The sequence below is a fragment of the Anser anser genome (assembly GCF_964211835.1).
Source record: "Anser anser genome assembly, chromosome: 2".
Classification (NCBI taxonomy): domain Eukaryota; kingdom Metazoa; phylum Chordata; class Aves; order Anseriformes; family Anatidae; genus Anser; species Anser anser.
The window spans coordinates 124,283,497-124,406,877 of record NC_139721.1 but is presented as its reverse complement, the minus strand read 5'-3'; the positions used below and the strand labels follow the sequence as shown (position 1 = coordinate 124,406,877).

Genomic DNA, 123,381 nt, shown 5'->3' with positions numbered 1-123,381 from the left:
GGGAGTGGGAAAGAGGAAAGTCTTCACTGCTAACTCCTCTGTACCATTTAATGACGACTTGCATCCCTCTCTAATATCTTTACACCAAGAACCTTCTACTCCAATACAAGTGTCTCTTTTCATAAGAAGCCCAGCTGGGCTAAGGAGGGAGGGCAGGTCAGAGCCTGGGCTCTACTTGCATTAACCTCCTTGCAGGCAGGATGCAGGCTGTACCACAAGTACTACGTGCTTTTTCACAGCTCTCCCCACACATCCACAAGGTCAGATAATATTTTTCTCTGCTAACCGGGAACGAGTCAGAAGGTAGCCAGCTCATCATGCTGTTATTTATTTTATCTCTACAAATTTTAGCCAAACAAACAAGAAGGAAAGGCAGCCTTTGCTTTTGTATTGTTCTGCAGTGAGGTTCTCGGAAAAGCGTAGTTTAATCTGAGTTGCAAGGTATTGGTCACCAAGACTAATTTTGATGTGGCCTTAGGGTTTCCAACACTGTAAGGTACTGATTTAATCACTATTTGCCCTTCACAGACATTTGGAGGAGAAATTTTACAGTAAAACACACAAGAATGGTTTAGCTAACAACATGTAGGGAACCAGTGATGAGCATCGCAAAAATAACCAAACAACAAAAATGTTGCCTGTGAAACAGCTGAAAATACTGCTTATGGACCCCATTTTTTTTCCACATAGTGGGCACAAGCAGGTGGCTGTTACAATGTCATTTTTTCCAGTTAGGTTTTTTCTTTTAAATTCCATGACTTGAAAATTCTGGGTATGCAAAAAACTTCTACTACCACTGCTTATGTATAGGAAACACAAGAGAGAAAGAAGTTTTCACAAAGGAACAGTACAAAAATTATTTTCTGTAGAATAAATAACAAGCTTGTTGGCACTTAAAGATTCTGCAGGATGGCTTTTAAATGAAGATAAAAATCATTGGTGAAATTTTAATTTTATCAATTACTGAGGACACTTGCAACTTCTTGCAGGAAATAGGAAGACGACGCTGTCTTTGTGTTTTGTCATGAAGAGAATGGGTAAATATGCACACAGTTAATTACTTTCAAAAGGCAGACTGTCAGTTAATTTAGAAAACTAAGAGGCTCCTCACAAATACACATTCATACATTTGTTTAACTTTCTGCAAGTATTCCTGAGTGCGTAGTTTTTCATCGTCTTTAAATAAAAGTCTAACAATTTTTATTTTTTGGGAGTTGTGGGGTAAACAAGGACTTCCTTGTGCTGCACCACTATCACATTTTTCATTTAAAATCAAATAACTATTAGACTCAATTGTGAGTATTTCCTCACTATTTTTATTACCCACATTTTGTTTGATGCCTACCTCAAATAAGTGGAAATGAACGTTGGTTGGTAATTAAACGTTGCAACTGTATTACTGGCCACTGCAATGATGAGAAATGCTGGCCAAAGTGATTAATTGTGAAAATTATTCAGAGGCTTTTCCCATAACTTTCACAAGCTAGTAACGTCATCACAATAGCAACAAAACCAAGTAGCCCTATTTTGATTCCTATTGCTATAGTATACACATATGATATATAGGGATAGATTGACATTTCCATCATTATGTAACATAAGTGGCTCAAGCAGATTCATGTTCTCCTATGGCAGGCCATGTACCTTGCACTAAATTATCTTCATTTACTACCAACTGACAACAGAGGGATGTGGGCATGTGGCATAGCCTGGAAGGAAAATTCACTCCTTACATTACCAAAACACAGTGAAAAAGACATGCGAGGGACCTCAGTTCCTCAATCCATGGAGCAGACATTTAGGAATGTGAATTTACCACAGACAAAAATGTGTGTGGGCCAAAGAAAACAGGAAAGAAGCAGAGATGAGAATAGAGATGCAACGTGGTCAAGGAAAGACCAGACTGTGACTGAGCTGCTACCAAGGGTGCAACACTTCTCCTCCTCATAACATTAACAAGAGCTTCTCTGATGCATGTCGTTGCAAGCAGCTTTGTTTCCTTGCAGATTAAGATTATGCACTGTATCTTTTCAAGCATTTATAATTCAGAGACCATAGCTGAAATTAGATCCTAAACATATATGTATAAAATTTGTTTTTGATGATTTTACACCATGCATATAATAAAAGTGTAGTATGCTATGTTAAGGTTGCTTTACCAAATGTCGAATGTTTTCTATTCCTGTCTTCATTGCTCTTTTATACTGGCATGTCTGAAAGTGCATCTTGATCCACAGTCTACTGAGGTCAGTGAGGGTCTTCCCTTGGCATCAGAGGGCTTTGGGTCACTTGTGTCATTTCCTCAAGACAAAGGCGCTATCCTTTGAACTTGTCAGTGTGGGGTTTACAGTGGTAGTGCCCAATGAACTAGGTATGTTTGCTGGGTCAGGGGAAGTCTGCTGTGAGTTCAAAACATCTTAACTACTTAGAAGACACCTTGCTCAGATCACAGTTCTATGAATACCAAGAACAATAAGTGAAATTCAAACTTTGAAACTACAAAATTAATTTCCATTCTAGAGAATTAAGAGAATCCAAAAAGATTGGACTCTCAAGTACTGAGGTGACCAACATTTCTAAAATTCACCAGCATGCAAGCTTTTGCTGAGTAAACTATAAACTTCCACGCTATTGCAGAATGACTGTCAGTTCCTGCCTTATAAAATCTAAATGTAGTGTTTTTTTTTCAAAGAGTTAATCAAAGTACACCACCAAGAATATGTCATTTCAAGAATTATCATCAACGAACTCATTTGAACCCAGCACAGCTGCTCCCTGAAGCTTCAAACAGATGCACCACTTATTACAGGCACTCTCCCTTCCTTGTTGTCCATCACACCTTTCTAGAAAATAGAGAGAAAAACTGTTATAGCTGCAGAGAAGTCTGCAGAAAGGTTGACACCAGAGATGTGTTTTTCTTCTCTCAGCAGGCTTTCTTTTTGCTTTCACACAGTGGCCAATAAACATTTTGGCAGACTTATGCTTCTGAATGGTTTACATTGTTTGTGACAGTTATGGACAGTTTCCCCAAAATTTCAGATCACCTGTGGTTAAGAGCCATAGATATAACAATGGAAGTGTTTTTGTTTGTCATATCTTTTCTTTTATTATTATTATTATTATTATTATTATTAGCTTTGATTATTAAATGAAAATTTCACCATGGATGAGCTGTACTAACTTTCAATGGGAAAGTAACTTTCTGTAAGTAGTTTTTTGTATGTCTCCACTTTAAAATAAACATTTTATGAAAAGCACTGCAAACCCCACCGGTTCTTGCAATGTTGCTTATCTCTAAAAAAGAATTTGTAATTGATTCCTAGAACAGAGTAATAATTTGTTAATACTTGCATTATTCACTGGGAGTACATTGAGTAATACCAGGAGAATTAGTGTAACAACATATCTCATAATACTATCAGAGTTTATAAAGTAAAATGGGCATGTAATGGGACAAGAATGTAACACATTAGTCAATGACTGTGAATCAAAATTATTCTGTTATTAAGTAGGTCTGAATGTGTTTAAGTACACCAAGAGAGAGTCAAGACAGTAAAATACTTTTAGGCTAAAGAAAGCAGAAATCACACCACCTTACCCTAAAACTTGACCCAGGCAATCTTTAAGTTACAGTACTGTGTAAGTCCATAAAGTCAGCTATCACAGGCTCTCACTTTCTTGAATGTTTTAATTAAGGGGATTCTGTCAAGGTATTTCTTACTATTAAGAAAACGCACACAAAACAACTAGGGATGGGTGAACTCATTTTACCTCATTACAAGCATATTCATAGACCATTTCTGACCATGAAATGTTCTTGGCTTCTTTTTCTTTTTAGAAGATGATCACATGGAATAATATGTGATGATAAAATACGGTAGGTAGATGAGAAGAAAACAGTAGGGGATAACAAATATGAATGTAGTGTGACGATTGGATTAGATAATACAGATAGAGAATCTGAAAGGATTACTAGTATAGCCTTCTACACGTGGTACAAAGAAATATCCGTCACATTAAGTAGTTGTGTGATTTTCCTACCTGCTAAATTACAGTACATTGCAAATTCTGACTTGAAAAAAAAATCAAAAAGGTTTAAATTACATCAAACTCTGCAGAGCCAAGCCAGCTCTGTAAAATCTGTGGGCAATAGGAAGAAAGTAAGATATTCACAGACATTGAGTTTGCTCAAGCCTAATGATAATCCCTTGTGAAACACAAACTGAAATTTGTTTGCCTACCAAAACAAGATCTTTTTCTTATCCCCCTTCCTGTTCAGACACATGCAAGTGTTGGCTTGTTATTGTACTTTATGAACATTGTCCTTTATTTTTGTGAAATAAGTGTTAACTTTATTTCACAAAATGTAAAATTATATATAAAGCTGAGAGACTTGGAAAAAGTAATAGAAATTAAAAGGAGATAAACATAGCATTATGAACCTGTGTTCTCTTAAACAGTTCTTTTACTCTGAAGGACTACATAATTACACTAAGCCATATGTGTGTCTTTTTTTTCCTTAATATATATTCCTGAAGCTGGACAAGCGCTAATAGCACTACTCAGGAGAATGACATCTATCATCCAGAAAGTTCTCATTATAGCTTACTTTATCTGTTCAATGATGAAAAAAAAAATCAGCTATAAATCAGAATCTCCAATTAATGTTTTAGCTGAACTTAAAATAATATTCTAAGGTTGGATCATAAAAGAGTGTGAGATCAGGCAAAAGCCAGCCATACTAGGTTTCACTTCCACTTTACCTGGAGACCTACATGATGAATCAGGTTGTTCACATGGCACAGGGCAGGTATAATTTGAAAAATACATCCCATAACACATAAGTCATATGATATAAACCAAACACTCCATAGGTTATGGTTTTTAGTATTCTGGAACCAAGATTTCCTATGCCAATTGCTAGACCTTTTATGCTCTTCATTGGTCTTTTAATAATAAGCTATTTGATCTGTCTATCTAATTGCTCTCATGTTAATAATTACACCGGGCTGGGAAAGCTCTAATTCTTTACTGTGCATACAGGAGGATGTATAGTTATGACATCCCTGTAAAATCTTCATGAGAAAGACGTGACCCAGGGCAGTGAGGAAGCTCTCTCGGAAAAGCTTACAAGCTGGGCGCTGTGCCATGCTGACGTGGCTGCCCTGTGCCAGCTTGCTGCGCCCGCCTGGGTGGTCGCCATCCCTCAGAGCCAGAAATCCTCCCCAGAGCCTCTTGCCTGAGGGTGCCAGGGGAATTTCTGGCTCCAGTACTTTTATGGGCTCTGTCTTAACTATGTCAGAGTGTGCCATGGACTTTGGTTATGTGCTGTCCCGGGCAGGGAAGCTGCTTTTGGCAGGTGGAGGGCTGAGGCTCTGTGGGGCTTTCAGGACTCCCTGGGAGTTACCAGGCAGGGACTTGAAACCCACATCTCTGTATTGCACGCAAGAATTATAGAAAAATTTTTCAATTTTGTGGCTCTGACAGTGCCACAAGGATGTAGACAAGCAAGTGCTTTATTAAGGGAAATCTTGATGAAGACTGCTGTGTATCCTTTGCTTTCTTACCTTCTTTCTGCTTCTCCCAACAGCTCCATTATCAGTGCAATGGATACAACTGTTTTGTGGGCGATCGCTCTGTTTTCAAGCATTTTGTCAAGCTGGAATGTTTCACTCTCTGCTTTACGGAGCAGCTCCACAAACATTTGCACAAGCATGATGGAGGGGCAGTTACAGACACAGTCTTTACCTCACCTGCAGCATGGAAGAGGTGGGAACATGTCAGACTCACTTTGTTGCTAGGGTAAAATGTTGGAATAATAGACCCTCATGTTTTAGTTTAGCCACACTGATTGTTGCATAGAGCAAGCTGGAAGTGGAGGGGAAAGGAAGGAGTCTGTTTCCTCACGGTTTCCCTTCCTACTTGCAGTATCTTCCCCCCGCTCACTCCCATGGCCAGTGGCATAGCTGAACAGTGGGAGGCGGTGCCTTTCAGTTCCCACTAGACATAATTAAAATCTTGTCTACTGCCTGGAAGAACGTGCCCAATTTGGCTGACTATGGAAGGAAGGTGCAAGGAAGGGACAAGTGCAAAGGTGGGCACAAACATCAAAATAGTGAGCAATCAGCTGCTTCAGTCATTCTCCTGCTTGAAGAAGTGAGGTTTGGGGGACTCGTGTGTCAGCGTGCAGGGAGTCATCTTTTACACCCTAGTGCTGGAAAAGCCAGCCTGGCAGAATACAGGACTGCAACGCTCTCGCAAAGCACGGGGCATGATTTTCCCATTTCTCCATGCTTTTCAATGCGCCATGCAAAGGACCCATCCACGAGCACTCAGGTGCACTGGGGAGCTGCTTGGTTTCTGTTTCCTTTCCGTACGCTGCCTGGTGGTTTGTGCACTGCAGGGGAGTGCACAGTGAGAGGGGAGTTCCCAGCACTTCTCTTCCTCTCAGCCCTTCCACTGCTTCTCATCAGTAAATAAATAAATAAATAAAAGCTAAACACTTTCAGCAGATTGAACTCCTTTTGATTGAATTTAGCCATTGTTGAGGCAATATTTCCCCTTGCAGTCAGTGCTTGCCAGTGTGATTGCTACTAACACTCCAAGAGCAGCGCTCTTGGCTGGAGAATGTCTGAGATGGGGTTAAACCAGGGGATGGTGAGCACCGCACAGGTGAGGATATGTGTGGGTGCAGAACAGCCAAAACTGGGATGGATTATCACGTCTCCTCGGAAGGAGAGAGAGGGGAGAGGGTGCGTGTGGGGTGGAGGCGTGTGCAGGAGTGTGCGGAGGCGTGCAGCGATGGATGGGCCCCACCACTTTCTGTTCTGGTCACAGACCCTGAGATGGCTCTGCATGGGGTGACCCAGGACCCGCCAAACCCCAGAGGCTGTGCCAGGTGAGAAAACAAATCCAACAAATCCACATTTCTTGTTCTGTCGCATTTTAAAGGCGCTTGCTCATTCCCTGGTCTGCCGGAGGACAGGCACACCCCTCCGTGTGCTCGGGAAAGGAAAAGGCAGCCTGGGCTGCCCTGGGAAGATAGAGGCCAAAGAGCAGCCTGAAAACACCTGGTCTCTGGGGGGCACACAAAATGCTGCCGGCTTCCTCTTGGCTGCGTGTCAGGCCATGAGGTGGGCAGCTCATTTTCCACGCAAATGTACTCACAGCCTGGTCAGAAATGTAAATGGCTCTGTGTAGGAAATGGGTGGGGTGACTAAGTAGGTAAAGGTGAGAGAGAAATTGCAAAGACTTTCTGGGCTTTAAAAGTTGGAACAGAAGTTTTTTTTTTTTTTTTCTTTCTTCCTTGCTCCTTTGAGGTAGGCTATTTCTATGAAGAAAATTCTGCTCACATTACAAAAAGGGGATGTCAGGGGGTTTGACTGTCATTGAGGTTGAAATGAACTTTGTCACCCTGTTTAAATATTTAAGTCTCCTGACACAGGCAAATACATCACGAAGTGCTAAAAAATATATTTAAAAATACAGCTGCCTTTGAGATTAAGCATTCCTATTCCCACTGTATCAGTTCACTTTGTTCAAGCAACCCTGAAGTATAGAGTACGGCAAGAAATTGTGGACCACAGGAACAGCTCCTTTATCAGAATCTGTCTATTTGCACATTTGAAGTGACAACACTTTTGGTTAGGCTAATAGTTTCAGCCACTCTGTTGATTTAACTGATTTCCAAGAGGTTAAACATCATATTGATATGCATGTGTTAGTTTTGTTTCTGCATCTAGTCATACTAATGTCCTATTCCCTTAAATAGCTGTGTTTTTATTATAGTTTCACATCACTTTGCATAGTAGTGTTTTTAGGGGATTTTTTTGGCCTTTCTCTTAACAGTCTTACCTTCCCTGCACAAATACAGGGTTTCCACTACCACATTGCTACTTTGGTTGTGTTAAAAGAGCTAATTTAACTTAGAAGTGAGAATATGATCTTCTAAATCCACTCTAACACATCCCTGCTTTGCAAACAACATTAAGAAAATTATCATATGCACTTTAAAATAAATAATATATATATATATATTTAAACTGAGCTGGTAAAATCATTGTTTGAAGCCATTGTAATGAGGCTTACTGCAGAAAATAATTTTATGTCAGTGCATTTTGACCAAGACAATCTCAAAGGGCAATAGCCTCCAGGTCAACTGAGTGTGAAAGGCTGAAGGTGGAGGCACTGTGCGGGTAGGAGCCATGTAAAGGCTGTCATAATTTAAAGTCTTATCTCAAGGAAGAACTGCAGGCTCCATATTGACAGCAAAGGCAGACTTTCCACTTAGATTCACCCCATCCCATAGAGGTGGAGGGACTCGTGATCATCACACTGTTTTCCTCTCTTGTGGGCCTCACAAAATGCTCTCTGTGAGGCTGGGAATGGGAGCTGGAGTGGGAAAAGTGATCAAGAGCTGAGGGAGACCTTACCTAACACACACTGCTGGAAATGATACTGTAAAGGTAATCCCAGTGTAAGCAGCAAACTGTCGTCTTGCTGATGGTTTCTGAACCTCAGGCTCTGACTCCATGCAGAATTGGTTGTGGTGGACTAAACCAGTAATACAAATAGCTTCCAATATCTGAATGCTTGAAGGATGTCTGAGTCCCACAGCTGATGACAAGCAAGTCATTTATACATCCTCAGATTGCTTTGTTCAATTCTTGAGAGCAGAAAATATAGTGGGCAGTATGTTCACAAATATTTCCAGTAAATCCTCCAATATCCAAAGGAGGAGACTGCCCACGTTGTTTATGGCCTTATAGCAATAGGGGCCTGATTCTGAAAAGTGCACAGTACATGCATTTCCTGCTAAGATTAATGAGGGCTGAAGGGTCTCAGGGGTATTGAAAAAATAATCACTCCACTTGCCCTACTAAAGTGCTTTTTTTGGGTCTGTGTCTATATCAAACCATACATTACATATTGGCAGTTATGTCCTTCAGCTGTATGACATCATTTGACACTTAATGTAAATTTGCTCAAGCTAAACCTAAACCAAAGCAGGTCCTGAGTCTGAAATCTGAGATCCTAGTTACAAAGGAACAAACCCTTACTGACTGACTCAGATTTTTTTTTCTCTTATGTTCAAGCTAGTGAAAAAAGAATATGAAACTAGGAATTAAGACACAAGTTAAAACCTGTATAAGAGAAACAGTAAACAAACTGTGCAAATCTAAGTCCAGATCCCACCCGCTTTCAGCCACAGAAGTAGTCAATACATAAATAGGCTCTTTTAATGAGCACAGAGGGATGGGAACTCCTTCAATGTGACACTGGCATGTCTGACCTCTGATTGGCCTATATGCCCGTGTGTGGGCAGTGTTGGATACTGTCTGCATGACAAAGTATATGCATGACAAACACTTTGGGTCAGCAGTTTAAGCAATCTAACAATATGTTTTGGGTATGTATTTTTTAAAGCTTTATCCTTTGTGAATAAAGCAACTCATGTTTTTAGTCTGCCATTTATACTTGCAAAGATATTTGGACATCTACCCATCTGTCCATTTCTAGCTGGCTTTGGTTTCAAATGTGAAGTGTTGCTGTAGAGATATGTGGTGGGATGTATGTGATAGGATATGTGGTGAGATATATGTTGTACTGGAGGTGATGAGTCTGTGGTCCTCCTGTGCATACCGGATATGAATTCCTTTCCAGCTATGTGGACCAGCTGCCAGCCAAGTTCTGTCTCCTGCACCAACAAGTTTCTGCATTGAAAGAGAGATTTTTTTTCACATCTGGAGCATAGCTGATGCAAAGTGTCATGATTGCAGAGGATGAAGCAATCCTACACATAAATCAGACAAGTCATATATGTGGATTTGAAAATATGGGCTAAAATCTTGAAAATATGGGCTAAAATCATGACCCATGGCTGCAAGGAACCACAAATATAGATTTCCCAACTTCTGTCTGTGAGACAAATTTATTGGTTTAAACATCATCATATTTTAAATTTAATTTTTATTTTAAAAAGGAAAAGGGAAAAGATTTGAAAGTATAACCTAAAGAATTTATTTGGATTAAATCACAACTCTCGAGTATGTGAACCAATGATTACACAGTACTGAGAAAAGCATTTCCTCCTTTTAGATAACAGTGGTTTCATCCATGAAAATAAATTATTAGGCTTAGACCTTGGTAAGGTCCAGTATCATAGAATCACAGAATCATAGAATCATGAAGGTTGGAAAAGACCTACAAGATCAGCTGGTCCTACCATCACCCTACTACCAATATCACCTACTAAACCATGTCCCTAAGCACCACGTCCAACCTTTCCTTGAACACCCCCAGGGACGGTGACTCCATCACCTCCCTGGGCAACATGTTCCAATGCCTGACTGCTCTTTCTGAGAAGAAATGTCTCCTAATTTCTAACCTAAATCTCCCCTGGTGCAACTTGAGGCCATTCCCTCTAGTCCTATCACTAGTTACCTGAGAGAAGAGGCCGATCCCCATCTGCCCACACCTTCCTGTCAGGTAGTTGTAGAGAGCAATAAGGTCTCCCCTGAGCCTCCTCTTCTTCAGACTAAACAACCCCAGTTCCGTCAGCCGCCCCTATAGGACTTGTGTTCCAGGCCCTGCACCAGCTTCGTAGCCCTTCTCTGGATGTGCTCATGATACAGAACTGAATAACAGATCAACTATTTCCCTTCCAATATGATCCTAAGATGGGGAAAATTTGGTCAGTTTTAAAGTGATTGCATAGATGTGGGGAGATTTTTTGAGGAAGAAAAGGGTGAACAGATGTGCATATCTACATCTGTTTCATATACAGCGTGTCTGAGCAAATACATAGAGTCCAAAACACTTTTCCTATAGTAAAAACAAGCAAACAAACAAAAAACAAACAAACAACACACGCACACAACAAACAGCAGCAATGTAACCTGTCTGGACTTGGGAAAACTCACTAAATGGCACAGGACTGGCTTTGTCTTACAAACCTGAGGTGAGGGGTTATCAGTGGGAAAGTCTGGTGGTGGGTTTAACGTGTTTCACTTCATCCTGCACTGCTTCACAACCTTGACACCTTGGTGGCTTCATCTGGTCCCACCCTTGTGACAATTTTGCCTTCCACGAACAGGAGACCTGTTGGAAAAACCTGAGTTCCTTTTATAAATAAAAATGAATGTGGGCTTTATACAGCTTTGTAGTATGTACTGATAGCCAGAATACCTCATATCATTTTATACAAGAGAGGTGCATGAAAGCGAGGGAAATACTCCTGTTGAATTGGCTGCATGGTGTTTTTTTCTTTTGACTAACCTCAAGTTTTACTGGCAAAATCGTGACAGAAAAAGCTACTGGGCTTTCAAAAAATGAAGCTTCTTCTATTTGGGTGATGAGAAACAGAACACTTTCCGAAGTAGTTGGCATGATCCAGACACTGCTACTGCAAGCACAGGAGATGCATAGAGTTAGCACCCGCTGCTGTCAGTGCATGCAGTTAGAAGTAGGTGGGCCCAGAGACCTAGCACGAAGGAGCTAATAGCCTAGGTCAGCATGCCCCAGCCTTGGCAGCTTCAGGGACAGGATCCTACTTCGGGGCCTCCTTGAAGATCAGGATCTCTGCTGGATTTCAGGGTGCTGGCTGAGCAGATAGCATGTGTCCTGCTTCCCAGCTTCTTCCTGCCTGTCCCATACACAGCATGTAGGAGCCAGGTTACTCTCACTTTTTCTTTACTAAAACATGGAAGCAGCTCTACCACTGCCACTTTCTTCCTCTTTCTTCCTACCCATTCTGGCTGCGAGCTGCTAGAAGCACTGCTGACTGTCTTTCTCCCTCCCTCCCTTAAATATGACAGCAGGCCTTAGAGGCTGTGCGTGGGCAGGGATTGCACAATGTCCTTTCCTCCTCCTTCACCCCCATTTCCATGTGATAATGCAGCCATCTGCGGATCTGAGTCAGTCATGTATGTCTACCCCAAAACTGCTCCCATCCTCTGTGGAAAAGTCGGGCTGCTGAATGAGAGTTAGATGCCTCTTGTAGACTTTTTGTTGGATCAGCCTGGTCTAGCCACATCCACGTGAGACTTATTAAGCACGTAAGAGACAGGAATTTCTTCAGAACCCACAGTGAGGTATTTAGATACGTGCTTAACTCTCAGGATGAGAGTATTTTCCTAGATTTCGTAAGATCATCCAATTTCTTAAAGCTATGTGCATGCTTCCGGGCAGAATCTAGTCTTTACATATTGCCTTCACACAGCCTCAGTTAGTGTGACAGTCCAAATGTGAGAGTTGTATCATCTGTAACACTAAACGGGAAGATGATTTTGGTGAAAATATGGTTTCTCTCTTTTCTCTCTAATGTTAGCTATACCTGTTGAATTTAGATTTGGGTTGTGCTATTCTATCCACCTCATTTGGACATTTTTTTTTTTTTTAAAAAAAAAGCTTTTTGATCAAAATTAGAAATATTAATTAAGTTAGACATTTGCTTTCCACATTGGTAACATCCGGTCTTTTTGACTTTGTTGGAAGCTTTACGTAAATAAAAGGACATCAAAGGCTGTATTTGTTCTTTTATTTATCTGTTTTCAAGATGCTATGCTTTATAGCTTTGTCTGATATTCAAAGACCTAAGCAACTTTACTGGGATCAATAAGAAGCACTGATCCATTCCTCAGCCTTCCTCAGACTTCTCCCTTGTGGCGGCTCCAGAGCTTTAACACTCCAGGTGGAGTGTGTCTGGCTCCAGGTAGAGTCTGTCAATATTTTTAATCAGATATTATGTATGTATTTTTCATATACATGAAAAGGGCAGGTTCAGCAGTACCAAAGAACTGTAAGGGTTTTATTTCATTTTATCAAGCTAGTTGCCTAAACCAACCAATTAAAAAGTAACCTTCCTTAAATTCCTGAAAATAAATTGGAAAATATAGTTTTATTGTTTTATTGCAATTCTCTAAAAGAAATGCTATTATTGGTCTGGTTTTGAAATACTATGTATGTTCAGTTTTCCTTGAAATGTATTTTAGAAAAGTAAAGAAACTTAAAATCACAATGAAATTTATGTTTCAGGTTAAGCTAAATATTTTTTGCAGCTTAAAGTTGTTTAAAAAAATTAGATTGACTGATTATTTTTATTTTTTCCATTTTGTCTGAATATCCTGTGACTGGAAGCATCAGCATTCACACAGCTTTAGTCACTGATTCTTTAATTTAGCTCTCTTCCTTGGGGGGGGGGGGGGGGAGTCATTTTGCTGTCACAAGTAGGATCCTACAGTCAACACGAGTCCTTGTTCTTCAGGAATTTAAGCATCCAGCTACATCTTTTTAAAGGACACACAGCAAATGAAACATACAGAAGACAGAATGCAGCTGACATGTAAACCAAACTTCCTTCAGTTTAGACAACTCAAGAGACACAGGGTAAATCATAGGATCATTAAGGTTGGAAAAGACCTCCAAGATCAGCTGGTCCAACCACCCCCCTCTACTACCAATGTCACCCACTAAACCATGTCCCTAAGCACCACATCCAGCCTTTTCTTAAACACTCCCAGGGACTGTGACTCTACCACTTCCCTGGGCAAATCAAAATAGAGAAATACATACTGCTATTCCCTTTCTTGATTGCTTCCACACTTCTAAGTATTCTTTAGGATTCAGACAGACTCTTCTTGTGGATACTTCTTTCTATTATGATCCTCCTACAATTTCCAGCACCATCTAGCTTTTGACTCTCCTGATCAACTTTTAGGTCATGGTGGCTTCAGGCAGTTCATTGCTTTGTAATGTAGACTGAGAAAAAGTAAGCTGTCACTAAGATGTCTGTACTGACCTTACTAGTAAGGAACAGATACTCAGAATCATTTTTTATCAAATTATCTTGAAAAACAGAGACTCAAGCTATACCAGCAAGCTATCTGTAGATCATGGAGACATGCTGAAAAATAAATCTAGACTTTGCTAATGGTATGCCGCGTTAATCTTGGCTAAAAGCTAAATCCAGCCTTATAGTCACTCCCCCTCCTCTTTAGGTCAGAGAGAGAAAATAGGAAAAACAAAGGAACAAGAAAGCTTGTGCATTGAAGTAAAGACAGGGGATCACTTACCGATTACCCTTGCAGGCAAAACAGACTCAACCTAGGAAAATTAATTTAATTTATTACCAACTGCAATAGATTTGGGTTGTGAGAAAGAAGAATACAAATATTAAATCAACATCTTCCCTTTCTCCTTTCCCCAGCTCAACTTCACCATTCATTACAGACTTCTCCCCCACAATCCATGTGTTGCAGTAGCGGTGGGGAATGGGAGGTTACAAGAGGTGCACAACAGTTTCTCTCTGCTGCTCCTTCCTCCTCCTCACATTTTTCCTCTGCTCCAGGATGGGTCCTCTCCAAGGGGTACAATCCTTCAGGAGAAAAAATTGTTCCAGTGTAGGTACTTCATGGGCCAGAGTTCCTTCAGGAATATCCATCTGATCTGGTGTGGCAGTCCATGAGCTGCTAGGGAATATCTGCTCCAGTATCTGAAACACCTCCTCCTTCTCTGACCTTGCTGTTTATTCTGTTGTTTCATGCTTTAACAATCCTTTTTTTTTTTTTTTTTTTTTTCCCCTTTCCTTCTCTGTCTGTCTAGTGTTTTCTACCCTTCCCTAGCTATGTTTTCAGAGGCACACCGGCTCCCCTGATACTCTCAGCTGTGCTTTTGTGGTGGGTCCATTGGAACTGCCTGTGCCCAGCACAGGGCAGCCACCTTCCCGCAGTCTCTAATGCAACCCCTCCCCCTTCCCCCCCCCCCCCCGTTACCAAAAACTTGCCAAATACACCCAACACAATGGCACATAAGTGGGTTCCCCAAATCATCACTTCCTGTTCCTTTGTTTCTTCTGGGGAACTGTGGGTAAGCTGTAATGAAGACTGGTAGAGCTTGTGATGACTACAGCAACATGAAGAGAGAGAAGCGGTGAGAGAAGCGTTCATCCTACATGCTTGAAACTTAAAACGAATAAAAGGAAGCTCCCCAGGTTTAGGAAAGTTATGCCAAAAATAGCTCATATGGAAGAGTGTTTGTTCATTTATGGCAATAACAACCATGTTGCATATTCATTATGCGCAAGGACACTCACCTGTAGTATATGAAAAAGGAAGAGACCAAAATGTATTAGGGGTGGATAGATAAAATGCTTAGAGGTAGATGGACTATAGAGATGGTAATCTGATATGTATGCATGCACTGTACACTTGTATACTAGAGTAGCAACATAAACGACCCCATTAAATCCTGTTATTTTCATAATCCAAAAAGCACTTAATCTCATTGCAAATGTTGGAAATAATTATTCCTCTATACACTTGCTTTTGCCACACATTAGATGTCAACAAGGGGTGTGTCTTTGACTAATCAGTTAAAACAGCTGGCAGATAAAGTAGTGAAAAAGAATCAAGAATGTGCTATTCTTAGGAAGGAGACTGTTGGTGGTTTTTCTTTAGTCTGAGATGTTACTGATTCAGTAGAGAAACATATTATGGACAGAGACAATCCTTTGTAGGACAGGCTCTACTCACTGTTAACAACTACCAGGGTGAGGGTCAAAAGTAGAAAGCTTTGTGGTTGTCAAACTACCACAGCCTGGTGCCTTACTTGCCCCTAGCTGATTGCACTTTTCAGCTGTGAATAGATGGAAAGACTCTTTTTCAATTCATTCCCTTCTCTTCCCTCCCCAGTGTGTGTCCTACTGAGATGAGTGAAGAAGTCTATATAAAAGTCAGACGTATGAATTTTGTGGGTTGACAATTCCCTCCAGGAAGAGGAAACTCTCATTCCCCATTGTAGGGGAATCTTCTTTTGCGCACTTTTGTGAGCCGTAGCAGATAGAGTGAGTCTGTCCTGGTCACCAAGGGCCTTTTGATGGTCAGATATTGTAAAATTTATTCAGCTCAATTCTGTCACGGTCTTCCTCACCCCTACTGGGAAGCGCTTCACTCTCTTTAGAAGTAATTCACGTACATGTCAGGACTTACACTAGACTTCCTTTTCCACCCCAGCAGCATTGCACTGGGTGGAGGCAGGTGCTGTGGTGAAGGGTGAGCTTCCCCCAGTGAGGAGCCTTACTACTGGAGACCAACATTTGAAGGAGATGGTCATGGCAGTCACATCCTAAGTGAGGACAGGGAGGCAGACGCAAAATGAATAGATGTTGCACTGTGGATTTTTTCATCCTAACTTGCTGCACTTGTGCATGTGGTGTAGATGCAATTACAGGTGTAGATGCAACCATTTGTCACTAAACAGAATGACTGTTTTTGTCAGAAGAACAAGAAAAAAAGATTGTTTTGCTGTCACAGCTGTGGTCTGGAACATAATGCAAATATTAAAGCATCAAGCAAGAAAGGAAACATTTTAAAGGTTAAGGAATACTTCAGAATGGATAAGCTTGGAGTTATTTTTAACACAGGTGTTTCTGTACTGGTGCCATACCGTATGAGGAAACTTCACAGCTCTCCATGACTCTCACTCTAGGTGTTACACCTTTGCAGAGTGATGGCTTAGTAACTTTGACTGTAATGCAATAGGATTAGGAACACCTGCAAAACCTACTCCTGCTAAAGATACTTCCCCTTTCACAGACTATGCTTTTCACATAGATGTTCATTTCTGTATTTGTGTTCACAACATTTCTTACAAAAGGGATAAACTACATTTGAGACTTTGTGGGGCTACCTGCCACTCCTCAGACATCTCCATTGAAAAGAATATGAAATCAGGAAAATATGCTCATTGAAAATAATGTGTTCCAAAGTATATGTGTTAAGACCGAATAGCTGCAAAATTTCCTACAGTCAATCAGTCAGTTCCATCATGCCTAACCAAAACATTGAAGGAAACACACAAACCTTTTCTAATATCTAGAAATACTACAGTAATGGCCACGTTAGAAACTGTTGACAGACACTCTTAATTGTCAAACTCAATAATGACAGTAGAATATGGGAAACAATGAGAAAAGTGGATGAGAATTTCAGTAAATGTTAGCACTGTTCTTATATCTTTGAGTATGAAAGCTGTTCTTATTGAAAGAGTCTTTAAAGTATCCTACCATATTTAGATAATGTTTCTAGAATGAATGCCAGGCAAAATGATAGATTGTCTTTAATAGCTCTTATTCCTCTGCTTTCTGCCTGTTGTAATGTGTCATCTGAAAAGTGAAAGATCATGAGTGTGACCCTTCCTGAAATTTACAATTTGTTGTACACTTTCTTCCTATGGATGGGTTCTATGACAGTACCAGAGCTGCTGGACACATAATAAAGTGTGCACCTTCAGCAAAGGCCAATTGTGCAGAAATCTAAGGAAATGCTTTTCTGAGTTATGTATGCTCTGTATATAGAAGTATCCATTGCCAGAATGCAACAGATGCAGCTGGTGTCACAGAATACTGACATGACACTGCAAACTGCTGAAAGACTCTGCTCAGACCTTAACAGTTTAAAAAGCTTGAAAAACTTATTTGTTTACTTTATAGCCACAGATGACTGGTGTTCAGCAAGAATAAGCAAATAGAGGACCAGTTTTGGATCTTGAGTCAATGAGATAATAAGAAACTTGACATTAGCTTATTCAGAATGACTCCTCTTTCAGTGGCTTAACCAAGACTATTAGAGGGACTGAGCGTCAGAAGCAGTATTAAAATGGAAAACAGCAAAAGTGTTTGATTGGTTAATTTACTGAACAACACTGACTCATGTCAATAAGGTTAGTATCCTATGTGTGGCCTCAGAAAACCAAGTCTGTATCTCCAGCTCTGACTTTTGTCTATTGGATGTCCTTGAACACACAGCATTGCCCAGTGTTTGAGGTTTCCCATTAAAAATGGCAGTAATATTTCTTTACCTTTGTAAAAGCCCGTGAAAGCAGTTAATGCAAAGCCTTTCATGGGAGCCAGGTATTATTCTTACTACTGATCTATTATGGTGGCAATTCCTGTAGGCTATGAGAGAAGAAATTTCCTCTGCAGGCCTACAGCCAGGAGGGAACTTGTAGCTGCTGGAGCTACAGCTAATCAGTAGCTTCAAAATGGTCTGAGGGCAGATCAGCAATAGCTATAGATTTCACAAGACTTAAAAGCTGCTTCTGAATGACAGTAGTAGGAAAGACCACGAATATACCAAGGGGAAAAAAATGGTGGCAAACTTTCTGCATAATTGGTTTGCATCAGTCAAAATATCTGTGAAATACAAAGGTCAAGCAACTTATTTTAAAAAAACCCTATGTGAATCTAAGATTAGTCTTGACATTTTCAAAACCTCAGAAAATTAGGGGAAGGGCTACAGCCCTGAGGATTGTGGTCCCTTAGGCTGACTGGAGGAGAGATTACATTAAACATTTTGAGACCTGAATGATCCATTCTGTATTAGAGAAGATTTACAAGATCCTCAGAGTATGCTTGAAACATCTGACTGAGAGAGAGTCTGTGGACTTTCTGCTTTCTTGGTAGGGATTCTCAAGGGCACTATTAATGAATCAACTATTGTGATTGATGGAAAAATAAAGAAATTGAAGAAGAAATGAAGACAAACTATAATGTGGACTTTTTCCTGCAGTCCCATGATATCTTCAACATTAAGTGATTTTGGCAGATAATTTCTACTATGAAGCATGTGGATAGCCAGAAGGCTATTAAGAGAGAATGATGCTATAATATAAGCATGGAGGATTCTTATAAAGTGTATCTTTCTCTCATTCAAAGTACATGATGAAAAATGATGTGTCCAAAGTGCTAACAAATTATAACAAAGTATAAATTCTCCCTATATATATAATACTAAACCATCTTTATTATCATAAGCCACCATTTTCCCCTCACCCCGCTGATAAGTATTTCCTATTTATAAAAATAACTTCAACTATATCTTTTAGCTAATCATGGCTAGCTCCATATGCAGGCTGACAGTATGCCTGGGGTGATAATATGTCTGGACAGTTAGACCAGTGTGTGGTAGATGTAAAATACTTAAATTGGAAAGCAGAATTCTGGTGGAGTGAGACCCTGTGGTTGCTTTGCATGGATGAAGATGATTTCATCATGTGCAAGATGGAGGGGGATAAGACTCCTTTCTTCCAGGTGAAAATCAGAGCTGAGTGACGTAATGAATATATGAATGCAGCTAGATGAAATCTTTCTTTCCCACCCATGTATATTGCTTACAGATTCTTATTAATTGCATTCCCTATTCCATGTTTTTTTTTTGGTGAATAGATTAATTAATTAATTATTTTTTGTTAACAATTGTGTGTGATTCATTAAATCTTTCTGAACAATGACTGTGAGCCTTTGCATTACTGTGTGGCTCTTACTGGTCACCTCAGAGGCATGGTATTGTCTCTGCCAGAACAATTGTGCATGTGTAATGCAAACTTAAAGTTTGTATTTCTGTCTTAAAAGAGACTTCGGTGCACGAAACATAGTTGTTAGTTTTTTTTCCATGCTACCATACACTTAATAGAAAGCTCTCCTCTCTGTTAACTGTGTTAAATTTCTACACATTTACTATGATCATTATGAGAATATATCATACTCAAGATCATGTTCATTTTCTACTTCTTCATTTTGCCCAGGGAAAGAATACAAGAGCAGTTTGTGGAGCTAGATGACGCAGACTGGCATTCGAAATGCCATTTTTTTCATTTTGCTTGTGCTTATTTTAAGCCTTGTTCTTCCCGGGCCAAATCGGCCAGACCAGTCTGTAACCAGCTCTTTTCAAGGTGTATCTGTACTTGCATCTGCGCCAGTACTCTGGGCAGGAGGGTTATGTACTACTAGCTGCAGTGATGTCAATACTGCTGCCAATATTTTTATTTGCATAATAGCCAATGTGTTGGCCTTGTATATACAAAACAAAAAACAAAACACAATTCTTCCCCATGGCAGAGATTATGTCAGGCACTCTATAAGAATATTTTGAGTGCCATTTACTGAGTTTATTGGTATACATTTTTTTTATCACTATTATAGAACACGTACCAAAGACATAAACATATCACTATTAATGAACAAACAACTAATGTGTTTTTGGAACTCCTAAACTCTGGGTAGTAAACAAAGGCACATGTAAGATCCTGTAATTGCAGATAAATGGAAAGTCTGGCTGAAGTTGAGGGAATATTTCCGTTCTCCCTTTGTTTAACTCAACCGTGTCTACTTTATTTTGTGTATCTAGCTTTTCGAGGCAACTTCACACGTAAAGAAAAGCAGTAGAATTCTCGGGGAGAAAAGGATAAATTATTCCATTTGCTTTCACAGAAGGAAGGTGTTAAGTGTACACAGAGTTGGGATAGGTTCCTATCGTGACAGAATAAAACTGGCATTTCAGCTAGTGCCTTACCATGGCAATCTGCTTCAAAGGAACAACTGTCATTTTTGATAAGGATAGTGAGAATTACTGTCATCTGGAGAGATCACTATGCCTCTGGGTTGTATAGTATATTATAACAGAAGGTTTTATTCTTTAAAAGAGGAATGATTATTCCACTACAGCATTTTGTTGCTGTTTTAGCACAGACATAGTTTGTGCACTGCATGACTGTAATGTAGCACTTTAGCTAGCTGTTTATGCTTTTTCCCTTTCTTTCTTTCTGTCTCTCTTTCTTTCTGTCTTTCTTTCTTTCTTTTCTTTCTTTCTTTTTCTTTCCTTTTCTTTCTTTCTTTCTTTCTTTCTTTCTCTTTCTTTCTTTTTCTTTCTTTCTTTCTTTCTTTCTTTCTTTCTTTCTTTCTTTCTTTCTTTCTTTCTTTCTTTCTTTCTTTCTTTCTCTTTCTTTTTCTCTCTCTCTCTCTTTCTCTCTCTCTCTCTCTTTCTTTCTCTCTCTCTCTCTTTCTCTTTCTCTCTTTCTCTCTTTCCTCCTTTCTCTCTTCCCCCTTTCTCTCTTTCTCTCTTTCTCTCTCTCCCTCTTTCTCTCTCTCTTTCTCTCGTTCTTTCTCTTCTTTCTCTCTCTTTCTCTCTCTTCTTTCTCTCTCTCTTTCTCTTTCTCTTTCTTTCCCTTCCTTCCTTCCTTCCTTCCTCCCTCCCTCCCTCCCTCCCTCCTTCCCTTCCTCCCTTTTTCCTAGCAGACAGTCAGACAGAAAATGTAACCATTTATTAGAATCCTTCGTATGGCAAGTGGATTTAGGGTGAGTGCATGCATGTGTGAATGTGTGTGTGTGCGCACGCGCATGCCTTCCTGCAGCCAAGATCCAAGGCAGATCCTTGCAGAAGCTGCACGACCAAGTGAGTTATTATGGAGAGTTTCTCTGTGGCTGAGCCAGTATGAGCTGGGTGCTAAACTTGTTTCCGCTTGAAGTTGCTCTTTGCATACTTGTTAAGGCAGAACGTTCTACCTTTTCACCTCTGCAATACTGGGTGTGAAACATGAGCCTCTAGGTGTTTCCTGGCTGGCAAGAATTCAATGGTAATAAAATTACTAGTAGAATAAATGTTTCAGAGGCAGTTATCCTCTCTCACCTGTTTGTAATTTTTTATTAATTATTACAAATGTGTTTAAGTACACTACCTGATTTTAATCTGCTGTATTCCCAGGATTTACATATAAAGGTCTTTTTCCCACAGAATAATGAATAATCGCTTATGTCAGGGTGTGGTGTTAAAATACTGAAGGTTGCTGATACACCTACTAGCAATCGTTCGTTTTGTAAAAGGCTGAATTCTATAAGTAGTTTGCTTTTTATGGCCCTGATCCAAAATTCTGTTGAAATCAGACTACTATTGAGTTAAAAAAGCTACAGATCTGGTCTCAAATGTTCTTTTATGGGAAGTGTTTGTAGTGCCATTGTTAACAATATATGCAGCACTGGGCGTGTGAACTGTATAAGTAGAAATTTTACTTTTCCCAAAGCTCTTGCTCACTTCTGTGCATTCTTTACTCAAGCAAACAGCAGGTGGCTTACATGAATGGTGGGGTTAATGAGACTGCTTAAGTGAGCAACTCTTTATCAGAACAAGACTGAAAATAAAATCACAAACTGGTCCTCAATATTAGAGAATTTAGGACTTGTCAGTTAGCAGTGAGAACTATAAAGGATTAATATCATTATATACAGAAAGAAAAGCAAACTGGGATAGCGGTGGCAAGGGGGAGGAGGGGTTGTTGTTTCAAGAGCAGCAGAGCTAATGAGATCTAATGCTTTTGTTTCTTAATCCCTGAACTGAATTAATCTCTCTCCCTTCCCGTGTGACATCATCCCTTAGGTGCAGGGGAGCCCCAGGGCAAGGTGCATGCTGCCTGGCTGGCCAAACAGAGGGGAAGGGAGCTGAACTGCACCTTCCCTTAGTAGAAAGTAGCCTTGCCTCTGCTCTCCTTCCACTTTTGATTTTCCCGAGTTATAGAGAAACATAGTTATCTTCAGTATTTCAGGTTGGATTGAAAGAAGACTAGAAGTTCTAAAGGTATTTGGGAGGAAGGAAGGAAGATAATACAATCATGTAAGACTCCTTTTCCTAACAAAAAAATAAAAAATAAAAAAGATGCATCCTGAACTCCATTTGAACAGGGGTGAGCCATTATCTTGCAGTTCTCCATTCACATTACAAATCAACGTGCCCTTGTGAGGCACTTTACTTTCAGAATAATTTATCCAAAAATAGAAAGCCCTAATAAAATGATAAACTAAGAATAATCTGTATTAAGAAGTAGATCATATGGATTATTTTTCTGTTTCCTCATTATGCCAGTTAGCATGTTACCTTTGGCTACTGTCAGACTAGGAGGATGAAAATGGAATATTTTATATGGTTTTATGTCTTGTTCTGTGTTTTACTTTCTCCCTTCCAATTCTGCATTACAGATTCGACAAAACATAAACAGAAATACCAACATACTGAAAAAGGTATGTTTTACACTGGCTATATAGTTCTTGTGAAGGAAAGAGTTTGCAGCTAATCAGTCTTGACAAACTTTGAAAAGACTGATCCAGTGCTTGATCCAAATCATTCATAAGGCTAGAAGAGAAATGTCTGTTCTAATGCAGCCCTTGCAGTACTATTCACTAGTGGAGAGCTTCTCTATCTGTCATGTTAATGACACTTTGAAGTTTGAATGTTGATGGATCTCGAACTGCAGCTCCACAGCTGGGCACCAGTGTTATCTGGGCAAGTGTCAGGTAGGATTTCACATCATAATAGCTACTCAAAAAACACTTATCACTCTTGTCTAGGATACAAGATTTATAAATATTAGCAGTTAGTGTTTGAAAGTTAAGGAACTCACAAAGACCCAGCAACAAAACAATCCAACAGAATATTCTTCCCACTTTCAAACTCAAAAAATTATTTCTCTGAAGAAAAAGTGACATCAAATGCTTTTTTTTTTTTTTTTTTTTTTTTTTAGATAAAAGATACTACAAATAAGAAAGATCCTCCAGGAGAGACTTTAAAGTGTCTTTCAAAATTAGCAAGCACAAAAAACCCGTAGGTCAAGAATCAAGTCCTCTCCTATAATCCCTATTCACTCAGCATTTCAAACTCAAGGTCCTGGAACTGACTTTCAAAAAGTTATTTCTTCATGAAATGTGTGTTAAACCGTTGACACTATTCATCCCCCTCTAAACACCCTGCATCAGCTGAAATTCAAAGGAATCAAACAATGAACTGACCCCTTGAGGAAAAAAAAGTAACAGCAGCACCAAGGTTGCTCTGAATGCTGAAAAATGGGCAGTGATATGTGAAGCAAAGAGGATTGTGTAGTCAGTGATGCTTGCAATTTTAAAGTTTGAAATAAATTGTATTATAAAAATAATACAGAGCATACCGCATATATAAATACAATTTATATGCATATAAAATGCACATACAAAGGCAATACAAGCCTCAAGTGATCCGAGTCTGGTTAAGTCCTGCCACAATTCTCTGAAAATCTCACAGGCTTTCTACTTTCAATTAACAGTGATGACAGTTCTGATCCTCCCCACAATAACAAACTTAAGTGTTTGGTGGCTATTAACAAAACAAAACAAAACAAAACAAAAAAAGTAAGATTGTAGTCACCACAGTTGTCATACATGCAGTGTTTGAAAGTTTCAGGTAAAGATGAATTAAGATGGCAAAGAAGATAAGATAAACTCTGAAAACAAAGAAAAATCATCATGGATGCAATTTTCTTTTCAGTTAAAAACTGTAGTATAGTTATTGAGAAATCAAATTCATAAGCATGTAAAGAAACCCAATGACCTCGAAGGGCAGAAATCAGGCTTTACTTCAAGACTGTTAAGATGTCGAAGATGGATAATTCTGAACCCCTGGCTGGGCATTTAACCTTAGGAAGAAGTCCAATCAGTCAAAACCAGAGAAATGCATGGTATGTACGACTCTTCAAACAGGCACAAAGATTACAATTTAGCTTATTGACTTTTGAGTTACAGTGCTTTGGGAAGGCTCAGGAATCTCACTCTACTACCATTGCTGCTATGATTTATGTTCTATTTAGATGACATTTATGGCACCTTTGGGCCCATGAGCCTGTGAACTTACGGACCTCAAAGACAGGATTCTGTTTTGAGTAAGACCTTTTTATGCCCTGCCACCATAAGAGAACTGACTTCTCCATTGGAGTTACCTGCTAGTGTAAAGCTGATGGATATCTTCTGCATTGGCTACCGTTCACTTCCCAACAGAAAGACTGGACTGAGGATAACACAGCTGTGTTAGGATGATAGGATATGGTCAACTTATTGGGATGCTATGGCAGAGCAGAACTCTGCTGTACTTCCACTCTGCTGGCAGAGCCCTTGGTAAACATCTGTGCAAGGAGCCAGATAAAAACAGCTGGTTGGCTGCTCTCATTCTTGCCTGGTTTAGGGTAGGAGGATCCAAAGACTGGAAGTTTGAATGTTCTTACAGTCTTACTCATAACAAGCAGGCCTTGAGCTACAGAAGAGAATGTAACTTGGAGTATTAAAATAAGTTGCTGGCTGCAAGATCTGTCTTCCTCTAATGATACACAGGATGTCCTGTATAGGAATATCTACAACCCCCTGGAGACACCAGGCATTAACTTTTCATTTTTTCTCTCTCTCAAAAGTTGTTCATACCCTGTGGGAATTTGATGAGGTTCATAGGCATGACCCTGATTTGTTAATAAAATGGTCCCTTTTAGGTTTTCACAAAAATCTAGTGCTTAGTTATATTTCTGAAGAAGGTCTTAAAGGAGATTTTATTATTATTATTATTATTATTATTATTTTTCAATGATACAAATAACATTTTGGAGCATATATTCTCTACTGAGTAAGGTATCTGGATTCCCTATTATTTATTGAGAAATAAATGGCTCCAAAGTATCAGAGTAGTATATGTGTCAAAATAGATAAAGCTAAGCAGAGACCAATAACTTTTATGGACATCAGTTATTTACAGATGAAGACAGTGCTCTAATGTAATCCCATGAAGTGTAGGTTAGGTGATTTAACTCAAATTGGGAAAAACAATAAGGAACATACATATATATATAAACCAGAACTGGATTTTGGGTAGCGTTTTAAATACAGACTAAAGCTGTCATATTCAACGAAGTTGCTCAAGACTCACTTGGGTGTAAGCGGAATCGGAGTCTGGCTGTAAGAGTGACTTAACAGTGACTCAACATGCTGAATTGTTGCTCCAAATAGTAGCTATCAAAGGCATCTTGCCTTTGCGTAAATGACTAATATAATTAGCTTATAACATCACCATAGGCATTGGCAAAAGTAATCATCATTACTATCCATTGTGTTCACAACATCTGAACCATTCATTTGGAAGTCTGTGAAACAGAAACTTCTATCCATCTCAGGAGAACTTTGTTTTCACCCTCACACATTTTCTGCAGGGGCCTGTTTTCCATGCCTCCCCATACTCCTGCTCATTCTTAAACTGCTTATGAAATGTAATTAGCATTGTTCCTGCTTGCTTCGTCTTTATTTTTTATTTTTTAAAGATTGAGGCGGAGATGGGAAAAAATGTGTTTTTACAATAAAAAAAAATACAAAATTCCTTTGTACACAAAACCTTGTCCTGCTTGGTTAGCTCAATTAAACACATGCAGAAATAGGCTCACAAAGTAGGTCCTATTTTGCTGTTAGTTTCATTCATACAATTCTGAAGTTATTATGGGTAAAACGAAGGGCAGAATTTAGTCCATTGTATGCTTAAAAAGAAAAGAAAGTACTGGGAGAATTTAATGTCTCACTTTTCTAACAAAGCGGATGTTCTTCCATAGCCATGAAGATTGGAACATGACTTGAATGGGTTACCAGCACTATGATACTAAGTTAACTAATATGACACTGAATGCATAACTTTTTTTTTTTTTTAATGAACATAATGATTAAGAGCATAATGGCAGCACTATTATTTTGCTTTGTAATTTTTTTTTATATTATTAGATGTTTATGAAATTGCAGTTAAAATCTGGCTTTATTTGCTAATATACTCAAAAGGAACTCTTGCTATGAACTTTATATTTTTTTCAACAGGCTCAGCCGTGGTGTTGAGGATCCTCTTAGATAAAGAGACTTCTGTTCCTAGACCACTAAAAAGTTTAAGTCACATCTGATTTAAGACTAGACTGCTCAGCACTTTGCACAATTAAGCATAGTCATACTTTCATGTTTCTGGTTTGAGTAATATGTAGTGCAATAACTCTAGTAATAACTGAAAAAGTGGTTCTTCAAATATCCAGCTAGGAATTCAGGTCTATCAAGTCTACCAGTGTTGTCAGTAGAACTAATGTCTTGCTGTGGTTATCTTCTGCCTACTGTCTTGGGTGGTGATCTTTCACTTTGCTAGAGTTCAGTTCAGGTTGTGGGCTGTGCAGAAAACTAACTACTGCCTTTGCATGGATTACACACAGTAGATCCGATGAACTGATTCATTGAATAGTTTGTAGATCAGGCTTTGTGTGTGCAGTAAACTGAGTTTTTTTCGGATATGTTGGGGTAGCTATTAATCCACAACGTTGTCTGATATATCCCATGTCAGACTTCCTGCATATATGAAGGTAAACTGCATTAGTGAAGTTAGTCCTAGCTGTCTTGTCTCAGACCAGCTTTCACAGGTGTATGGACTCCTATCTGCCCTGGACTGTCTTTCCAATGTCAGGTCTGGCTCCCTTCCCTCCTATTTCATCATTGTTTTGGGCCTTCCAGGAAAGGAAGATGTGATGGATTTTTTATGACACAAGAAACTCCTGTCAGATTAGTCCCTTTCCCTGGTATTGATTAATCATTCACAGTAAACTCTTCAGAGTAAACTCTGCATGTGGCTTCCTGTCTTTCAGTAGTGTCCATCAGTTAAAAAGTGAGCTTTATTTGTTTGAGGTCAGGAGATGTCCTTCTTTCTATTATTTATAGTACATGTGTTTTGATTAGACAAACAGCCACTGAGGTGATGCTTCTTTTATTAATAATGCAAACACTGTACAAACTCATTGGTTTGTTTATAACCAGGTACATTTTTTTAAAGGCCATATATAAAAGACTGAAAAAAAGTTTTGAAAAGTTTCTGAAAGTTCAGGGAAATAACTAAGTGGTAGATATGCAGTGGCAAGTTCATTTCTATGAAGCTCTATCAAGAAATCTCCACTCCTCTCTTCTTCTCTCAAACCCTCCATGCTCAAAAGCCTGCAGAGTGGGTATGTTGTGTTCCTATATTGCAGATACCTAAAATAAAGACCTTATTTCCAGACTTGCAAAAAATATTCACATCCACAATCTGAATCATTCTGAAAAGATCATAGCAGTCTTTAAAGACTCTACAAAAAGCTGAGAATTCTAAAAAATAGGTTTTTCTGTATATACCCAATAGAAGCCTTAGGGTGCAGAACTTCTTATACTCTTGTTTTGGCATTGTGTCCCCAATTCCTTTAACTCATGGTTGAGAATTTAAAATATTATTTAATTTTTCATCATACAGCTGAACTCATGGCTATGAGTCTGATGGTGGTAAGCCAGTGAAATCAAGACTGAAGGATCCCACCAGCTGAGAACTGTTGCAACTCTGCTCATGAGCAGCACATCCCTCTGTTCTGGGGCGCCCAGATGTCCATGCAGGCTGATGACAAGCAGGTGAATTTAAAGCAACTTGAGTTAATGGTACTGAGTTATTGGTTTAGCTCTCAGTTTAAAAGTCAGGAAGTGACAGTTGAGATGGATATGCACTGAAGAGGCACACTTTTTAATCTTGTTTTTCTTGAGCTGAATTTTTGAATGCAGAATCTGATCCTACATATAAGCTCAACAGTGGAACTGTAATGCAATAGCATTTAAAAACAGCGACCACCAAGAAGCAAATTAACGTAGAGGAAAACTGTTTGGAAGTGTTTGATGACACTTTCCAGCAGGCAGGCTATGCACAGTTTTTATATACAGTAGCCTAGCATTTCCAAAGGGCAGAAAGAGATGAAGGATAAAGGATAATCTTTTGTAGCTTTGAGGCACGCGAGCTTTATGGATCCTCATTTGCAGTTGGAGAGCTGAAGCAATGCTATCTTTCAGTCAGGTGTTGCTTTACTCAGAGTTTTCTTTAAAGTGTCATGGCAGAAAATTGACAATGTTAAGAACATACCTATTTATGTGCTTCTTTTTAAAGAAATGAATTAAAACCCATTCCATATCACTTTTTTTTTTTTTTGCAATACCATACACTGTTTATGGCTCTGACAAACAATGCAGTGATTTGAAACCTGCCCAAAACATGTTTAAGAGCTCTACTGCTATAAATTAATGCATTTGTAACACATTTTACTTGGATTTATCTCTGCTCATATGGAATGATGTATTTTTCCCCAAGAACAGTACAAATAAAAGCTGAAGATTACAGTTTGTGTTAGAGTGGGTAAGAACAGATAAGGGTATTTCTTTTTGTGGAAGATGAAACAAATAGAAGAAGAGCAGAAGAACAACAAAGATGCTCTTTCACAGCAGGGGATATATTTGATGACCTACAGTAAATATTATAAATGCCTGAAAGTGCTTTCATATACAAGTATTGCTTTGTAGTAGGCACTTTGTAGTATGTATTTGCTATTCTCTTCCAACACAAATAAATACCAGGCTAGGGGAGAGTTATATAACTGCAAGATTAGGAAGATGATGAAAATGTAGCATATCATTAGTCACTGTCAAAGGAAGCACAGACATCGGTTGTCTTGCAAAGGGCCACAAATTCCTCATTGATTTATTTGTTCCACTTATGTTTAGGACTAACATAAGCACTGTAATTGGTAGGTTGATTTGTGTGGCAAATGTTAATTACTGAGTATAAGTTATGGTGGAAAAGAAAACCATGTGGCAATGCTGTATAACCCAGGTTGTTTAAAAATAAAAAAACAAATGGGAGCTTAAAAGTAAAGCGGGGTCTGAACTGCATAATGAGCTGCTACATCTGGGGTTATGCAGGAAGCAAAGACTGGAAGATCCTACCAATAATTCAGGAATCCTTCACTGAAGCCTATTGGCTATTCCTAAACACCATCCTGAAGACATTTCACTTTTGCCCCCGACATATTTTTTTTTTCTCCCACTGAAAAAGGGGGCAGTAAAAGCCAGAAGTATCATTTTGGAGCTCTTGGAGAACTTCCAAGCATCTTTCTCCATGATGTAGAATAGGCTTCCAGAAGCTTTTCTTTGTATCATGGAATATTTTGAATCAAAGAAAAAGGCTCTCTTAGTGCCTCAGCTCTGTGACAAAGCAACCTTACTTCTGAATTCACTGGAGAGATACTGTTCACTGGTGAAACTTCCAGCAATCTAGAAAGAGAGGGGCAGGACAAAGTGTGCAGACAGCAAGCTGGATATTGATTTATCACGCTCAATAAGCTCTTCAGTTCAACCAATGGATCTTGAATCTGCATGGGGATCTGAAGGGTTGAATGGATCAGAGCCTTCATAAAAAAATTAGAAAGTGCTCAAAGACTTGGGGTACTCCATTTTTAAGATTCCCAGCTGTGATAGCCACAAACTCATTATCAGAGCTCCAGCCTGGTAGTTCTAGATCCATTTTGAAGTCCCAGCAAATGAGCATGACAGGGAATTCAGTCAGTTCTGTTGGCAGGCATATTTTTAAATGAACTCACCTATGATCTTCTGAAAGAAACTGTGGTGCTTCTCAGAGTGTGGTGCTGTTCTCATCATACCCAGACATGCTGCAGTGATAAGGGACCTTGTGTTCACTATCTCAGTACCTTCTCCGCTTGACTTCTGGGAAGAAGTCAGGGATGAGCATGCTTTCTGACTCTAAGGAGGTTACAGGGTTGGAAATAGGTTGCAAGCAGTGAGAAAGAGGACAGGGTGAAAGTGAGAGGAGGTGAGAATAAGTGCCCAGCACTTGGAGCCGTTGGAGTTGTGGTTCCTTTCCTCAGAAGCAAGCACAACCCATTCTGCCCCTCTGCCTTCTGAAAGAGTGGCAGTGAGTTACAAATTGCTCTATATTTCTCCCCCCAAAACAGGAGATGAATCAGCCTCCTGTATAGCCTTTACTGATTATAGCTCTAAAAGGTATGAATACAGCTGTGAAGGGGACTCTCTTCAGGCAGAGCAAACAGGTAGACCAAGGACTCAGCAGGAATTTCAGATGTCTCCATGGAATGTGTCACTCCAGCAAGTGAGACCCTCCAGTGAGGGAGCACTATGAGACAATGTAGGTGTGATTACATGTCAGCTATGTACATAACAAAGATGTCACAAATTAATCTGCTGCTTAATTTTGTCTTCTGAAGTTAGCATCACAGTGGAGAATGTAATATGATATTAGAACTGTAAGAAAGATATTTAAAAATGTAGTAAATCTTAATTATAGGTTTAGCTGTCTCTCTCTCTCTCTTTTTTTTAATGGTTGGCTTTATTCATAGTATGAGAATAATTGTGGCTTTTGCTGGTAGTCTGAAAAAAGCTTGCCGTTTGTTTTCTAAGTTTTAATGGGATCTAAGTGGTCAGCAGCCAAAAAACTTCATATTAATGGTATTTAGCTTTTGTTTTAAAAGATGTATTTCTTTTTGAACTAGATTTGATCAACATACACAATGCTTTTTGCCAAAGATTTTAAAATGTGTTTTGCTTAAAATTGTCAAGACTTCTGATAAAATAATTTGCAAAAATGTATCTGGCCTGTTTTCAAGTAGGGGAAGGCTTTTCTCCATTTTCTCACTTCTCTGTTGTTTCTGTTGTTGTTTTTTCCCCTGTTCTTTTGATGCATCCTGACTCAAGCACTCCATTTAAAGCCTATGAACATCTCAGAGAGCTGGAAGCATGCTGGGCCTGCTGAAGCACAGCACAGTGCACAACCCTGCGACTGCTCCCTTCTCTACCCGCCCACTGTGCAGCACAAGCTCATGGCCTTATCCTGAAAAGTGTTGAGTCCCTGCCAGATCCAGCCTGGGAGATGGGTCTGTTTAGTACCTCTGAATACTAACTAGGTTGTTTTTACCCAACAGTAATATGTGACAAATTAAACAATATAAATTTTATCTTGATCTTAATTAAGGCAACAGCAATATTCCCATTAACTTCAGTGGGACCAGGATTATATCAAATATTATTTAAACATTTATAATAGCATTAGATAATGGCTTCAGAATAATTAAGAGTCTATTGAAGAAATTTAGCTTGATGGTGGAAAGGCAAATTATGTCAAATGAACGGGAACTGTCGTTTATGGAAGCCTATTGAGATAGTCTTGTTTATTGAGGGAAGAAAGTGAAGCTCATAGGAATCTTTCAGGGGCAGAGTCTGAGGGTCTTTTTGGGACTGAGAAAGAGGAGTGGGAATATTAAACAGATGTGTGAGGTGGGAACAGTGTTTTTCACCATCACACAGACTCAGCAGTCAGGAGTATCCAAAAATTAATTTTTGATTGGTAAAATGAGATCCTAGATTCAGTGTAGGCTGTTTCAATTAGGTCTGTGCAGATACACAGAATTAATGGGTCAAATAAGTAATTAATGGTGTTAATATATCAATCACTTTTCTAATAAAAGTGTCTGAAATGAGTCAGGGGAAAAATCTAATAATTAATTTGAAAACTGCTGTGATGCTTCAATTGATTTGGGGCTGGAAGAAAAGAGAATAATTAGTAAGAATCAAAAACAATATCACTTTTCGTCCTCCAAATGGGGAGGAAAATTAAACAGAGATGTGATTGAAATATCATTTTTTATCCTTGTAAGGTGAATGGAAATGTCATCTATACTAGAAACTTATTCTTTATTATAAAAATCTGCACTTTTTATTTTTATGCACAGTCGCAGAATAAAAGAATCACAGAATGTTAGGGATTGAAAGGGACCTTGAAAGATCATCTAGTCCAATCTTCCTGCCTGAGCAGGAAGAAGTCTTTCAGTCCTTCCTTTTACGGAAAGTCATGTCAAATCTGTAAAGAAGCAAGTGGCGAGCAAATGTTCTAGGTTTGCTCATTAATCCAGAACTTTAACATCTTAAGAAATACCTTTCTTGGTGTACTGCTATTATAAAATAATGATGAAACAATAAATGTTACTTATTTATTTATTACAAAGCATGTATATTTCAACACAAAATGAAGGCATTAATCAATTTGATCTTTGCTAGACTGCTTACTGGACAACAAATGAAAGAGGAGAGGTATTGCATGAAAGATTCTATTACTCATAAAGATAGCTTGTGTAGAAGTTATTTAATTTCTAGTGGAAATTTTTGAGATTTTTGACTGTGTTAATTTTTTTCAGTAAAATGAACTTAATGAATACATTGGCGGAGATGCAAGAAGTGTGAATTTGTAGGGGTAAAAAATACAAAATTTCCTTTTGGAAATCTTTTGACTGACTATGCAGTGATACTGGGTTTGGCTTAATTAACTTCTGCCATATTAAACAAAAGTGCAATGCTATCGTTATGAAAGATAGTTCACCGCCATCATTTAACTTCTTGTTCCTGCCCTTTCCTTCTCACTGTCCATATGCAAAACAAATTAGCAAATGCATATGAAACAGTCAAAACCCTTTCCAATAAAAATCAAGATTCATCCGCATCTTCCTTGCAAAAAGTTGTCATTGCTGTATGAGCATAATACAGGCAAATTATGGCACCCAAAACAAACAACATAATTTGGATTGCTTTGACTGATACCCTAAGTCTTTGAATGAAAAGAAGTTGTTAAAAGTACTTAAAATAAAAGGAAAAGCAAAACAAATGTAAGATAAATGAAATGGAAACGTTGGGGTGCAGTTGGGCCTCAGGATGTGGGACCTACACCTCCTGCCAGGCGTAAACATCCCAGGAGAGGAAAGAGTACTGTCATGAGGTGTTTGGACTAGAGGGAATGGCCTCAAGTTGCACCAGGGGAGGTTTAGGTTGGAAATGAGGAGACATTTCTTCTCAGAAAGAGTAGTCAGGCGTTGGAACAGGTTGCCCAGGGAGGTGTGGGAGACAGAGGGATTTGGCTAACCTCTTTTTAGTGGTTTGTGGGAACAGGACAAGGGGCAGTGGCTACAAAATGGATCACAGGATGTTCTGCATCAACATGCGAAAGAATTTCTTCATGGTAAGGGTGATGGAGCACTGGAACAGGCTGCCCAGGGAGGTTGTGGAGTCTCCTTCTCTGGAGATATTCAAGGCGCGTCTGGATGCCTACCTGGGCAACCTGCTCTAGGGAACCTGCTTTGGCAGGGGGGTTGGACCCGATGATCTCTTGAGGTCCCTTCCAACCCTTACAATTCTATGTTCTGTGATTCTGTAGTGGAGTCACCATCCCTGGGGGTGTTCAAGGAAAGGTTGAATGGCCCAAATGGCCTGGGGGAACCATCCCCAGAAAAGGGGCCCTCATCCTTCCCAACCCTCATCCTTCTTCCAAATGAGGGCACCTTTCAGGCCACTCCCAACACAGCCGCCTTTGGCCACGCATGGGCCACTCCATCACAGAGGATTGCTGAGGTCACAGTGGCCACCACTGCCCCTCCTTTGCTCTGGTCCCTATAAAACAGGACCCCTGCAGCTGGCCCACCACTTGCTGAGCTTCTAGGCACTCTGACAGGCAGCATCTTTGGCAGGAAGAAGTCCAGAAGCAGGAAGGTGAGCGGCAGGCCTCCTCGGTGTGAGAGGACAGCGATGCAGTCCAAGGAAGCACTGAGAAGGAAGGGACCTAATGAGAAGGAGAAGTGTCATGGGCAGAGGGGTAGTGCCTGCAGCACAACAGACACCAGTGCTCAGGGGACCTCTGGTGTGCAGCCCATGGACACGTATAAGCGTTACCATTGGCACCACAATGATGCAGGGAACAGGCCGCCCCCTCAGCCATACAGTGACAGGGAGCCTGGGCCTTCCCATTGGTGCAATGGTGGCATGGGGCAAAGGCAGGCATATCAGGCAGACAGCCGCATGGAGCAGAGGCGTGCTCATAGTCTGGAACACAGTGTGGGATGCAGCCATGGCTGTAAACCAGATGGCAACGTTGAACCCATGCATGGAAATCAACTGGACAGTGGCATGGGACCTAGGGGTGGAACTGGACGACCCCCTGGTTCGGCACCCTGGCCTGAAAACATTCTGGATGGAAGGCATCCCGTTTAGACAGTCCCAGGCAAGGACTGGCTTACCCTTCTGCCTAACACCGTGGAGCCCATGGAGCTGGATCCACCAGAATATGTGGAGGAACCAATGGAAGTGGATCTGCCTTTGCCAGATCAGACCTGGGACTACCCTGGCATGTCTTTGCTCTGTGCCATCAGAGCGCAACAACAGCATCGCAGGAGTGCCTGGCAAGCTCCCTACTCGTTTCTCAGGCTCCATACCAAGCATTAGCTTGGAGCCACCAAACACCATGGACATCCTGCAGGCTTACCTGCAAGGTGTCCCGGCAATGAAGAACTCTGTTGTCAATTCTCAGGGGTTGTGTAAGTGTTTTTTTCCCATCCCCCAGCCCTTGTGCGAGAGGTCGCATCCCTTCTGCACAGAGCCTCAAGGAAGAGCACAAGAAAGGACCCAGCTTCCTTCGGGCTGCTGCACTGGGGTGACAGGAGGAGTCCCTGAGGGCCACCATGCACCTTTAACATTTGTGAAAATAGACTGAGGGGTGAAAATAGTAGTGTGTAAGAGATTATAGGTGGCTAATTTCTTATATTAGGAGTGAGTTTCTATATCTGAGTAATTGGTAATGACAGGCATGGAGAGGGCCGAGGTACTCAACAACTTCTTTGCCTCTGTCTGCACTGGTAGATGGGCTTCCCAAGCCTTTCATTTCCCTAAACCTGTAGATGGAGGCTGGGGGATCAAAGTCCCACCCACTGTAAGGGAAGAGCAGGTTCGACACCACCTGATGAATCTAAACAGGTACAAGGCTATGGGACCTGATGACATGAATCCCAGGGTCCTGAGGGAACTGGCTGATGTAGTTGCCAAGCCTCTCTCCATCATACTTGAAAAGTCCTGGCATTCGGGTGATTTCCCTGGTGAGTGGAAAAATGGAAACGTCATGCCCCTACTCTTCAACAATTAAAACAATGAGGAGACATTTTGTCTCAGAAAGAGTGGTCAGGCATTGGAATGGGTTGCCCAGGGAAGCGGTCAAGTCACCGTCCCTGGGGGTGTTCAAGGAAAGGTTGGACATGGTGCTTAGGGACATGGTTTAGTGGGTGACATCGGTAGCAGGATGATGGTTGGACCAGATGATCTTGAAGGTCTTTTCTAACCTAAGTTTTTCTATGATTCTAAATAAATCTTTTTGAAAGTTAGATTCTTAAGCAGAATGTGAACAACACCATTATCTTGCATTACTTCAAAACTCCAGCATGAAAGCTGTCTCTTGGGAAGCGGAGATGTAGATACTGATGTAGAAACACTACACAACTAGGAAATTTTAGAAAAGTAGGAACATTAAGCATCAGATGACTGTGGATACAAATTGTGGTTGCTCAACAAAATCCAGAGGGATCCCAGCAACTCTGAAAGAGTGTTGCAGCTGAGAAATAGTCTTTCCCTTACATTACAGGTAGCTGTTCTCTCTTCATTTTATGAAGATTTAAATTTTTTATTTAAGCTAAACTTACTCTCCATACTTTTCTCTCCTCTTCCTGGAAATTTCTGTTTAAATGTAACATGAACCAATACTGATGTTTCAGTTCTTTGCTGCACTAAATTTTACCTGATCTTTGTTCCAGACACTGCTGTTGGGCATGGTGTGACAAGCGTACGAGTTGCAAGGGTATTTTGTATGTAGAAAAGTGACTTTATTTTAACAAGTTGTTGTTAGGTTGGCATTTTATTAGCAGAGTATCAACTTGCTTGAGTCTCAAAGCTTTTAATCTATAAAGCACACCTACAACTAGGTCCCTGAACAGTGGGCCAATAAATTGGAAAATAATATTTGTACTGCCTTAGAACAAATACACTAAGCAAGCAAGAAAAGAAAAAAAAAAACAGAACAAAACAAAACAAAACAAAAAAACAGCATTTCAAATAACACATATGAGTATGATGTTTAATTATTTTTTTGTACTATATATTTATCATATAGGTTTCTTATTCTTTTTGTTCTGTATGTGTGAATAACTTCAAATATATATAAATATCTTCTAAGATTTGCCAATGTTCTTGTAGAACCTTGCCTGCAGCAATACTGGCTTGTGTTGCCTTGCAGTCCTGTACATAGCAAATAGCGAACTGTTTTCACTCCGTGTTGGGATGACAGCAGTCAATGCCAGTACACAAACAGACATGCTTTAGCATGATAATACACTTCACAAGTTGAATTTCCAGTTGTTAAGCAAATATGGCTGTGGTCATTTCAACTCCATTTAACATGCATGTGAAAATATCAATATCAAGAGAAAAAAATGATTTTCAGGACTCAGACAGGATGCCGCAAACAAAGTGTAGGAAAAAAAGGCTAAAAAAGGGCAAAAATAAATTTAGAGCTTTCGTTTTTGCAGTTCAGTGTGTTGGTTCTCCTTAATGGTTCACTAAATTGTGTCAAGTATATATACTTGACTCCTGCTGCAATACTCCAGGTATACAATAAGCTTCTTTGTCCAGCTTTGTAATTCACACTGAGACATAGCATTTCACAGTTATTTGGGTATAAGCAGCCAAGCTAGCTCATTTAACATGCCTGCATCTGACATAGCCCATATCAGAGTCCGTGAGTGCTCTGTTACCACTCTTGGGCAGTATAGGGTTTAATGGGCACATTCACTGGCAGTCCTCCCTCTGCAGCATATACCTTTTTGTGTCCTAGTTGCTCTAGGATGTTTGAAAGTCCAAGAAGCATCCCCATATTTGATATAGTGCAGAGACCACTGTACAGTCCTCTAAACAGATGATGAAATGGACAGTAGACAAAAAGTTACAACCTGTAATGTGTAAAACTGAAAGAAGACAGAAATGCCATGTGGGACTGAAGAGTGGTCCATCTAGCCCAAGACTATTTCCAGCAGTAGCAGTAGATGTGCAGAGAAGTACATGCACCTGGCCTCTCTCTGCAGTCTGTTGTATTCCCTAGTCACTGTGATTGGGTCAGGGATTTGAGGGGGTACATCCCTGCCTGATCCATCGTTGTATCTGCTGATGGACCTGCCATCCATGAACTTGTATACCACTGATAAAATATGCCTTCTGTAACAAGTTCCAGAAATTCAACAGCCACTGTGTAAGAAAGTACTACTTTATTTCTTTTCATTGGTTTAAAGCTCATTTCCTGCTATTTTCACTATGTACTTTCTGGCTCTAATACTGCAAGCCTTGGTGAAGGACAATTCTGTATTAACCCTGATCTACCACCTTCATGATTTGGTGGATCTCAATATACTTTTTAGCCATATTATCTCAAATTGGATTCTCAATCCTTTCTCCTTTGTTAGTAAAGCTACTGGCATACCTCCTACACACTTCGTTTTAGTTGCTCTTTTCTGTCTTTTTGTCGTTCTACTTTGTCTGCTGCTCTACTCTGTCTTAAGATGAACAGACCAGAACTGTAGACATACTCAAAATACTGGTGCAGCATGGTTTCCCTAGTGGCAAAATGATTCTCTGTTCTGGTGTGAATATATTTCCTAATGACATACAACATTATTTTTTTTTTGTCAGTGATGCAAACTGAAGTCAGAATTCTAGACAGCTTTTATTGGTTACTCCAATAATGTTTCCACAAGTAGTAACTACCTGTTCTGAGTAACAACAACATTGGGTAAACAAAGTTTATGTCATTTTTCCCTTGATATGTTATTTTACAGTGATCCACACTGAAGTTCATCTGCCAATGTGTGTTTAGTATACTCACTTGGTATGGATTTTGGAGTTTCTTATTGCCAATGTGGCATTTGAGAGTCTGAGAAAAACTTTGGTATTATCTTTATGCTGCATTCTCCTGATCACTTGTAGAGATGTTGACTAATACTGGTTCAAGCACTGATCTCTAGGGCTTCCTGAGATTTACACTGATGTGTCTATTACATGTTCAGTAATGCATTTTATGACAAAATATTATTTATTTATTTATTGTTATTTACAATGTTTTATTAAATGTTAAGTGTATTTAAGGTGCAATTCCATTCAGATCTCAAATGCCTGTGCTTCCATTCCAGTGATATTTAGTTTCATAATATTTATAAATATTTTGGCTTAATGGTTAATCTCATGGAAACATACCCCTGTTTTCTGTAAAAGATTATCCACTCGTTCCTCAGGTCCCAGTGCTAACAAATGCAGTAAGGAAAGATTTAAAATTTGCAAACAAAATTTGACTTTTGTAAAAACTGAAAATACCAAGCATCTGTCTCCCTCTGTCTCAGCTTGTGCACTGTGTGACATTGCCCTATCATGGCAACAGAAGTAATAACAGAGAGAGACTCATTTCATAGTGTCCCTTTTGCCTGGAGTGAGGAGAGCACCTTTCCAGTATGATACTTGTTGACTGTCATTATTCTGCAATTATATCAAATGTGCTTTTGGACCCATTCTTTCTTGGAAAGTGGCAGTCTGTGAATGACATTTCCAGAACATACCTGAGTCCAGTGATTTATTGAGGCAATATATCATCCAAGTAAGGTCCTTTAACAATGTTTTTGCACACTAGATGATACCATCCAAAGAGAAGGAAATCTGAGGTGCCGTTTAGTTGTGTAATAAAAGGTATGTAAAGAAGCAAGATGCTCTTGAAACACTAGGCATGTTTGCCTCCAGGTATACTGACATCCTTGCACCTTCTTTCGCAGGCATGTTAGTGTTCTGAATAGGCCTCCATACCTGGTCGCTAAGGTCTTGGTCTCCTTGACAACTAAACTTTTCAGAGATTACATGAAAAATGTTTTCTTTAGCCCTCGAGCTGTTTTAATGCTTTAAAATGTCAGAGAAAAGATCCTTTAGTCCCAAGAGTAAGGAAAAGGTAGTAATGGAGAGGGAACAGAATATTTAAAAACATGTTTACAGAATTATTCAGCACCACAGGACAGCCTAGTAGGAATGTCCTAAAAAAAAAGGGGGGGGGGGGGGGCTGAATTTAAAGTTGTTAATAAAAATTTCTTGCTATAGATTGGGTTTTTGGTGGTAAAATGAAACATTTCACCTCTAATTTATCCTCTCTATATTCAGCTAGGGTTGGTAACAGAAATGTCATTTTAAGATGCTTTTTGGCTGCTACTGAATGATAAAATTCACAGGGACTGAGCTTCAGCTTTGTCCTCTTCTTGGCTTTTTTATTAGAAACTTGAGTTTGTGTTAGCTGGGAGATGGAACCACTGTTTGGGTCAGGGTTGAGAATACATTTGACTGTGATATAGTAATTTAGGTATTGCTAAAGCAGTGGGCTAATTTTAATAAGTATTAGTCTCTGTGTTTCATAATAAGCTAAATAGCCCTATGCTCAATGTTTGGAGTGAGAATTTGCATATAGGGGCAGCTCTGTGTGCAAGAATTGGCCCTTTCCTTCAAAGCAATTTCTCACTTTGGACACCAAATGAAACATAGGCAAGGAAAAATGTCAGTCCAGGTGGAGCCACCAAGCAGTTTAGAAAGCGGACCTGCACAGGGCTGGGTCGTGGCCCCCAGGTTGGCATCATGAAGCAGCAGGTAGTGGAGTCTGCAGTACTCCCCAGCAATTGTGTCCTTCCCGTGGGGTGACGTTGAGATGTGACATGAAGAGAAAAAGCATGGCTTGGATCTATGGTTCTGAGGCAGAGAAAAAAAAAAAAAGTTCAGTGTGTTTAAAAAGGTGGCTACATCACAGGACTGGTGGTTACCAGATCTTAGGGCTTTCTTTTCATCAGGGCTTGTGCACTGTCAAAGGAAGCTAGTAGTAGCTTCAGTTTTGTAAGTGGTTGCCAGCGTCCCAAACAGCCTTTACCTAAACCTGTATTTACAGAGGTAATTGAAGAAGAGGTGATGAGGAAAACAGCTGAAGGGAAATCTTTGCCTGGGGTTCAATATTTGCAGACTGAGGAGAAGACTCTGTTTTCTATAACCAGCAGAATATTATCTGTGGGAACAGTAACATTCTCTTAACCTCCTGTTTCTTTTCTGTACTGACTTCTGTACTGGTTTGTCTCAGATTGCCATTATAACTTTTCTTCTTCATTTTTGCTTGTCTTCAAATGCTGGGAGTTCTGAAAGAAATGTAGTTCTTTGTAGCTTTTTCAGATTAAGGTTAAAGTCTGAGATCAGGATATCTAGGAATGGGAAGGCAGGTGGATATAAAGTACTGGAATGACTGTGAATTTGCTTATCTTCAGAATATTCTTTGTCTGTCTGTCTGTGTCTCAGAATAAATTTCCTCTCTTCAGTTAAAGTTTCTCTCTTGCCTTTCATATGTGATGCAAGATGGTATAATTTCATTGACAATTGCAGTCAGTCCTCTGAAAGAGGACTACTGTAATCTGTGACTGGTTCCTTGACTCCCTAACTCACCCAACTGCCATGATTCAGATTTATGGAGTGCCACCCACTGGGTAAACAACAAAGCCTTGTAGTAGTTGGACATATTGCACAAGGTTTGTGATTGACTGATGGCAACTAATTATATTACAAGAGTAGAGGCTGATTTTAAATTAAGGTATCCTTTGTTGATGATTCTTTGTTTTGCAAACATTACTCTGACCAGGAACCTAGACTTGGCAATCCACAACATGGCCATGAACTTTACAAATCTTTGTTGAATTATGGATTTCACTTGCCTAAATTACGCAATCCTGTCCTTAATTCAAGTGACAATAGAGTCAACCAATGGGTCTCCAGTCTCATGCCTATTAATATCGAGACCTGTATTAAGCCATAATAAATCACTACAGTTTGAATTGTTGCATTCTGGATATTACTCCATCATTACCCACAATTCTGGGTTCATCCACTGGTCTTTCCACAGAATCTGATTCAATTCAGTATATTGCTGTTGGATTTGGTTTGAATATCGTATTTGAGAGACTTGGACCCCCTCATAACAAGCCACAACAAACTGTAAGACTTCTGTGATCACTGATGCCCCAAACTGAAGCCACGAGCTGATGACAGGCTGCCTGTAAAATATTAGAGCATTTGTGATGTCTTTGACAGAAGAGTGCAGACACACTGCCTGTTAACCTCTGTCCCAAACCAATGTTTGCTTTGGCTGTAGGAGACAGTTGTAGTCTGAGCCGGAAGCTGGATATGTATTGGACTACTTCAGTGAGAGTATTGCCAAGTAATTCCCACCTGTTGATGTCTTAAGTGTATGGATATGACTTTTTCAAATAAAGCTCTTGTCTCTTGCAGCTTTGCGTAGGTGACTGAGCCCTGCTTTGACCCTGGTTGGGAACTAGTAGCCTCTGCATCTCATTAATAAACTATTTAAAGCACTTGAACAAATGTGCCTTTGTCAGGAATCACAAACTCATCTGACAGGGTGCTGAGCACCGACCTCTTTCTGCAGTTGGTACAGGTAAATCCTGTCCTATTCCTTCCCTCTCTAATGTTCTAGCAACATTCCAGCATTTTATTTACAACATTTAGAGGAAGATGTTAGACCAGGATGTAGCAGCATGTCTGGATGACACCCACATTTATTTTGGGAACCCAGAACAACACAGTTGGCATGTTCAACTTGTCCTCAGATGCCTCAACCATAATAACCTGTTTGCCAAGCTGGAAAATGCAAATGTGATCAGACGGCTGTGGAATTTGTGGGCTATGAAATTGCCCTTGGGGATGAACTGGGAAAGGTTCTTTGTGAGGTTGCTGCTGTGATCGGTTGGGCTTCCCCAGGGGATACGTAGAGGACATAGTATCTGTGGTTCAGAAGCCTGAGACAAATTTCACACACATTTACCCAAAATTCAGAGAACTAAAGACTATTACATTCACAGAGAAATCAGAGACTGGACACCAGTCTTATTAGTCCCTCTGTTTAGGACAGGGCACACTTTTTCTTTAGATAATCTCAAAATTCAAACCTATAGAGAACCAAACATAATGGATTTTGTCATTCATGGAACCAGTTTTTCAGTATTTTCCACATCTTCTTCTGTGCTGTACAAGATAATGAAAAATATTTGTTGTGGGGTTTCTAGAAGGAAGATATAAATCGATAAGTAGCAGCAGAGATGCTGTTGTCTTGTGCTGTCCTTGTGCAGGAGATACAGAGCACTAAAATATCTATAATATCTGAAAGGTCAGACTGTTCAATATCTGGGATATTCTGGGACAAGCAATGTGTAGTGGTGAAAATTCAGAATTATATTTCCTTATATTTTCTTCATAGGACTGTTACTCTACTACACATTATTTAGAATATTTTCTCCACTTCATTCTTCATTGAAAGACAGGAGAGATGAGTACACAAACATGTTACCAGTACTTTGTCCCCTTAGCAGTGCTTCATTGACAAACCTTGCCTTTCTCCATCTTCTAGGACATCATGTCTCTCATAGGCCCTGAGCTTCTTCCCAACTCCTTTGCCACTACTTCCCACCTGTCTAGGAACCATCAGATAATGCAACTTGGAGCATGGGAAGATAATCCTTGTATTTTTTATTTTTTATATTTTTATTTTTACAAGATTTGATATTCTGTGTGGAGAAGGCTGAGAACCCCTGAAGGAGAGGAAGTGTCACTCTGAATGTATCTGTATTAGGAGTTGCTCATGCTTCACATCAATTTACATCTGGTTTAAAGTCCTCTGAAAGGGTTATGGGTTTATCTGATAGAGACAGAGGGTAAAAGTCTTCTGTGTCTGAACTGCTGATTGATTGCATACAGTAGTACAACAAATAATTCTTATTATGACTCATAATTCACCTATGGGGTTTCCCATGAGGCTTGACAATAGATTTATGTGGGTTGCTTGGCTTTCCTTCTTACCTCTGGTTAGGAAGAGGAAAAAAAATTCCCATCTATACTATTGTTTTCAAAGAGATATTTCTTGTATAGAACTAGTGTTACAAACCTGTTTTCAGTTTATAAAAACTGTCTGTTTTATATTGCCGTGACATGGAAAGCTATTACCCCTGTTCTGTGTATCCATCTTACTCAATATATGCTGTGCAGCAAGGGACCATGCCCCAGCAACAGAAAACCTGTAAAACAAGGCATATTACTGCTTATCTGCTACAAGCACTTCAAGTCACAAAGAAATTCTCTGATTAGCACCCAAGTATTAACTCCTTCACTCCTACTGCCACTAGAAACTGAGCTGGCTGTAGCAATTAAGCAATTTTGTGGTTCTGGCGTTTTACACCTCAACAAAGGCATTGTTCTCTTTGGAATTCTCTTTCTTATTAATTTTCTTGATACACCTTAAGCTTTTCATTAGCTCAAGCATCTTTGTTGCCTTTTGGTGAAGTGATAATAAAATTACAGATGAAGTGGTAGCAAAATGACTCAGCTAAAATGCAATTATTGTTTCTTCTGTACCTTTAATCAATAACATTTATCTCTGAAATATAATCATATAATGGACTCTATTAGTAACTAGTGGAAGGGCATGTCTCCCTTTAATGTCAATGGGTGTTCTGAAAGGTGTCAAGAGGAGAATAATACCCACTGAATATGACATCAAAAGGCTGGAAAGATACTTGTATTCCCCTCTTTTAGTCTGTGTTTTTGTCTAATTACCTCACTGATCGTTTATTGTAGATTAGATTATATCTTGTTGCCATGTTGGAGGTATACTGGAGATGCAGTACTACAGAAACCTCCAGGAGACATTTTTTTTCTCCAAGTCTTCACTTTCACTGGGAAAATGGGCACTGCTGTGTATGTCTGCTGACCAGCTTTGCTAAACTGCCTGCAGGAATAGCCAGACCACTTTCTGCCATATTTTTTGCTTTTCACTTAAGGAAAAAAGCAGAAGGAAAGTGTAAGTGCTCTTTATAAAATCTATGCTCTATGAGGAAGAAATGGGGAGGTTCCTCTGCAATCCCTCTTCCTTATAAACACTATTTCCTGGTGAAATTTCAAAGAAAGCGCCAGGCTTGCCCTAAATCAGGGCAGGCTTAGAGTTCAGGGTTGTTTGGTTCAGAGTGGGGCGGATGGATCAACAACACATATAAGAACAAGCCTACAGCTTTGAACAAGTGGACTCTGCCCTCTTCCCTTCCCCTGTCATGCCTCACATCTTCTGAACAGGAAAGACAGGGAATTGACACACTGTGAGTGTGCTCCACAGCTCATTCTTCTGCTAAGGTTCTTTCTGGTTTTGAAGCTCGTCTTGTGTGTGTGATTGGAGTTGGAAAATAATAACAACAACAAAAAATATATCCCTTCCACTGAGTTCTACTGAATGCTTAAAGCAATATATTGGAGATTTGGCATGTTTGCCTGAGAGTAAGGTTTTGATTAAAACACAAGGCATTTTTAACTAAAGGTTAAAATCCAACAGATCTCAAGCACTTAGTCACCTATAGATTTGTTTTACTGTTTTGGTTTTGGGTCAGAGTGATTATAAAGGATTCAGCCATTATGAGGATTGCTTCTTTTGTTCATGTGTCTCAGCAAACTCTGAGAAGGTGTTAACTGCTGGAAGAGATCCTTATCTTCTGTCAGAATTCTCCATAAATACAGCCCACAAAATTTCTTAATAACCTAAGGCTTTTTTATGTTAATAAAACCCACGAGTTTTCAAAGTGAAGGTGAAATGGAAAAGGCAATTACTGCTGAAACTCAACAACTAGAGAGAGAGATCTGTGATCCCACGCTGGCAGGTGCATGCTCTGTCCACATGAAATTACGAGGTTCTATCTTCAGAGGTCTGCAGAGTTGAACAACTTTTTCTGAGCCTGATTGCAAAAAGTATTCACATTTGCACCTACATGCACCTACATGCACCTACAAATAATAAACAGAAAGAAAATTAACCTTTCATAGTAGAAGCATCTTTCCCCCCTTGGTCTGACAGAATCCCACCAAATGCTTTGCTTTCCCATTAGACAGTGGGAAATAGTGAGGCACAATGCTGGGCAAGCAAGGGGAGTTTGCCATCTCCCTGGTTTTCTTTTTTTCCAGGTCACACAGTGAGCCAGTGGCTCAAATCTGGAGTTGAACTCTACTCCCTCAACTCTTACCTGCTTGCTCTAAACAGCGCACATAGATGTCTCCAAATGAATGTAAAGGAAACGTAGTCAGGCAGTTTATTGTCTCTGTTCACAAATGTCTGTATAGTAAGCAAACTTCATAACAGGATGGTGGCCAGTGAAGATATTTTTAGCATAAATATAAAGCAGGTATTAAGATAACAAGAGTATTACTGTTTTCTCCTGAAGTTTACCTGTAAATTGCCCCTTTTCTTCAACTCATGAGTCAGCTAACTGTGGGCATGTGTGGATAACAAGAAAATGTTTACATGAGCATCCCTCCTCCCACTCTAGCTTTCCTGCCTCTGATCCTTTTACAGTCTCTTTCTCCTCCAGTATTACGTGCCTTGTCCTGCTCCCCCATCTGCCCTCTCTCCTGCTAGCCCTATTGTTGGTGCTTTCCAATAGCTGTTCCCTCTCTGACACAGTCCCTCCCATCTGACTCTCTGTTTGTACAAGTCTTTAGATAAAACTTGTTTCCAACCCTAAAACTTTTAATCATACTAGATACAAGTCTTCAGATAATTGGTGCTTTCAGTAGGATACAGGTCATTTAGGTGTTCACTGAATACTTGAAAATATTGTGAATACTCTCATAGTGCATGTTTCTGTCAGAGAGAGGTTTTCTAAAGGAGAAATGAGCATTTTCTACACTTTAAAAAAGTTCTTGGGTAATGCTTAATCTTCGTTATCTTCTGTGGACACCATATGAACCAATAGCAACTGAAAATGAAATCATTCTTTAATTTTGGCTAAACAGAGATAATAGTGATCACCTCCCTTGCTTGCAACAGTGGTCAGAGCTGTGAAGAGGTATCCCCTGGAGTGGTGCAGAGGGAAGTGAGCACAGAGGCATGCTGTGATGCCTTCTGATTGCTGATACATCTTTTTACAGCCCATCACAACTCTGCAGGCCAGGGTGAGCAGCCCTATGGGAGGAGACGCAGGTTATGTCCACAGGGTAATGAAGAGGTTAAAGTGGTTCTTCAAGCTCAGGGTGCGACCCATGAGGTGTCATATTAACACATCTGATACCTGTGCATTAGTATGAGCAGAACAAGTAAAAACCTGCTTTAGAGTAATTAAATTAAGCAGTTGAAGGAAACAGTCATTTTAATAACGAGCTTCTATATAAAAATCCTGATACTTCATTATCTATTTATTCTTTCCAGTCTTTCAATTGTATTTTATCCTTCATAATTAAAAAGGAGACAAAATCTCATCTTTAAAAATGATCTGATGTCACAGTTTTGTGTAAACAATATTGCTGGAATGTAGGACTGGTTGTTTGTACTCCTAGTCTCTGATAATATTTTAGATTTCTCTTTATGCAACTCAAGGTATTTTATGTTGTCTTAGAGATGTCTGTTAACAGTCGCATGGTGATAAAATAGTGCCTTTTCTCAGGCAAGTAACAAGCTTGTCTGCATATCTGTAAATATGTCAGAACTGTGTTAAAAATAACATGTTAAAGTAACGTGGAAGGCACCTTCCCATGTTGAGTGGTGTGTTGCTGGACACGTGGTCCCTTTTTGAAGGTCACATATCTTCCTCTGAACCTGTCCTGCACTTGTTGGAGCTGTAACTACAGACTAAAGAGTGAGCTGGCATCCAAAGAGGCACACAAGGAGAGGTGTCAACAGGAGAGGATGACCAAGGCAAAGCTTGGTGGAGTTTCACCACCTCTGAGCTGGGGTAATTATGAAGCTCCTTCAGTCTGTGGGAGCTTAGAGTCTGACACAGATGATTTTCTCTCAAAGCAAGAAGTGAAAATCAGACACAGGGACCCAAACTGAACATATACTTGAAAGACCACCTGGCAATTGCCCAAACATGAAAGTCTTAGAAGCTGGTGAGACTCCTGCTCTTGTTCTGGTGTGTCCTCGGCGTTGTTGCAGCAAAGGCACAGAATACTTGGCCTTGCATCACTCCAGTTGATTTGTTCAGGAACAAGATTGTTCTATTTCGTAAAGTTAATATTCATCAAATGTTAATGAAAATACATAACAAATAATTATGACAAACATACCATCTGATTAAGATGAAAGAAGATGACAATTCTTGTGAATTTTTAATCTGAAAAAATAAAGAACATTACATTAATAAGACTTAATTATATCATTAAATATTTAAATTTACTTTCCATAGTCAATTTTATTTTTATTTAACATATTTTGTTTTTAAATATTGCTAACATTTTTATGACATTTGTTCGTAAAACACATCAACAGATATGGTTTGTGAGGCAACAGAAATTTTAACATAATGCATTCATTATATTGATCACAATTTCAATTTTATTTATCTTTTAAAAAAGCTAATAGAACCCTTTTACAATTTATTATAATTCACAGTATCTCCATCTATAGATAAATATTTAATAGCATTACTAATGCATCATGCACAGAATATTTATTAATTAGAAAATATGAATTACTAGTTGTACATTTCAATAATTTACATTTAAAATTAATGCTACATTTTTCCAGGAAACCATGATTAACTTTAAGGATCTGACTTAAGATGACCAAAGTCAGGCAAACTAAAAGTGCTGGCTGCAAACTTAACTATCACCCCACAACGTTGACTAACTAATGGAGAAAATTCCAGACAACAGATGATGACACATGACAGACATTGACACACTTCCTACAGTGCTTGTCCATAATGTGGCTTCAGAGAAAAAGAGATATAAAGACATGTTTCATTACTCTCTGATTTTGCTTTATAAAGCTAAACAGTAGTTTTCGTTAGTAGATTTGACAACATGGTTCTGCCATGTAGTCCAAAAGATAAAACTCACTCAGATATCTTGGTTTACCAAGCAGCCCTAGGGAGCAGATGCTTCTCAGCTTTCCTGGGCAGGAAAGGAGGCCAGGAGAGGAAGTTCTGGGATGACAGAGGCTGGACCAAGGGACAGGAGGAGGGAGCAGAGCCGGGTGCTGACGGGCATTTTTGCTGGTGCTCCAAGAAGCTGAGGATTCAAAGTCTGACTCTTCAATTTTGTCACTCTCTGTGAAAGTTATGCAAGCTATTGTAAGACTTGCTCCCAAGAGACACTTGTTTAATGTGTAAGCAAGGTATTTAGGTCAGGTGTTAGACTGTGAATTTGCCTTTGCTTCAAAAATGCAGTATCTGCCAAAACTCCCTTTTCTGTGAAACTGGATTATTTTTTTTTCCACACTAAACTGTTTTTCTTTTTGTGAATTTATTCTTTCCATCTAAAGTTTCCAGAAATTAAACAACTTCCTGATTTGATTTTTTTTTGTTAATTTTAGAAAAAAAAATGTACTTTTTCTAAATGAAGAAATTTATGGCACCAAGAAGAATTTCTGAGTAAGGCCTGTTAAATACAAATAACCTTCCTGGAACTGTTTGCCAGGCAGATGTACACATGACAGACCAACCAAAAACCTTCCTTTGAGATATCAGTCTGTTAGGTTAATCTGCAATGTAAGCATGTGTTTTACTGTGTTATAAAACAATAACAGATATGAACTTGTCATTTAGGGGTTGGGTTGAATATTTTGAACTTCAGTGGTGGCTCAGTAAATGAAAAGGTTAGAAACAATATCAACGCTTCACAGTCTATACCATATTTCACTAAAAATTTAAATATGCTCTATAGAGTTTGTGTTTTTGCACTATATACAGCTTTCACCTATCAAATACTGGACTGTATTTTCTGATAAAGCCATTAACAGGAACAGGCCCATGTGTGTAAAGGCTTATTTATTTATTTATTTATTTTGCCATGCAGTTATGGAATAATATTGAATACAGTCTACCACAAATTGCTGTACAACTACATCAAGCTATTTACAGCTACCACAATTGTACCACAATATATTTATTTATGTGTGCACATTGCTACGTGTGTGTGTGTATACCCTTGCATATAGTTGCACCACAGCACTATAATCTACATGTGCATATATGTATGGAGCATTTATACTTTATATACTCGTATACGTCAAATACTACTGATAAAGTTGTTTGGTAACCATCCTGTCAATGGTCAATATACCACACACACCCCCCATAATTACAGTAATAAAAGAAAAATAGGCTTACACAGCCAGGAAGCAAAAGAGAAAAACCTCAGATTGGTTACCACTTCACTCCCGTAGTGACTATATGTTCACACATGCATGCACACACATGCAGTTTCTGATAAAATGTGTTATTTCTCAAAAAGGAGAGGGAGAAAAAAGAGAGGCCTAATGAAACCCTCAAGTTGTTCTTGAAATTACACCTATACCTGTTGTCGTTTTCAGGAAATCCACTTTGTTTAGTTGATAAACTTGTTTTGACTTTTCAGTGGAAACAGTTTGCTGGCACTATTTCCTTGACTGTAGGCCAAATTCTGACCTCGGTTTCATGTAACTCCCACTGCATTCAATACAGGTTGGCTGTGTGAGGCAGGATAGAGCCTTTCTGTTTACAATCTCAAGAACATTGAAAGGTATTTTGTTGTCATTACTGCTTGCATTGCTAGGATGGCATTTGAAGATGTCTATTTTAGGCAGCGTTCAGACCACAAATACGGTTAGCCTAAAATTCTCAGAAATACTGAAGTACACGCACAGAAAAACAGCAGGAGGAATCAGTGAAAGGGATTTCATTTTAGCTGAATACACTGTATGGCATCTTGATTTTATACCGATGCCCCAAAGTATTGACATGTAACGATTTTGTTGTAAATCACATGGTTTGATGTGCAGAAAAGTTATGGAGCATTTTATATGAAGTAATAGTATTAAGTAATTCTATTGAACTAATTACCAGTTAATCTGACATTTAATGAAATAAGTAACACCAAACGTGACGCAAGGGCAGCTTTTATGGACTTAAACTTTAATCAATTGTAGGGGAGTCAAAGGTATCATTTTTGCTGATGGTGGTGAATAGAGGCAGATGGCATTTACTAAGGAGTTTCTTGTCTTCATTATTCTAGGCTGAATGATTGCTCCTAGGCAAACTAGGAAAAGCTGCCTGTGTTCTAAATGATAAGAAGAAGCTATAAGATTGAGGAAAAATATATCTTTTTTTTTTTTATTTTTTTTATTTTTAAATTACAGCTCCTTGCTATTCCTGAGTATATGCCTGTTTGCAGCCCCAAGACAGGTGTTGCAGTTTGGCTTTTCCACTAATCTGGGGTTCAGAGTCATGCTTGATATTGAATTCATTGCCTGCTAACAACATCTGCTTTTGTCTTTCAGTATGATTTGGGCCAGGAAAGAGGCACAAGCTCCCCAGGCAATTCAGGTACTGGTTTAAGGCTGTTTTACCTTGAAGGCAACTGACTCAAGCTGCTTGGCCCCACAAATGCAAGGCCAAAGGCAGTATGGATCTATGACTCATATCACCTTGATTTTGCTCCAGCAGTAAAACAGTTACCTTAAGGTAACTGCTCCAGCCAATTCACACGTCTTCCATTCTTTCCTTTCTTTTTGAAAATACTTACTATTTTTGTGAAATATGCTATTTGTGGAATGTGATTCTGTTGTCCCATCTTTGGATCTTGTAATCACTTGAAGTTTCCCTGGTTTATGTTTATGTACCCTGAATGTATTAGAATGGCATGACTTAAATTTGCAAGAAAATGGTTATGGTTTGTATAGTATAGAAATATATGTATGCTGTAGATAGGAGTGAGTAGCTGTGCCAGAGTCAAACTCATACTATCCCAATACAATGTACCGTATTCACAAGTTGGTGCCATTCATCCCACCTATCCACATTAGATCCACCACTTCTGTATAACTGGTGATAAAGTGGGGGAATAAAATTAGAATAAAGATTCCAATAGGAAAAATGGAATATATTTTTTTATGTTTTGTGAAAAGTGAGATTAAATTTCAGTTTCTTAGTGTTACGTTACAGATCACTGGCACAGCAGTGCAGAGAAGCTTATATGAAAACTGTCTGCACAAGCCCAGCCCAACTCACTGCTAAGAGTTATTTATTCTTTTAGAATATTTTAGAAAGAAAATGGATAACTTGCTCAGACATATCCTTTCTGATGTTTTTGGAACATTCTGTATCACAGATGTGGCCAGGAACAAACTTTGAGTTATATCATTTAGGACTATTCCCAAATCAGGTTGGATTGGCCTCTCGATTACATGAATTCCTTCAGCAAGAATTGTAAGGCTTGGTCAGACCAGAAGGACATACATTAATAATACTGATAAGCCTTTTTCTGCCGCCAATTTGTAAATCTGGCTCCAACATTACCAGACCAACGGAACTGTTGTGAATGAAGTTATTGTGCAGAATTTGGTCATGTAACATGGCGTTCTTGTGCCATGCCTTTCCTCCAGTAGACTCTAGCTGCTGCCAGACAAGAGGAGATCATGTCTATAGAGAATGAGATGCCAGCCCTCCCTGACACTGGTTTAGAGATTGTGATAAAAGAGAAGGAAAAAATACCAACTGAGCACATGGGTTAATGGCTGCTATTTTAGTCTCTTGGGGCCATTGCCAGCTGCCATTAAGTCAAAGTAGCCCTCAGGCTCTACTTGGTTTCATGATGAATAATTTAGGTTTTCCTGGTGCAGAGCCAGGTTGTATTGGCTTTGTATGATAGATTGAGCAGATCTACACTGTGAGCACAGGACTGTAAATATATGGTGGCACATACTGGTGCCATGGATCAACCTACAGCAATAGCAACACTCCTTATGAACCACAGATTCTTCACATGCTTAGAGATGTCTTCCTTCAGATATGGATACTCTTCGAGTTTTGTCGAATAACTTACCTATACATAGTCAAAATCTTCTTTGGTATCCATTTATTTTAAGCAGTTAACTACAGGACTGGATATTTTCTACTTACTGAAGAAGTAGTTCATGTCTGAATAAATAACTGAAAATGGCTTCTCACTGTTCAGGAAGTACAATCAATTTGAAATTAGGATTATGGAAACATCTGTGAAAATTCAAGTGTCATCTCAATTTGGGCTCATTCAGATCCTGTATTTTTTCTACTTCCCAAGCAGTGCATTTAAAATCTAATCCTAATTAACACACATAGTTTAATTATAGCCAACAAAATGTTCTCCTAAAATTGTGTGTGCTGGTTGGGGGGTCGGGTAGGGAGGGAGGAGGCGCGGGGGAAACTAAACAAATGTTCACTGATTGTAAAAATCCTTGTTTTGTTAATAATATAAATCTTTAAAGACTTTAAACATACACAGAAGTTTGCCTCTCATGAATCAAAGTGGTGTAAAAAGCATGAAGCAGGCACAGCACTCCTACTCCTTTCTCCTTGCTCATTTCATGCCAGTTTGAAATTAACAAAGAAACTCTGCACTGGAATTTAAAACTTTCCTTTTTGAATGGATTTTCCCAAAACTTGTAATATATAAAATGCTGCTGCAGGAAAATAAAACCAACCAACCAACCAAACAAACAAAATAACAAATACGTTATAGTTGTCATGGACAAACCTTGAGAAGATTTTGAAATGTGAGTGGAGCACCGGAAAAGCTGAGGTGGTCTGCTGCTGTGTACTTCATTGTATGTCTGAACTCTTCAGAGCTACTGGATTGTTTGGAAGTGTAAGGAGATTTTCAGTACTTCTGACTTTTATTCCAGCATGACAGAAGTTGAGAAAAAACATAATTTAAGGCTGTTTTAGAATGCTTTCATTCTTGGATCAGATCTTACCCTGCAAAGTCTCCCAGATTGGTGGTACTGTAACTTTTCATGGGCAGCACTCAGCATCTCAGGACCTCATTGCCTCCTGAGTCTGGATGTCTGAGAACAGATTTCTAGTCTGGGACTCTAGCACTTTATCCTAGAATCAGACTTCTTGCCTGTGCCTATGAGAGTACCTGGACTTCACAGACTAGCTACCCTGGTTCACCAGAAAAGTGTTTCATGTCCACCAGTAGCACAGTGATTGCACTGTCCCTCAGAGTTCTGCTCAGAGTTCTGCTTACCTGCTCAGACCGCAGGTAAGATTTTCTTTCTGGGAAGTTTGGGAAGAAGTTTTTGCAATAACGTAGCAGGGAATCAAGAACTGTAGGCCTAATACTTTGCTGGAAAACTCCACCTGGTTATTAACTTCCTCTAGGTCATCCTGTTCCTGTTTGGGCTGCTTTTTTTTTTTTTTTTTTTTTTTTTTTAATGCTCTGCTTATGTTTTGGAAGGGTTCTTCATGTCAGATCAGTCTTATAAGGATCTCAGTATTTTGATGACAAATGTCCCAACCTTTGAACAGAGAAACACTGCTTCTTATACATTTCTGCGCTGTTTTGTCATTTGCATAGATTTTATTTTTTTTATGTGCCTTTGTAGCACATACACTGACTTATTGAAAAAAGAAAAAAAAAAAAAGGTAGTTTTCCTACTGTGTTGCCAGCTCTGCTGGAGGCGGTGACAGCCATGATCTCTTTCCCTCATGTCCCACATCCCATTGTCAGAGTGGTTCCAAAGGCAGATGCTTTATAGTGAGTGCTGATGGAAGAGGAAGCAAGAGCAGTTTGATTTTCAGACCTCAAATGGATTTTAGAGTACAGAGAATGATTAAAATCACCTTTTGATTTCTGAGCTGAGCAAATATGTTCCTGGAGTTACTTAGGCATAACAAATATGGCTTTTTGCATTTTAGATATAGGCTTTGGTTTTAAACTATTCTTTGACTATGCATGGGCAACACTTTCTTAATCTGAGGGTCAAGCACCATAAGGTTTTGTCATAAGTGTGTATTTCATCCTGCATTCAAACAGTCGATTATACAGTACCAGCGATAGCTGGCTTTCCGTCTCTTTCTGTCCCTTCAGTGAATTATAACAGACTCCTCTGGCAGTCTCTTAACGACGGAATGACTTAGGATGGAGCTTGCAATCCTGTGTTCTGAATTCCACTCTATTACTTGAAAAAATATTTCCACTCGTCATTTTGTAGGTCCTGGGCTGAAAGAGAGGTAGGAAGAATGATATCTGAAAGGGTTCAATCATTGCTCCTGAAAACAAATACCAGCAAACATGCCAGACATTATGGCATAGATAGGGAATTAAACTGCTTGTATTTCAGCCTCATTCCCTCTGTCCCATCATTCTGGGAATGTAATGACATTGAAGGTGCTTTTAAATAAGTGCAGAGAGAGTTCAATCATCTGCTGTTTTGTCTGAATTGGGTATAGGCCTAGGTGGAAGCCAGTCCCATGCCCTTTAGAAGATCAGTACAGGTGGTGATTACAACACATCTATCCATAGTAAGGTATGGGGGCGAATGACACTTGCATTTCTGAAATGTCTAACCTCAAAAACTTCTGTCAGCTCAAAGGAGAGCAGCCAGTTTATTTTTCAAGATAGGAGAAAGTACATGATTCCAGTCTTTTGCTCTCTTTTTGCAGAGATCTGAAAAACATCAGGGATTCGGTCTTTGTTTTTAAAGCTTTACATGGGACCTGATCAGCTTACAGGAAGGGACTGCTTCATCTTATCCGGTCAGAGCTGTACAGAAGAAGAGAGACAAAGATCCAGCAGTACCTGAAAGCTGAATCCAAGGCTGATGCTTTCAGGCATCACGGTCATAGTCTGAGGAGAGGAACACAGATAGAAAGCTAAGGCTTACTTAATTGTGCATAGCAAGGGGATGTGTCTAAAGGACCTGGACTATGAACACACCCTTAGTCTTGCTGCTCTCTGACCAGAATCTTTAAGGGAGCTGTGGCTTTCTCAAAACTGTCTTAAGATCTGTGTTTCCTTCCCTACTTATGTCCCATAATGAGTGATTCCCTATGGTGCTTCATGAACTTGCTGGGTCTTAAACTGACACTTAACGTTTTCCCCTATCTATTTGTGAGCTTTTCTCAGTTAACAGCTGTTCAGAGAAAGAATAGTTGTAATTACTCTTAGTTCTCAACTGTCAATGCAACCTTATATCCACCCTTCCCCAAGAATGACATGGGCTAAAAATTGAGCTTGAAATCTATTCTTTAACAAATAGTGAACACCTACCAGAAAACAATAAAATAAATCACACAGCTACACACATGCAGCTAAAATCATGTGAGACATACTTAGAAATGTGAATGCTTTTAAACATACTAAAACATAAGCAGGTTAAATTTATCATCTTCCATTTTAATTTAAAAGATGTAGGAGAACATGTAGCTGAGGATTTTCTAAAAGAAGTAGTGAATTGAGTGTGTTGGGGGTGGTGGTGGAATTGCTTGTAGTTTTATTCATTTAGGCATATCTTATCACTCCTCCTTTTCTTCCTTCTTGGAGGGCAATGAGAGAACCCAGATGCCAAGCTGTGGAACATGTTCTTCTGACACTAGCATCTGGCTCCTTGGCAGAATCCTCCAACTGTCATGCTGACAGCTTTCCTGTTGTGTCCTCGTATATTTTTATATAAGAAAATTGCAGATGGGTTCTCTTCTCAAACTAATACGCTATTCTGTTGACCCTTATCATGCAGAAATGTGTTGGTTTTATCTGTTTGTGAATGAGACCTTGGCCAAATATACTTCAAAAAGGATACTTCTCTGTTCATCTCTGAATTTGTCTGCAAGCTGTCTGGGAAGATGCCAGAATCCTATTACACACCCTTTTTGTGCCTTTAAGCAGTAAGTCCTTCATTCTCTCTGCTGTACAAATAGATTGCACTTTTTGCAGCAAACACACTGGTAAAATATGAGCATATTTATTTAATAATTTAAGTGGAAAAAAAACAACACAACAATTCTCCCTTGAAATGGGGAGAAATGTGGTTTGGTTTGCTGTATTTTTTTTTAACTGGATTTTTTTGTTTGTTTATTTTTTACTTTGACATTACCTAGTTGCTGCCTTGAAGGATATTTTTTCTCTAGAGGTTTGACAGAGACCTCCTACCCAGAAGGCTTTATAATGTCGAAAAGTAGCACTGTGACTCCATTAAAAATAAATAAAATAATAAAATCATTTATTAACGTCTTCCAAAATCTGTTATTTTGTAAATCGAATTTTCATAGTCCTGTATTGCATTTAGACACATCCCTAACTTACGTTGATCATGATGATCTGTCCCAGTGACTTTACAGTGAAGCACAATTGTGCTACAATTTAAGCCTGATGGGTTGTTAAATTCAGGCTCAATAATGCCCATATTGTCAGGATGACAATAAAGAATACTAAAAGTTCCTATGCTATTTCCTCTTGCTCTCCTCCCCCATATAGACATCTTCCTATCAATATTATGTATTTGTCTCTTCCAAAAGAAAATAAAGACACCCCTACTCACCCCCAAAAATCTCAAGTTGCCTTTAAATATATAACTTTGCTTGCATGAGTAAGATCAAGCAGAGATAAGAGAATATTGCAAATACACAAACTAAAAATTATATGGAGCTTTGCTCTGTGGAGACTCCAGCTCAACAGGTGTTGGCTGTGCAGACACAGTAGGGCTCTTAAAAGTTGGCGTCCATTGAGAATATTTAGCCATGATTCATAAGCCCACCAGCCTCTGACCTTCCACCCCACCCTCATCCATCCCCTTCTCAACTTGAATAGCATAAACTAGGATCCGAATGACTCCCTGTTGCTGATATGGAGGATCGCCAGCTCTGATGAAGCCAGGTGGATTCCACTGAGAATGCTCTCTATGTCCACACCAGAGGAACATCCTCGGAGTTTCACTGCTGTAAGATTCTCCTAATTTATTTTCCTAGCAACAGATATTAAGACTTGACTGACACCAGGTTCTTGTTTGTTGCTTTTATAGTAAATAAAACCACAATGAATAATTTTATTGTTCTCTCACCTTGGTTGTTCACTTTGTGTAGCTATTCCAAGAAAAAAAAGAGCATTAAAGGAAGAAGAAGTAAGTTTCTACAGGTTTTTTATTCCTATTATCACATACAAGAATCTTTATAAATTTCCAACAAATGCAAGTGCACAGAAGCAAACAGGTATGTACATGACTATTATGTTAACTGATACATTGTCCCATATCATTTTCTCATCTCAAACTTTGTCATTAGTGAAATAAATGTTATTAGAACTACTCAGGAAGGATCATAAATATCAAGAATGAATTTCTGTATTAAGCATTAACTTTGATGGGGCCAGGATTTCAATCCAGCTTCTCAGCCATACAGTGCAAGTTATTTCCTGCTATTTTCTTGCTTCTGTTTCAAACATTCTGATTCACCATTGAGTTAATCATCTACTAAACGCTGTCTCCAGGTGGTTTGGGTTTGCTGTTGTTATCACCATGGCCCCAAGGGACTATACCTTCCAAAGAAGTGAGGGGAGCCCAGGCACTTATATTATGCAAGAAATAGAGACAGAAACAAAATACATCAGCAACTGTATCAGCATGCTTTCATTCATACCACATTCTGACTTTAGTGTACGTGCTTTTTCAGGAACTTAACATACACCCTGAAGTTCCAAGTTGTTCCAGATTGTGTAAGCATGCAAAATTATATTTGTTAAAGAGGTGCAGAAAATACTAAAAAATAATAAAAAATAAAACACACACACACAAAATAGAACACAACAAAACCCACAAACCTTGTACTAATGGGTGGGATACAATTAAAAGAAACTTTATAGGTTAAGATATATATTTCATACTTAGGTGACTACTATTGTGCTCAGTGCATGCCTTCATTCCATGTTTATAGCAAATGTGAATGAGAGTTATCACATGTATGATGCTTTGAATAACAGGGTTTGGTTCTTCAGCTATGGATTCTTTAGGCAAATCAATTATGTTATCTCTTTCTTGCAAAATAGTGATAATATTTTCCTGTGTTACAGAGGAATTCCAAAGGTAAATTTATCTGTGATTGTGAGAGGTTTAACACTACAACGATGAAGGCTGATAACTGAATCTGGGGATTTTTGAAAAGCAATTTTGGGACAGAGAGCAGGGTTAGTAGATTAAGTCGTTGGATTCAGGGTTTGAGAATCTGAATATTGAGGTTCATTATCAGACATAGAATTATTGTAATTCAAATGGATAAAGATGAGGTTAATGATGAGGAAAAACTAGAGAGAAGAGTATAGAACTCTTGGGATTATACCGTTTGTAAACTATTTAAGATATTTGTTCATCTTCAAAATATCAGCCTGAGTAGAAATCAAATCAAATTGTTCTTATGTCTTCCCAAATTAGCACAGAAAATAAATGGATGAAGTTTGTTAATTGTATAAGCTAAAATTGTGGGAAACTGTTTTTTCTATACACTGATGGCAGGGGATAAAGGAAGAAGGTAAGGCTAACTAAGGACTGAATCAAATATTGAACAAGTATTTTACATCAGTTCCCAGTAAAGGTGATGACTAAAAAGTATAATAGATCATTTCTCATACACATCCACCACAACTAGTCGTCCTTTCCAAAGTCAGTCACAGGTTTGAGCTGCTGCTAGAACTAGATACTTGTTATTTGGTGGCTCCTTTAAGGTCAGGCAGACCAGGAATTGCTCCAATATTATTTTATTTTATTTTATTTTATTTTATTTTATTTTATTTTATTTTATTTTATTTTATTTTATTTTATTTATTTTTTTCATGTTTATAAGTCTCTGTATTATTACAACAGACTCAGTTCTGCGGGTTTATTTTTTTTTCTTTCCTTCTTAAGACATGGTTCTAAGGTTTCCAAGTTTTTCAATATCTTTCTGCAAGAGCAGCATGATTTTTTTTTCAGTACTCTATGAAATATAACAAAACCTGAATTAAACACTCCCCAAATCCTCTAAAGTTGAAGTTCCTGAGCTGTATGACTGTTTTGAGCAATTTCAATCTACAAGAACAAAAGATATTTAAAGGAATTGAGAATAGATCAATAGAAAATATATCCCAGCAAAAGCAAATTTAGGATTCTATGCTCCAGAATCAGGGAACCTGGACAACATCCAGTCTTAATATTGACAGTATATACAAGCCTAGTAGCAAGAGTATTTAGTTAATATGCATATTAACAAGTCCAAATTTTAAATATTAAGGACAGCCAATTTAGTAAGTATCTGTAACCTAAAAATAAAGCAAAAAGGTGATGAGGACAACTACAGACTTGTTAATATGATTTCAGCAGCATACAATCTTAGAACAGTTTGTGAAGGAAAGAACATGAAGATAAATTGAATACAGGTTAATTACAACATTGGTTTAGCAAAGGTAGATTATCTTTGATAAACCCAGTATCTTTTTTAATGAGATAATATATATTTTTAGACAATGGCAATGGACTGGACTTCATTCTGAAAGATGGTAATTATTCTTACAGGAGAACTGTCAGAAGACTAAGAAACTGTCATAAGAAGAGTTTGTCAAATGTTTTAATGGCTTGTCTTTGTTGTGATCCCATTTAACATATTGATTAGTTATATAGGAGATGAAGGAGTAACAATTAAAAAGGTATTTATGAGATACGCAGAGAACATAAAATGGGGAACAAGATGATTTTGTTGATTAGAGTGATGAAAGGAGACAAAATTTAATAGCATATATTGCAAAGCCAGGAATCTAATGACCAGTAGCTAGATTATTTATTTATTTATTTATTTTTCCTTCTTGAATATAATATGTATTTGTCAGTTAAAAGTAGCAGGAGAGAAATATGGACATACTAATTTTCCTGGAGGTTGACTATTGCTTTTCATATAAAGCAACTTTGAAAAGTCTAATGCAATTGTAAAGTTTACTATAATTGTGAGATGCATCATCTAGGACATTTTGAATAAGGAAATTGTTATTTCATTGTTCAAATATTTGGTAAAGCCTCTTTTCAAATATTATATAAAGTTCTGGTCACCTGTGTTCATGAAAGATGATCTTAAAACAGAAGCATAGAAAGGCAGCTAGTATGCTAGAATGGAGAATCAGTCTTATGAAGAGAGATTAAAAGACCTGATTTCCTGATTTGTTAAGCCTAGAAAAACAAAGGTTGAGAAGAGAGAGGAGGATTCTTCAGAAATAAAATCAGGAAAAAGTGTTGAAGAGAGAAAACATCTATTTAACTGAAAAAGCAATAGTGGCACAAGAGCAATAGTTCTAAAATTATCTAAAATTAAATGTAGACTGGATATTAGCAGGTTTCTAACTAGTTTTGGAGTGAGATTTTATGATATAGTACCAATGTAAAGAACTAAAATTGCTTAGATATAGTAATTTATGGAAGAAAACAGGTGAAATTCCAGATCTGGGAAAAGGCAACACAAGTTTTTGGATATCCAGTGTGTTGTAACTGAAGGAGAGTGACATAAGTGTGAACTGCATTTTGTGTGCTTCCTCCTTATACTGCAGGCATACCGTAGTTCAGAGTTTCTACTGGTCTCCCAAAGATGGCCAGGATGCAAGTTCCTTACTTCACCCCTTTCCTAGGTAGAACTTGCCCCCTGAACTCACAGCCCAATCAGGTTGGCAGGAATATTTTCTGAAGTTTCATTTGCTAGGATCACTGGGTGACTTATTAAACCTCAGCAGTCTGCTGTTGGAGAGAACCTCTCCTGTCCTCTTTTTGAGGACTTTACTCTTCTGTAAACTGGTTTTATTTATGGGTTTGTTAGAATATGCAGGGGAGCTTACAGAGTGTGGTGACGTGACACAGGTGATGCGTGAAATCTTCCAAATGAGGCCTTGACTGTGTGCTTATGTCTGACCATATGACTGGACTTCTACAAAGCAATGGTGCTTTGTGTCTGCAAATGTCTTAATGCTGCACTGCTGAAGCTGGGCAGGTACCTGTTGCGTCAAAGCAGGTTTCTTCACAACCTGTATATCAACATATTGACCATATGTAGTTGCATCTCTGGACAGATTCAGAACAACTACAATAACATAGGAAAGAAAAGAAAGAGTCCTCACAAAGTATTTGTGAATTTAGTTGTAAGAAAAGTTGTACGATCTCTCCTCTTCCCCGCTCCCCACCCCCTTCCCTTTAGTACTGAAAACCAAAACTAAATCGCTTGGGGTTTCACACATGTTGGAAAAACCACTAAAGATATATGCAAATTTTTCATGGTATTTTTTTTTTCTCTCTATGATTTCCAAAATAATTTTTACCTGAAAACAGTTAGAATTTCGCAACACAGAACTGGCCGTTCTCAGAGTGAATCATTTGTAAATTAGTGGTTTTACAATGGATCTGAGAAAACTCTAAGTTTCGAACTGAATTTTGGCTTCTCACAGACTCAGAAGAAGATTGGTGAACTATGAGAAACAAACCTGCCACACAGATTCACTCATCTGCACCTAGACTGAAACCAGTGGATTTTGTGTATCAATGGTATAAAACTCATAATGATCTGCCTGGTCATACTTAGCAGAAATGTTTGAAATCTCTTATTCCAATCATAAAATGGCATAATGTTAATGAATATTGATATAGATAGAAAAAGACAGTCTTAAGATCCATCCAGTTGCAGCAATGTAGAATGAATTGTTCATATCTATATGATTATGTTAAAGAAGACACAAATCATTTCAAGTTCCTTGTCACCACAACCTCATAAATGCCACATCCATGTCTTGTAAGAGTTTTGCCTAATGAAGCCGTTTGGATACTTACAACTCTATTTGGCTTCAGTAGTTATCTCCTAAGAATTTCTTCAAGTCTTGTACAATTTGAACATTCTACCAGTTCCAAATATTGAAAGGTTGTGTTTCTTGATTTTTTTTTTGTTTTCTTGTTTAAGTTATAAAGCACACTAGATGCAGATAAAGTGTTAATTAAGCTATGTCAAAGATAACAGCACTTTATTTATTTATTATTATTATTTTTTTTGACATATATACGTGTCCAGTTGTAGGCATAGTTAGAGATAAGGAAATAAAACATAAATCTTGTAAAGAAATCAGTAATGGCAAGTCAAATTGCCATGCAAAGAAGAAGCTAATGAAAGCAGCTATATCTGGAGGAAAGAAAAAGCAAATTTTTTCTTCCAGAAAAACTTCTAAGATTGACTAAATTTGACTACTATAGACCAATAATCCTCTGCCTCCTTCAAGGCTTTACAAGTGTCTTAGCCTGAAGCTATACTCTATCAATATATTACTGCAAAGAATTATCTTGTCTTTATTTTTAGTGGTTGATACCTGGTAAAGACTACAGTGGTAAAGATAGAAATTGAATGTATTTTAAGATTTCCTGATATATGAAATATTTACCAGTAGAAAAATCTCCCAATAAATGGTTACATACTCAAATGCTGTAAAATGTTTGGCTAAAGAAACCACAAATATATGTTATTAAAATTTATATATTATGTTATTTAGTTTAAACACAATTTTGTCTTGAATAATAAAATAGTGGTAGGTTTAAAGGTCTCTATTCTGTTCACTGGATATTGAATTAGGGCAGACTGAAAGAGTTTGTTTATGGATATAATTGGGAATTACTTCAAAAGGGACATAGAAACATTGAGATTATTAAAACTTAAAGTTCAACGGCTTCCCAACCCTGAAAGTGCCTGGATTTTCCAAGTACCAAGCTTTGAGCTACTGAATTTAAAATTGTAACTAAATTCATGCCATGAGTGAGTGCATAAACAAACCATGCTTAGATATTTATCTCCAGAAGGTCAAGAATCTGAACCAGGTAGAATTACCTGTTTTTGGGGTGGTGAAGCTCAAATCCATTTTTCAGCATCTGTTTCAGCACTCTGTGCTTAGTGTTAGCTTCTGTGAATCCTATTCATAGATGCCAAATTGCCTATACAAGCAAGACAAGCCAGGCTGCATAACAGTGTAATACAGTGTCTAAATTTTCACTTTTGGAATATTTGCAATGTTTAGTATTTTTCAAATTCCTTTGCAGATCCAGTGCTGCTCTATATGAATTTGCCCTTCAATGTTCTTTTTAATTGCAGATCAACTGGACAACAAATCAGTGCACACAGTCCCCTGGACCAAATCACTGCAAGGTATTGAAACCAATGGTTTTCATGAAGTCACAGATCAGTAATTTTAGGCTAGCTGATTTTACAGGAGAGAAAATGAGTGTTTTTTATTAATTACAGGACATTACACTGACCTTGATGAAAATGTTAATCGTCAATGTGAGGAACACTAAAAGTTACACCTCATGAATTGTTTGGTGGCACAGATAACTAGTGTAGAATGAGAGGTGTCACAATTTTGCTAACAGCTTTCCACTCCAAGATATGATCAGCAACAAGATTTGAGCAAATATAGCAACACACAGCCAGGTAGCCAACACAGCACCATCTAGGCAGTTCCTTAGATAACTCACATTGTGTCACTACCCGTTTATGTAAAGCAAACATATTTTTCCTGGATGTGTTTGTGTACATGCTCTTTAAACTTCCAGTTGTCTCCTGCTTTCATTCACTTCTCTTTAACCACAAGCCTGTTTCTCTAGAATTCTTCTTACCCAGAGCAATGAATGAGCAGGAGCAAACAGTGATGCAGAAGCTGAAGGAGAATGAATAAACAGCTGGGGGACTACAAGACATGTTGAAGAAAGCAGGGCTGTGGAGTCCTATGCTGAATGGTAAAATGTCAGACTTGGTGTTCACAGCTGACAGCATGCTTGAGAGAGCAGTCCTCTTGAATGTGTCATAGCTTTACCTCAACAGAAGTTATTTAAGGACTCAGTAGACACTTCTACTCTATCATTCTACCTTAGACTTAAGCTCACATTTAAGTTCAAGTTTCCTAGCTATTCATGCTTAGAATTTGTCTCTCACTTAAGGCTGTTTATACAGATATGGAAGGTCAGCTGTGGTGTAGGACTGGTTTTGGTTTGAGCCCTGCCCGGGAAGGAAGATGTATTTGATCGGCAGTAGGTCAGGCTTGAGTCTGCTCAGCCATCAGTTGACTAAGTCAATAATGTGAACTGAGACACTTCAAACCTGTGATCAGAAAAGGTTGTACAAAGAGATGCAATCCAAAACAGTTTGTACAACACAGACCAACATTCGTCCAAGGTAGGGAGGTGGCTAGGTTTTTATATTCAAGTGATAATAGTTGAATCACTGTATCAGATGACCACACATTTTTATAGGAGGGTTTGGCAGAAAAGAAGTAGTTCCTGTCAATCCATAAACTGGCTGTCGATCTTTTAGAGTCTGTTGTGTAAAGCCAGAAAGCATGAATCACACAGTAAGAAAAATCAGAGGATAGATTTATGATCATGAAGAGGTCTGACAGTGGCTCAGCTTAGAAAATGAGAGCTTAAAGAATCTGGATGTGTTCTGTAGGACCTCCATTTAGCTTGAGATCCCACTATATGTCATGGACTAATAAAGGGGACATCATTGCTTGTTTGGATTCAAAAATGAGGATACTGTCCAGAGGGATGTCTGCAGTCTTTCCTGCCCACATTCTCCCCTTACTTTCTTTGACTCAACTATAGTAATTGTGCACTTGAAGAGTGAGTCACGTCAATAAACTAAGCATAAATTTTTTTGATATGTTAGTTTTCTGCCAGATTGTTGAACTGAAGTGAATCATCATGGAATACAAGTGAAATATCAGTAAACTCTGGTTTGTCAAGGGTAAGGAGAGAGGCAGCAAGGTAGGTACAGTTAAATTGAATTTAAGTGATGAGGTGAAAATGCATCCTCATATCCCTGGGACCAATGGCTCAAACTGTCAACTGGCTTAAAGTAATATAGTTTTACTGTTTCTGATAGACCTAGTCTAGTTTACAGCTATTGGTTTAGGTTGGTTTAGAGGTGTAAATTCACAAGTTGGTAAGCAACTAGTTTTTCCTGTTTTCTTCGTGTTTTTCAGCAGAAAGTTCTGATTCATGTACTCTTTAGGAAAATCTTTTTGAAAAGAAAAGGAAAATCTGCTATAAATCCATAAAAAGCAGTTTGAAGTCAAGCAAAAGAATATTTCCAGCTAATTGTATGGGGATAGTTTGAAATTGTTTCCAGTTCTAAAATTATTTTAAAGACTGTGGACCTTATGTGCATGTACATCTGTGTATACCCAGTTCTGTTGCAAAAATATCATATATTAGGAGCTCAATAATCCTTTCATTAGCCTCACAGTACTACATCCCCCAGAACAGAAAATGAAGGAAGAATTCCATAATAGGAAGTAAGAAAGATATAATTGCAAAGTGCTTAGAAAGCTACAGGCAATTCTTATTTTTATCTTTTTTAATAATGAAAAACACAGACATTATCTACTCTTGTTGTTGCAAACTCTCCTGTTTATCACAAGACGTTTTGGTTTTTGACTACTGAAGTAAGATACAGAGATAGGTGGTAATTTCTATGAGATTTCATTCCCGGATAGAGAGGGGAGGTGTCCCCAACTTTGACATCTCCATGAGAATGTAGGGTTCAGGGACGTTAATCACTGATGTTTCTATCAGACAGCTTTATTAAGATAAAATTTCATTTATTTATTTTTTTATTTTTAAACCAAATTAGAGGGGACCTAGAGCAAACTTCTGAGCAGTTATTAACACAAGTCCACATTTGCAGGAAATACTGGGTACCTTCACATGCACTGCAATAGCTGCGAGTTACACAATATCTATATCATTTTTCACAGCTTTGTCATTAGCTGGTAATGATTTGATTATTTTGCAGATGAATCACAGTATAAATCTCTTTCACAAACACTACCTCCAAGTATTAATCAAAACCATTAAGGCAAAGCAGTCAGTGCAAATTAAAAAATTTGCATGTCTAAATTAAAAATTACAGTAATACATCATAAATAAATCTTTTAAATTCTCTATGGTCTGTATGAGCATCCCCTTTTTGTGCCTGTAATGAGCCCATGAATACAGCTCTTTTTTTCTCCCCATCTTTTTAATCAGGCTGTAATCAAATTTTATAGGTAGAATTCAGGTCTTTCACTTTGAAGTCCACATTGGATCTTATTGGAGAAAAATTATTTTGCTCTCTTCATCTTCTCAAGCCCAACAAGAGTGAAAGATGCAGACTCAAAGACAAGTGTAAGAGACAGGAATTCAAACTCATCTCATATAATTCGCAGTTTCTTTGGCTATAACAAAGTAAATATTTATAAAGGGTGATATATCTTATGCAAATAACTTTGAACTATGAAGAAAATGACTGAGTTGTGGTTTAGGTATTATTTCATTTTAGAACTATTAACACCTTACTTCCAGCATGGAAAAGATTAATATAAACTGCTACTGAGATTTAGAACACACTGTTATTCACACTAAAGAAAATAAAAAAAAGTTAAGGAACAGCTCAACAACCTTGCATTTTTTTTTGGTAATTACTGACCTTCATTTGGAAAACAGTATTCTGTGTAGAGGTTTGCTGTTCTATTCCTGCTGTTCTATTTACAAGTTAATCAAAGTTGTCCGTAGTAATCTGTTCATCCCCTTTCATCCAACCTCTGGCAAAGGACTTCTGGTGAAGAAATTCCTTGCAAAACAGCAAACACAAATTTGAAAGTGTTTGCCTGTTGACTGTCTTCAGAACAATGACCTCCCCCTGCATGAATTTTGCTGTGACCATTTCCAGTATTAATTCTTGTTTTGTCTGTGATCTTTTGGCTTCACTGTCTCACAGCAGCCTGATGGCTGAACAAGTGGCTCCAAAAAGGGACCTTTGTACTAATTCCAGAATGACATTGAGAAGGAACCCCAGGATCCAAAACTTTTCCCCTCCAGGGCCTTCCTTTCAAGGTCATTGGTTTTCTTTGCCTTGAGGGTGCACAGTAAGAAGTTACTTATACAAGAATAATCTTAACAAAAGAAAAAAACCTGAAAGCTGAATAAAACTAAGCAAAAAGGTCTTCTTGAATCCGACTAAATTTACACACAAACTATATAAAACTTAAAAACTGAAAAACAGAAAAAGACCTGTGCATGTCTTACATTCCCCTGTCAGTAATTCTTCATGTGCAGATACATTGGCTTAATTGATCTATCAATTGCTTGCTCTGCTGTTTGCATGGATGAGAACACAAAGACCTTTATAATAATTAGTAGCTTACCTTTCAGTGGTAACAGCACACATACCTAAGAATGTACGTCAAGACAAGTCTGAATATCTGCTGTAACCAATTTTTGTGTACTTGCTTTAAATAGTTCATTTGTCATTTCCTTTATTACTTTTCTCTGTACATGCAACTGGAGGTCAACATTAGGTTTTCAAGTTAAGAGGGAACCCCAAAGTTTGCAGATGGAATTGTGTTTTGGGAGGGTTTTTTTCATGGATGATTTTGTTTAGCCTTCCAGTCCACAGATAGATAGATACAGAAAGTACTTAACAGTTCACTTCTGATTAGATTTAGGAACTGAAAATCCATGTCCAAGATTTTCAGATAGTGCTTTTAGATCCAGAGTGATCATTGTGCCACTTCACTATTAGATAATAATTAATGGTTTGTAATTTGGCATTTATATAATCCTTTCAATTTATGAATTAAAAGTGGCTTTCAAAACATTAGATTTCAGACAACGTTGACCAAATATAGTAATTAGAGTTTACCTGTTTTACACAAGGTATTCGGAAACAAGGATACTTGGTATCTTGTTTCTTTGCAAATGAGGTCCATTGTAAGATATGGGCTTAGGATCTGATAATGTTCATTGAGCATTCAGACAAAACAAAACAAGCAATTAACCAGAAGATGCCACGAATCAACAAGATATGAGAGAAAATAAATCATTTGCAGCTTCACAACTCAATAACATCATTGAAACAAAAATGAGAGAAACCTTTCTTAATTTCAAAAATTGCACTGAATCCATCACTTAATTCAGTTCAATAGGGACCATTCAGGCTTTTATGGGTGGAGGTTCTGATCCTGACTTTTTATATCCACAACTGAAATCTCACTACCAACTTATTCAATTTCTATCCTAGATTTCTTTGAGGGTTTGTAGCAAAAGAACTTTAGAGCTTAGAAAATGTCACATCCAAGATTATTTTAGTTCATCAAGGCTCAAAGAAAATAAAGCTTCCAATTCTTCTATTGTGAGATGGATCAGGACTTGTATTGTGGAAGTATACAAAGCAAAATATCTTTTACCCCTTTGAAAACATACTACCAAAGCAGCTGTCGTCTCACGTTCCCACGCAAAAATCACAGAGGAAGGAATTTACTTTACAGCTAACCTAATACCCCAAATTTTACCAACATTGAAGATTATTTGTTGTTTCCTTCTCATAAGGGTATTTGGGCATATGAAGGTCTCCAGCAGTGCTAAACTTGGGCTGTAGACAATATATTTTAACAGAAATAAAACAAAACATATATTTGCATAACTTTTCTCTTTAGACTTCTGATTTCTCAGTGTTTTCTTTGTAGTGAAGACTTAATGTAAAGCCACTGCATGAGAAAGCATCAGTTTTTCTTTTTAGAAAGTCTCCCAGAAAGGAAGCTCTGCTTAAATAATTTAATTTAAGAGAACATTGTGACTTTAGTATATGAGTTATTATTTCTGTTTTTAAAAATCAGTGCTCCAAAGTTTTCTCTCTACCAATCAATTTATGCATGTATGTAGTAATCATCATGTCAAAATTCATAGACATGGTTCTTTTGAATTGAGCTTAATTACATACATTTTAGTTTGCAGATTTCAAGAAAAAAGCCTCCCATTTTTGTTGCTTACTGATCTAAGGGATTCAGGATTGCCTTCACTGCTTTACAGGTAGGCACAGCTTATCTATCTACCTAATATTTGTTGGATTTGTTTCTTTACATGGGCAAGGCAAGAGAACCACCCCTGCCACAGTGCCTTGTGGTTCTTCTTTATCACTAACATGTTAGAGCTGGATAAGGACTTCTCAGGTGGCTTATTGCATCAGTTCTTCAAGGAAAGAAAAGAGCCACATACTGAGGAATTAGAGTAGCTGGATAAAAGGGAGGGTGTTTTTATGCATAGGGAAAGGTTTGTATACACAATAGTAAGAGCTCTTCTTGAGAATCAGGAGTTAGACTCTGTGATCCTTGTGGGTCCCTTCCAACTTGGCTTTTCTATGATTCTAGGATCATATATACCTAGAAAGAAAATGTCTGTCATGTAGCTCAAGCAAGCTTGTATCCTCTGATAACCAGATATTTGAGAGGGAAATATAAAGATTTAATGTGGATTATTTTTATGTTGTTTTACACAGGTGTTTTGTTTTATTTGTAATCTAGAAACTTCACCTTAAAATTTGACACTTTCAGATTTTCCATATGAAAATCTAAAACTTTGTTCATAGTGTTCAGACAGAGGTTTGTGTTGTTAGAAATTGTAAATATCATTTTATATTTAATGAACATCTGGATCTTTTAGGAAATGCAGTATCTTTTTTTTTTTTTTTACTTAAAGAAGAAAGGAGCTTATTCAGATTTAAACTGGCACAATAGAGTGATTTCAGGTTTTGTAACAGTATTTAAAAGTTGTTTGCTGTATCTGGATTGAAGAGAAGTTGAATTTTCTGCTCTCTAGTTTACTTTTCAGATTGGAGACCCCTTGCCAGATCCCCATGCTGCAACTGTCTTCAGATCCTACACACTCAGCTCTCCTTATACAATTCTGTGTGCACAGTAGATGTCATTCCACTCTGGAGACAGGATGTGGCCAGGAAGCACTCCCAAAGCTAAATTTTGAGAAGTGCTTCTGGATTCACAGGCATAGGGAAAAGACCACGTGATATTGAAAATCAAGAGCATATGTGCACCTAAACCATTGGTATGTTTTAATCAACATTTTTTTTTTTTTTTGAATGAACATTTAAATTCTACATTGCAAAAGGCAAGGGAGACTAAGGGAGACTATCCTGAAGAGTGACTAGATGGGTGATAAAATTTCTTTTATTTAGTTCCTAAGTAAATAGTATTTTAATCAATGCATCCACTAAGCAACAGTGAAATACCTTCTGAAAAATCTGCCGAAGTAGAAAGAGTGAGAATTCTCAAGCCAACCTGGTGATGCATGTTGATGTTTTTTTTAACTATCCAATAAGATTGCTCAGATTAACAGGTCACTCAGACTTTTCCAGGCTCTCTTAGTACTGGTGGGACAGGCAAATGCACCAGATAGGCTTTTTAAGTAACTGCACAGATAAAGTCTGGACAGTTTTACTATATATGACTTGCCAGCTCAAGCAGAGAGACTGACAGTGTGGAAACAGCTTGTCAGAGCTCAGGTCATGGTTAAAAACTGCTAATGTTAATGCTGACAGCCTGTAAAGTCCCTGTTATCCATGATACCTTTAGTCAAGTTATAAAACACTCTGAAGGACTATAGCTTTTTCTTCTTGCTCACTATTTTTTTTCTGTTTCTGTCATTAGTGAAAATAGTTAACTAATTTTATGAAAACCTCTTCCTTTAATCTCTGTGTTCCAAGCTGAAGCTTGTCAGTGGTGCCTAGCACTGCAGCATCCAGCTTCTCTGTGAAGAGGAAGATATGTTTACCGATAACCAGGGACAGATATTGCCAGCACAACAGGGATCAGCCTGCTCCACGATGCTTCCTGGATTTCGTAAGAGTGCTTTCTGATTTCACTGAGATTGCTACAAATGAGGTTATGAAGAGGGGCAGGCAGGAGATGAGCTCAGGTCATTGTTGCTACAGTTCTGGTGAGAAATCACAAATTTGCAAGAGCTGTATTATTACTATTATTATTATTATTATTATTTTTATTATTTATTTTTGCTGAGCTTCTTTTCATGCAAGTTTCAAGAAGGCAGTTGTTCTCGGAGAACTGGGTATTAAGGGCAAATTTATTGTAGTTTCTCTTTACCATGGGATATGATTTATGTTCTGCATGAAGTCCAGCACAGTCCCTGCAAAATAAAACTTCTTAAACTAATCTGCCTTATTATTGTTTTAAACTGGGATCAAGCCTTTGCTTTCTCCAGCTAAAGCACACGCTATTATCACAGAGTAGTCTCTTGCCATTAGAGAACTAATATGATCACTCTTGACATGAAGTGGTCCCACATGAACGTAATGGGGTTCAACAAGACCAAGTGCAAGGTGCTGCACCTGTTCTGGGACAATCCCAGAAATGAGTATAGACTGGGAGAAGAACTCATGAAGAGGAGCCCTGCAGAGAAGGATTTGGGTGTTCTGGTGGATGAAAAGCTCCACATGAGCCATCAAGGTGTGCTTGCAGCCCAGAAGGCCAATTGCATCCTGGGCTACATCAAAAGAGGAGTGGCCTGCAGGTCAAGGGAGGTGATTGTCCTCCTCTGCTCTGCCCTTGTGAGGCCCCACCTGGAGTGCTGCATCCAAGTCTGGGGCCCCCAGCACAAGAAGGATGTTGATCTGTTAGAGTGAAACCACAAAGATGATCAAGGGGCTGAAGCACCTCTTCTACCAAGAAAGGTTGAGAGAGTTGGGGCTGTTCAGCCTACAGAAGAGAAGGCTCCAGGGTGACCTCATTGCAGCCTTTCAGTACTTGAAGGGAACTTATAAAAAAGATGTGGAGCGATTCTTTGCTCAATCAGATAATGACAGGATGAGGGGGAATGGTTTTAAACTAAAAGAGGGGAGATTTAGATTAGAAGTTAGAAGGAAATTCTTGACTCAGAGAGTGACGAGACACTGGAACAGGTTGCCCAGAAAGGCTGTGGATGTCCCATCCCTGGAGGTGTTCAAGACCAGGTTATATGAGGCCCTGAGCAACCTGATCTAGTGAGTGGCATCCCTGCCTATGACAGGGCGGTTGGAACTAGATGATCTTTAAGGTCCCTTCCAACCTAAGCCATTCTATGATTCCATACATGAGATCTAAAAGCTGTATGTTAGAAAAATCTGTTACAAAGAGCATTGGAAAAGATGAAGCCTGCTGACAGACTAGGCACAGATTTACAGGGTTATTAAGCAAGCCTTTCCCTCCCCACCACCTTCTATAGTGCCCCTGCTCTTCTATTGCAATGTTAGCATCATTGATTTTCAAGTGTGATAGCTTATCAACTGCTTTTCCCTTCTGCATAGGAATTGTCATAAGCTCTGGTAAGACAGTGGAAGAGGAGGGTTAGTCTGTCTGGGACTGTGCTGCTGGTAATCTCATATCTTGTGTCTGGGGCAGTTCCATGAACGATGGGACTCCAAGGGAAGCGGTGACCCAGAAGGATCTGGCTGTCCAGGAAGATGCTAAATAGCTGTTGCAAGACATATTAATTTTATTGAGGTCATAAAGTTTTAAGAGTTCAACTTGAACAGGAGTATTGTACCACAGTTAATATTAGTTGAGGGGAAATACATTGATACATGACTGGTCCAATTCAATGAAGTTCATAGGGTTTTGTATACCCCTCAGATCACAATAAAAGCTCTGACAATGCAGACTGAATGTAAATAGGGATCATTCAAAATTTGTTTTCTTGAGGAAAGACCTGGGAACCTTTTTATTTATTTATTTATTTTTTGGCCATTTCTTATAGGATTTGAGAAGTTGTTTGCAAATGCATTGAACATACTCTTAGTCAAGAAGAAAATAAAGAATTTAAGTAGTATTGTCAACTATGGAATAGTCACAGAAAAAAAATATCAGGATACAAACAAGAATAAAGACAAATAAAATACAATAGAAATACATAGAATACAAATACAAATAGAATACAACAGAAATTAAAGAATCAGAGCATGGATTTCAAATACAAGAATCCTGCCTGAAGATACAGGTGTTTGTTTTTGTTTTGTTTTTTTTTTTGTTTTCCCCAGCCAAGCCAAACTCAGTAGAGCAGGTACTACAGAAATACAAAGCTCACAATATAATTGTGCTGTCAAAGACATCTCAGTATTAAATAAGAGAATATATAAGAGCAAAGGCAGAGTTTAGATCATTTAAATCTGAGCTGAACTTTTTCCTGAAACAGAGCATACTAGAAAGAACAGAGCTATTCCTTTGAAAAGATCACAAAATTGCAGAATGGTTGAGGTTGGAAGGGACCTCTACAGGTCATTTAGTTCAACCTCCTGTGCTCAAAGCAGTCAAATATCTGTGTCAACAACTGTGGAAAGAATCATAACATAAATATTGGTTGTAGAGGGAAGGGTTAAAATATCATCTGATGGTGTAACTACTTTAAAAAGCTCTTTGAAAACATGTTACATGGCCAACTGATTCATTGGGGTGCATACATTTCAGGCCAGAGGAACTCAGTCCCCAAAATAACTTTCCTAAATTAGGATAATTTGTCAGTAGTAGGTATCAATGAAAACAATCTTTAGTGCTTTGTCCCTGTTTTCCATTATAGGTAAGCATAAGACAAACTTGTGGTATAGAAAAAGGTGATAATGAAGTAATCACTTGCACATAACAAGCTAAATGTTAATTATTAGGACATCATCTCATGTTGTCTTTTTTATCTAAACAAATAGCACATAAATTACTGAAGCTTGACAAGTAGCTTAACATTTTTGGCAAACTTTTAAAACCGTTTTAGTTTCAGAATACTTGGTAGCACATAGATGTTTGAATTTGGTTTGTTCTCTTTGATTTTGTCAGCCTGCCTTGCTTCTCTTTTTTACTAGTCTGACATGCTCTCTGTTATTCTAGATAGTGCTCATATTTCACACCAGCTTCAAGTGCCTTTCTTTCTAATCCTTTTCTCAAGCAGACTGTAGCCATCTCTGAAACTTAAACAGACTCATAAGATGCAACACAGCCCTTAGCTTGTTACTGCAAAAGAAAATTATTAGGAATCTGACATATAATGTAATAGACAGGAGTGAATCTTGTATGAGACCTGCATTTTTTTTTTTTTTGGTGAAAAAAAGTTTTTTTATATGTTTTCTTGTCATAACTAGATGCAACATTTGGACCAAAGAAGGCCAAACATTGTGGAGTGGCTTTTTTGCTCAAGATTCTTTTCTTTTTCTTTAATTAACAAGGTCACTGTAGAATCAACTCTGTTTTCTGATGTAACAAATATCACCTTTATATTATGAAAGTGCTGCACATGTAACACCACTTCCTTGGCCGGTGTACACTAATTCTGTTCCATTGTGGAGAACACTGATTTGTTCTGACTGAAAACTTGGCCCACCTTGTATATCAGTTCTTTGCATAACCAGACAAGGGGGCTTTTAGCCATATGTGAGTAACACGCCTATTCACTTCAATGTGAGCTTTGTCTGAGTAATCCTGATTGCAGGATTTTGCCTTCAGGCAGAAAAACCAATTGGATGCTTGTAGCTGAGACAGTTAAGAAGAGTTAACATACTGCCTATGAGGTGAAATGCTGTGGCACTAGGAGAAAAGAATAGAAGCAAAATTTCCTGAGATCATTTCCTTGGATAGACTCATGAAGAAGCTTTACATGAAAACAAGTGTGCCTGACATAAGATAACAAATTCTCTACTGGGGCAAATACATACACTTAATGTACACTACTAGAGAATTTATCACAGTGAGCACAAATAAACTTGTCAAAGTTTGTGGTATCTGACAAGATAAAAGGAACAGTCAAAGTAACAATATGTGTAGGGACAAATGTTCATGCAATTTATGTTACTAATTTCATTCAGTAAGACAGAATCTGGCACTGCAGTTATTTGCTAAAGAGAAATGACATACTTCCTATGGAAGGTCTGCATTATACCCCTACAGTTTTACTCACTGCTTACTAAAAGTTTTTTGTTTCTTTATTTTTTTTTTAAATCATTTCAGTAGGTAGTAAAGTCTATTGCTGTGTATTTAGAACACATTTGCATTGTGGTTCTGCACTCTTTCTTTCCTTCTTTCTTTCTTTCCTTCATACTTTTTCTTTCTTTTATACTTTTTATTTCTTTTATACTCTTTCTTTCTTTCTTTCTTTCTTTCTTTCTTTCTTTCTTTCTTTCTTTCTTTCTTTCTTTCTTTCCTTCTTTCTTTCTCTTCTTCTTCCTTCCTTCCTTCCTTCCTTCCTTCCTTCCTTCCTTCCTTCCTTCCTTCCTTCCTTCCTTCCTTCCTTCCTTCCTTCCTTCCTTCCTTCCTTCCTTCCTTCCTTCATTTCCTTCCTTCCTTCCTTCCTTCCTTCCTTCTTTCTTCTTTCCGTATTTCCGTATTTCCGTATTTCTTTCCTTCTTTCCTTCTTTCCTTCCTTCTTTCTTTCCTTCCATCTTTCCTTCTTTTTTCTTTTCTTTCTTTTCTTTTCTTTTCTTTTCTTTTCTTTTCTTTTCTTTTCTTTTCTTTTCTTTTCTTTTCTTTTCTTTTCTTTTCTTTTCTTTTCTTTTCTTTTTTTCTTTTCTTTTCTTTTCTTTTCTTTTCTTTTCTTTTCTTTTCTTTTCTTTTCTTTTCTTTTCTTTTCTTTTCTTTTCTTTTTTCTTTTCTTTTCTTTTCTTTTCTTTTCTTTTCTTTTCTTTTCTTTTCTTTTCTTTTCTTTTCTTTTCTTTTCTTTTCTTTTCTTTTCTTTTCTTTTCTTTTCTTTTCTTTTCTTTTCTTTTCTTTTCTTTTCTTTTCTTTTCTTTTCTTTCTTTTCTTTTTTTTCTTTTCTTTTCTTTTCTTTTCTTTTCTTTTCTTTTCTTTTCTTTTCTTTTCTTTTCTTTTCTTTTCTTTTCTTTTCTTTTCTTTTCTTTTCTTTTCTTTTCTTTTCTTTTCTTTTCTTTCTTTTCTTTTCTTTTCTTTCTTTTCTTTTCTTTTTCTTCTCTTCTCTTCTCTTTCTCTTCTCTTCTCTTCTCTTCTCTCTCTTCTCTTCTCTTCTCTTCTCTTCTCTTCTCTTCTCTTCTCTTCTCTTCTCTTCTCTTCTCTTTTCTCTTTTCTCTTTTCTCTTTTCTCTTTCTTTTCTTCTCTTTTCTCTTTTCTTTCTTTTTTTCTTCTGTGGATCCTCAGCTGTAAGTGACACTATTGTGAAGGCTGCATTTCAAAGACCTCACCTGCTCTGTCATCTCTGAATTTATGTTACACTTCATGGTATCAGCTCTAACGATCTTATTCTCTCGCTCTCTCTTTCCTTTACACCTCTACTCACTTCCTGACACTTGACACAATAAAACACTTTTTCATTTAGAAACTGTATTTAACCCCTTTTCAACAACAGCCTATTTTCTCAAAAGAAAGAGAAGTAAATCCATGGGACACTACAACTTTGATGATTCAGATTTCTGTTCATTCTAAATAAATACATTTATACATTTATTATAAAGATAGGCCAGCTTTAAACAAGTTACCTGTGAATATCTCTATTTAAAATTCATAAGTGAAATGTTGGCCCTTTAACTCATTTTTTTTCCATCAGTCTTTTATAATCATGCTTCATTTCCTGGCAGTTAAGGCAATAAAAGAAAACAGCCACTGTGCTTAAGGCAAGCTTAACCCTTGCATGCAGCTCCTTTCAACCAATGGAAAACTTTAAATGTTTATGACTCTGCACATTTTCTTAAATATTAGGGCTTCATTTAAATATACACCAAATGGCAGTGTGAAAAAGCAAGAAAGCAAACAAACAAGCAAAAAAGAATTTAAAGGGTCCTTGCCTTTATATATATATTACAAACAGAGAAACACAACTTACTCATCAGAAATTTTAATATATATATAAGCAGGCTATTTCAAAATATGATTATTGTTCCAACATTCAATTGTTATTTGGAAGAAAAACATATATGTAAAAGCTTGGTAATAACCATCCACTGAAACTGCATAAAATAAATTCCTTACTTATTCATTTCCTTTTTGCTTAAGACTTTAACAGACAAAGTTGTCGTTCTTCTAAAGTAGTTAAAAATTCTAAGTACTTAGTGAATATTTTGAATGATTAATATTTAGCCTATTCGTTATTCATGTGCTGTTCACTTTAGCTATTTGTGGTTCATTATTGGTAGAACAGCAAGAACTCTGAAGACACATAAATATGTATTTTTGAATAGCAAAAGATTATTCTGTAAAGATTCATGCTTTTATGTATTTATTTATTTATTTTTGAGAAGGGGGATTATATTCGTATTGTATCCAACCTATATTATTTTCTATTTCCCAAATCCACTTGTTTCTGTATTTTTGACTGAGAAAGGACCATAAATATAGTGGAGGAAGTTAAATACAGACTTTACAAATATGGGTACAAACAGATATGTAAAATGCTGTGTCTTCAGTGAACAGATGGACCAAGAAGTTGTTGTGAATCTGGCTAGGAACTATGGTGAATGATATTTCATTAGCCCATATCAGTTACAGATCTGTTGAACAAAATAAGATTCCAGACATTTTTTGAATTACTCTCTTATATAGGTCAAATCACAGTTGTAAGAGCAAATGTTCACAGTCACTGTTCAGGGTGCCCCAGATTTTAAATGCCCAGTCTGAAGCATTTTGAATCATGTTGAGTACTTTTGCTGAGTATTTTTTCCTTAGACCCAAACCCAAGGATGTTTCCAAGATGAGCTTCAGAATACAAAACATCAGAAAGGAACAGTCAGTTTCTGAAAGCCATGTTTCTCCATCATATGATTTCTCTGCTATCATATGGATGTTATGTCCTCAGAAAGGTGATCCTTTCTTATTGTGCCAGGGAAGGACTCAGGAAACACCGTTGTTAGTGATTGCTTGCTTTGTCACAGACCTCTCTGTGATCTTAGATAGTACACTTAACCTGTCTTTGGCACCATTCAATATTCATTCAATAACAGCAGCTAGCTCTAAAGTGTGCAAAATAAGTGTGGTAGTGCTTTACTTTAGTCAATTAAATTTCAAGAAAAACAAAAAACAAGAAAACAGTCAGATACAAGAACTATGCATATCTATAATCTAGGGCAATATGGCCTGAATCTTGAGTGCTACTGTGATACAAGTAATTAACATTTTCTTCCTGGAATGAAGGCTGTCAACACATTTTTTAATAGATTCCATGAATTAAGTCATGGTTTCAAACAATTTGGTCTGAAGTTGTGCATTAAAACTGTGGTGAGCCATTAAAAAGATGTCTTACCAACTGTCGGAAGGAAAATAAGAAGGTGAAGTGCGAGAATGCTGTGTGACAGCCACCATAGATTTTCCAGACTGAATGCTCAGATGTCTCTTTACACATGGACTTGCTGTAAACCTTCAATACAGGTACAGAAGTCACACCTGTGTTTGTAGCAAGAAACCATTAGTTCTCTGTCAGTCTTTTCTTACCACCTATGTAAAAAATTCCAGAAAAAAAGATTCAGCCTGATGTTAGTGCTAACAGCAATTTTGTTATAGTCATTGCAATAACAGTACTGAAATGGTATCTTTCTGAAAAATGTAATTCATTAAACCTAAAGTCTTTTAATGATCAAAACTCTGCTGGTGTTAACTTCCTCTTAGGTAAACAATTAAACTCTAGCTTCAACCATAATCTGAAATGCATCACCTTCTAATTTTTTCATAGAACTAACTCCCACTGCCAGTTCAATGATTCATAAACATTGATGTGGAAAGCTGTCAGGCTGTTGATATTGGAGAGTAAGGGAAAGGAATATATTGTCCCTCACAGAGAACAAGGGAATTTATCATGGCTTCTTGCTGGAGCTTGGTATAGTCTCCTGTAAGCACTACGTTAGCTCTAATAAGCAAGCACACATTCTCTTGTGTGAAAATCAATAATGTCTCGCATGGGTGTTAGCAATGCCTGTAAAGTAGGAAATGTACTCAGCTGTAACTATTAAATGCTACTGAAGGAAACCCTCATTTTTCAAAGATACAGGAAATCAGTCTTTTGAAGTGATCATTTCCTTTAACTCTTTTGGTGACTCCTGTTTGTCTTGCCTACTCTGCTGATGAACAAGTGACAGGGCACCACAATAGACTTAACATGAGGTATGGAAGGCTGAAAGTAATTCAAAAGGCTATTTTTTTTCTGCAGTAAATAGCCTGTTTGAACCAGATACAAGCTTCTGATGTAACACTGTTTGTCTTCAAGTACCTTCAACAGAGCAAATCTGCTTTTGTTTTGACATTTTGCTGTCAAATTTCCCGAATGCATAATTACAGATATATTATAGAAATACGAGTGCTACAATCAGGTCTGCTTCCCAGTCATAGATAGATAATTCTATGAATAACAAATCCATTATCACCCTTGCTACTGACAGCAACAATAACAAAATCATTGCATCAGCAAAGAAAACAAATGATGTTAAAACATACAAAGGGAATATTGTATTGACCCAGCATACAGATAGCCGTACAGATGGATATACTTTTCTACATATAGTATTCTAGATTATTTTGGACTGAAACTGGGAATTAATGACTAGCAAAGATGAAAATCACAGGCCTTCCTACTCGTTTTTACAGCAAATCTTTGGTCAGATTCCTAGCAGGAACAAAAGAGAAAGATTAAGTCCTTGTTTGCAATGTCTGTTGTACTCTTTATTATTTGTGGAAAATTAACTTGAGCTCTTTTGTGTTGAAGAGCTTTCTCTTCACAGTGAATGCTTATTTGTTGCAAATCTGACATTTTAATGCAAAGTACTAAAACAAGTTTGCAAATGTGTTTACTGAGATGTGGGCTAGACTGACCTCTGCAAAGTACAAATGGGTATATACTTTTTACAGAACAACTAATAGCTTCCTAGGTCATCCCATGTTATTGCAAAGGACTTTGTTGCACAGGGCTTTGGGGTCAGCTCTTTGCTTACTGGAGAGTCCCATACTGCTCTAAGAATGTTCTAACCCATCTAACAAGTCACCTTATTTAAATCCTAGAGCTCAACCAGGAACTTCTTTTATAATTTCAACAAGCAGGGTGTTCATGTATCCATACTACAGTTGGTTGTGGCTGATACTGTATCATGGTGCCATGCAGGAATTCCATATCAGGTCACTCTCCAGAAGGCAGAATAGTTCCAGCTGTGCTATAGTATGCCAAATAAAATATTTAGGGAAAATTCTTAGCAGATACTTATTTATTGCTCCAATCTATGCAAAACATTTCTCTTTTGGTCCTATTGAAGTAATTAAAAAGGAAAACAAATTCATATCACCAGAGAAAATAAATTATTTTCAACTTCTAGCTTCAGTATCTTTCTTCTATTCCTAAATCTTTCAAATACACTATTTTTATTCCACAGCCACTTGGGGTGTAAAGACCTTATTTCTTTCTGTGCAGAAAACATATTGAAATCAAATCACAAGGAGATAATTTTTCACACAGTGTATATTTAAATTGTGAAACTCCATGTCACAGAACATTGTGGATGTTAAAAAATTACATGAATTCAGATGTCAGCTGGACAAATGCATGAAATAAGACTCTGTTGAGGTTTCTCTAGCATGAAGATATCCCTGAGCTACAAGGGGAAATATCGCTGTAGGCTTGTCCTATTCTTACTCTCTTCCCAGAACATCTCCACCTGGACTTGTCAGAAACATGGTTCTCACCCTGATACTGATGTTCTTGTGTTCTTAATTGTGCAAGTATCCAGCAAAGGCTTCGTGAACCAAGGTTACAAAAGATAATTTGGATCTTTAGGTAGACTAGAGGAAAGAACAATGCCTTAATGTTTTTGCCATCATAACAGAAATTCCATTTCTCAAATTCAAAAAAAAAAAGTTTGAGATGTTCTTGAGATATTTCTACCTAGAAAGTTTCTAAAACCTCAACATGAAGAATAATCTAATTACAATTAATCAAGCTTTGCAGTGTTGTGGCTAATCACTTTTATGTATCTGTGAATTACAATGGCCTGATGGAAATTAGAGAGAAAAAGCCTATGTCACATCAGTTGTTCCTGTGGCAATTTGTTTATATGTCAGTCAAGGAGACTGGCGTTCACTAGTGTGCTCTCCATGCTACTTAGCCACTCTTTGAAAAAGGTGCTAACATAGAAGAAGCAAAAATAATCATGGGAAATACCTGTCTTGATCCTAAGCCATGCAAATGCATTACTTTCTGAAAGGAATTTTGAGTATAGTACACAGAAACTCCCAGGGACCTTGGAGGAGCAGGGAGCATGTCAACAGAACAATGAACCATGGGGTGTCTGACCACAGTGCACAAGGCCTGTTGAGAAATATTGCTGTGCTCCATCTGAAATTATGAGCAACTACAGAGCTGTAAGGGAAATAGTAGAGCACATTGAACCTGCATAACCTACCTGGCAGTGTCATGAGAAGACATGACCAATCTCAATTTTTTTTATGCTAATGCAGCAAATCCTTTTATGTATTATCTCCATATCATTTGGCATGCATTCCTCTCAAAAAGACATAAGAGAAGACTGACTTCTTTTGATTTCTGGAAATAAAGGTGTAAACTTGATATATGACCTACAGTAGTTACTGTGTTCCTCAATGACATACAGTCATGCCCGCAGGATCCTAACGATGAACAGGTCCATTATCTGTACATCCTTTCCAGTAAGAAAAGTGCTGTTTTCTTAAACCAGGGGAAGTCCTACTCAAGAAATTATACTTTGTTTTTCTTCAGTGAGATAGTATCATCTGTAAACTTAAGCACGTATATATATACAGTGTATGACAGGTGTGTGTACATATGTGCATGCACACACTCTATGTGCATGCCATTTGTAAACATCTGCCTGAATGAGTGTGTTGACAATGAATTACTCAGGTAGGATTGACTTTTTTTTTTTTTTTAGTGTGAATTAACAGCTTCTTGACTTGTTACTACATCAACTGCTAATTAGTTCCTGAGTGTAGTTCAAGGTGTTGGCATTCATTACAAAGCTTTCTGTGGTGGTTTGGATCTTTATCTGCCTCAAAGGCAGAATCTTCAGGCAAAAAAGTTCTTCAGTTTATACAAAGCAGATGAGAGCAGGGAAAGGAGAGGTGGGCTGCAAGGTCAGGAACTGGGGCTAAAGACAATGTGTCATCTAGATTTGGCTCCTTCAGTGCAAGGTGTGTTTCATTTTAAGTTAGGATGGTGACTTTAACCATCAGGATTAAAGGCAAGTTTAATAGTTAGAATAAAGATAGCGAAATCAGAACTGGGAAGTTCAGGAGACTACTGAACTCAAGTTGAAAGAACAATGTAATGTCTTTCACTTGATTCTGAAAAAAGCTCCGTACTATTGTAGGTGTGATAACAAAGGTGTCATAACTGTAGTAAATATTACCAAGCTAGCAGTAATAAATTGAGAGGATGACAAATGCAATGCTTATATTTAAGAATGGTGAAAAATTTGATCCATGGGAATAAGTAAGTCTATAAGTTATTCCTTAGTAGTATTAAAGAATTCAAATTAGAATCTAAAGGAAAAGATAAATACTTGGAGGCCAAAGGAAAATATGGTGTAAGGCAGCATTGTCTTTCATGCTGACTAATATCTGGTTTTCATTGGGTAACAGACGTTTGAGAAAAAGGTGCAGTATAATATATTTCTCCTGAATTTTTCCAATACATGAAGATTTAAAGTAATTCAATTCTGAAACCTCTTAAATACTTAGCTCCCAATGAGATTTTAAAACCTTGATTTTATTTAAATCAATTAATAAAATCAAGTTGGTTTCAGAAACACGTGATTAAGCATATGCTTTGGATTTCTTTTCCAGCTTATTTTTCCTAACCTACTCTATTCCTTAGCTTATTCCCTATGTGTTAAGTCCATCTAGACACAGATATGAAGACTAGAACCATTTACACATAAAATATTGGGCTATATCTTCTTTACCAAAAAAAAAATAAGGAAGAAAAAGAGATATGGTGACAATAAATTGGTTCTATTGGTTCATAGCAAAACCCTAGAGGATGAAAGATATTTTATTCCAGGGTATCCAGCTGAGGTAACCACAAGGTAGAGGGGGAAAAAAAAAAAGTTTGGGGTTCATCTAGCTATTTCAAGACAGTAACAGCCTAATATCTCATGTACTTTGACAGCAAAAGAGCTATAGAAGTGTTGGTTGAAGTGGCTATAGGTTGTTTCCATCTTTTCCTCTTGATTTTCAGGAAAAAGACCGTTTCTTTAAATACCTGGATCATAAATCAAAACAAAAATAAATTAATACTCCTGCTCATTTCCTGTTTTTTTTTCCTTCTCTAAACTTGATCTGCCTAGTGCTAGAAAAACCTAGTGCTAGAAAAAGTTTTAGTGTTTTATTAGCAATTGCATTTCTTTGATTTGCAGAAAAGTTATACTACATTTCATTTGGAATACTGCCAGATTTCTTTATTTGATGGAGCTTTATTTTACATGAAATGTTAATTATCAAGAGTGTAGCCTGTACAGAAGAATCGATGGCTATTGTATACATGTTAATACGCTACATTAGAGAAAACTTGTTTTCTCTACAAAAGTTTTGAAAAAACAAGTGGCATGGTGCCACCCGTAGAGTGGTTGACAGTATAAAAGGTTTTGCATGAAGCATTGTAGAGTTGTACATGTGCTGTGCATTCTTTACTGTAGAAATACAGTAAGGGTACAGAGGGGTACTTCTTTACACTTGTAAAGCATTTATTTCCTAGCCCAACATATCTTTTCATAGGAGTGTTTCATGGAAAAATTAGCAGAAAACTTCCCTTTGCTGCTCCTCAGCATATTTTTCTCTTCCAATAGGTTTTATATTTTATAACACAGGCACTATAATAGGAAGTCCCAGATCTGAATTTTGTTGGTAGTTCTAGGTTCTCTGCAGATGACTTGAGCGTATTCACCAAAAGTAGTAAAGGACAACTGAGACTGGATAAAGGGGATTTTTGAGGCAGTGAGATTTAGCCACAAAATATTAAGATTTTAATCTATGTGTGAAACTGAGAGGCTAATGCTAATCCTAGATATAATATCTGACCTATGCATTTCCCTTCAAACAAAAAAACACAAATAGGAATGCTTCATCTTGAAATCAGAAACATTCTGATTTTAATTAATTCATTATTCTGTGAATGACTAATATATGTTTTGCAAGTGTATATACTATACTGTGTTACATATGTAAAGTTTTCAGTGGGTAAAGGAATAAAGAAAATTATTCGTAGACAGTTCCATGTACCTCATATATTGCTTTTTACTTCCTATGGAAAGAGAAGACCTTTTCTTCACAAGATCTCTGCATACACACACAAAAAAAGAACCTCCTCAGATTGCTAGTCTTACTAACTTGATTTCCGCGGCTGCTTCTGCACTGTCTTGTAAGAGCACCCTGTGACTGGCCACTTGTTGCCAAACCACCTGACTGTCCACTTTTCAGGTTGGCCGTAGGGACATTTTCAAAGCCATGTGGCCAAAGTGCTATGGGGAAGGAAACACTGTCCTCACCCCTTCTTGTATGAGACCCCTGCCTGTGGCAGCTGTCACCTGCCCTGCAGAGCAGCAGGGATTATTGCGTGGCCCAGTACACCTGGAAGCATGTAGTGCCTTGGAAAAATGCCTATGTTTGGAATTTATTCAGCCACTGGTACTGCCACTCTGGTGCTGGGCTGGATGCCCTCCAAACACGCTGCCAAGGAATCTCCCTGAGAGTCAGTGGGACTGACCACAGCTAGAGTTGGGAGAGGACCCTTGTGTGGGCAGAACCACACAGCTGCAGGGGCATCATCCCCCTTTCCTTCAGCCTTGAGTGGTGGCAGGGCCTCCTCACCCTCCTCACCCTCACACCCCTAGGCCTCCTGCCCTGCGTTGACAGGTGACCCCATTCTGCCTTCTCAGGATGAGTCCTGCCACCAGCCAATGCCGGGCTCTGCTCAACAGTACTGTGTTGACAGGTGACCCCAGTTTGCCTTCTCAGGACAAGGCCTGCCACCAGCCAGTGCTGAGGTCTGCTCAACAGTGCTGCGCCCTGACCCAGGCCGGCAGCCATTTTATCTCATGGTGGTGGCTGACCGCAGGCTTGTAGTGTCAGCCAACCTGTCCCCAAACCGAGCAGAAGCATGGTGAGGTGCATCGATTCTGAAATGGTAAGAGGTCTGCCTACAGCCAGGATCCAAACCCAGGAATACACTGATAGAGAAGAGCAGTTATTTATAGTTAGGGTAGAGTGTCGCATGGTCCCTGCTCATCCCCTTGTCTCCTATCATCCAATCCACTTCCCTATTCCTCCCTCTTCTTTAGCTCCTGGTTGCCATGCTAGCCCAATTTCCCACAAACCAAGTCTGATCTTCTGATTTTGTATCCTTGGAGGTACCTTGATTCTCAAATTCACATTTTTTTCCCCCATAAGCTCCGTAAGGTTCATCCATCTCTCCCAGCCTTGCTGAGGACTCCTGTGAGCTCTGATAGTTTTAGGCCAAGCCACAACACTTTCTTTAAGATGTTCACGTATTGAGTGATGGTGGGTAATTGTGGCATATGTTGGTAGTCCGATCTCCAGTGGGAAAGACTATTGTGTTCCATCAAGGATTCAGTCAGGCTAAGCCTGTGAGGCAGGTACTTGTTATGCTGTCTTACTGTACGCTGCCAGATACAGGTACAGACAGCTCTTTGGAAACTGGAGAAGGCTAATAGCCTACAGGTCTGGATTCACGTTCTTTCCCTCCTTCCCACATTTTCCTGATAATCAGAAAAGCTGGTAGATAATGGTGAGAGGCAGACAGAATTCCTTACAGCAGACTGCCTGAGGGATCACAAGTGGGGTACATCTCAAGGACTAGCTGAGATTTCTCAAGGGTGCTGGAAAGGCTTGTGGAATAATCAGCATGTCTGAAGCAACTCGTGCCTAGGTCATGCAACATAGATATAGACAGGGTCTCTCAGCTTGGGGCAGTTTTACTTTGGTTATGCCTAAGGATGATTGTGGCCCTCAAGAGCAAGCTGACAGAACAGTGTTGACAGGGCTCATAAATCTACCCAGTGATGTGTTGCGCTCACACTCTGTGCACCCAGCATTGAGTGCATTGGTCTCATTCTTGTTGGTTTACGTTCTCATTACCTTGGTGGTCAGGAAAAAATTTACTAATGGAGATATGTGTAAACAACACTCAAACACAGAAAAATCTTTTAGAAGATAGAAATGGTACTTTCTTGGTGTTCTGTCAAACGTGTAGTTGTTCATGAAGACAAAGTACTACTAACTCAGTATTAATGTCCCTTCCTCCCATTTCATTGCTATTAAGGTGTGTCGTGAGAATATACATAAGACTAACTAGTAGGTTTAAGCAACATTTTATATATTTCCTATAGACATTTGGCTTTTTCTTTAGTTCACTACAAATCCTAATCAGTCACAGAAAATTTATGCAGCAATGAATAAAAAGGTATGTTCAGTAGTTCAAACTGATTCATGCATGATAGGATCCATTTGTTTCATGCTCTAAAAATTCCATATTAATAACTAAAAACTGTTTCCATTTTTAGACTTCAAGTTACATAACAGACATTTTCTCTTTAAATATTGTTTGAAATCCACCTTCCTTTGCAAATGCCAATCAAAACCCCTTTCTTAAAGAAGCAAAACAACTGCAGCTGTAAATTTCTTTCATCAAAATTAATTAAGGTAACGTGTTAAGGTAAAGTCAGAAAACTGAAGGGATAACATCATGATTAAAATATGACCATTCACTCTACTGTTCAATGTATAACAATCATATAAGAGACATGGTAAACTTTAATTCAGAGCAGATAAGGAGTTTTTAGTGCTTAGTAAACCTGGAAGACTTTGGAGTTTGCCCAGCTCGAATAAGAATAAGAAAGTTGGAGCAACTATATGAGCTCCAAGTAGTAAAAATTTTTTCAAGGACTGGGTTTCTGGAAAGACTACTTGAATTTCCTTCCTTCATTTAGGATGCAAATAAAGGCAGAAATCAATTATTACAGAGATAAAGCTAGAATAATAGGAAAAATAAGCAAAAAAAAAAGTATTTTAAATGATTCAGATTAACTTTACTACATGTTCTTATTTTATGCAAATGATGTTTCCTTTTCCTGTATTTTATACCTATTGGAAGGAAATAAAAACTATGCAATTTCTGCCCAACTATCCCACATTACCAAACACAAATGTTCAAAATCACAAATCAAGTTTTTAAATGATGAGATCAGCTAAAAAGTGGCATGATTTTTAAAAGCAATATATCTGTTTGTGTGTGTGTATGCACGTGCACTCTTTTCAACTAACCTTCCAGTATTTGAGATATTAACATTCCCAAGCTTTTCTCCCCCTCCCCCCCCAAAAAAAAAGGCGGGGGGGAGGGGGGTAAATACTGAGAAACTTGCAATAAAATCACAAATATCGGTGATGTAATGTCTCCCCTGAGTCCAAAGGCAAGCAAGGAGCTAACGCAAGGGTGCTAAGGAGCTTATGACAGTACTATCAAGGGAGGGAGGGTAAATCTGATCAATTTTTTTTTTCCCTCCCCAAAATCAAAGGATTAATGGGCATTATTTATTTATTTATTTATTTATTTATTTTTCTGGACATTCACATGCCCAGTGCTCTTTTCCAGAGAAGCTGTGGATGCTCCATTCCTGGATGTTTTCAAGACCAGGCTGGATGAAGCCCTGGGCATGTTCTAGTGGGTGGCGGGTGGCAGCCTTTCCCATGGCAGGGGGGCTGGAACTAGGTGATATTTAAGGTTCCTTCCAACACAAACTGTTCTATGATTCTATGAAGTTCATCCCTGGGTACCTGTAGAAGACTGAAAAACAAAAAAAAAACAACAAAAAAACCTGTGATCTCTAGTTAAAATCAATGGCAAACTTCCAGCTATAAACATTACAGTAAGAGCAAATTCCTACTTCAAAATAGAAAAAAATCTAAAACTTACATAAAAAAGAAAGTATGTTCCCTTTCCCATCAAAATTAGTGGTTTCACTACAGTTGAGAAGTAAAAGCCAAATCTGAGCAGTTTTTGGTCAGTGCAGATGGTTCTTCAGAATTTCCCAAGCCTGTGTTGGCTTGTGCAGAATGACTTTACTGCTCAGCAACAGGCACATGAAATGAAATCAGTCATTGCTGCTGCCTGTAGCCATTCATTAGAATACGCTGTAGTGCTTTTTAGCCTGATAGAAAATACCAAAGAACTTTAGAAGAAATGGTTACACCTGATTAAATTATTTAAAATCTCTGGAGTTACATCTCTTTTTATGACATTAAATTGACTTACCTGTTAACTTAGGGAGTGTTCAAAATCCTACTAAAATTTTATTGTATTTAAGTTATAGAGGCATCTAGAATGGCACAGTGAATTATGAAGCAGCACAGAGACATACCATTTCTCATTAAAAAGCCTTTACCACAATTAGATAGATCTCAGAAGCATTCTTTCTATCTGTATTGCTGTTCAAATGCCATTTTTACTATTCAAATGTGTCGAGAATTGATTTTAATTTCTGTTACCTTTTCACTGTCATTTCTTCTGGGCTAAAGGACTACTGGGAGGAGAGAAGAAGCAGACAGCAATAGGAGAAGACTATCTTGGTATTCAAGGCTAAATAATCTACTGAGTTCTCCAGACGGGATCTTTTGACTATTTCTACTGTCCAGATTCCGCTTTTTAAAGGGAAAGAGGGTCTTAATTCCTTTTCTCACCATAAATAAATAAACAAACAAACAAACAAACAAATAAATAAATAAATAAATAAATAAATAAATCTGGGAGACTTCTCCCAGAAAATTCTCCCAGAAACTACCGGGAGAATTTAATTCCCTTTAGTGATGTTTCCACAGGGTGGAAAAGCCTTAAAGAAGGCAGAAATGTTCCTTTGAATGTACCCTGAGAACAGAGATTTTCTGGGCTAAAAACGTGATATACTTCATAAAAGCCCATGATATACTTGGTATAAACAGTTACTGAGGAAAATGTAAGACTGATTCCATAGCTTTGTGTGTAGGTCTGTCCACTCACCAGTCATGTACAGACGCTTCTGCTGTCTCCTTTTCGCTGCTTTAGCAGGAATCTTTCTTAAGATTTTCATTAACACTTTAAGATAAGACTTGCCTTCCTTCAAAACTTTCTAAAAAATTGAATATTCATGAAAAATTGAAGTCTATATTTTGAACAGTCCTACTGACCATTTTTATAATGGCTGCATATATTTCCTCAGGCTTTTCAGATAATCATTCCATCCAGAAAATAATTTGTTACAATTCACATAGAGGGCGTCTGCTTTTATTTGTTTGTTTGTTTGTTTTTAGTCTGGTCCCATAGATTTGAATTCTGTCTTGCATAACACAGTGAAGATTCACCTTGGTCACATGGTCTAGAGTCAGACTTCTTAGGTATTTCCCACAATCCATCTTCTGTTCCAGGTTAAAATCTGCAAATCATCTTTTAATATTGCCCAAACTTCAGGAGATACACATATAAAATAATTATTTTCAGGTATAAGGACATGGATGTCTTTTTAATTTCCTTGTTTTTCAGTGTTACTCATGGATACTTGCTTATTTGCACATATATAGACAAATATATACACCCTCAAGTAGGCAGATGTAAATATCTGATTTGCATGCATATATCATATATTTGCAAGAATCTATGAAGCATTCATGTCTAAAATAGAAAATATGGCTCAAGGTATTTTTTCAGTCTGAGAAAGTTTTATTTATTTATTTATTTATTTATTTCACAGATAATTAGCGTAGAATCTCACAATGACTTTTGACTTAGCTGTCATTGGTTTACCTTAGGAAGTATTTGGTTAGAAGAGATCAATTAAGGAGAATTCTTTACTGTCTTGAAGATAATAAAATCTTTGCATGGCCAACTGCAGGTGGATAACAGTACATTTTCAGCCATGTGTTTGGAAGATCAAACATATCCAGCTAAGCCTAAAGGGAAGAGAATAACCATAAGGGAATTTGGTAGTGGAAGCAAAAAGCTAAGTAGCAAAGGAGTGTGGAGGCATTGTAAAATAATACCTGAGGTGTGGAGCAGAAGGCTTCTAACGTTTGGATCAAGGTGTCTCAAGTGAATTGTGTCCTTCTGCTATGTACTGAAGGCAATATAGGTGTAACGATAAACCTTTCAGATGGCCAGATTTCAGGTTAAATGCTGAAATGCAATCTCACACAATTTGTTAGACTAGAGAACTTCCATAAAATGTTTACTTGAAAAATGTTTATAAACACTTAAATCTATGACACTTAAGAAATAAATGATTATTCAGACCATTTAGTAGAGGGAATGTGCATGTATTTGGGAAAAGAGCTATTTTTGTTGGTGCATGTATAAAGACATTAGGGAAGAAAAGAGACTGTTTATGACTTATTCCCAATCAGCACCTCAAAATAATTCCTAACGTTAGTTTACCTGATTTTTGTTGTTGTTGCTGTTAAACTGAGTGTTTATTTTAAGACATTTTCCTCTGAAGTTATTGAAGCACATCTTTGACCTTTACTCAAAACTAATGGATTTTTATCTTGTAGTTGCAGGTGTCTAAATGTGTTTTCTTTGTTTTTAATGAAATTGAGTTGTTGGTGAAAAGCTGTCTTTATTGACAAGCACATTGTTTCACTTTAGATTTGGATTTGTCGGTGTTTTCTTTCCAAGCACACAGTTACTTAATTTGTACAAAATATAAATAGTAAGCCCAGTTGCACAAATTCAAAAACATGTATTTGCTATCTATTATTAGTATGTTTCCTTTCTGTTAACACAGGAAATCTCACACAAACAAGTGCACTGATAACTGTGATAAACAAGTTGGTGTAGTGCTTATTTTTTACTGCTTGCAGACTTGAAGACTGTAAAATATATCTCTATTAGAAAGGGGGGAAGAGAAAAGAAAGAAAAGTAAAAATGACAGATTTTTACCTAAATGACAACAAAAAATATGAACTTGGTCCCTGCATGTTCAGAATAAAATTCAAAAACCAGTTAGTGGTATCATTTTTGGTACTGGAACTTGGGTTAACAAAAACAGTGAATGAGCCCCAACCTCAGTTTTCTTATGCTAATTTCAGATACTCATCGAACAAAAATACTCATGTGTGACAGACTAAATTCGTAAAAACTGACCATCAATGGCCAAAACTGGAATTTCACAGTCATGGCGTGGGCGTAATATTTTTACTTTTTTTCTGATTTTGTTGAGATTCATTCCAAGAAGAAAATGATAAGAATGGCCTTCTCAGATTTAACCTTTGTATGGAGTGCACCTGAAAGCAGCCCACCCCTGTGCCACACTTCATACCTTGCCTCTTTTTGTTTTCTAAGTTTGCCTCCCGCTGGGGACAGTGTGAGAGACTTTCATTTTCTCATACCTTCTGGGCTGGTTAATTTTTACGTTCATATCAGCAATTCTTTTTTTTAGCTGGGGCAATCTTGATCTAGATGCGATCAACTTAAATACATGAGCTGTTCTTAAGGTTTTACTCTTATTTTACATTCCCTGCTATTTTTAAATATTGAAGAATATAATAAAAAACATTATGGAAGTTCTTGCCAAGACAAAGAAATACAGGAAGCTTCTGCTCAGCCTCCCTGTCCCCTCCCTCCCTCATTTTTCAGAAGTCATTTAACTACTGTGAAAGTAAGAGGAAACATCATCAAATTTTAGATCCCTGTAGTGCAAAAATTAGGGATAGCATCAAGTAGATCGTCAGTCTACCCTTAAGCAGAAAGTTCTGTGAAGCACAGGATAAAAATATAGGTCAGACTGCACAGAAAAGATAAGGGAAGTTAGATAAACAGTGCAATTGGTAGGAAAGTGTTTTACCAACTTTGTGTTTACTAAAAGGTGATGATTCACGAAAACAAACTATACAACAGTTTGCTTAGACACTTTCCTGATTCCATAATTTTAAAGAATAGAATATTGAACATTTGTTCAAACATCCCATGTTTACATTTAAAAAAAACAAAACAAAACAAACAAAAAAAACTAAGCTGTGGAGGATACTGAGATAAAATGATACTTTAGAGTAAAAAAACTTAACCTTCTTTAAAAATTGGAAGAATTAGCAGAGTATTTTGACTAATATGAAATATTCTTGGTGTCTCAAATAATGAAAATGTTAATGAATGGACTTTTTTTTTTTTTTTTCCTGGTTTGGGACGGGTACATTTATCAAAATTGGAAAAATTCTGTAGGGTAAGTGTGTCAGTTTCTTTGCAATTCCCCCTAAAAATACACACCCTGCTCTAGAAAGACCTCACTTCTATAGTTGGGACAAACTGAGCTCATGTGTTAAGAAGTATTGTGAACATTTTCCTAGATTTCAGAATTTCTCTGTAACATTTATAAAAAACAGCCCTCCATAAGCATATATAGCTAAATCGCTTGAATAGGTTCTCATCTCACGATCACTGGAAAAACACTGTCTTTTCTCACGTACATTTTAAGTATTTCTTTAGAAATTCTCTTTTATAGTGTCAGTCTGTCTTTATATCTTTCTGCTGTCCTTTTCCAATTGTAGTAGGCTAGACAGATGCCTGGTTTGGGAAGGATAGTTCAAAATTAAGTGTTTATGCCTCAACATTTCAATTTTATTTTTTTTTTTTTGTGTATATTAAATTTTCAGGAAGGACATATGATTTTTTCTGAGATCAAATCTTCGTCAGAGTTACAAGAACCTATGCACAGAAAACAGTGAGATAGGGCCTTATGACACTGGAGTATCATCCGGCTACTGCAGGATTATGATAGAAGTATGCTCTCTGAGTCCCCGCTGTTTTTTTTTTTTTTTTTTTTAAAGTGATGAACGTATATTGCAAATATGACTTGTATATTTTTTTAAGCGGTCAATGTATATTGCAAATATGAGTTAATAATCTTCTTTTAAAGCTCTTCATGCATATGGATTATCTTGGTCTGGCTTATTTTCTCTTTCCATAGTCTAGAGAGGTCTGAGAATAGAGAAAGGCTGCTGCTTACCTGCTATGTAAAACAGATTGCAAAACACAGACACTTCCTGGGAGAGCAGCGACTTATACTCACAGCAGAACCCCTGCAAGACTGTCCATTTACAAGGTGCCTGTTAAGAAATAGCCCTGAAACCACAGAACTTGAAGTTTAAGCAGAGGGCAAAAAAGGAAGATAGGCAGTAAGATAAAGGAGGAGTTTTTCTATTTTACATCTTAGAAGCTGAGTCATAGAAAGATTAAATAACTTGCCCAAGGTTATACGGATGCTTAGTGCCTTACACTAAGCTGATCAACCCTACGTTTGTTGTTGTACCCTTCTGTAATAAACAATATTAATCTAGTATGAAAGAAGATGATGTTTCCACGTCAGAAAAAAAGTCCTTTCACTGTATGTTTATGGGCTTTTTTTTTTTTTTTTTCCCCTTAATGGACTTGCTGTAACTGCTTAAAAAAAAAAAAAAAAAGTTAGAGCTTGTCTAATAACCTGGGTCTGACAGAAGAAACACCAGCTATTACAGAAGCTTTGGTACCCGCCAAAAGCAAAATGCAGGCCATAATATGTAATAAGAAAACTTTCATGACCCTTACCAGTAAACCGTGTCTAAATGGAAAGTTCTAGAAACTTATACTTGCTGTTGTGAATATCTGTTACAAACCTAGATGTTCTAGACAAGTTCAGTTGATTTGATTGTACTGTGATCTTTGGCTGCTATTGGAGAGTAGCAAATGGAGCATGAAGCAAACAGAACTCTAGGAGGGAAAGCACATGGAGATGGCTATGTCTGTGATGCAGGGAAAGCTGTTTGGGGAGCATGTGAGAAAAGAAAGGGTTTGTATGTTCTTTGGTGTAAGCCTTTCTGTGTATTTTATATAAGTATATATATATATGTATATATAAAATAAATAAAATGTATATAGCTGTATAAAATCTGAGAAGCCAGGAAGACAATTGGATGTAGGCTGTATTAGTTTTTATTTCTGTCTGCCAATACCATATCAGTATGCTCAACCTGTTTACGCTAACAAAAGTGTGTCTGGGAAATACCGAAATAACTTTGAAAAAATACTACCTGCATGAAAACATCATAGCCCTATTCCATAGTTTTGGATTTCTATGCTGTAACAAGCCAAGTGAATTTTATGGAGTACAGTAAGATATACATGGCTTAAAAGGTAGTTCTTGTCTGTAGCACAGTTATAAAATGCTGTCAGATACATGAACTTTTAACCTAAAACTAAAACCTCTTTTCCAAGTTTCATGTGCATTGTTTCCCTGTTCTTCTTGAGACGCTCCTCCTGGTGCTCTAGTTTAGCTTGCCAGAGCTTGCAAAGAACAAGGATGTGGGAATAATGAATTATTCTATTCATTTATTATTCTTGATGAATAGTAAATTATTCTAATAACATTTACTATTCTATTCACTTATTACTGGAGAATAATTAGCCGGGAATAGCTTCTAAGAAGTTTTTCCAAAATTAGACTTTAATAGTTTTACTGTGTTTATCTTCACCTGTATGAAAATATCTTTGTAGCTCTTCCCACTTAACTGTTCCCACCTCCTTCCCCACTCAGACATGTATCCGCTTCCCAAAGCTACTGTATTGTTAAAAATGTTAATCTCCTCCTCTCCCCAAACCCCAGCCTCTTCCTTCACATAGCAGAACTCCTATTTCAGACAGAAACCCTTCCTCTAGTCAGATGCATCTTGTCTGTGCTAATGAGAAGTGTAGGTGAGTGGGGGAAAGACCTGAATGAAGATCAAAGAATAGGTGTGTCTGTATGAGAATAGAGGTTATAGGTAAATGAAAGGAGGTGATTATGGAAAGATACATATATGAGTAAAAGAGAGGTGCAGCGTCTGTGCAGGTAGTATATCCAGCTGAGGTTTTAAGGCTGATGGGACTAAGGAGGAGCTGTCTGTTTGCCTCCACGCGGAGGACTCTGCTTGTGTCTTGACTTTGACCAGCACTTATGTGGGTCTGCAGTGTTTGCCATTACTAGATTTCACTCTGTGTTTTGAACTCTTGACTTTCTTTCCTGGTTTCTCCTGGTATTTCTAGTTTCCCAATTTAACAAAAAAGTCATACCTATGGTAAATCTCCAGATGGCCTTTCTTCTTATCAAGGCAGGAAGAGCTGAACTGTGTTTTGTTGTTTTGCTTTAGAGCTCTTGTGGAGGAGGGCTGCTTTTCTGCCTGCTGCTACCTACCCACACTGAATATTCCTCTATCTCTATATGATTTGCATATGTGACTGAATTCTATATTCATCCAAAATCAATGTTTCATCTTCTCCAGCTTCCCTTCCTTCCTTTTATGGAAAGCAGGAACTTTCCCTCCCTATCTTTGTAGAAGGAATATAGCTTCTATGAAAGTTTTAATATATACAATTCATTGTGAATATCATACCAAATAATACATATGAAAACTTAATGTTACCTTACATCCAGTCTGTCTTCTTATCCAAAGTCTTTTCACTTGCCAGTATAATTATTATTGATATAAGTAGTATAGATGTGGCTGACTGCCTAGTGTATGACCAGTTGTATATTTAAATTGGATTTGATTTTGGATCCCACTCACTTCCCAGCCAGTTTGGTAGAAGAACATTCATTACTGCTTTTAATTCTGGGTGTCTGTGCTATAAATTCAGGGTATACTCTTGCAGCAGCTACAAATATCCTTTGTCATGATGTTGAACTTTGGAGTACAAGAGTAGTAAGCCCAGAAGAGCTACTGCACTAGCTTGTACCTTGGCTCCATCTAGTACTGTATCATGTCTCTGACAGAACCAGCAGAAACTACTTGGGGAGCAAGATGAGAAACCAGTCAAGGTACAGAATATTTATTTTCCTGGTCTGTCTTCCCAGCTCACAGCAAACAATGGCTTAATTTAACCATCAAATGTTAATTTGTTATGTTTGCTATCCAAACATTCCAGTAGATGAGCTCTTAAGCACCTACAGAGCTTTAAAACACTTCCCCCAGGTTGTGCCCTAAGATGATAGTGAAGTTTCATCTCCCTTGGCTTTCCCAGGATCTTTGGATTTTCTCAGGTTCCTCTCAAGAAGCATGCCCTGTGAATGTGTGTTCCTGATTCAGTATAGTCGAAAATATCCAAGGAAAAAAACAGTTTCTTACTGAAACTCAGGATGGCATTAGTTTTCATGAATGTGAACAGGGAAAAAAATTCTTATGAAAAAAGTAAATCTTATTAATTGCCATTGGTCTGGTCCATTCCTTTTTAAGAGTGCCATAGAAGCATTATACAATGAAAAATAGGTAACTTATAATTAATAACGGTCATTTTACTAGACAAATTGCTGTTTTCTTAAGGGATCCCAGACCTCCCATTTGAGAGCACTTTGACTTATTCCCTTGTTGGAATTGCAGAAAAATATTAAAGATATTAAGAATAAAATAAAGTTTTCCTGGGATATGTACCTATTTTATGTTAGCTGCCAAACCTAGGATAGAATGTGTAACGTGAAATACAAGGGGGAGAACGTTATCTGCATTGGCAAATCTTGTCAGTGGGAGCATTTCTCTGCTCCAGTACTCATATTGCAAAACTTCTTGTTTGCACATACATCCTCTACATTTTAAGAGTTGCTTTAGGCTGTAAAGAGAGAAAAATAAGTTAACAAGTCAAAGGTTGTAATGCTTCCAATCCTTTGTCTGGGCAGGTTGATAGAGATGGTGAGAGATGTGTAGATTTGATTTGTATGGCATGTAAAATGGTCTTGAGATGATAAGTGAAAGGAATCCTGTATGCAGTCCTGTCACTGTCAAATAGAACCAGTTGGGACAGGGTGAGTGTCTTTTCTGACATTGCAAAAGAAAAAAAAAAAAGAAAGATTGAAAATAGATTGCACTTATCTAATATCACTAATGAAACCACAGTGATGTCAGTTCTGATCAAGCTGTAATCGGAGTTGCTGATTGTGTGATAACAGGCTTCCTTTTTACGTGTTTTCTACACGTTTGCAGTGGAAAAGGCCATAAATGATTAACTGTGGGTGAGTGGAAATAGTGAAGAAAAAAATAACTTTGCCACAACAACAACAAATGAGAGAAGGAGAGGACTTCAGAGTGAATGCAGAGGGGAGGAGGAGAAGAGAATTCTGAGTATTATTAAACATGTGAAAGAAGACTCATTTACTTTATAAGAAGTAGATCACTCACACAGACACATTCACAACTTTGTGGTCATTGAAATTTGCGTAAGTGCTATTAATCAGCTCACCACAGATTATCATAGCTATTTCTTTGGAAATGACACTTAAATTTAAACCTAGTGTTAAAAGGGAAAGCAGTAAAAGCATGAATCAAACAATAAGAAAACCCACAGCACTTTGTAACAAGTTTGCTTAAATCCCTTTGGATCAGATTCTGACACCTTTACTGAAAGTGAATTGAACCTTGCTCAGTAAAAAGTCCTTTTTGAAGCCAGTGGGGTCAGAAGAGCAAGTATGGTTCAACGATGATAAACCCCAGCAAAATATCTCTTTTAAACATACCTACACTCAGGATTCTGTAAAAAGTTATTGCCTATTGCCCAGTATCCTGTTTACTAGGCACAGAATAAAGAATTACCCAGGGGTAGATTTACTTAGGGTGGATAAGCCATCACAGCCTCTCCCATTAACACCACCTGTATAGTTCATGCACTTTGTGTCACCTGACTTGATTGCAGCAGCATTTCTGTGTCACTGCTATTATTGTCCAGAGCCAGGACATCCTTATGCTGATTAACGATACCTATCTGAATCTGAACAACTGACTAGCTAAGGAAGTGTCTGCAGAGTGTGCAGCCCTATGACAGAGATACCTGAGCAGGCTCTCCCGGAATTCATATGGCGTTGCACAAATACATGCCCAGAAATTCAGCTAATTACCTGTTGTGAGTCTCTTTCACAGGTTATTCTGGAGTTTTTATTTTCAAAGCAAACTTCTTTGGAGCTCTCTGCATCATATGATACTGAATGGCATTGACCCTGATAAGACCACATATGAATTCAAATACATTTTTCCGTGAGAAAGAATATTAGGAAGAGATTTATGCAAGATATAAAACTTTAACTCCTTTGTTTAAATTGATGGGTTAAAAGGCAAAATACAGAACCTTTAACTTTTTCACTTTCTTTTTAATTGAAAGGCATTCCAGACTCTACCTAATTTTGTAATAAATATTTCAGAAAATAACAAATGCCTATGCCATGTGACAGCAGAATATAACTTTCTGTGTTAAAATCAGATTTTATTATATTTAGACTCCTAGTATCTATTGATAGAAAACTTTTGAAAACAGGGACCATTCTGAAATTCAGAGGGATTTCATTTCATCCACCTACAGACCTCTGTTTGAAAATGTTCTTTCCCAAAATAATCAAATTAAAGAATCCAACCTGTCTAGATGGTGTTTCCTAAATTAATGCTTCCACTTTAAAATGCTTGGGTGGCATTCAGCTGCCAGAGCCATCAAGGTGGTAGATATGTAACAAATGATAAATGTGGAGTCAAAACAAGTTTTTTGTTGGTTTGTTTTTAGAAAAAACACTGAAATTTATGAAGTATAGCAGAATAAAGTATAACCAATGCGTCTGCTTATAAGCTGTTATTGCTGGTGAATGCTATCATTAAGGTAGTCAATAACTGAGTCTATAAACCTTTCTCCAAGCTGGACCCGACTGCTGCTTGGAAAAAGAGAAAGGCACCTCAGCAGGCTAGTTAATACACATGCTTAGCTGGCTAACCACCTGTCTCAGAAACTTTAAAAGAAAATACAGTCACTAATTAATTTTAAAAGAATAGTAACTGCTCCCTCTCCCACTATAGGTGGGTTATAGCAGTCCTCAAGGACTCTGAAGGAAACAGGTAGGAGGCTGTTGCGAGTAATCTATTGTACCTTTCTGCTCTATCTCCCCTAAATTTTTGTTTTATTTTTCCTCTTCCTCAGAACAGGGATGGAGTTCAACACATGTATAGAACAGCCAGACTGTTACCAGTATTATTTTATAGCAGAAGTAATTCGTGATTAGTGTAAAAGTCTTCACAGATTTATTCCTGGATACTTTTTGGGCAGCTAAGAAACATGAGTTGTATTTGTCCAGAAGTACATGGAAGGGTAGCAGTTTTCAACTTCTTATTACTTTGTGTTATCTGGATAATATTCCCATGCAACATTGTTTGGGTAACATTCCTTTAAATGCAGAAGACATTTTGTCCTTATGGCTTCAAGTCTGATTGATAACGACACTAGCTAACAAAATCTGCTGATCAACTAAAGTATGTGTGAGCTGCATAATCCATGGATGGATGGATGGATGGATGGATGGATGGATGGATGTGAGATAACACTTGTTACAGCCAAGGGGTAGATCTATACCTAGTTTCCCCATTGCTTTCTCTAGTTTAATTTGGTCTTGTTTATTGCATCTTTTTTAATGTCTTTTAGAAGCCATCAGTTAGACTAGACATCAACAGATAGACGGCTTCTTTTCATTGGGAGTAAATTTTTTCCTGTTACTCCCCAGAGCTGCAATGCAAAGAAATGATGGACTCTGAAATGTCTCTTTGCCTCTCTGCAACTATTGAGCTAGCTGAGGTGTCTGTAAGTCAGTGAAGTGAGACAGTCATGGTCATCTCCAGAGTAAAAATATTTTTATTGTAGATCGCTATTAAGAAGATATGAATTGAGGATTTCAGTGTTTGAGAGGAATGCATTTGTGACAATGTGTATATATACCTATATATGTGTATACGCATTTAGAAACATTTTTATATTACTACATTTTTAATGCACTTTTATAAGGATTATTTTACAGGAGTAGGATTTCCCCAAATGGAAAATTCTGGGTATTCCTTTTTACATTTTGTACAAAAACAGTGGGATAACTGAAATCTCTAAAATTATTTCTGAAATATGAACTGAAGCCTTAGGGAAAATATGAGACATATCTGTAGAATCCTCTTAGACATTTGCTTCTAGAATTAAAGGCTTTTTTTTTTTTTGTAACATTTTCATAGAAAAATAAAGTGATGGATATTATAATATCAATTTACAATCCAGGAGTAACATCTTTCCAAAACATCCAAAGCACAAACAAAAGCAGAACTTAATAGATTTATAAAAATTCATATTTAAAGAATATTATTAAAGCCTATGTGTAAGATATTTTAGGATATTTTAGTGGACTTGTACATTTAAATCAAAAAAAAAAAAAAAGTCATCTCTCATCCTTTTTTTTTTTCTCCAAAGGAAGAGATAGTAGTATTTTAAAGTGATTAAGAATTGATTAGCAGTAAACTCTCCATTAAACATTCAAACATGATAACAGAACTCTGACGTCATTAAAAAAAGAAAAACTAGCTTAATATTACAGTAGCCATTACATCTTTATAGACTTTTTTTTTTTTTGTATATTTAATATATGGGTGAGAACTAATTACTAGCACTAATTTTTGGTGATTTTAATGATGAGCACTTTTCTACCTAGCCCATGTGATATCTTGCTTACCTAAATTACTGTCAGTAATTATTATTGTTCTGTGTTTGGAGTAATAGTGTTCAATGAACCCGCTGAATGTCCCACAGTGCTGTGCCCTGTACAGAAAGGAAAGATAGTCATCTCCTGTATCACTGCTGGGATTCTTTATATCAGGTCACCTCAACTATGTTTTCTCTTTTTGTAGGGGATTTTGATGTGTTATTAAGGAGAAGGCACTTGTGTGAAAAAAACTGTGTTGATTTCTTCTGTCATGTGCTTGAGAAGATTTAAGACCTGCTATATCCGATTTCCAGGTGATAAAAGAAGCTGTGGAGATGCATTGGTAAGTTGAGGGAAAAGTGACAAATAAATGATTGGTAGATGAAAACTGATTTAGGGATTAAACGGATGCATAATCTGACCCCAGGCTAAAATGCGAAGCATAAAATTAATTAAATGAGAGATTTTGGATTAGGGAAAATGGAAATTCAGCACCTTCTTCAGAATATGGAGAAGTATATGTTTGCTGTTTTAAAGTTGCCCAGAGAAGGGAAAGAATATTGGAGACTTCGCTGCCACTGAGAGGCAGGGATAGCTCAAACAACTGCTGTTGCTTCAAGGGGCATATCCCATGAAGGGATATGTCATATGCCCCATCCCTGGAGGTGTTCAGGACCAGGTTGGATGAGGCCCTGGGCAACCTAATCTACTGTGTGGCATCCCTGCCCATGGCAGGGGGTTGGAACTAGATAATCTTTAAGGTCCCTTCCAACCCAAGCTGTTCTATGATTTGTCCTGATAACAAATAAGACTCTAATGTGACAGGCATAATATTTTACTGATGAGACATCACAGGCAACTGGGAAGAGGTAGCTGAAAAGTGTCTCAGAAAGTGCCATGATTTGGGAAACGTGGTTTCTTTTTTTAGACAGTTTTACTAATGATTTTTCAATTTTGGAATTATTACTGAAGGGTAGTTAATAGGTTATATAAATAAGATTACTTTCAATTTATTTAACATTATTAATAATACAGCATAATAAATACAGATAAAAGTATTCCTAAGTATGTAAAAATCAGACTTTAGTTTTATGAACCATAGTTTCTACTACCAAACATTTGGTTGTCACAGTTTCATGTATTTAAGGTCCTTTATTAAAGTTATTTAACTTTATTCAGGGGTTTATTAAAACCCCTGCTCTGTTCTTGGCTAGTGAACATACTGTTACCTCTTCTAGATTTTTCAGTATAGTAACTAGTCCTTTAAATCGAAGGACTTTCAGATGCAGCATTTGAGCAGAGTTTTTGTGTATTTTGAAAATATCCATTTCCCTGCTTTTTTGCTAGTAAGTCTTGATAGCTTGTTTTTGTTGTTGTTTGCTTTTTATCAGTGATTCTTTCATTTTTTATGTATTTTGTTTCTTTTTAGAATGCATAGTTAGGGTAAATTAATACGGAGACTATCTGGGCATCGATTGGGGGTGCTCAAGGCTGAAAACAGTGTTCTATTGTAAAATTCATTACATTTTCAGAAGAAGTTGTATTGGTAAAGCTTATTTACAATGTTTTTCTGTTTCAGTATACTCTGTAAGCAAGAGAAATCTCTCTTCATTTAGATACCTCTTTGTAATCATAATGGAGATTTTTTTCTTGGAGTGTATGCTTCATATTTTATTTATAGTGAGTCCTAATAACAGCAAAACAATTCCCACTGTTTTTCCATATTTCTACCATTATGATCAAGCCAGATATGTTAATCTGTACAAAATCAAATGGTTTGCCTGGATTTTATGGACCCTTTCCCCTAATTTGGGGTATTTAGAATACAAGAAGTGTTTTTTTTTTTCAGGCTATAGGGGAAACTTTTAAGTAAGTGTTAGGTAAAGAAAGCAAGTTTGTTTGGCAAAGTGATAATCTGAAGGAGTTTCTATTTTTAGATTTCTTCTCAAGAAGAGAACATTTTCTCCCTAGTTCTAAAGCTCATGCCTTTCAGAGATGCCTTTTCAGTGATTCTTTTGTTCCATTCTCACTGGAAAGCACATTGGTTTATGAGCATCTTCAATCTGACAAATTTTTTGTTTTCATAAAGTGTTTGTGCATTTGTAGTTTATTGTCATATTGACAGGGTTAAAATATACATTGATGTGCTGAAGTTTTATAGGATGAAAATTTTGATCCTTTTGATTAGTTCTACTTTAACAGCAAGCTAATAAAAGTCATAAAACATATATGGTGGAGGCATATATTCATATTCTATTTTCATTGCTTTGGCTGTATGGCAATTAAAAGACATGGCAAAGATCATCTAGTAAGTGTTGGTGGAGTCAGTCTACTGCTGTCAAAACAACATTCCTAGTGGTAATAATGGGATCAATTACAAACCTTTGTTTTAGCTCCCCCTTCCCTCAAGATAAAAAGGATCAAAATAAAACAGCAGGTTTCAACAGATTTGGAAATAAAATTGTTAGTAGAAATGATTACTGAAAATGTTGAAAAACACAGACTGTTATTCAAAAACAATTTTGTTAAAAGTCTTTTACATATCTCGTGCATTTTTTGAATCCAATGGAAGGGTTGTTTTCTGTAGATAAAAACAACAATAACAACAACAACAAAAAAAAAAAAAACAGAGCAAATATTGAGAAGCAGTGATGATTCTAGGCTTATCTTAATTTCTAAATTCGTGGTGACTACAAAGGTATTAAAAAGTTATTTCTGATTTATATTGTTGCAAGCTACCCGCACATTATAGTGGGTAAAAATAAATCAAGCCATGTTCTATACATGCTGGCACTGTTCTCATAGGAGAAATCAGGAGAAGCAGTAGTGATTGCAACAGGTACAGGCACTAGGGGTATGGAAGTATCTGTTATACTCTGCTGCCTCATATACAGGAAAATAACTTGAATCAAAATTAGGCTGGGAGATTTTGCAGAAAATAAGCTAATAGAATTATCTAAATGCCTGCTATTCTTTTAAAAATGGTTAAAGTCATAAAGTGGAATATTAGTCCTAAAATTACATTTAAGTTTTTTTTTAGCAATACTGAAATAAGAACCTTTTTCCCTTTGTAACATCCCCTATTTGCTGTGGTGGGCATCAGCCTCTGTGCAATATCAAGACCTGGTCCCATGTGGCTGGGGCACCCAATATGAAGGACACACCACAGCCAGTGCAGAAAGTTTGATACTATGTATGGGCAGCCCTACTGTAAATGTTGTATATGGTAACATTGCGCACGTGCAGAGCAATTCTACAGTGAGTTGGGCTGCACAAAAGCAGAAACTCTATCTGGGTTTGGGGGTTGTGTGAGATATCCATAATCACCTCCCATACCTTTTTCTTCTGTCTGAGAGAGGAGCCACAAGGACAATCAGTAGCGTGTTTAATTTCAGTTTTATTCTGCTGGTGTTAGTAATGACTCCATGGGAATCAGGTAGTACCTCTCTTACTGCACAAACTATTATAGTCTCAGCATTCACCACTCCATGATCCTTCCTGCACTTACGAGATGGTAAGTTAATGCAATCACAGCTGAGTGGCAAGTGTGGCACATTAGATACCTACTGCAATCTCAGTGGGTGACATTGTGCCATGAATATTAAGGAGCCACACCCTCTGAAAGGGAAACTCTACCAACTCCAGTGAAGCTGTGTCAGTTTATAACAGGAGAGAACCTAAGTCTCCAATTTTACAGGTCTTGACTATATATTTGAAATACAGGCTAATAACCTAGTATATGAAACAAATGTTTACAACCAAAACCTACATTTTAATTAATGTGTAGAAAGTAAGATATTTCTTTTTCAAAATTAAAACTTAGTTATTCCCGTCACTTTATGCTGATGACTAATAGCTTCAGTTTCCCTCTTCTCTCTAAAACTTAATGTTTTGCTTTTAACTTCTGCTCCAGTAATGTTTGTCCACCACATCTAGTAACTCAACCGCTTTCTCTGCTAATGACTCACTTGAATTTTTGTTCCCTTTTTAATCTCTTGTTTGCTCTCCATTACTTAGTTTTAATGTCTGGAGGATCCTGGCAGTTTTAATTCTAGTTTACTACTTAAGGACAGTAGATTTTTTTAATTTTTATTTTTTGAGAAATCCTTAATTTCACAACAAAAGTATTTTAAAAAATGTTCCTTTTCATAAATGTTTTTAGTTTTTGAGTTTAATAGCATGTATCATTATTCTATTCTTTCCTCCTAAACACTGGAAGAAGAAAAGACAGAGAAAGAAAAGCAAAAATTATTCTCATTTTTTTGGAAACATTAAGTAGGATATTTCAAATGGGGGAAAACTTGAGTTAAATGACTATGTAGTCATTTATAGTCAATGTACCCTAGTCAGTGGCCAAAATCTGGACTGGAACATGGTACCTCCAACTGTAAACAGTGGTGGTGGTTTCACTTGCAGGTTCATCAATATTTTGCCAGAGTTTATTTTCACCTTTAATATTGCTGACACTCATGTCTTCAAGGTCATATAAGTCTATTGTGCTGTCCATGATCATTCTGAACAAATTCATGATACTGTTTTGGATGAGAGGAATTCCTCGTTTTGCTCTTTCTATGACCTAAATCCATTTCTGTGTTTACATATAAGTGGTCCAGGCAGCAGAAAGGATTGTGGGTCTCCTTCCTGTAGGGTTAGAATCCAGTTTTTGAAAGGTGTCTCTTAGCATTTGCCTGAAGATCATTTCCAGATATGCCACTTGCCTTAAAGCAGAAAAAGTACTGAGAGTAATCTGAATCAGCCAGCTATATTTTGAATTACATCTTTGGACACTTTCACAGATTGCTCATTTCAGGAAAAGGCCTCTAAATGTGATTGAGAAAGATATTATTTTAAATGTACATAATAGCTTTTTTTTTTTTTTAATTTTAACTCAATAATCAGCCTATAATATATTTGTAAAATCTTGATTTATGTTGGTCCTTGTAGAAATTTTTTACTATTTCTTATATAAAATTTTGAACATTTTAATTGTTATAATATGCTTACAATGCTATTATATTGATATTGTTTAGTAGTATTTGCAACTCACCTGCAAGCCCCAAAATGGATGCTTTATTGTCCAAATCTTCCTTTGTGAAGCACTGCCTATGGAATGTGTTGTCACAGAACAATCTAAGCAGAATGTGGCTTACTATTTCCATAACATCTGTCTTTTCTACTGTAGAACAGATTAACAATTATGTCTTAAAAAAAAAAAAAAAAGGAAACAAAAATATGCAGCTTAGACAGCAGTAGCTGGCTGTGCAACATGTATGTCAGAGGAAAGGTCTCTCCCACAGTGCAGCTGGTAGGGTTCACACTTTCCCTTCTCATTGTACAACAGAATGCTATATTATTTCTATTACAAAATGATTGTCTGAGGGGGAAAAAAATAGAGATAGCAGACTCCCCCACCCTCCTCTTTCCATGCATGCAAGGGTTTTCAATTGTGTTAAGCAGTATAGCAGAAGAATTTTTTAAATTAGCGTTTTGTTTTAGCAATGGTTGCTGATGTGTACATGTAATACAGTTTTAATCAAATCCCAAATGCTGAAGACCTTTCAGCAATATCTTAGGCAGCACTGTGCAATGCTTATTCCACTTGAAGTGGCCACTAGGGAGGTACAATTAGCTGTTCCCATGGAGAAGTTTGTTATACTAATAAATAATAAGTAGTGTAGGTAGAGATGGAATCAATTAAAGATATTTTTGACCATCTAATGGTTTATGGGAATACTAAATAATTGACAACAAGTTTTGACTATGTGTTCCATAAGCATGTTTTATTGTAACTAAAGTGTGACCACAGAACAAGGAATGACTTTGTGTTGGTGAGCAAAAAGGTTAACTTACACCACTTTCTTAAACATCACTGCTCAAAATGTTCACTGTTAACCCTTTCTAAAGAGTTAAAATATAGACATAAATACATTTTTACTCCATGTTGAAGCTGCTACAGCAAAGCTCATTTTCCTTATATTTTTAAAAAACTAAAATATATTTGAAATGTTAGGAATGTGAAAAGTTATTGATATCTATATTTTCACGTGTCTGCTTGAATAATTCAGAATTCATTTTGTTATTTAAGACGTATTTGACAAACTTATTTTAACCATAGCTTAATCACGCTTATTTGTCTGAAGTAAAAATATTGACATAGATTCAAACCCAAATCAGCTCTAGCCATCCCTTTGGGGAAAAAAAGGATTTGTTCAGTAGTATTTGCTGAAGGCAAAATTCAGCAAATAAAAAGTCAGACTCACCAGCTCTTTAAGTCTGATTTGTTCCACTCTAACAACAGCTAGTTTTTTGAAATTTCCCTATCATTAGAGAATTCGTGAATGACATAGACACTGTCACAGCTCTTATATCACCTTCTTTAAGTGAAGAGAATTAAATGGAAAAGCTATTGTGGGCACAGATATTTGAAGTCAGAAAGATCAAACTCAAGGACTGAAGCTAAAATACGCAATATACAAAAATCACAGTTCCTAGTACACTTCAGTACATTTCAGGTTCTATTGAAAAGCCAAAAAAATGTAATAGTTGACAATTGTTCTCATTTTTTATTCTTTCTTTTTTTCTATTAGGATGATGGTGATGATAATTATAATAATAATAGTATCTTAGAATATGATGGTAGTAAGAGTGGCTGTTATTATGACCTGCCAGGTCATAAACAAAGATGATTCAGTGACTGATAATGATTTGAATGAAATCATGTTTTCAGTATTAATAGATGAAATTCTATTTCTGTTCACTTTGTGAATGGATATATCCACATTACTTTTACCCTCAGAAAGGACTTTTAAATTTTTACTATTATTATCAGAGTTTCAATGAAGTAACAAAAGGATGCATCTTTGAATCCTTTATTTATCCAATATGAATTAAATACTTTTCACACATGATTCCTTCCAAAGAAAACTGGAACAATTTAAGCTACACAAAGTTATCATTATTTTCAAAGAAAATATGTTGAACTTTTTCAGAGACAATCATGCAGGAAGGGTAGAGAATCCATTAATCTTTATCACCAATCTCCTGAGAAGTTTAAACAAATTTGCATAAGGTTCAACACATATTCTGAGGTTCTATATAAAATAATGTTCTTTTTAGGTTGCTACCTGAATCTCTGATATTTCTAGGAGATACTGGTGCACAGAGTCATTTGCCATCCAAAAAGACTATACCTGCGTGTCACTAACACACTGTACTTGCACTCTGGAAAGCTGGTTTAAACACTTGGGTAGGAAAGAGGGGCAAAGTGTTTCATAGTCTGCCTCATTCCTACCATGCTGTCCCTGTTCCAGCTTTCTGCTTGATTCTTTCCTTAGCTTCTTGTGGCTTCTATTGGCTTATTTGTTTAGTGAATTTCAGTGTTCTTCTTTCTTCAATGGCTGCTTCCATTAAGAATTGGAAGTACATGTACTCTTCCATTTCTCAGTCTTCCATTCCCCCTATTTTCCAGCTCTGTTTCTCCATGTTCCCTAGCAATCTATTCACAATCCGTTTCTGTACCCCTAGTCCATATTGTCATTCATGCCAGACTATGCCCATGGAAAATCCTTGAGAAAATAAACTGTGAAGTTCTGCTAAGTCTCTTCTGAACATATGTACATAACTGTCAACTGGGCCAAAATGGAATTGATTTTGTTAACAGGAGCAAAAAATGTTTGCTCTCTATTCTGCCTTAAATCACAGTTGTGCCACAAATCCTCAATTAAAATGTTGCTAGAAAAAAATGCATCTGCACATCTATACAAATTCATTTACTCTGCCTCTGAAACCGCTACATTAATTTAGTTGAAAACTTTTTTTTTTTTTTCTTTTCCCCATACATTCCTTCAGAATGATATATTGAGTTGACTGGAAAAAAAATCAAGGAGGTTAAAGGTTAGTAAAGTTATACGTATCTGAAATCATAGTCTTTTCACAGTAACAATAATCTACTTTTTTGACAGTGTGGCAAGTAATCAGTAGCTAGAACTACATTAGTATTCTAGTTCAGATCAGGAGAACACTGCTAAAATGAATTTTCTTGTTGCCCCATGTAACTTGTTTTGATTCACATTACACATGGTCCAGAGCACATGAACTGGGTACCTCCAGGGTAAAACATAAGCAGAAGATAGTCCGTAGGAGTACATACACCCAATGCACTTCCACTGCTAATGTGTGTTGAGCATATGGGACCAAAACAGAGCTATTCCTAGTTTGGAAGGAATAGGATACTCCGCTGAAATTAATATGGTGTGGACTACGGGACCTAAGCACCAACTGCATTTGTCAGTGCATCTTTGCTCCTGTTGTGCCATACCACTTAATATTGTTCATATGGTCAGCAGATTTGTAAACAGCCATTAAGATGTAGCAACTTCAGCTTCCTCTGACTGCTCCTATTAGAATGAGGAAGATACTTTTGTGGAGTCATAAGAATGAAAGACAACTGAACTTTTTGTGTCGATTTGTCATAGTTTCTAGACCTGCTGTGGACCCCAGAGCTTATGGACTCATGGTGACTGCATTTTCTGGTTCTAGGCAGTGTGTTAGAGGAGGACTATACAAAAACTAAGTTGTGTTTCAACAGTATTAAATTCCCTGTGGCTTTGTATTCAATATTATACTGGCTTGTGGAAACATGATGCATATTATGCACTGCTTTAGGAAAACCAGCCCTAAGCAGATCCCACAAGTCACTTCTTGATAAGAGCTCAATTTTGTCAGTTTTGGAAAAACATTACCTTTTTTATCTGGCTTTTGGTCCCTTTTCTGTTATACCATAAAATAAATCAATATTTTGTAGAAAAGAGAGAATAAAAGTTTCTATGGCATGCTCAGAAACATGCTGTGTGCTTTTCCCCATTTGTCTTTAATCACAAGACCTACTGTCTCATACTCGTTACTTCCTACCAGTATGATCTATTTAGTAATGGGTAGTTTGAGTTCTGGTGCCCTAAAGCTGATTCAAACCTCTGTGAATGCAGAACTCCGGAAATTCAGTTTATTCACTTTGAAAAGGCCTTCTTGTTATTGATCGTGAAGATTTCTAGCTGTTTTCTGACTGCTGTCAAACCTCCTCATGGCTGAGCCATTTTGATCCAGCCTTGAGAGGAACAGTCACAGCAGATTCACTGCATAACAGTAAACTCATTTATTTCTCTTTGTTCCCATCTTGGCTATTTACTTAGGTTTCAAATCATACGTGAGAAGACTGTTGCAATTCTCCAGAATTTATCATGTAATTTAATTCAGAATCTGTATGGCAAATCTGATAAAAAGCAGTATAATAAAGTATTCAAGTGTCTAGAATAATTGATGCACAACTTACAACTTACATTTAGAATGAATGTGTCAGTCTTTGGCTGTTTTCTGGTTCTTGAGAGAATGGCTAGTAAGTATTTCTCTGAAGCCAAGGAGAGAATGAGAGAAAATGCCGATGCTGTTTGATACCACTGATTAAACTCTGTGTTGAGTATCTGGAGGCACAGGGTTCGGAGCTTGTTGATGAATCATTTCAAGATTCTTCATGGCTGTACCCCATGGAAAATCTGTGTTTTGGCTATTTTTAAAAAATTGTGTCAATTAATCCATTTTAAAACTCTTGTTTTCAGTGAATATTACAATTGTTGAATTTATGGAGGCTGATATTTGTAGAAAAAGATTTTTAAGTTAAGTAGCATTGAGAGAAGTTGAATTTTGAACTGGTATGGGTAGTACCATTTCAAAAAGTAGTTCCAAATACCACCAAAGAGCACCAAAGTAGCTCCAAGTATTCATTCGGGATATACAAATAAAACTATTTGAGAGTGTTCAGCTGAGAATAAATAAATAAATAAATAAATAAAACACACACAACTGTTTGAATTTATAAGACTCACACTCAAAAACATGAGCAAGCGAGAGTCTAGGAAATGTGTCTCAATTATCATGTAACCAGATGAATACATTTCAAAAAAAAAAAAAAAAAAGTATTTTTTTAGAAATTATTTATCACAGCAAGATGATAAATCAGTTAAATATTTATCTAGCTCATTGTTAGACAAGTATATCAACAAAATCATGCTCAAAATTAAAACTGCTTCTATCAAAGCAACTTGAATGTTTAGAGTGGTATTGGCTAGTATCCAGAATAATGTATAATTGAGGAAAACTCCAAAAATGGATTTGGGATTGGATTGAGCTAACCTGTTCAATTAATTAATTGCAAAACCACTATCAGTAGAACTTTACTTGGACCTTGAGCGGCAGATCAACTTCCAAGAAGTATACTGTGTCTCCATCTGCTGGTCAGCTGTATAACCCTCTGCCTTCCAGGAGCAGGGGCGTAGTAACCAAAGCCCAGAAGGCTTTTAATCTCTCTTTTGTCATCAGTGAGTAATTCGTTTGAAACATGAGATTCCCAATACTAAAAGGACTTTAAGAATGATAGTAACCAAAGGGACATACTCAATACTTCACAGAATGAATAAATCCTTTTATTCCATTCTTTTAAAATCTGGTTTGTTAGCATCCCCATTTTCCCTTCAGAATAGATTAGATTTATACCATTGGGAAAAAACAATGGAAGTTACTGATTGGATTCAAATTTGGAGAAAATTGCAGGATTTCATTTCAGTTAAATCATTAAGAAGAGAAAGTCTTCAAAAAGTATGAGTGATAGTCAACAATTCAGGAATATTAACCAAATCAAATGTTTATCCAAAATGTGATATCTTCATCAGAGTGATTTACACGGATTAAGGATATTAGGTAGAGTTATTAATAATAAAGTATTTATAAATGTATCTTCACCATAGCTTGAGCTTGTTCCAAGACACAACTGTGAGTCTGTCTTTCTTCTGAAACAGAGTTCTGTTTCTCTTTGGATAGGTTTGGCTCAACAAGAGAAAAAAGTGTATTATATTTAACTCAGTCAGTGACAGATTTTTTGGTGTTAGAGAGAACTCAGTCATCTTACACTCTTCCATTCACACTAAAAAACTGGAATAGTTCTGATAGAGAAGAAGATATAAGTACAAAATCTTGCTTCATGTCTCTCGTTCTGAGTGGGAATTCAGGTCTAGGTCTTTTGTATCCTGGGCAATGTTCAGAACCACTTTGTGATCATCATACAGTTAATCTGTTTTAAACAGTGGGTTTTTTGTTTTGTTTTGTTTTGTTTTGTTTCCTGAAAATTAACAGAAAAACGTCATAGAGGACATTTTGTCCCTGCAGTTAGTTATATAGGCTATTTGCAGTTAAAGGAGACCAATGCCCTAATCTCTGTTTTATATAAAACAGAACAAACTTCCATGCGGGTCCCTTTCATCACATCTGTCAGTCATAACTTGGCTAATTTCTGGTCATTAGCACAGCTTAGGAGGAATCCCCTTTTAGCACTTTTTAGCTCCCCAAGTAACACACAATCCAAAGTGACAGTTTTTCATGAAATGAGATTTTGGTTGTTAGTGTTATGTATCAATCAGATTTCATTCATTCATAAGTTCTTCTTGTATAAGAGTTAAAAATCCTAGAGAAACACTGGAATATAATTACTTTTTTTCAGATGTATGAAAAGTATCTTAGCTAGATGTTAATAATAAAAATTATAGGTATGGTAATGCATGTGCTCTAGTGAAAGGGAATGACTATTAATGATCTCAACGAGATTAAAACCTAATGCAGAAATCTTTTTTTAAATTATTTTCTTTTATATTTTTTCATACATTTTCCTGATTTGCCCTTGTGCCAGGGCCTTTATGTCAGAATCAGTTTTTTGGATCAAATCTTCAGCTGGTCTAAGCAATGTATCTCCATATCATTTCACATTTATCGCAAGAAAACAACTTTTGTCAATAAAAATGTTGCAAAATATAGTGAAAATCAAAAGCCGTCATAAAAGTTTACTGAATAATTTTCAGTACAAAACTCAGCTGAAGTGGTAATGAACTAAAATGCCCAACTTACAGACGCTGCAGTTTTAAACAATGAAAACTACTGTAGGTTTTCATAGCTATGACATTATTATTATATGAAGCAGATACATCTGTAGTGACACTGCTAACACCAATTTCAATTCTGTCATAGATGTGTAGAAATAGAAAAATTACATTTTTGCTTATTAAAAGAGTAGGATACCTAAAGTGAAATGAAAAGTGCTTTGACTAAATTGTGTTACGTCATTTTTTATATTAAACATGTAATCAAGGTGCTTTATATACTGTTTATCACTACAACGAAAATATAGTCAGAATGAACTTCTCTAGGCTGTTAAACTGCTTCTTATTAGCATTGAAACTATATTTGCAGCACATTATCTTAGGCTTTTTTTTTATATATATAAGGAAATTGCCATCAAAGCATGGTTAATCTGAACTGAATTAGATTATAATTGGAGTCCTTATGAATGGGAATTTAAAATTATTCTGTATTGTCATAGGGTAACAATACATTATTAGGATATTAAAAGTAGTTGGCAGCAGTATCATAAGCGTACATTTTGTATTACCACTTTGTGAAAAGTTAACTCTGTTCATTTTTTTTTCTGTTTGCACATCTTTCCAATATCTCCTGTTGTAATAGATTGCAGAAACATCAGTGCATTAAAGGTTTTTCAGCTTTAAAAATTAATCACATATTAAGATATAGCTTAAAAAATGAGTCTGTCCATAGCCTTTTGAAGTCAATTGAAAGACTGTAACTTCAATGAGCTTTGGATGGGGCCCATAATGTGCTTGTTGCAAAGTAACAGCTGTGCAGGCCTTTGTTTGCAGGAGAATCAGAAGTCTTACATTTGATGGTTGGGATACAGTGAAAAGCGAAAAAGAAGAAAGATGGAGGCAAAATAATACATAGCATTTAAAAATGGAAATGAATGCTGTTTGTCTTAATTAGGAGATGCATCATAAGCCTTTGGCTTTCATTATTCAACTGAAAACATTTAAACAAAAACCATCTGAAGAGGTCAGAATGTATCTGTGAAGTTTTGGCAGAAGGGCATATGAGCACTGTCTTGCAACATCTTCACAGCTCTTTGATATACAAATAAAGAAGAATGGTAGATCTAACTGATTTTTTTACTCTACCGTGTACATCTGGGAGGTGTTTTTCACTTATTCTTTACAGCAGAAGAAAGTACCAATGACTCAGAACTCAGTTTCTTGGGGGGGCTGAAATGCAAGTACTTTCTCATGTCATATATGATTACGTATTTGGTAACCTTTAGGAATAGTTAACATTGGCAAAGATTGGCATAATGAAGTCAATTCTATGCACAGTGAGTAGAAATAAATGTGAGAAATCAACATTGTGAGATAAAATCCATTTGAATAGCTAAATAGATTTGCCAGCTGATGTTGACTAAAACTTGTGTGCGTATATATATATATATGCACTTAAAAAAAAAAATAGTATAACTGCACAAAAGTCAACTGCCTCCTGGCTGTCATTTGCCATACTGTTTCCTTAGTTAGGCTTTTTAGTAACAGAACACTACATTTATTTTAGCTTTTGTATTGTAATGTATCCACTATTTTTGTTTTACTCTATGCATGAGATGCTGCTAAGAAGGTAATGGCAGTGGCAATCTCCACTGTTTAGCTGTTATTTGGGCTGCCAGTGTACATGTGAGCTGAATGGTATTAAGAAGGAAAGGTAGAGGCAGAAAGGAAGAAAGATTGATGCATTGGGACCACTCTCCTGCTATCAGGGGGAACACATCATATAGTTCCTTCATAAAAGGATCAAGATCTATCAAATATATTTTTGCCCTCAGTCCTCTAAATGAAGGTTGGTTCCAGAAGCTCCTTGCTGTAACCTTGTGAAATGTCTTTTAATTACCAGAAGAATTTTTCCCTTGGCCAATATGTACCAGGTTATTCTTCTGACAACATCAGTCTTAATACTCATCCTTAGTGTCCACCACTGCTGCATTTACTGATGGCAATATATACCCTCTCTCAGCCTTTGTTTTATTAGGATAAAAAAAGCAATCCTCTTTAGCTTTCTTGCTTATTATGTAGCTGCTTGCTCTATCTTTTCTATTTTGAGTTCCTTCTTTATCTTAGTGGGCATAGTTGTATATAGTATTCCAGATAAGGTCTTACCAGTATATAACCACCATCTGGAAATATCTTGATTGTGACACCTCGGCTTTACATTTACCATTTCTTGACTGCACCACAATGGCTATAGCAAAACTCCGGAACACTTGTACCTTGCAGTATACCACATGGTCCTGGCCTCCTTGCTATTCTGAGTACCCAGCTGAAGCACAATTTAGGTATAACTGGTGACACTAATGCTAGTAACATATCTGAGGAAAACTGTTGCTACCCTGTTATAAACCTGTACAGAAATTACATTTTCAGATAAATGCTTCTAGCCCTTGTGGCTGTAAAGAAAATCCTCCAAATGGTAGCTGATTGTAAAGCCACATAAGGCCAAACAGGCTGCAGTCATGAATGTAGAACTGTGAATGCTCCAGCCCTCTTTTACTTTGAATTAACTGTGAATGCAAAGTTCAAATGCCTTGACGGGCTTGTATAAAATACACTAATAACTTTCTAGACAAATGCTAGAAGAAATTACACTAGAAAACACTAGTCTTTCATAGAGTCCTGAAGGTTTCGTCCACTTAAATTTTAGGAGGGTAAGAAAAAGAAAAAAAGAAAAAAAAAAAAAGTTACTCCTAGCCCTGGAGCAACAAATCACTAACTAATCAAGTGGTAGTATTTTGGGAAGCCTCATGCAGATATGGCATAATGGCCAAGCCTTTTAATGATGCTATTTAAGCCTTTGAAAAACTCATTTTTGGTTTATGTCTGGCTTGAATGACATTATGGAAAACTCTTGGATCTCCATTCACAGTGTGCTGTCAGCATCTTGTGCAGTCAAATCTTATTCAGTCAAATGAATAACACCAAAGGGGTATCTTAGAATATGCATATTCTTATCAGAAGCACAGAAGTTTATCTGGATACATCAACAAGACAGATTTCAGATAGATATTACTGTGCAGAGAATGCTACTGTTAAAAGTACTTTGGCACACTGAGAATTTTTGGCTAATCTATCTATTAAAGGACATCATTATTTCTTCGTTCATTACCTGAACTGGAGAGGATATATTAATGGTCCCTAAAGTTGCTACAGTTCTTCCTTATGTTTGGGGAACAAATCATACACTACAACTTGCATTTCCCCAATTCTCAGATGACTAATTTGTCCATTGTGCAGCGAAGAGCAGTCTCTCCCTTACGAAATATTTTAAAATATTATTTTTACTACTTTTTTTTTTCCTTTTCCTCTCAGCTCTTTATGGCTAAAGGTGTCAAAAGCAGGAATATTTTAAGAGTTTTATTTGTTTCATGTTATTGATATCTTACTATAAGTAGACAGTATGCTTCGAAGCTTTTTTTTTGCTTTTTTTTTTTTTTTCTAGATTATCAACTCTGAGATAACTTCTTTGCAGCAAAAACTGGAAATTATAAGCTTTTTAGAGCATCAAATCTGGGCAAAAATGTAGTAGAAATTCCATTGTGAATATTGGGTTTGCAAAACAGTCTTGGCTCCCTGAAATTTAATAACAGTACCAGGCAGTTTCTTTGATCTTAAGGTTTAAATGTCTCTAAAGAAAACTGAATTATTATTATTTTTTTTTCATTTGCACTTGAAGTCATTGTCTTTGTTTTCCTTTTAATTGTTCGATAGAAAATTAATGTGTTTTGGATCAGGCACACGTGCATCTGTTTGGCCTTGCATAATTTATTAATAGAATGTATTTATTTTTTACTTTCTAAACAGAAAAAAGTGGATTAATATTTTTCATTGTTGATGAAGAGATCTGTATGATGATCTCCATTGCTGATGGAGATCTATATGTACGCATCAAATCATTTAAGCTGAGTGGGACATTAGGACATTCATAAATATTAAGGTCTAATTCATAAAGGAATTTAGAAGTTGGAATAAAGCTGACATGTCCAGGAGCAGAATTCAGTGTCACTTCTTACTTCTAAAGCTCTTAATAGAGCTTTAGTTGACATAGGGGTAGGGTTCACAATACCCTGATTACAAGTTGTAAACTAAGTCAACTTTAAAGAAATTTACAAGGAACAAGTGTGCCCGGAACAATGTCATACTTTGAGAAACCTCTGCTGGTGTAAGTAGATATTAAGTTACAGGTTTGTAGCACTCTCTCATGGAGCTAGATGCCAATGATGTGCTCTTCAGTTTCACTATGATTCTGCATCTTTTCAAACAATGGCAATAGTAGTTACTCCATTTTGTACAAGGTTCTAAGAACTAAAATTTACTTGAGAACTGGGAGATGCAGCTGAAGAAACTACAGATTGCTTTTCTGTATTATTGCTAAATTAACATTTAAGATTTATAGCAAGTTCAGTCCTTGACTTCTTGTGGGCCAGCTGGGACTAGCAGTCACCTCCAAAGCTCAGGTTGAAGTTTGGCCTAATATCAAGTCTTCTGGGGACTTGGCAGAGGTGAGATGCACAATGGCACAATGGGCATATACATTATATAATTAAACAACTATCCACACACTGTTGTACATGATTACACGGATAATTTCTTTAGTAGTTGAAGCTGTTACACTTCCCTGTGTGCTCAGACCAAAGAATAGCCATTTGTTGAGAGATTTGAAACACTTTCCTTTACATTTTCAGAAACAAAATATATACATATAATTATAATTATATATATATTATATATAATATATATATATTATATATATATATTCCTTTTGCTTTCAGTGTTTGTTTGCTGACAGCTGCTTGACAGTTTTTGACAAATGCCAAATTTTGAAAGGTGACCACTGGAATTCTACTTTCTGAAAAGTATCCTTTCACCTTCTGGCTCCTAGAGAATTCAGAGGAATACTACTCTCTGGGAAGATTTTCAGAGTTACTTGTATTTGTGCCTCAATCTTATGGTTCATAGTTGAGGAAACCAAGTAGAAATCATGTGTTTCACTGGAAGCGTCTACCCAATGTTTAGTGTAAAAGCATCCTGCTACAAAATTTCTTAGACCAACAGTCTTCTCCATACAACAGTTTCTGCTTTGCCTTCATGTATGCTAGAAAACATACATTAATCCTCGAGGCACATCAGAAGGTTACATCAGAATAACTGAGGGAAGTCAACTGAAGAGTTATGCATATTATCTTGGTACATTTTATAGAAAAAGAATAATGTGCGGAACACTTTGCTATATTGTCATCTAAGTGGAAAAGAAATAAATTTAACATACATATCTGGGTCCTACATACAACAATGCATAGAAATTTTCATGTGTTATTTTGAATTGTACACTCTTAATAGGTGTGATGATTTTTCTGATGATCCCTAAATACAGAAGCAGGCTGTGTTTTCATCACTGCTGAGATCAGACTGCTGGAACATTTGAGTGACCATATGCTAATTCTCTCTCTAGTGTCCTACTTGTTCTTGAGCTGGTGACACCACTCTTTCTTCTTCTTTGAACCACACTTTTCTGTCTTTGAGAATGTATAAGTTGAAATGAGAATAAAAGGGACAAATCACTTTTTTCTTTATTCCTTAGCATATACAGAACATTTTTTCCAGACTCATAAGAATTTAATAAAAAATATGTTAAGAAACACTTAATATTAATATTTCACTTTTCCACCAATACCAAATAAAAAAAATCATAACCATTAGTTTCATCATTGAAAATTTGTGTAGAGCAAAAGACAAATGGGTGTCCTGAAATTGTGTTAAATGTCATAGAATTTAATAGCAGCTCCTGTTTCCCCAACATTTCTTTTTGTTTGTTTGTTTGTTAAATTTTAACACAGAAATATAATTTGTGGACTCTTTCCTATATCTAGGAAAATATATATATTTGTATCTATAAAAGCTGTGCTACAAGATAAAGCACAGAAACAAAACAATGGCTTTTGATCAAGCTGACAATTTATGGCAAGAAGTCTTGACAGCAAACAAGTCACAGCACAACCAAGATTTCTTATTGTACCTTATTTTCTCCAGCTTTGGCTCCATTTTCCATATGTGCATGATTATACCTGATTGTACTCAGGTTCAGAAAGAAACTGTACCATACCTGCAGTAGATGAATAGAGGTAATAAGTATTCAGGAATAGGATTATTTTTAGTATTTTCTGCTAAGCTCCAGGGCTGCTCCATAATTTCAGCTATACGTTCTTGTTAGTTAATTGGTTCATCAGTTTCTTCAGAGGTGCTATCATTTCTGTGCAAGATTCTGTTCAGCTAAGCCTTGGGATTCATTTGTAACAAGACACATGAAGACAGGTGGAAAATGGAAAATATACAACATTTGAAATTACCAGCAAAAAATATTTTTAAATAACTTTACAGAATTTGTCCTGCTTTTTTTCCTTGAGAAACCATATAATTTTGAAATGTTGAAAAGGTCATTTAATGATGAAGATTCTGGTTCTAATAAGAACAGTACTTTGATGGAAATTTGAGAACCTCCACCAGGTTCAAAAATAAGCCTTTTCTTTCTAAGCACACTGTTGAATACGCTAGTGAAGGGGAACCCCCCTACCCCCTTTTTTATTATTATTTTTTTTCTGTATATATTAAAGTCATGAATTAAAAAGATACCTCAGACTTTCATTTAAAGAGTATGTTTCCCTGAGTTTTGATATTAATGCTGCTAATCAGATAGCATCATTCTATACTTTTCTGTGGATGTTAACTTTAAGACTGGCTTTCTTTACGGGAGGTAAACCACAGTTTTAATGCATCTTCAAAGTAGTTCAATTTATCCTTTATCTCAAATCATAACAATTGCTTTTAAAGCTTTATGTGATTTGGAATTTGAAGGTGAATAGAGATCATAGATTGAATAATATCGGATACCTGGTGCCAAATGGAGGCTGATGGGGACCCCATGGATCACTGAAGACAGACCAAATAATTGTCATTAAAAGAACTTTAATGAATACTGGGCATTCATTCTTCAGAAATAAAAGTGCAAGACTTAAAGAGCTGATATTATGCCGTATTTAACTTTGTGTGGACTGTCTGTCTTCAGCCATCCTGTAGGATTCTGTTCAGTCTACGAATACTCTCCTGTTTTCCCAGAAAAGCCAGCAAATCTAAAAACAGGATCTCAACCAGAGAAATTCTTAGGATTTCCCTTCTCATACTGAAATAATATCCATGATGAAATCTGTGATCTCCTTTACTTCTGGAAGATATTCCTATGACTTTTATTTACAGTGGACACAAGTTTCCAATAGGAGGTAGCTAAACATTTCTGTAAGTTACTGACAGTCATATGAAAGGATTTACACATATTAACATTTTTAAACTGAGTACAAAACAAATAAAACCTTTTAAAGTCTAAGTCACTTTGTCAGTTTTGATTCTAGTATGATGTCAGTTTTTCACTATCCTAAACACCTATCAAAACTACAGGACAAATGTATGTTGTTATAGTGGGATAATAGAGGCCAGGTTATTTCCCCTCTTCCAGGTAGTCAGCAGCATAAAATGATCTCCTGTACTGAGAAAGATGTTCCTTCAAAGCCTGGCTTTCCCTCCTTTATATTCTTTATCAGGTTTATTCCAACAATCTGAGTAAGTTTTCTAATTGATGGGACAGGGTGAAAGGAGAAATATTGTTGAACATAGAAAATAGTGTTAAGGATGCAAAGCTGGGGTATATTCTTCAATTCTGGAAGGAATATAAATTAATTGTGAAGGGCAAAAAAATGACTGTTTTTCATGCAGTTAGTAGAATATATTTTTTCCCTGTTAGTTGTAGTACTAACTATTTGGATCAATGGATTGCTAATTAGAAACTGACTTTGGAAGGCTGCAGCACGCTTTTCAGTGATTCATGTGTTTGCATTGATTTTTGCATAAAAGCAAAATCTAGCTGTAATATTTAGTACTTAGAAATTGGTCCTCAATGAACTATTTGGAGCTTAATAGTCTTGATAATACTTGGAAGCTCATTATTGTGTTTTTATCATTATTTCTTGGATTAAACTATATACATACACACATATGTATATATACACAACACACACACTCACATACGGAGTTGTATTATGCCAAAAGACAAGGTAGGCAGCAGCTTATGGCAGCAGACTGTATACTTCATCTATGCCAAAGATGGGGCCTGGCTTTCTAGGCTGAACAGCAGGTCTTTGTTTCCTTCTTCATGCATCCAGCCATTTTCCTCTCCTGCTGTTGCCTAAACTGAGTGAACAAATAGGATGTAACTTCCCAGAATCACAGAATGGTTGAGTTTGGAAGGGACATCTGAAGGTCATCTGATTCAACCTCTTTGCTCAGGCAGGGACACCAAGAGCAGCATGCCCAGGCAGCTTCTGAAGATCTCCAAGGAGAGAACTCCACAGCCTCTCTGGGCAACCTGTTCCAGTTCTCCATCACCTGCTCAGTAAAGAAGTGCTTCCTGATGTTTAGATAGAACCTCTTGTGTTGCAGTTTGTGCCCATTGCTGCTTGTCCTAGCACCAGGCACCATTGAAAAGGGCCTGCAGGCCTTCCTATACGGCAAAGGGTGGTAGATGAAGAAAGATTGTGGGTGACAAACAAGGGGTGTAAGCTGGAGGTCCTGTGGGGAGTGAAGAAGATTATACAGGAAAAGGGGCAAGCTTCTGGAAAATTAAAAGAAGAGCAAAAGAGCTGCCTCTATACCAACTCACATCCCCACTAAAGTCTTATTTAGTTTCTCCATCCTTTTTAACCTCAGTCATTTTGCAGCCAGACTGTCATGGACCTTCATTGATCTCTTAGTTGCTAGCTCCATCTTACTCTAGAAACCCCATTCTTTCCAAACTCCATCTGTTCTGTCCACCAAAGCCTCCACTGAATCTTTTTAGCCTCTTTCTCCCATCTGCTGTGACCCATATTTCTGTTTCCATAAAACTGTTTCTGCCTACACTGCTGAGAAGCCTTCAGCTGAGTTAGCATATACACTATGGATTGTTTTTGTCATATGGCCTATATATGTATGTGTCTATAAATAGATTTATTGTCTGGATATACAACCAGCAGCTCATCAAAGGTTGCCAAGGTTTTCATGAGCATTCTTAACTTTTTGTCCATGAATATTTAAAATATAGATTTAGGCACCTGCTAAAGTTACTTGCAAAACTGGAGAACTAATATCCATATGGTTAGTTACAGGAGCTAAGATTCAACTTCATTCTCAATCTGTGGATATATTTAAAGGCATTGATGACAGATCTTTGCTTTCATATATCCATGTAATAAACACTGAGGGAAAGTTTTTGCACTAAAATGCCAAGGTCACCCTGACTATTTTATCATGTCTTTATTTATCACAGTCAAGAAATTACTGGAATATTTAATTTTTTTTCACTCATTTTTTTCTGTTCTGCTTTAAATTTTGCAATATGTAAAGATGTAATGTTTCTTTGTGAAAAGAAGAGGTTTTCAATTTAAAACTTCTAACACACCTGAACTCTTTGAAAAGGATAGCTACCAGATTCACCATTTAGCAAATCTTTGAAGTAAAATGTTGATATTGTAGTCAAGCCAGATTTAGTTTTCAACATCAAAAATTATTTCTGCTTGTTCCGGTTGACTAGTACAGAACCTGTACTAACCCAGAACAGTATCAATTAACCACAGACACCCAACTGTAAGAACTACTTTAGCAGACAGGTGGAATTGAGCTAATTATCATACAGGGTTACACAGAAGAAAAAAAGGCCTGCGGTCTCTCTAGGAGAATTACAAGTCTGTGATGGCCCCCTCCCTTTGCTGCAATTATCTCCAGATCACACCTGCCAAGCTGTAGGGAAGCATTCCCATGGTTTGTGGCTGAGAACACAGTCAGGTAAACTGTTGTTTTAGTTGGATTAAAAAACCTCCATACCTCCACTTGTTTCAAAAAATGTTATACTGTAACTATTTTTGCAGTAAAAGAGACTATCAGTATAAAAATCGCATTAAAATTAGCCTTTTTTTTTTTTTTTTTTTTTTCTGACTAACAAGCTTTAAGGTAAAGTGCCATCGAATGACTTCAGCTTTGGAATGATTTTCATCATAATAGCTAAACTTGAGGTGCCTTTCCACCTGGATTTAAGAATGTAGTTCCTCCATAGAAGGGGGAGGCTGGGATCTACAGAGATATCTGCAGAAGCCTTTGTGCTGAATGAAGAATCTGCTCAGTTTGTAAGCAAGAAGTATTAATAAAAGAATGAAATTTCAAGACCTAACTCTCTGGAGAGATATATCACAGAAGAAAAATGGCCTCTCTTTTACTTGGGATTCTCAGTTGTGAACCTTAGGCCTAGACCGTAAGTTATCCTTTCTTGGAGCTCATGAGATAGCTGTTGTTTTCTTCAGCTCAGAAGTTTTGCATTCTAACCTGTACCACAGAAAAGATTGATTGTAAAACCTAAGAGGAAGATCTCCATCATCCTTGTGATGTACCCTTATTACATATTTACAATATTACATATTGTAAATATATTCTTGATCACAATGTCTGTCTATCCAGATATGCTCTTAAATGATGGAGCCAGAACTGTGGGATCAAGCAAACAATTTTTTGTGGCAGCCGATTTCTGAAGCTAAGAATCTAGTTCTTGGTACCTGGAGTAAGTTGATGACAAGTCTTCCTGACAGTCATTTAGAAGATGTAAAAATCAAATGTGTCCAAATTATTTGAAAATGGACTTTCATAGAGAATACCTTGCAAGATTATTACAGAAGATGATGTTAATTGCAATTGTTAATTACAATTGCTGTCACTCATTATGTCTGTCTTGGTAGATGCAAACACAGTGAAAGGTCAGTGTGTTATGGAGAGCCGGCACTATGATCTTGAGCACTGGCTCAGCATTCCTAGAGATCTAGAGATAAATTGCCGGATGAAAGTT

General features: G+C 37.3%; 1 protein-coding gene and 1 long non-coding RNA gene across 6 annotated transcripts in view; both read left to right on the top strand.

Annotated features, from left to right (window-relative positions):
• Nucleotides 1-6,637: 6,637 nt before the first annotated feature.
• Nucleotides 6,638-70,946, top strand: LOC310893837 (uncharacterized protein). Of its 4 annotated transcripts, XM_083823277.1 has the most exons (7): nucleotides 6,638-6,898; nucleotides 50,709-50,754; nucleotides 63,310-63,363; nucleotides 63,822-63,953; nucleotides 68,981-69,062; nucleotides 69,849-70,091; nucleotides 70,750-70,946. In XM_083823277.1, exons 1-4 carry the CDS (start codon nucleotides 6,681-6,683, stop codon nucleotides 63,843-63,845), a joined length of 342 nt encoding a protein of 113 aa, XP_083679403.1. In that variant the 5' UTR covers nucleotides 6,638-6,680; the 3' UTR covers nucleotides 63,846-63,953; nucleotides 68,981-69,062; nucleotides 69,849-70,091; nucleotides 70,750-70,946. The 4 variants fall into 4 exon arrangements, 3 of the variants coding, with proteins under 3 accessions (XP_083679403.1, XP_083679401.1, XP_083679402.1); XM_083823275.1 differs by lacking the exon at nucleotides 63,822-63,953; XM_083823276.1 differs by lacking the exons at nucleotides 63,822-63,953; nucleotides 70,750-70,946 and having other exon boundaries at nucleotides 69,849-70,590.
• Nucleotides 70,947-121,717: 50,771 nt separating this feature from the next.
• The window catches only part of LOC310895855, a 15,781-nt gene continuing 14,117 nt past the window's right edge, over nucleotides 121,718-123,381 (top strand). The window contains exons 1-2 of one of the 2 annotated variants that reach the window (XR_014580998.1): nucleotides 121,718-122,333; nucleotides 122,492-122,796. This is a non-coding gene — a long non-coding RNA (uncharacterized lncRNA). The remainder of the gene's footprint in view (nucleotides 122,334-122,491; nucleotides 122,797-123,381) is intronic. The other variant, XR_014580999.1, reaches the window with a different exon arrangement.

Coding starts and splice junctions, on each gene's coding strand:
- LOC310893837 (XM_083823275.1), top strand. CDS start 6,681: ATGTGTGGGTGCAGAACAGCCAAAACTGGGATGGATTATCACGTCTCC. Junction 6,899..50,708: donor AACCCCAGAGGCTGTGCCAG/GTGAGAAAACAA, acceptor TTTGTCTTTCAG/TATGATTTGGGCCAGGAAAG. Junction 63,364..68,980: donor CTGGACCAAATCACTGCAAG/GTATTGAAACCA, acceptor CATACATTTTAG/TTTGCAGATTTCAAGAAAAA.